At 36.4% G+C, this 140,650-nt stretch overlaps 12 protein-coding genes, 2 long non-coding RNA genes and 3 pseudogenes across 29 annotated transcripts in view; 10 read left to right on the forward strand and 7 right to left on the reverse strand.

The window, feature by feature from the left end:
* Positions 1–486: 486 nt before the first annotated feature.
* Positions 487–7,293, forward strand: LOC113738230 (putative cyclin-T1-1). Of its 3 annotated transcripts, XM_027265471.2 has the most exons (7): positions 487–830; positions 1,585–2,227; positions 2,397–2,478; positions 2,914–3,048; positions 3,207–3,382; positions 6,482–6,627; positions 7,008–7,293. In XM_027265471.2, exons 2-7 carry the CDS (start codon positions 1,590–1,592, stop codon positions 7,037–7,039), a joined length of 1,209 nt encoding a protein of 402 aa, XP_027121272.1. In that variant the 5' UTR covers positions 487–830; positions 1,585–1,589; the 3' UTR covers positions 7,040–7,293. The 3 variants fall into 3 exon arrangements, with proteins under 3 accessions (XP_027121272.1, XP_071940414.1, XP_071940415.1); XM_072084313.1 differs by lacking the exons at positions 6,482–6,627; positions 7,008–7,293 and adding an exon at positions 3,838–4,030; XM_072084314.1 differs by lacking the exons at positions 6,482–6,627; positions 7,008–7,293 and adding an exon at positions 3,662–3,908.
* Positions 7,294–8,660: 1,367 nt separating this feature from the next.
* LOC113737798 (long chain acyl-CoA synthetase 6, peroxisomal) lies at positions 8,661–16,946 on the forward strand. 2 transcript variants are annotated; one of them, XM_072084315.1, is made up of 23 exons: positions 8,661–9,252; positions 10,421–10,481; positions 10,555–10,632; positions 10,740–10,811; positions 10,880–10,961; positions 11,080–11,185; positions 11,279–11,355; positions 11,696–11,755; positions 11,946–12,032; positions 12,685–12,774; positions 12,895–12,974; positions 13,085–13,178; positions 13,605–13,693; positions 13,787–13,875; positions 14,324–14,453; positions 14,553–14,671; positions 14,760–14,883; positions 15,001–15,087; positions 15,543–15,646; positions 15,729–15,814; positions 16,294–16,380; positions 16,455–16,541; positions 16,652–16,946. In XM_072084315.1, the coding sequence occupies exons 1-23, from the start codon at positions 9,138–9,140 to the stop codon at positions 16,751–16,753; spliced, it is 2,106 nt and encodes a 701-aa protein (XP_071940416.1). In that variant the 5' UTR covers positions 8,661–9,137; the 3' UTR covers positions 16,754–16,946. The 2 variants fall into 2 exon arrangements, with proteins under 2 accessions (XP_071940416.1, XP_027120770.1); XM_027264969.2 differs by having other exon boundaries at positions 8,662–9,252; positions 11,711–11,755.
* A 1,199-nt stretch (positions 16,947–18,145) lies between these two features.
* Positions 18,146–27,840, forward strand: LOC113738231 (chloride channel protein CLC-d). 4 transcript variants are annotated; one of them, XM_027265474.2, is made up of 24 exons: positions 18,146–18,659; positions 18,754–18,826; positions 19,545–19,766; positions 19,869–19,915; positions 20,004–20,102; positions 20,604–20,678; positions 21,537–21,625; positions 22,121–22,261; positions 22,344–22,414; positions 22,494–22,573; positions 22,671–22,820; positions 23,381–23,440; positions 23,556–23,630; positions 24,184–24,335; positions 24,731–24,866; positions 24,947–25,078; positions 25,615–25,692; positions 25,772–25,827; positions 25,966–26,052; positions 26,142–26,298; positions 26,396–26,497; positions 26,587–26,633; positions 26,829–26,880; positions 27,437–27,721. In XM_027265474.2, exons 1-24 carry the CDS (start codon positions 18,477–18,479, stop codon positions 27,449–27,451), a joined length of 2,379 nt encoding a protein of 792 aa, XP_027121275.1. In that variant the 5' UTR covers positions 18,146–18,476; the 3' UTR covers positions 27,452–27,721. The 4 variants fall into 4 exon arrangements, with proteins under 4 accessions (XP_027121275.1, XP_027121274.1, XP_027121273.1 ...); XM_027265473.2 differs by having other exon boundaries at positions 26,587–26,628; XM_027265472.2 differs by lacking the exon at positions 26,829–26,880 and having other exon boundaries at positions 27,437–27,840.
* Positions 27,841–35,618: 7,778 nt separating this feature from the next.
* Positions 35,619–38,026, forward strand: LOC113737817 (sugar transport protein 8). The gene is made up of 4 exons (XM_027264987.2): positions 35,619–35,946; positions 36,061–36,380; positions 36,477–37,103; positions 37,384–38,026. Exons 1-4 carry the CDS (start codon positions 35,841–35,843, stop codon positions 37,822–37,824), a joined length of 1,494 nt encoding a protein of 497 aa, XP_027120788.1. The 5' UTR covers positions 35,619–35,840; the 3' UTR covers positions 37,825–38,026.
* Positions 38,027–40,058: 2,032 nt separating this feature from the next.
* LOC113737902 (sugar transport protein 8-like) lies at positions 40,059–42,092 on the forward strand (annotated as a pseudogene).
* A 387-nt stretch (positions 42,093–42,479) lies between these two features.
* Positions 42,480–45,340, reverse strand: LOC113738234 (mavicyanin-like). Its single transcript, XM_027265477.2, has 2 exons — positions 45,015–45,340; positions 42,480–43,082 (listed from the first exon to the last, which is right to left on the reverse strand). Exons 1-2 carry the CDS (start codon positions 45,196–45,198, stop codon positions 42,715–42,717), a joined length of 552 nt encoding a protein of 183 aa, XP_027121278.1. The 5' UTR covers positions 45,199–45,340; the 3' UTR covers positions 42,480–42,714.
* A 3,192-nt stretch (positions 45,341–48,532) lies between these two features.
* LOC113738233 (sugar transport protein 13) lies at positions 48,533–53,930 on the reverse strand. Its single transcript, XM_027265476.2, has 5 exons — positions 53,660–53,930; positions 52,566–52,888; positions 50,877–51,001; positions 49,511–49,802; positions 48,533–49,410 (listed from the first exon to the last, which is right to left on the reverse strand). The coding sequence occupies exons 1-5, from the start codon at positions 53,787–53,789 to the stop codon at positions 48,700–48,702; spliced, it is 1,581 nt and encodes a 526-aa protein (XP_027121277.1). The 5' UTR covers positions 53,790–53,930; the 3' UTR covers positions 48,533–48,699.
* A 20,087-nt stretch (positions 53,931–74,017) lies between these two features.
* Positions 74,018–74,895, forward strand: LOC140038847 (protein ARV 2-like; annotated as a pseudogene).
* A 118-nt stretch (positions 74,896–75,013) lies between these two features.
* Positions 75,014–77,858, reverse strand: LOC140038848 (uncharacterized). 5 transcript variants are annotated; one of them, XM_072084320.1, is made up of 5 exons: positions 77,548–77,854; positions 77,444–77,477; positions 77,272–77,309; positions 76,864–77,046; positions 75,014–75,784 (listed from the first exon to the last, which is right to left on the reverse strand). In XM_072084320.1, exons 1-5 carry the CDS (start codon positions 77,597–77,599, stop codon positions 75,762–75,764), a joined length of 330 nt encoding a protein of 109 aa, XP_071940421.1. In that variant the 5' UTR covers positions 77,600–77,854; the 3' UTR covers positions 75,014–75,761. The 5 variants fall into 5 exon arrangements, 3 of the variants coding, with proteins under 3 accessions (XP_071940421.1, XP_071940420.1, XP_071940422.1); XM_072084321.1 differs by having other exon boundaries at positions 75,089–75,784; positions 76,864–77,038; positions 77,548–77,743; XR_011842385.1 differs by lacking the exon at positions 77,444–77,477 and having other exon boundaries at positions 76,864–77,120; positions 77,548–77,858.
* Positions 77,859–78,493: 635 nt separating this feature from the next.
* On the forward strand, positions 78,494–86,160 carry LOC113738237 (protein TIME FOR COFFEE). 4 transcript variants are annotated; one of them, XM_072084316.1, is made up of 13 exons: positions 78,494–79,120; positions 79,256–79,870; positions 79,985–80,226; positions 80,321–80,630; positions 80,716–81,151; positions 81,245–81,305; positions 81,416–81,517; positions 81,599–81,881; positions 82,005–82,071; positions 82,185–82,254; positions 82,370–82,744; positions 82,918–85,390; positions 85,495–86,160. In XM_072084316.1, exons 1-13 carry the CDS (start codon positions 79,009–79,011, stop codon positions 85,536–85,538), a joined length of 5,190 nt encoding a protein of 1,729 aa, XP_071940417.1. In that variant the 5' UTR covers positions 78,494–79,008; the 3' UTR covers positions 85,539–86,160. The 4 variants fall into 4 exon arrangements, with proteins under 4 accessions (XP_071940417.1, XP_027121282.2, XP_027121283.2 ...); XM_027265481.2 differs by having other exon boundaries at positions 82,188–82,254; XM_027265482.2 differs by having other exon boundaries at positions 82,188–82,254; positions 85,524–86,160.
* Positions 86,161–97,611: 11,451 nt separating this feature from the next.
* LOC113738239 (vacuole membrane protein KMS1-like) lies at positions 97,612–104,189 on the reverse strand. Of its 2 annotated transcripts, XM_072084322.1 has the most exons (8): positions 103,779–104,189; positions 100,832–101,043; positions 100,610–100,688; positions 99,644–99,943; positions 98,931–99,085; positions 98,589–98,705; positions 98,228–98,407; positions 97,612–98,106 (listed from the first exon to the last, which is right to left on the reverse strand). In XM_072084322.1, exons 1-8 carry the CDS (start codon positions 103,849–103,851, stop codon positions 97,954–97,956), a joined length of 1,269 nt encoding a protein of 422 aa, XP_071940423.1. In that variant the 5' UTR covers positions 103,852–104,189; the 3' UTR covers positions 97,612–97,953. The 2 variants fall into 2 exon arrangements, with proteins under 2 accessions (XP_071940423.1, XP_071940424.1); XM_072084323.1 differs by lacking the exon at positions 97,612–98,106 and having other exon boundaries at positions 98,355–98,477; positions 103,779–103,992.
* Positions 104,190–110,412: 6,223 nt separating this feature from the next.
* Positions 110,413–111,970, forward strand: LOC140038849 (uncharacterized). The gene is made up of 2 exons (XR_011842387.1): positions 110,413–110,697; positions 110,826–111,970. It is a non-coding gene; the product is annotated as an uncharacterized lncRNA (long non-coding RNA).
* A 2,035-nt stretch (positions 111,971–114,005) lies between these two features.
* Positions 114,006–123,220, reverse strand: LOC113734118 (uncharacterized). The gene is made up of 5 exons (XR_003459226.2): positions 122,844–123,220; positions 118,854–119,070; positions 115,572–118,590; positions 114,644–114,961; positions 114,006–114,561 (listed from the first exon to the last, which is right to left on the reverse strand). It is a non-coding gene; the product is annotated as an uncharacterized lncRNA (long non-coding RNA).
* LOC113738240 (probable linoleate 9S-lipoxygenase 5) lies at positions 114,202–118,516 on the forward strand. The gene is made up of 9 exons (XM_072084324.1): positions 114,202–114,454; positions 114,683–114,969; positions 115,566–115,806; positions 115,943–116,278; positions 116,428–116,513; positions 116,595–116,702; positions 116,848–117,152; positions 117,231–117,494; positions 117,584–118,516. The coding sequence occupies exons 1-9, from the start codon at positions 114,202–114,204 to the stop codon at positions 118,350–118,352; spliced, it is 2,649 nt and encodes an 882-aa protein (XP_071940425.1). The 3' UTR covers positions 118,353–118,516.
* A 1,606-nt stretch (positions 123,221–124,826) lies between the features above and the next one.
* Positions 124,827–125,774, forward strand: LOC113738242 (photosystem I reaction center subunit II, chloroplastic-like). Its single transcript, XM_072084325.1, has one exon. The coding sequence runs from the start codon at positions 125,054–125,056 to the stop codon at positions 125,669–125,671; it is 618 nt and encodes a 205-aa protein (XP_071940426.1). The 5' UTR covers positions 124,827–125,053; the 3' UTR covers positions 125,672–125,774.
* Positions 125,775–132,511: 6,737 nt separating this feature from the next.
* On the reverse strand, positions 132,512–135,271 carry LOC113734116 (uncharacterized protein C24B11.05-like; annotated as a pseudogene). The gene is made up of 8 exons (XR_011842388.1): positions 134,990–135,271; positions 134,806–134,871; positions 134,581–134,678; positions 134,434–134,471; positions 134,231–134,318; positions 133,871–134,080; positions 133,671–133,736; positions 132,512–132,946 (listed from the first exon to the last, which is right to left on the reverse strand). The product of XR_011842388.1 is annotated as an uncharacterized protein C24B11.05-like (transcript).
* Positions 135,272–139,374: 4,103 nt separating this feature from the next.
* The window catches only part of LOC113736382 (thermospermine synthase ACAULIS5-like), a 3,419-nt gene continuing 2,143 nt past the window's right edge, over positions 139,375–140,650 (reverse strand). The window contains exons 6-10 of the mRNA XM_072084326.1: positions 140,492–140,648; positions 140,323–140,398; positions 140,145–140,203; positions 139,774–139,910; positions 139,375–139,679 (exon numbers count right to left, since the gene is read on the reverse strand). Of these exons, the coding sequence (XP_071940427.1) occupies positions 139,592–139,679; positions 139,774–139,910; positions 140,145–140,203; positions 140,323–140,398; positions 140,492–140,648 (517 nt within the window). The 3' untranslated portion in view covers positions 139,375–139,591. The remainder of the gene's footprint in view (positions 139,680–139,773; positions 139,911–140,144; positions 140,204–140,322; positions 140,399–140,491; positions 140,649–140,650) is intronic.

Raw genomic sequence — 140,650 nt, forward strand, 5'->3', positions numbered from 1 at the left:
TGAACGGCTGAAAATTTGATTACATCTGTGATTTACATATAGCTCTTGAAGCTAATTTGTTATTTACGCAAATTACTTCTACAGTTTGTCTCTGTGTGTCGACAGTTGGATGTATGAAAATACACATATTAGAATCATACTCAAGACTTAATCTCAGTGAATTATTTTAACTGATTAAAAATCAATTTCCCTGATGTTCTCATTTTTTTATTTAAATTATAAATTTTTTAATAGTCGAAAAATCCTAAAATTTATAATCAATTAAATTTTTTGTTGGTTCTAATTATTCTTGTAATCACACTTTTGATAATCAGATTTTGCAAGCACGAACAAGGTCTTAAGAGTAGGAGGCTAAGTGCCAGCTGGAAAAAGTAGAGGTGGGAGAGCCCTGATTGGACCTACGTGGCTGTTTGGGCTCGAGCGTTAGGCAGAATGGTTTCAGAGCCCCTGTCACCTCTTATTAGGAACCCAAAATATGAAAGCTTCAAGCCCATCAAACCCACTATTCAGTCCTGCTAATTATCTCCAAGCTTCATAGATCTCATGAGGAATTTACTAAGCCTACCAATAAATTAAGAAAATGCTGTAGCGTAAAGCGGATTTTGTTAAAAATTTGGGGACTCAAGGACAATTTGAAAAGAAGCAAAATGGGTTGTTGAAGTTGTACGTCTAATTGTCTCCTACATTTTTCTTCAGTTCATAAAATTATTTTCCTGACTTCACCGCTTCCCCCAAGTTCCCGGCAGAACCATTCAATCGCGACCCCTAATATCAAACCTGGCAATTTTTTCCACTACGGCGTCTTTCGATCTGCCTCTCTGCATAATCAGGTAAAGATATTCATCACCTTCATTTATCTTTGATTATTGTTTTTTAAATTTTTCTGGTATATTTCAGTGAACCTAGATTTACAAAAAAAAGTTAAAAACTTTTAAATTTTTTAAGGCAAAGTTTTTACATGCTTTTCTAATTGCTTCGATCTTGGAGTTTTTTGTTTAGCTCTGATTAGAGGAAAAAGTTGTCCTCTTTTTGTCAATAATTTGACTTTTGTGGTTTTGTAATTTTGTTGAATTTGAAATAGCTAAGTTGCTGTTGAATTCGCTGTTTCAAGAAATTAGCTATCTATAAACTTTTCTAGATATGTGATATATTGTTTTTTGTTAAAATTATATTGGAATATAAATTGGGTCTTGGATGTTGTTAAGATGAGAATAAAGATAGAGAGTAGTGAATTTCTTTTTTTTCTTGCCGAGCTTATAAAGTCGGTCTTCGATGTGTATCTTTTGTCGATGCAACGTTTTCTTCCTTGGAAACTTTATAAACCTTATATTGAGGATTGGGAAGCCGAAATGCTGAAGGGGGACGGGGATTGTAAGAATGGAACTCTCATTCTATGACAAGGAACACAAACATTAAAGGCTGGGCATATTTGGTCCCGAAACTTTTTTGCCTGCTTAAGATTGTGGTTCGAACAGCCAATTGATGCAACTTTTGAAGCTGAATTGGATTTCATTAACGAGTTCTGAACATTTTGTGTCTTGGAACAATTCTAACTTGTTTCTTTGATTTGGTAAAATGGAACAGGAATCATGACTCTTGCACAAACTTACCATTATGGACAAAGTGGTCCTTATTATGGTGACTCCATGTCCTATGGTAACAGACACAATGATACTTCTACCAGCTCAGCTGTTACTGCTGACTACAATCACCACTTCAATGGAGATTTTAATTACATGAGGAACTATGGTGATCGGCATGACTTCTCCAGAAATTGTAGGGTGTACAACTACAATAACAAGTATTATGCTAAGCCTGAAGGTGCCCCTTCTTTGAAGAGGAGAAAGTTTTCGAATTCTACTTGGGAAGACACTGGCAGGTCTTACCAACAACCCTATGTTCATGATAAGATTCCCTCTAAATGGCCAAGCATTTATGGGAATTTCTCTTCAAATGACAGCACCTTCTATAGTCAAGCCTCTTCGGCATACGGCAGCCATTTAGCTGTTGCTCCGACCACTAGGTCTAATGTAAATGTCCATTACCCTACTTCCCCTAAGCGTGATCGGTCAATTTTTGAGGATGATGATGATGTGTTATTTATGTCGAGAGATGAAATTGAGAGGTTCTCTCCATCAAGGAAGGATGGTATTGATGCGAAGCATGAAACTCATCTGCGGTACTCATATTGTGCTTTCTTACAGAATCTTGGACTCCAGCTAGAGCTGTAAGCTCTCTCTGCTCTTGCTTTCATGTGGTTATGTGATTGTACTAGGATCTACTTCCAAGAATTGTTCTCACTTGTCCAGTTATCGCCAGTGCTTTTGAATCTGTTCACTGAATTGTTTCTATATAAGTTTTATTTAAGGAAATTTTTGTGCCCTTTGTGATTGCAGGCCACAAACAACCATTGCGACTGCTATGGTTCTGTGTCACCGCTTCTTTGTTCGACGATCACATGCTTGTCATGATAGATTTGTAAGTACAAAATTTTTTCCTGGTTAGGATTTGATTTAGTATGTCTCTTTCCAGAATGATGTTCAAGGGCTCAGTTAACCAAATGGTAGCAGAGTTCCCGTTATATATACTGAAGGCTTTTCAATAAATCGCCATTTGGCAAAAAGGCATCTGGCATGTCTCTTTCGCCAATAGAGTGGAGTGAATTTTGAAAGGATGAAATAGCTCTTTTTGAAGAGATAATCGGCTTTGGCTAATTCAAATTGAGCTTCAGAACCTGGATACTTATAGATAGGAGTTCCTTGCTGCACTTTATCTTCCTCTTGTCATATTTGAATATTGTAAATCTGCCTGTATATTATAACTTTGGTTTTTCCAGAAGTGGTTATGTATTTTATGTATTGCAAATTTGATAGAAAGCAAAATATGCTCATTCCTGATTGTATGTTGCCACAGTTGATTGCTACTGCTGCTCTTTTTCTTGCTGCAAAGTCAGAGGAGACACCTCGTCCTCTTAACAATGTCCTGAGAGCATCATGTGAAATTCTCCACAACAGGGATTTTGCTTTTCTCTCCTATACACTTCCTGTTGTAAGTCTCTCTCTCTCTCACGTTTGCTTGGGTCAGTGAGAGTCGCTCATAGTATTGCTAAACTATGTTTTGCTGTAGATTTGGTAGTTTTTGCTGATTATGAAGCCTGCAAGTACTACTTTGTCTGATATTCTTCACTTATGATTGATTCTGAACAGGATTGGTTTGAACAATATCGAGAGCGGATTACTGAGGCAGAGCAAATGATATTGATGACTTTGAATTTTGAGCTGAGTGTGCAGCATCCATATACCTCTCTGACATCCACACTCGAAAAGCTAGGCTTTTCACAAACTTTTTTGGTGAATCTGGCTCTCAACTTGATTAGTGAGGGGTAAGCTTGCTAGTGCCTTTTATCTGTCTTAAATTGGAAATTGCCATTCAGAATTTGGACTATTAGCAATGTGCTGGTTATGGAGCTTTACATTGCGACCAGTATATTCAAAATCAATGTACTTGTGATGACTATGTTTTCCATTTGCATTTTTCTGTCTTAATTGTTTGTCCATACAGAGTTTAGCGTGTACATGTAATATATAGGCAAGGCTTAGATATGACCTTTTTCTATCTTGAACTCGAATGGCTGGGTGAATCTCAATCACTCTGCTGACAGTTTGAGACTTGCAGGCTATTGTTAGAGTGGAATGGACTTGGTTCTTTTGCTACTGGTTCGCTTTTGGGTTTGCAATTCTTTGTTACTTGTGTGAACTTGTTTATATCTTCACTTGTTACTCTGTGCAGTCATTCTGGCATGGGATATTGATCTTTTGGATTGACATATAATTGCAGGGTCTATAGAAGGATTATCGTGCTCGCCTGTTTGATATTCTTAGCTGGCGGTTGATATGCTGTGCATCCAATCTTTTGTTTCCTTCTGAAGTTGACTGTCCATATCTTGTGGATGCTTTTTTAATGATGACACCTTAAGCTTCGTCATTGGCTATAAATGATAGTGACAGATGCTACAGAACCAGTTTTGCCATGCCACTGATCTATTTTCCATTCTCATAGATAGTCTAATCTCAATTCAACATGTTGACTATTCTCTCGGTTACATACAGGATACTGAGGGGTAGGTCAGGGAATTCAAAAGATGTTTGGGGCTGATTTTATCTACAGATTCTGATGAAAACTTAATCATTGACTTCCTGTAGGGAGATAGTCAATGTCCCATATCTTAATAATCTTCCTGTGAGTGGTGGTCTGCACTGGGTGGGAAATTGTCAGATGTTGAAATTTTAGGTTGAGTTTGAACAAAATGCACACACCAATTTACAATGGTGTTACTCACTATGTGTGCACATCTCTTTCCCTTGATTTATGGCCCAACTTTGCCTTCCTAACCCCAATTTCACCCCAAATGGACAAAAAGGGGGATGAGTTGTGGTGATTATCGTGTATCCTCGTCTTTCTTGTTGGCTGTATGCTGGTGGTCTGTAGGACCAGGCTGATCATTGACTAATACATCATATCTTGCATAGTATGATGTGTCACTATGGGATCTTTAGTTGTGCTTTAGGTTATAATCAGTGCCAACCATGGTTATGCTTTAGGTTGTAATGAATGCCTAGAGACGTGATAGTTGTACCTTCTGCCTTAAATGACTTGAGGTGTTTCTCTGGCGTTCAATGTCCAAGGAGTGAAGTTTTACTGGCCTGTCAATCATGTCATCTCTTGGAGATGACTTTGCCCATTCAGTCTGTTCCTGAATTGACGCTCTCTCTTAAGATGCAGGCTTCTATCAATCTAATCTAAAAATTAGGAAAGATTCTGAAGAAAAATAGTTCAGAAAAAAATTGTTCTTGACACCCTCATTGAGAATGAGGCATGAAATGGGAATCTTGAAATTTAGTTCTCCACAAGGTCAGATGAATTTGGAGTTTTACACCCGCAAACTCCAGGAGCTCTTATACCTTTTTATACTGTCGCTCTGGTGGGATTGTTCAGACTGTTCTATTGCAAGTCTGTCTTGTGATCTTCTTATACATTAGTTATAATTATTCAGTTGCTATTACTAAATAAAGAAACAAATGTACTAGACAAGTTTTTGCCACATTGAAGACTTGCATTTGCTTATTTAGTATAACCTGCTGCACATGGAAAAGGTAGTGACGATTGCTGGATGGATTGAATCTCTCTATGACTACCAGTAATGATGGGCTTGCAGTATGTGTTTGAGGTAAATCTTTATGGTGATATTCATGAAGTGGAGAGATGATGAAAACATTGGGTCTTGCCCAGCAAAGATGTAATGTACTTGTCTCAATTGTTACTTGAGTTGGTATTGGTTGTTGGTCGTTTTTCTTTGAAGATTCTGTGTTGTTGGGACACAGCATGTGCTCTATATAAATTATTATTCACAAATAATATGTCCTGCATTCCATGATTAGTTTAATCTAATCATGGTATTGCTGGAAAAGAAAAGAGTCCTGCATTTGTCTTCCATTTTTTTACACTCCGAGATTGTGGAGGAAAGTTCTTTTTGCTTTCTGGGAGTTGTATGGGTGGTAAGATCTGTTTAAACACCACATGAAAAGGGCAGTGGGCATCTATGGCCTTGTGCCTTCCTTTTTGCTCTGATTCAAAAATCTTTATATATTTCCAGAAAATAATTTGCCAACCAAAAAAGTTAGAATATGTTCTCATCTTCTATTAAGATCCTAATTTTTATTTCCTTGCATTCATTTATTTATATATATCTCTATGTATGTATAGCATATATTTGCCCACAACTATGTACAGTCTGCGAAGTGGTGCATTTAGCTTTCATGTGCTTGTCACATGATTGCTTGAAAGAATTGTAACAAATTTTAGATTATATTATGTATATGAAATCCAGAAGCATAGAAGTCTCCAGTTGTGTGTGTTTTGACTTTCGAATAAAGGAGCAGAAGCTACTGGCATTGAATTCAGAACATCAATGCGTTCAAGTTGCAAAATGTGTTGGTTGTTCCTGTTTACATATTCATTTCATATGCATGTATTTCTGGAGTTGGTATGCTGCTGCAGCAGAGCTCTGGCTTGATTCCCTCGCTAGGTGGATAAAACATAGTTGCTATATTTTGGTACAATATCAACATTCTGCAGAAGATTCTTGGGTTTTTCCCAACTCAGTTGCTGATTGTCTAGTTGGTAAGGTTAATATGCCTAGGCTTGCCTTTTCCTTTTCTTCTATGGAGGTTGAAAAATTATTTCACATTAATTCGTATGTCTAACTTGAATGTTTGCCAACAGTTGCTTTTTAAGTAATTTTAGATCTGATTGTCTTCTCAATGTGTCATATGTGGTGTATAGCGCGATGTGTTATCAGTTGTAGCATTCCAAGAGATGGTTTGTTTGCCCATGGCCTTTTATCTCATTTGTGCTAAACAAGTTGAGAAGTTATTCGGATACTTGTACCATTCTTTATCTGAAATTTGGATTAACTTTGTAGGTTGAGAAGTTCGCTGTGGCTTCAGTTCAAACCCCACCAGATAGCTGCCGGTGCTGCATACCTTGCTGCTAAGTTTCTGAACATGGACCTTGCTTCATATCATAATGTTTGGAAGGAGTTTGAAACGCCTCCAAATGTGCTCAAAGGTATATTACACACTTTCAAATGTTTTACTCTGTATAGCAGGTGCAGTCCACACCCTCCCCCCCGGGCTCCCCTCATTATTTCGAGTTAGATATCTGTTCTAGTTGTACATGTAGATAAAAGGTATCTTTGTTTATATTTGGTCTTTATTTATTCTGCGCATGTGCCTGCGCACTATAGTGAATCGGTGATGCTTCTTTAAGACTTGACCTGGCTTGATATATTTTTATGTGACATCTTGTAAGATCTCCTTGGATATTTATTGTTATTTTTTAGGATTAAAGATCGCGAGGACACCAAATAAGTGTACCAGAAGTCTTCCATCTGCTTGTGGGATATATGATCATTTCGTGCTTTACATTCAATTTTAATTTTGATGCAGATGTAGCGCAGCAGTTGATGGAACTATTTTAGAAGATGGAAGAAGATCAGCAGACTAGGAATCAGTCTCTTTTGCTTTCGTGGTGTAAATCGTCTACTTAAATACTTTAATATGGTAAATGGCTGTATGATCGGAGGATGAACAGCATTGGAGATTGTAGAGTACGTTTTGTAGTTTCCTCGAGGAGACAAGTACCACTGATGGTGGCTTAGGTTGCTGAACTTCTTGGAATCGGTTGTTTCATATGGTGAAAGCTGGATGACCAGTAAAAGTTACCTTTACAGTCTCTGTCATCTCTGCTCTTTCTTGCTTCAGTTTAAACGTGGGAGTTGGAGTTGGCCAGCCAATACCTGGGAATTTAGGAGGTGTTTGGTAAGTGGGTTTTAAGACAAGGAATGGGTTTTAATTTCAATCATAATTATACATAATTTTTGTTTAAGGTCAATCGGAATCAGTTAATTTGTTTTATAGATCTCTTTTATGTTATGGGTTTGATAATTAACTACTAAAGAGTAGGGGGTTTTATCGTAGACCCCTTTTATGGGCCTGATGATTAACTACTTAAGAATAGGGTTTTACTTATCTATTATCATTTATTACTCATTGAGAAAAACTTTTATTACCCATTACTATTCTTCAGTTCATCGTGCTTCAATTCAACGGGATCAACTGATTGACTTGGTCGACTCAATTTGATTGCGTTTTCCCTCTTGTTTTGGTTTTTTTTTTTTGGGTTTGTGTTGTGGGGGGGTGGGGGGGTTGTTCTCATATTCCATTTCTCAGCAGTTTGTTTTTTTTTTTTATGTAATTAGATTAAAAAATAGCGTAACTAAACTTTAAATGTAGTATAATTGAATTGGAAAATCAGTTTAACAAAATATAAAATTAATAATCTAGCCCGAAATGGAGTAAAATAGAACTTCTTGTATTACACCATTCTATCTGTCGTCAGTGCACCGGACCATTTATCTACGATGAACTAATGAAATTCATAATGTCCATGCAGAACGTCTCGTTCCTTCTCATATTTTTTGCTAAAATGCAAGATTATTATTGCGGCTAGAAGGCTGTGTTCGATATGATAGTGGGATAAAACTTTCATTTCTCTAATTTTTACCATAATAAGTATCCAGGATGCAAGTGATCAAAGATCCACTGAGCTGGGAATCCTTTCTTGACCCGCTTTATGAGAAGAAATAAAGAGAAACTAATTTGTTTGGTGAACTGCTTTTCTAGAACGTCTATTTGCAGATTAATTATATGATGATAAAGCTTCCATGGATTGATATAATTGTACAAAGTACATATTCCTGCTATCATATTCTCCCCTCTTCCTCAAGCTCTCAATCTGCAAATAAAACTTTTCTTCTTTTCTTTACCCCCATATAAATCTTTTCCTCCTTGCTACCCTGCACTAATCTTTCAAGCCACAGGATGGCTTGAGTAATCTTTTCAAGTTAATAGCAATAAGTTTCTTAAGATTCTAGTCTGCACTTTCAGGGGCCAATTTTCTAAAAAAGTGAAATAAAATTGAAGATATTTCTAAATAAATATAAGGGAACAATTAATTTGAGTACGTACATGGAAATAATGAATTGAGTTTAAATCAAGTGTTCTAACCAACTATATATATGGAACACCCATCGTAAAATCCACAAAATAATACCAAATGATTGGTTACTGACTTGGCTTGCTTGTTCCTTGTATCAGCCGGCAGCAATATGACTCGACATGCAAAGCAATCTAAAGCCGTAGCAAAAGTAACTGATCGAGTAATATCTGATTTCAGGTACTCACGCAAAACAACCTAAGCAACCGAATATGTCAACCAACAAATCAACATTCCATAAAATACCCATTCTAAATTCTTGTATATATGGGGACAAAAGATCATTCTCATCATCTACATATAATATAATGATCCCTCAGATACCGTCTTCATCTGAATTTACGTGCCTTAATTGTGTCGCCTTGTATGGCTACCTAAGTACGTTCATATGACATGTGCACATTGATTGTGTACTCTATAAAAACTGAAAGTGGAAGAAGAATTTTGTTGGAGTCAATATTGGTGAATTACCTGTTACAAGTTTTGAAAGCCAAGCGGAGAGGTTTTACAATTTGCACTAAATGGAAGCAGCGGCTGAACGTCGCATTAAAGCTCTGCAAAGCCATCTGAATCCGTCCAACTGCGATGAACCTTCAGTACTCCATCCAAATCCCACCTCCGGCGAGTTTGTTTCTGGTACTTCCGTTACCTTCCTCCCTCTACAGATGTAGCACAAAGTTTTGAGTTTTATATGGACACGTAACCATAAATTGCCAGGGAAAGTGATTACATTTCAATATGGATTTTGTTTTACAGAGGGACCCGCCTTTTTTTTTTTTTTTTTTTGGGTGCATTTGTTTGGTATTTGATGGTTTAGGCTTGAAAAAGAGGATTTTGGGTGTGGTTCAGTACACCACTGTGCCTTTTAGATTAAAGAGTTGATGTTTGCCTATATGGTTAGCTACCAGTCTGTAGTGTTTAGTGGCAGAGCTAGGAGCCCATGATCGTCGGGGGAACAATGAGTTCGGTTAACGAACATATAGCCTTTAAGTTCTAATCATTGGTTTACAAAAGAAAATTTGCAGAACGGAATCATATGAATGTTAGTCTGTTCCGTTTTAGCATTTTGGAATCCTTGTTTATCAAAGTGGTACCTTTCATTATCCCGAAAAAGTGTAACTTTTACTTTTTCAAATAGGATAGTACAAAAGATTGAGTAGTTTTAGGGCCTATGTGAGTGAGAGATCTCATTAAAGGGAGTTCTTATGAAGTTTATGGGGTGCAAATGGTAGATAAATCACTTTTTGAGGGTTGGAAGACAGGGGGGAGGGGTATAAAGCATACCGTATTATTGTGATATCTGGTATTTTACTGGACAAAAGATGGTTGCATTGCTTGAGAAGAGGGGGGGGGGGATGGCTATAAATCATCCCGTATTGTTGTGATATCTGGTATTTGTTGGACAAAAGATGGTTGCGTAGGTGGCTTTCCCCTGATCACAGAGTTGAGGGACAGAGAATTGCATTACCATCCTGTGATCACATAGGAGTCTTGCCATCGTCAAGAAGTCTAAATTTTCGAGTGGACACATGTTGAAAAATGACATTTTTTTGAACATGTGATTGATAATCATTTCATAGCACAATGTGTAAGTTGATGCTAAACATGTGAGACGCTTTTTTATTTACTTCCCTATTGTCCTGTCTTCGAGCATGGCGTCGAAACAGTTTATCAGTACTGTTTGTTATACATCAGTTGAACACTTTTAGATGTTCCAGTCTCAATTTCTGCTCCACTGTCTGATATTTGTTCTTATTCTCTGGTCTTTCTTTGAATTAATAATCTGATGGTGTAAATCTAACAGAGCAGGGGTATAGTGTTGTGCTTCCAGAGAAACTGCAGACAGGGAAGTGGAACGTGTACAGGTTGGTGATGTCTAATCATTGTTAATTCAACTTGCTGTGATTTGGTATCTAAACTTTGTTGTTTTAATTGCAGATCAGCTCGTTCTCCACTTAAGCTCATCAGCAGATTTGCTGATAAACCAGAAATTGCTACTTTGCATGATAATTTAGTGTGAGCAAGACCAATTTTATTCATTTCATTGGATCTCTCCCTTATCAACTGATGTTGTCAGCCATGAAATTAGTGAAGTTGCTATCTTCTAATATTTCTGGGTGCAGGCAGTCAGCCAAGTCTTTTTCAGATCACAAGTATCTTGGGACACGAGTTCGGGATGATGGAACGGTTGGAGAGTATGTCATTCAAACTGACATGGATGCATGTCTTCAATCTTCTTTATCGCTTAAATATACTTTCACAGGTATAGGTGGATTACATATGGGGAGGCAAGTACTGCAAGGTCAGCAATTGGTTCAGGCCTAGTGTCACGTGGATTACAAAAGGCAAGTCATGGAAAGGTTTTCTCCATTCGAATGGATTACTTAGGGAGAAAAATCCTCCAGATTTGTTCAAGGCTTTCTCTGCCTTTCTGACTTCTTAAGTTGCTTCAATATGTGACAGGGTTCCTGTGTAGGGCTGTATTTTATCAACAGGCCAGAGTGGCTAATTGTTGATCATGCCTGCTCTGCTTATTCTTTCATTTCGGTTCCTTTATATGATACCCTAGGTTTGTGATTAACTGTGCTTGAGTTCCACTGGAATCTTCATCTATTTGGACCTGAACCTCATAATGCATGGTCATTTGGTGTTTGCCCTGCAGGTCCAGATGCAGTCAAATATATCGTAAATCATGCATCTATACAAACCATATTTTGTATGCCACAAACACTTGATACTGTAAGTTTGTTACTTGATGGCTTTAGATGTTAATTGACAGGAAGGCATGGCATGTAGATTCAAGAAGTTTATCTGTCAATGGACATTCATTCACATATCCCTCTTTATATTAGATTTGGCTTGGTATTAGGTTTTTGGATACCTTGTTTTTGTAACTTAACTATGGAAATTTTATGATTATTTTTGTGTGGTTCATGAAGAAGTCTATGGTTAATACATTCCTACTAAGGGGGGTCATTTACATACTTTGAGTTCCAAAGTTTTCATCTTGTCCAATTCACCGTGCAAGGAAGGGTAGATCTTTTGTTTGGTTACAATTTTGATTTTAATTTCTTCTTAGCATTGTTGGATGCAGTTACTCAGGTTCTTATCAGAGATTCCGTCAGTTCGACTAATTGTGGTAAGGGCATTTATTCCATCCCCCTCTGCAACAAAATTACACCACTTGTTCATGACAAACTTGACTACTTAATAGGTGGTGTGAATAAACAAAAAATTAATCATATCCCAACGACTTGACTTGTTTATGACATTGATGCTAAGTCACCATGTTTACCTCTTTTTCTATTACTGGTTTCTCCTGGATGCAGGTGGTCGGTGGTGTTGATAATCGAATACCAACATTACCATCAACAACTGCAGTAGAGGTCGTGTCATATTCAAAGTTACTTAGCCAGGTGAGTTGAGCTTCTTTCTGAGAATAGTTAATATTTAATAAGCTCACGGTTGTTACACTTTACAAGAGCCAGTTATTCAAGTAGGCTACATATAGTTGACACAATCTTCCATATGTCATTTCTTTGTTTAAATGATTTTGTCTATCTTACTCTGGCATGGAACTGCAGTCCTCCCCCAGTGTTCTTTTACTGTTTCATCAACCCTCATCCCTCCTACTTTAGATAGTGCTGATTTATCATATCCGAGTGATGCCTTTAGTATCATAGCAGAAGCTTGAAACCCCTTGTTGATTTGAAAGTAGATTAAAATGTAACATGAACTTAGCAGCAGATCAAATTAGTGACTTCAAACAATGCTGGCCTTGCAAGGTCTTGTCTCCCTCTTTAACATTCTCTACTCCGTTGTGATAATTTTAGGTTATGTGAGAATGAATATGTCTGCTACTTATGGTTGAAAGTTATATCCAAGCTGCTCGTCCAATATGTTCACCCTTTCAAGTCTCTGGTCATGGATTTGATACATTACCTCCAGGAAAAAGACTATAAACTCCCATAAGCTGTGGAATTCACATATCAAATGTTACATGCAATCTAGTGTGCTTCTATTCCTCCATATGTTTTGTCTCATATCAGATCATTTATATTTGCTTAGGGCCTTGCCAGTCTTCATCCTTTTTGTCCGCCTAACCCTGATGACATCGCTACAATCATGTATACAAGTGGTACGACAGGTACACCAAAGGTATATGGCTTTTCTGGATGTCCCTTCAGGCGCCTCTCTCTTTCTCTCTGGTATGTAAAAGTAACTTTGTATTGGTTCTCTTCACAAACATCTTCCTTTTCATTCTGTTATTATATTTAGGGTGTTGTATTGACCCATGCAAACTTGATTGCGAATGCTGCTGGTGCAACCTATGGTGCTGTCTTATATCCTTCAGATGTGTAAGTATATATAATTTAGCTAAATAGATACACAAAATTTTGCTGCTTGGTAACAACTCTTTGCACAATGCAGTGAGGTTAACTGAAAATTTGTTCTGCATCCTTGACAGTTACATATCATATCTTCCTCTGGCACACATATACGAACGGGCTAACCAAATTCTAGTAGTATATTATGGGGGAGCGTCGGGCTTCTATCAAGGAGTATGAGACTCGAACTTGTGTTTCTTCCTTACTGTATTCTGCATTTAAAAGTATGATTTTGCATATAATTATGTTCCTAGTTAACGTGACAAGAAAATAAGCATAGTCTAAAAGTTTCAAGCGAACACTTTGGAACTTATCAAAGGAAAATGACTTTGTAACAACGAAGATCTCGGCAAGATTTTTAATAAATGATCTTGATTGTGTTGACCTAGAGAATTGCTTTCTTTTTTCCTTCTTTTTAGTTTTTTCTTCTGGTGGCACACATACCTGATATTGTTTATGATTCACTGCGAATATCAAATTAGTGGAAATCTTTTGCTGTTCGATGCTGCATTTTCTGAGCTGCTGAAACCTAGATATATTTAAAGCTTCGTCGGTCAAAAATTTTTGTATGAGCATAATATGTTGCTAATGTCTTTGCAGGACCATTTAAAGTTGCTGGAGGATATGGCTGTCCTTAAACCCACTATTTTTTGCAGTGTTCCTCGGCTATACAATAAAATATATGCAGGGTAGAATGAAACTGTTTGCTGCTTTCATTCTCTTTTTTGATGGCAATTCTTGTGGTTATTCAGCAGCCCACTTAATCTCTTTTGTTGCTGCAGCATCATGAATGCGGTAAAGTCGTCTGGTGTCTTGAGGCAGAGGCTATTTTATGCTGCATACAATGCTAAAAAGCAAGCAATATTCAGCGGTGAGTAATCAATTCACTAGTCTTGCACGTTTGCGAGTGTATGAAAGAACTTGTTTGCTGAGCTAGTTATGTGATACTTACTAGGGTCTATAAGGTCTTAGAAATATGTAAGTTGTCAGTGTTTAAGATTAAAGAAAAAAATTGACTTGATGAGTAAATTGTTGATGGGTGTCAAAAGAAACTGATATTTTTAATCATGAAGAGGTATTTTGAAAACCTGATGACTGAACAGTTTCTGTATCGTCAAACCATCTTTTCCTATCCTCGTCAGCTGGTGCTATCCTTGAGAATCTTGTGTAATCACAAAAGCCCTTTCAGATTCAAGACAATAGTTTGAATGAGGTTTACGCTAAAGCGAACCTCTTACAGGATGTTATTGCATTCGGGTTTATTTATCCAAGTTGTTCTTTCTGATATCCAGAATGAGTTTTTCCTGATAACATTTCAGGGAAAAAGTCACCCCCAATGTGGGACAGGTTAGTATTCAACAGAATAAAGGCAATGCTGGGAGGTAGGGTTCGTTCCATGGTTTCAGGGGCCTCACCCTTGTCTCCAGATGTCATGGACTTTTTGCGGGTGTAAGTTGACTGCTGGCATGGGGAGTTCTGTATCAATAAGTTGTTCCATCGAAATATGTGTGATCTGTTTTAGCATGCTAACAAGTCAATTTTCTGTAGGTGCTTCGGTTGTCAGGTAGTAGAAGGATACGGAATGACTGAGACTTCTTGTGTTTTAACCATTATGGATGAGCAGGATATCCTGTCTGGGCATGTTGGCGCCCCTAATGCTGCATGTGGTGAGAAAACATGCACCTTGTAAGTATACTTTCTTTTCAGTATCTTCTTTACTTCAGGCTGTCATTATGCTCTATTTCTCTGTTTCAGAAATAAAGCTTGTAGATGTTCCAGAAATGAACTATACAACTGAGGATCAGCCATATCCACGTGGTGAAATCTGCGTAAGGGGCCCGATTGTGTTCCGAGGCTATTATAAAGATGAAGCGCAGACGTAGATACCTTTCTTTGCTTTCTTGTTCATTTGTATTTTCCTCCATGCGTCTGATTGTCTGCTTATTCGTGAGATTTCTGAAGTAAATAATACTTCTGATATGCTTGACTTGATCAGAAGAGAAACCATCGACGAAGATGGTTGGCTTCACACAGGAGATATTGGATTATGGCTACCTGGGGGTCGGTTGAGGATAATTGATAGGTGAGGCAAATGAGGTCTTAATTGGGAATCCTTATTATTGCTGGAAATGCCTCGAGCGCTATACACTTTTTAGTCGAAGAATCTAAGATGTTGATTTGTTTTGTGTGCATCTAAGGTGCCATGGATAATTGACAAACTGAACTTGATTCATATCTTCATGAAGCTCCTTATGTTATCTGAGCTAAGAATGGGCTTTGATCTTGATGCCTCGTTGCTTCTTATATCTGTATATGCATTTTTGACTCGTCAATTTGATCAGTTTTTATAGCATGTAAGAAGTAGTTAGTATGAGTTTTTTATGTGACCGACTCATTTCTTTTGATTAACCCCCTCTGAATTGATGAAAAACTGTATATCTCCAAACCGAGTTAAATGATAGAAGGTCTGGTTTGGGAAGTCTGATTTAGCTTCTGGGAGGTTTTGACGACGCTTCACCTTAAGTTCTTCCTTGACAGGAAGAAGAACATATTCAAGTTGGCACAAGGAGAATACATAGCTCCTGAGAAAATTGAGAATGTGTATGCAACAAGCAAGTTTGTTGCGCAGATTTTCGTGTATGGTAAGAACACTAGTCTTTCTCTCTCTCTCTCTCTCCCGCTTCCTGTTTGAGAGGAAATAGTGGACTCGTTTGCTGCTCGTAGGTGACAGCCTGAACTCGGCTTTGGTTGCAATAGTCTCAGTAGAGCAGGAAATGTTGAAAGCATGGGCGGCAGCTCAAGGCATCAAGGTACCGTCTGACATGCAAATTCTGCAAGAAAAGGAATGTCCATTTAGCTGTATTTTGAAAGGAAGCACGGTATCTTCTCTATAATCAAAGATAACAGGTGTATTTACTAAAGAATCATGCTCCAGTTAACTTACATTCTAAGGTCTTGTTCATGACAGCAGTACTACAGAAACTCTGCAAAATGAGAATGAGAGTTGAGAGAAGATTCATTTATTTCTCTGCTTGATTTTTATTTTCTATTATGCTTTGCAAGGATATGTATATATATTTTTTAACTGCTACTGACTATGGTTTAGAAGACTAAGCATTTTTAAGGGTGCTATACATGCAATGCGTAAACAAACAAGCAATTAAAACACACTTGCAAAGAGAAAAATACACAGTAAAACACTCTCAGCTTTGCTTGAATATATGAGAAGAAGAAGTACAATGTAAAATGAGTGTCTCTTATATGATTCTCTTGAAATCTCTGGATGTAGTGTGACGACCTACAACAGCTTTGTACTGATCAAAGAGCGAGGTCTGCAGTCCTGGCTGATATGGATGCTGTGGGAAGGGCAGCTCAGGTATTGTGCATGACAAGTTTTTAGTACTTTGTTTTTTCTGGCTTTAAATACTCTTACCTTATCCTTATTTGCAGCTGAGAGGTTTTGAGTTTGCAAAAGCTGTGACTTTGGTACTTGAACCATTCACTCTAGAGAATGGTCTGCTCACGCCCACATTCAAGGTAAATTAATACTAACAGATTTCTGAACATGAATGAACTGCATGAATGCTGCTGATACAGCCAGCCAGAAAGTATGTAACTCAAAATCCTTTTCTGCTCTTCTTTTTCAGATCAAGAGACCACAGGCAAAAGCATACTTTGCGAAAGCAATAGCTGACATGTATGCTGAACTTTCAGCTTCTGATTCCTCTTCCCAGAAGATGAAATTGTGAGAGGTAGAGAACTGAGAGAACTCAAATCAAGTCAAAAAGCTATTTTTTTGGGGGCCCTGACATGGGCTCCAACTTGAAAGTTGAAATATGTATATAGACACATGCATCTATGCTTGTCATCAATTGGATAAATTTTTCACCAGAATATTGTTGCTTTTCAGTTAATAAATATAGAGTAGTCTTAGTGCTTGAATTCTGCATCTTGCTATTCCACACCCTAATTGCTTAGAACAATTCATATGCATCACGTTGCCTGCATCCTACGTTTCAAAGAAAGAAAGACTGGAAAATGCATATTCTTTTGAGACAAACAAAACAATCTTTTATGTACTGCGAGATGAACTCCAATCTTTTGGTCACGTCTTCTGTCATGAATGGATCAGAGAGAGTAAATATACAGAATTGTCAAGAAAAAAAAAAGAGTTTCGAACTGTTTGATACCTCAATATAATAGACCATTGGTAATAACTGGTTAGATTACATGTGCAAGTTTGGCCTGAAGATGGAGACTGAAGAAGCCACAATCTTCTTGTGCGGTTAATGTTCTAGGATAAAGCTTTTGAATTCTGACGATGAATGCCAATCTTCCATCACTTTCACACTGCTACGCCTCCAAGAGCCCACCAACAAACCTTTCTTTATTCATTTGGTCTCATTTTCACCAGGTGCGATGCCTGTATTTTCAACCATCGTTAGTGCTTCAATTTGGAGTCTTGACAAGATATTCCTCCAATGACCAAAATTTATTATTCTTGATGCACTGCGCCTAGGTTAGAGGAGGAAAAGAAAAGGAATCCTTGCGTCAGTTTTCCATTTTATTTTACTAATTGGTTTGCTTTGCAGAAATCCCCTGTTTTTGTTTTGGTCCTAAAAATCATATTCCACTGATCAAATGTTTCAACAGCTTAGCTCAGTTGTTGAGTTGAAGAGACATAAATTTGCAATTTGATTAATACAAACGTTTAAAATTTGACTGCACCTTAAAAGTCAGTAGTCTCTAACAAAAAAGAGTAAGCACCTTAAAAGTCATCTTTTCTTATATGCACTGACAGTGCATATACTATCACAGTTGGATATACGACATATATGTAAAATTTGAGTTCCAAATTCAAATTTGGATTATGCATAATACATCTACTGATGAAAATGTATACAGTGTCAGTGTATAAAAAATTAATCTATTTTTTAATTATTTTTTTAACTCACATAATCGCTACAGTATATTTATTATAGTAATATATATCAAAAATACGGACAAAAGGACAAAATGATCAAGTAAGCTGATTTAACAAAAAGTAAAAATAAAAATTTCTCTTTAACAAAAATAAAAATTGACTAAAAAAGTCGAATTGAGGTTTACTTGTGTTTGACAGCCTAGGGGCTAGGGGGAACAATGAACGAACGTTGACAAAAATCTGTACGAGAAAACGAAGAAGCACGCACTCAGACACCGTCTCCTACACACATTCGTCCAAGTCTTCTTCCCAAAGCAAACAAATTTTAGCTTTTCAACGCTTACAAAAGTTCTACATATTCTGTTCCTTAAACACACGATTATATTCGTAAAATTTTCAGCTTCTGTGTTAGATACGACCTTGATCTTACATCGGAAGATTATCCGGCGGAGCAGTTCGAGGCTCACCGGAGTAAAAAGACGTCTATTTTTTTTTTGTTAAAGAGTTTGTTTTAGTCGGACTCTAGGGTTTTGAATTTCGTCGGAGAGATGTTATCAAATCATTTACAGAACGGGATGGAGACGGCGAAGCTGCTGTGGTCGCGGCTGCCGACTTCCGATGCGGAAGGCGAGGACGGCGTCCGAATCGGACACTATAAGAAGACCGACGGCGGCACGGTGGAGAGTCTTGACTATGAAGTTATTGAAAACTATGCTTATAGAGAAGAGCAGGTTTGAACATCATTTTTCATATAAAGTAGCTTAATTTGTTCTTTTGTTGAATCCTTGGTGTTGATTTGGGTGAATATTTGGTTTGGATGAACAGGCGCTAAGGGGGAAGCTTTATATGTATTATTCAGTATGTGTAAAGTGGTTTTTTGCCTTGTTAATTGGGATCGGTAAGTGTTTATATGCTCTCATTTCGAGTTTTCATTTTTGGTCCAATTTTTCTTTTTCTTGTAAAAAATTGGCACTATAGGGTTTTTCCCTATAATTGAGTTGATCTGAGCTAGTGTGTTTGGTTTAACTTTTGAGCCTGTAGAGTAGAGGCAAAAAGCAGGCTGGCTGGTACTCAAGGAAAATGCTATACATTCATTACATAAATGACTTATTTTCCATGATGTCGTTGCTGTTAATAATCTCCTCGTTAATGAAGTGGGGACCAATGAAAATTATAAAACTCAATCTGCATTTACCATATAACTTGCCCCAAAGGCGGGTAACGGAGAACTGGGGGACAAGAAATTTTTGAATGAGAACACCATAGTTGGTAAAGCCTATATTTAGATCCACGAGGTGCATAATTGGTTTGACTATATTCTGTTTTGGATGATCTATTTAATATCAGTAATTATCAGCCAAAGACAGATGTGAACAGGTCGGCTAACAACTGCATTGGATCGCATTATGTAGGCTCACTTATCAGTACTATTTGTGCCATCAGGGAGGGGTATAAGTTTTTCCTGTTAATGCTATGCTGATTAGCCTGAAACAAATATACACTCATGTGGCTCACCCTTACAAGTACCTTCGAAGTGGACCTCTCCAAATTTTCATTTTTTGAAGGGCAGTCTAAATTTTCCCTCATGTAACCTGCTTTTTTTGTATTTGCTTCAGGAACGGGATTTGCTGCTGTTTTTATCAACATTTCTGTAGAAAATTTTGCGGGATGGAAGTATTCACTGACTTTTAACATAATTCAAAAGTCATATTTTGCTGGTTGTATCATATACATATTATTCAACTTGGCGCTGGTTTTGTCCTCTGTATATATTATCACACATTTTGCACCAGCCGCAGCAGGATCTGGAATTCCAGAAATTAAGGGCTACTTGAATGGTGAGTTTGCATGGAATGCCGGCTCATTCCTTTGCTAAATCATTGAACATATTTTGTTGACTGTATTTTTTGAGAGATTGGTAATGTTTACATGATTTGCAGGAATTGACACACATGGTATCCTTCTTTTCAGGACATTGGTTGGAAAAGTATGCTGCTATACTTACTTTTTCAATTTCTGTTTTTTGGCTTTCAAATTGATGAAAAGTTTGATATGTTATGCTCTTTCTGTTTCAGATATTTGGAAGTATAGGTTCAGTTGGAGGTGGTTTAGCCTTAGGAAAAGAAGGTCCACTTGTACATACTGGTGCTTGTATTGCTTCTTTGCTTGGACAAGTAAGTTATGTGATAGAGGCACAGATAGGACAGTAGCATATCTAAGATACAGAATTTGGTTTTGCCAATTTGACGAGCATGATGGCCTTGCTTTTACATGAATTTGTCCATTGCTTCTATCTTTGACTGCCATCACTTCATTACTCTAATATAGTTGTAGTCATTACCCTTCTGATGAAGTCATAGTCATCTTAGAAAGAAGAATGTAAAGTTTTGAATTTTCTAATTCATGAACATGCTCTTTTTGGTCTGTATCATATTTATAAATCCAGTCTACATTTCTTTTTAGGATTGCCTTTTGGAATTATTTGGATCTATATATGTTGCAGAAAACCTATGCCCTTTGTTCAGCATAGATGTTCTTCTTTGAAATGGTTGTTTGCATCTCGATGTAACTTTAATTTCTCATCACCTTTTGTTGTCTTCACTATTTTACTATCCTTTCTGCTTCTGTTGCTGTGATGGAAAACTTTTTCATTTTTCATTTGCACCTAAATTCAGGGTGGATCTACTAAGTATCATCTAAGTTCAAGGTGGCTACAAGTGTTCAACAGCGAGCGAGATCGTCGTGACCTTGTAAGTGAATTGGATTTCAAACTTTTAGAGCTTCTGGCCTCTTTTTACGCACCTTCATCCTTTATAAAACTTTTCTCATTCTCCAAGTTGCACGTGTATATTTGGGTTTGCGAAGAAAAATTTATCATGCATGCTGTGATTGCTTTAGGTTGATGACCTTGTGGACTGGCAACATTTTTGTTGGCTTGTACAAACATGAAGAAAGAAAGATGCTTTGATCTTTTCTTCATTAAAAGTTGCATAGCACAGAACTTGCTATGTTTATGTTAAATAACGAGGCTATAGAAGCGTAGGATGAGATTTGTGACCCAGAATATGTTGGGTCATGAGGAAAATTTTTTAATCTGGAGGATAATTCTTAGAAATGTCTTGATTTATTCTTTCATGCTAGCATCCTAAATGCACAGAAAAGCAGTGTTATCCCTCCTGGATGTGAGATCACATTGTGAAATGTATGGGATAATGCATCTAAGATATCATGGAATGATATAAGAGACAGTGGCGTATCTGATTTTGTAACCTGTCCTTAGATATGTATCCAGCTTTCAAATATGATCATTGGATTTCTAAATTTTTCTGGAAAATGATGGTCCTGACCTTTCCTGGCCCTTTATTCCAGCTGATAAGCCTTTTCTACGGGTATTTTCGTCATCTTCTACATTGTTACTTCCATTTAATGTAAGTATATAGTGATAATGTATATTTGTATTCTGTGATATCCGGCTTCTCGCATTTAGGGCTTTTTGAACTTTCTGATATTGATCCTGAATAGGAAACTGTTTCTTTCCTTATTTGGAAAAAGGGGTGGCATGCCTCTGATATGTGCTCATTTTTTTACTGGTTTAATGTTTTGAAAAGGTAACCTGTGGATGTGCAGCAGGAGTTGCTGCTGCTTTCAGGGCTCCAGTTGGTGGTGTATTATTTGCATTAGAAGAGGTTACGTCTTGGTATGTTTTACCTCCTGCTTACTGCTTTCTTAGGTGCTAGGTGCTAGCTTATATCTGCATGCTCATACCAAAGCTGTTTTTATTTTTTTGGATACTTTCGCTTTATGGGTTATGTCTAAATCTTGACTTCTAGTGTTCAATAACTTGTGGGAAGTTGTGACTTGATAATAAGGAATGAATTTATAAAAAACATCTGATTTAGGTTGAAAAGGTAAAGAGCTGGTGGAAAGGATTATTGATGTTTGATGTTTAACCAGCATCAATTTCCATTTACCCTCAAAGATGCTACATGCTTTAGTAACATGTCAATTCTTTACTAAATGGTCCTTAAAAGGTCATGCATTTTATTAGCCATAGTCAAGAATTTTTTCAGTCTAATTTGCATAACATGTTGACAGCTTACTGTAGCTGTTTAGGGATTAGATCTTTCCACGAGGAATTTCAGATAAATGCTATTCTCTTTCTAATTAGTTGCCATTTGTTATAATATTGAAGGTGGAGAAGTCAACTGATGTGGCGTGTCTTTTTTACTTCGGCCATTGTGGCTGTGGTTGTCCGTACTGCAATGGGGTGGTGCAAGAGTGGGAAATGTGGTCATTTTGGATCTGGTGGCTTCATTATCTGGGATGTCTCAGAGTAATGATCTGAAATTCTCCCTGATCTTTTAAATTATCTCCAATTGATTTTTTCGCTGGCATTCTAACTTTTATCGTCTTAGTGGTCAAGAAGACTATTCATTCATGGAGTTGCTGCCAATGGCAGTTATTGGAGTCATTGGTGGTCTTCTGGGTATGTAATTTGACCCTTAGATTGCACTCTTGTTAGAAATGTATTTCCAATTTGAAACTTTTGAGCTATTTTCTTCCAGGAGCATTATTTAATCAGCTTACTCTTTATATAACTAACTGGCGTCGAAATTATCTGCACAAGAAAGGCAACCATGTCAAAGTAAGTTTCTGAATTTAGGCTTGGACTGCAAACTGTTGAGCATGTTCATATATGTAAGTTGAAAATAAATGCGAGTTTGTTTACCCTACTCTGGCAGATTATAGAAGTGTGTCTCATCTCTGTGATCACCTCCATTATCTCGTTTGGATTGCCGCTTTTTAGAAAATGCACTCCTTGCCCTGAATCAGATTTGAATTCTGGTATCGAGTGTCCACGTGCACCTGGAATGTATGGGAATTATGTCAATGTAAGATCCTTTACAGTCCTAAAGTTGGTCATCATATTCCTGTGTTTTCGATGCTTTTGGTTTTCATTTACTTTTGTAAATGTAACTATTTGTTTGTAAATTGAACTATGTATATTGTATCCCTCTAATGTTGCTCTAAGCAAACTAGTTACTTGCATAAGAGCTAAATGCTGTATGGCAAGGCTTGTATTTAAGATTTATGCATGCTTTAACATTTAAGTTAAAGTTACTTTGTAGGTCTAAGGGTTTTGAAGATTAAAATTTTCTTGCAAGACTTAGTGTGCTCAAAAACCTGACTTTGAGCTTTGAGATGCAAATGTTGATTTGTTTTCTTGATGTTGCGTAAATATCTATCTGTGTTCTAGATTCTCTAAGATGATGGTTCAGTTCTTCATTCTTGGTAAATTTTATCATTACCAGGTTCTTGTATGCTTGTATTTCTTGTCATCCACATTCCACTTTATACATATTTGTCTTTGTTTTTTGTTCTGCTCTTGATTTGATGTAGATTCAAACATATGTAGTTTCTGATCATTGCATGGATATCTATGTATCTACAGTTCTATTGCAGTAGCAAGATGGAGTACAATGATCTAGCAACAATATTCTTTAATACCCAGGTTTAGTAACATATTTCCCTGACTTCGTTCACCCTCACTTTCCCCTCCCATCAGAAAAATGCAGTAACAATGCCATTCTCAGTTTTTATTTGCTTATAAGCTAATTGTCTTGCAGGATGATGCCATTCGAAATTTATTTAGTGCAAAGACAATTCATGAATTCAGCGCCCAGAGCCTCCTGACATTTTTGGTATTGTAACACTTTATTAGCCTAATATGTTTTGCTTTGTGCAAAATGGGCCGTTTTCACATAAACTGAGGCTTCCAAATATTTTGGCACCATATTAGTCAGTAAATGCATTGTTAATTTTGAACAGGTGTTGCTTATGTGACATATCTTTTGACTCGTTACAGATTCTTACAGTCACTAGAATAAGCATCTCAAAAGTGTTATAATAGAGTGAAATGTCCATACTACTATCAACTATAACTGATACTTGCTATGAAAGTTTCTCAACTAGCATGTGGAGTTAAATGATACCTCAGCATAAAGTGCATCATATCCATTACCCAGTTGGATTTCTTTTTCTGTTAATTTGATAGATCAATGATGGTCTCTGATATTTGTGCTACATAATTGAGTATTAGAGTTATATTTTGTTGTCGTGTTCAACGTCCCTCTTGAATAGGAAATTAACGCACTACTAAACCTTTTATTTTTCCCATGTGTAACAGTTTCCATCCTTATTGATTTTGGAAATTAATATATACAGGAGATAAATCTTAGTGTGTGATGCTTACAGGTAATGTTTTATGCTCTAGCTGTGGTAACATTCGGCACTGCTGTTCCAGCCGGACAATTTGTCCCTGGTATAATGATTGGGTCCACCTATGGACGTTTAGTTGGCATGTTTGTTGTTAGCTTTTACAAGAGGCTGAATATTGAAGAGGGAACGTAAGTCTTTTATTGCTTATTCATCAAGCTTTTATTAGACAGTTTTTCCGTTGTAGAACTTTTTCCTTGACATTTTGCATTTGAATGGATGCTATATTCTGTTGTTGTTTTGAAGTCATAATGGATTAAAGACAAAAAATATTGCAAACTTGAATGGAGTGCTGAATCTCTGTACCATTAGCATCTCTAAAGATTCCACAACTTCTGCATACCTTTTTTATGAAACTCACATTCTGGCGGAATGCTAGTTGTTGACAACATTGTTCCTTTTATCTTGTTAAATGGTTGATTGAAATATTGAGCTCATGTTCTGTCCGGTCCTGCTTCACCTTCTTTGTTAACTGTTTTTAATGGTTGCCTAAATTGTTGGCTATATATGCTATTGGATTTTGTAGATATGCTCTGCTTGGTGCTGCTTCTTTTCTTGGGGGATCGATGAGGATGACAGTATCCCTCTGTGTCATAATGGTTGAAATTACCAACAACTTGAAGTTGCTACCTCTTATAATGCTTGTTCTTCTTATATCAAAGGTAAGAAATATCCAATAATTTGCACTTCAGGTGTTGTTGCTGTTGTTCTAATCTATATTTGACTGATGTACTGTGTGCAGGCAGTTGGTGATGCTTTCAATGAAGGCTTTTATGAAGAACAGGCCCGAATAAGGGGCATTCCATTACTGGAATCAAGACCCAAGTACCAGATGCGGAGTATGACTGCAAAGGATGCCTGTGGTAATCAAAAGGTTAATGCCATGTCAACATCCTTGAGTCTTTGTGCTTCACTGTTGGACAACTTCAATTGGGCACCACAATGATGTGTGAATCGTCTGGTTTGACAAATTTTTTAGTTGTCGAAGGACCAAAATTTGGGTGTTTATACTTCAATATTTCAGTAAAGCCTAACTGTTGCTTAGTTGTGAATAATCCATATTAAGTAGCTTAGATAGTCCCTCGAACTCCTCAATGTACTGAAATAATCAGAGAACTTGTGATAAACTGAAATACATGTCTAGCATGTGAGTGTTTATCATGTTTTGTGGTGCTCTAGGTTAACAGAAGAGGTGTTTAAACTTAATTGTGCATTGTCCGATCATGTTCTATTGCTCAAAGTCCCAATAAACTGGTTCTTTCCAGGTTATTTGTAATGCTTTTTCTTTGCATGTCACAGCTTCCCATGTAGGTTAATCTGTAATGCTTTGTTTGTGTGTCACAGCTTCCCAGGTAATTGAAAGTGTGCTTTTCAAACACAGCTAATTGTGTTTCCTCTTTGTATCTGTAGGTTGTTTACTTTCCTCGTGTTGTGAAGGTCTCTGACATAGTGTCCATTTTAAGGAGTAATATGCACAATGGATTTCCTGTAAGTTAAAGGATTTACTAACTTTTCTAGCTTTTGTACTTGTATTGGATATTCAACTTATATTATCATTTTCATCCAGGTTATTGATCACACCAGAAATGGAGAAACGCTTGTTATTGGGCTGATGTTACGAAGGTTGGAAATACTTTATTTATTTGCTTTTGAGACTGCTGCCATTTTTTCACTATCAACTAGACATTATTTAGTGCTTTTTGAAACTAACTGTTATATGCAATCAAATAATTGTTCCAAGTTTCGTTGTAATGAGTGCAGTCACTTATTGGTACTTCTCCAGTCAAAGGTTGATTTTCAACACAGTCCTTTGCCCTGTGATCTAAGAGGTGGTTCTTTGCCAATCAGGTAAAGTAATTGCTTAAGTCATGCCATTCTTTATTCATTTACTTGTCTTTTTCATTGGCTAAAAATGCTCTTTATGCAACAACTTGCAGGCATAACCTCAGTGAGTTTGTTAAACCTGTTTCAAGTAAAGGAATATCACTAGAGGATATTCACCCAAGTCGAGATGATTTGGAAATGTATATTGATCTTGCCCCCTTTGTAAACCCATCCCCATACATTGTCCCTGAAGACATGTCATTATCAAAGGTGACAAGAATACCCCTCCTTATCACTTGGTCTACTGGTGCTCTGTAACTAAAAATAAGCAGTGTTGCTCATCAACTTCCTGGTATTGATGGTACAGGTTTACAATCTTTTCCGTCAACTTGGACTAAGACATATATTTGTTGTTCCCCGTGCTTCTCGTGTTATTGGTATGATTACAAGAAAGGATTTATTAATTGAGGTACTTCAGATGCAGAAATCTCTTTCATATTTAAAATATGCTATTTGATTAAGTAATGACTGGGGCTAAGTAGTTGATTTCGGTTACAGGAACATGAGCATTCTGGTGCAGTAGAACTCCAATCCACTAGTGTAAGGTCTCTATCCTGCTTTGACCATGCCTGTGTTTCTATTATATCATCCTCTCGAAACCATTTTGAAGTTCGTTAAATTAGTTTAATTTGGTCCACATTGCCTCCTAATTTGGGGTTGTACTGGATAGACACACATGATTGGTGATTTTTCTTTCCTACCTGACGTGTAATACCAGTTTTGGTTTTTATATGTAACAGCAGTGTTTTCTTGCTGTTCTGCCAATGGCCCAAAGAAAGTTACCGATTTGTGGTATCTGCTATCTGCTTCAAAGCTAAGGAAATGAACATCATATTGAGCATTATGTTAACTAGTTGTGCAAGACCGCTTCTATGGTGTATTTTCTGATATAGTCTTACTTTTCATGGGCTTCTTGAAGCTATAGGCTATGCCAGTTTAATAGTGAGCAAGGTTCAGCATTCTCACCTATAATGTTAAGCAAACCGTAAATAGAGCAATAAATTCGTTGGAGTATCCAGTTCATCATGCAATATGGAGCACTTGTAAATTTTATATAGGATATATCTCATAGTCAAGTATGATTGTTAGAGGGTAAATGGTAGAGTTTGGCTTTTTTTTTTTTTTTTTTATTTTAATTTTCGTTCTTTTCTAGGATAAGATTTGAGATGGTATTGCTAGAAACAGAAACCTAAGTTTCATTCTGCTTTCCATATTGTCTTTTGAAGAAATTTGTTATCTGCAGTTTAATGAATAACTCTTGTTGATGGAGTTAATAATTTTTTGATAGTGTTGCATGATGACTGACTTGCAAGCAGCTTAACTGTCATTTTGAATTTTATCTTGGCAGAGGTCAGAAACATGACAAAAGAATAAGGAAGAGAAATACAGATGGTGAACAGCCTCTACTTGATGGACTTCTAGTTTAACTTTGTTAGCTGATGGTAGTACTGCTATTTGTATGCACTAACTTACCATCTGCATCTTTCTATTTTTTGTTACTACGAATCTAATTCTTTATTCTCTCATGTACCCGCCCAGGTTATAGCAACTGTATATAGTAGTGTATTTGTTACCCCCTAATGCTTGGGGTGGTTAAAAAGGAAATTAATAGAGAGTACTTATTTAATGTTGATGAGGGATGATGAACCAGAGTCGTATTCTTGTGTCCTCTCGGATTTACAGGAAGAGTCCATAGTGTGTGTTCAGTTCATTGTTGCATAATGAGAAGGGCAATAGATGAAATGTTATTCTCTTGTTCGCGTTGAAAAGGTTTCAAGGATTTGTGGCACAAATGCATGCACGCTTTCTCTTTCTCTCTCTCACGATGGTTAATGACTGGAGTTGAGCGATGAACTCTTAAGTAGCTGAACAAAACATGCTCCACAAGGTTCATCGTATACTGCATGTGCGTGGAACGAGGCATGTTGTGTTCCCAGGGTGTTGCTTGGTGCAGAAGTCAATGACACAGAACTTGTGATATTTACAAATTGTTGGTTTTGAGCTTACTTTTAGACATTTAGCTATTATAACTACGTAATTTGATGCTATGTAGTTGCTGACCGGAATAGTTTTCTCAATTGGATGTGCGATATGGTTGCGGAACCTGTTATCGGTTGAATGCGTAGATGGCTAAAGTGAAGCATTCCTTAGTCGCTTTGTCTTCGAATGGAGAAGCCTGCGTATGTAATGCAAAGCACTGCTCTAAAGATTGCGATTAACAAAGTTGACACACTCATATACATGCACACATTCATATACATGCATATACGCATATACACACACACACACACACACACACACTATATTAAAGCACTAATGTAACGCGTTCAACTTCGATGCCCTTTCTACTACTAGTAAGAGTATTTATGTACTATTAGTGATGATGCTTTATATTAGGAAAAGAATTTTATGGAACTAAACTTCCTTATAAAATAGAGCTAGATATGGAATAAAGCTACTTTATAATGTTAAACTAGAATTTTATTCGTGCCTTAGCACGGTTTTTTTTTTCTTATTTATTGTGAATTTATACAAATATGAATATGAAAATTAACAATAATCCTACATGTTCATTCATATTAACTTTAAAAAATTAATGTATTCTAAATGTTCAATTATTTACTAATTTTTAAAAATTTGTTTACATACTTTCACTATAATATGATAGTATATATCAAATAATGTATCCCATATCAAAAAACTTGGTAGATATTCTTTTTTTTTATATAATTTTTTTTAGATAATTTAAATTTTTATTATGACCATAGACCTAGAAGGCTAGAACTATATATTCACATTTAGTTAAGTAGAAAAGATCCAGCAATACAGTTTTTTTCATCAATAAATATTTAGTTTCCAATAACATTAGTAAATATGTCAGTATAACAGTTAATTCTCTTTTTTGTGCTAAGTTAATTCAAAATTAAGGGAAGAAATGATGAACAATTTGAATAGTAATCAATAATATGGTGCTGAAAGGAAGTAATTTATGGAATATATAAGATTTTAATAATTGTGATTTGAAAAGGGTTTTACTATAATTCTATGTAATAATTTCATAGAAAGCATTAAGATAAGATTAGTTATTTTTTAAAGTTATTTTAGATATCACTAAGATAAGATTAGTTTTTTTTAAAGTTATTTTGAAATTAAGGATAATTTTTAAACATATACTATAATATTCAATATGAGTAAAATTCAAATGATCCATAACTCGTTAATTCTCTTCAATTAAGCATGCCACATAGGAGTGAGAAACAACTCTAATTAAAATAGTTACACACACACACACACACACACACACACATATATATATATATATATATATATATATATATATATATATATATATAGATTCTACAAATCAAAGCAACAGTATATAATTATATAAATTAAAGCAATAAGAGTATACATGCAATTTCATTATACGTTGAAGCAAAAAAAATGAAACGATTATATGATAAATAAAAGTATTTATCTAAAACTCAACTTATAATTAAACTTTTCGTACATAAAGTTAAACCCTAACTATGTGTTTCAAACTTTCAACTAATATCACGTGATGACTAATCGACAGTGCAATTCATCCTCTAATTTATTACAAAATGTGCTTTGACCTTGCACTTAAAAGGCCACAAGGAATTAAGAAGGATGCAGAAAAAAGACATGTATAGTCTCCCATAAATTAAGCAATACGAACATTTAAAACTCTACCAATGGAATTTCAATAAATGCAAAAGTGAATAGGCAACAAAAAACAGATAAACACTACGGCATATTTACACCATCATTAACCAGATAGTGTTAAACTTATTAAGAATACATTAAAATTTTAAAAATCATTTTTTAACAAATTTTAATAAAAAAAAAACTTGAGATAAATAGTCATCTTTATGCGGCTTCTGGAAGGAACGTTCCAAACAGCAAGGAGAAGCAGGAGATTAATGGCTTCTAAAAGGAATGTTCCAAACACCAAGGAAAATTTGGAGATGAGTTGGTGATGCGATTTCTCTTAACAAATTTTCCAAGTGAAGTGTTTGGATATGTACTGTAGCTTCTTATCTCTCGTATAAACATCTTGCCTTTTGATAAAGGTAAAATTGTGCTTAAAACAAACAAAAATGTAATATATCATTTTCCAAACATTATAAATCCACAATTTTAATTTGAATGTATATTCTATAATTTCTAGTATGATATTTAGGAAATGTTAATTTTGAGACTAGGAATATATTTTCTTTGCGGTCAATTTCCTTATATTATGGAATAAAATGCAATTAAGTATCATTTGGGGATGACATGTAAAGCTTAATTAAATAAAAAATATAATGGCTCTCTTTTCTTGCTTTCCCAATCATGAATGCGTAATCGGCTTATATATGTGATTCAGACCTTGAGATTGTTTTAAGAATTAGAATTTGATTGAAAAAGATTTCCTTATCAAGTGTAAGCTTATTTGGAACAAAATAATCTAGAGTTGTTGTTTGGAAAACTTTATAATTTGATTTTACCACTAAAATTCCAATAAGATAATTTTTTTGAAACTTCAAATTGGAAATTAGTTTTCCTTTGGGAAAACGAATTCAGATTTGGATCTTGTTGAGGTGGCTTCTAGAAAAAATAAAAATAAAAAAGTATTAGAATACTATTTAGAAATTAAATTTAACAAAAGTATGAGAAAAAGAAATTAATTGGACAAAAGATTTTTGTGTTTAACCATTTTCGACTATGTAATAAAAAAATCATAGTATTTTAGCGTAAATTAATTAGTAGCGAATATGAAGAAAAAAAAAGACCAAGGAAATCTATTAGTTAATATTGTATCTAATAAATTCCATTAATACGATTCATGTGCGATAAAATAGAATAGGTCAGACTTGATAACTTTGATGGGATGTAAAAATTACAAGCATCTAGCACTATATATATCCTTAAAAAGTTTTGTTAATATCCCTAACAAAACCAACATACTTAGATAATTTTTTAAAGATATTTAAGAGGGCAAATAATGATGCCGTTTTTACTCTATACAATACGTGCTATGAATCAGTAATTTATTACCATTAATATCTTTACAATAATAAAGCATGTGTGGAGTTAATTTGGTGTTAACTTTATCCATTAACCCTTAGTTAACTTGGTATTAACTTTATCCGTTAATTGGGTGCTCTTTAATGTGTATCTTAGTTTTATCGAACTTTAGGTTTAATTTTTCATTTTGAGTCAAAGATAGATAGGAGCACTATGTGATTTTTTTTTAGTTTATATTCTAGGGTTAAAATATTTTTACCATGCCTAAGAATCACATTTGTCTTGAACATAATATGAAATGATTCCTCAGTAAACATATTCAATGACCAAATTTTTTTCATGATCAGCTACCATATTCAATGACTAAGGAATAGAGGACTTGACAAACATATTATTTTGTTTAACTTCACAATATTTAGACAACTAATGGGGAGTTTTTCCTGTTTTCCCTAAAAAAATTTCTTGTATCTAGATAAACATTTTAGCTTAAGTATTTGGCTGTTGAAACATTTGAAATATTACACATTATTTGGCTTGATAAAAGTAGTTATTCAACGGGTTAAAATGCCATGAAATCTTTGTTGTATGTGCTAAGAATTTAGACGTGATTAGTTCTTCATCTTTATTTACTTGACTAATGTTTTTCTAAGCTTTCCGCTACAATTCAAAATCAACCAGAACATACTAGAATAGTATTTTATGCATTTTATAGAGGAGAAGATGGATGGCTGCAATATTTGAAATATTTAAATTTCATTTTATTTTTATAAATCTAAATTAAGAATCGTATGACTGGGTATCACAGTACATAACATTTACAAACATACAATGCATATATGTGCGTGTATATATATATATATATATATATTGCTTATTAATGTTTAGTGCATTCTTGATGCTCTTATCAAAAATTTGAAAACAAGAAAGAAAGAGAGGAAAAGAAACTTGTAAGGTTGTGCTTGATGGATAATGTAAATTGAAACGAGAAAAAAGGTTTGGCAGCACTTATTAGTGTTCATGTCAATAATGGTCAGTTACATGTTATCAAATATTTCAGATATGATTTCCTCAAAAAAAGATATGATTTGCTCCAAAAAAAAAAAGTCATATCGGATGACATGTCAGCCAATATAGATGCGTGACCTAAAAATTTTTTGTTTCCTTCCATTTGCATCATTCGCTCAAAGAAGGTATGTGGATAATATAATTATCCATAACAACTCATCACATATTCCTGAGTGATTGCATTTCAATCGGAAAATCTAGCAAAATCTCTTCCCGATTAGAAATCCAGACGAATTCGATGCATACTTGCATCTGTATACGTCTTTTGGAAGTAAATGGAAGTCGACAAAAAGATAGAAAAATTTTTGCTGCCAACATACACATCTTCTCCAGCATATACATCTGTATACGTCTCTTAAGAATATTTCCATCTTCTCCAGCATTGCTGCCAACATATACATCCATTAATTTGGCAAATACTATCATCACCAGACAACAGTTTTATACCTTCTAGCTCAAGAGATAAGGTTCTAATTCTTTTTAAATGTTAAGAGTTACTTCATTTCTGTTATTTTGTTTCATTTCATTCTTGATCTTCAATTTTTTTTTGTCTTTTCAAATACCCATTTGGCATACGACCGGAATCACAGTATATTGCATTTCGGATAATTACGGAAACGATAAACTGATAGTTGAATCACACTATTTGCTTTGGGAAAGGATCTCTCTAGTTTCTGGTTTAATGCTTGCTTCATTTTTTTCTCCAGTTTTCACTTTTGAATCGTCACTCTGGTAATGAAAAGAAGCAACACATGTATAGATAAGGCTTCTCTTGCTAGTTCTTTTGGTGACTTGCATGGATATGGAAGTGAACTTGAGACTGCTGTCTGAAACTGTATATGTATTGGAATACAGGCCGGTTTTGCATATTGAAATGGGACATATGTGATAGACATCACATGAAATCACGCAAACTATTGATTACGGGAGAGAATTCATGATTTCCAACAAACTTTTTCTTCTTTTTTACATTTGAATTTTCAGGTCAGAATACATTTATAACCTTGGAAGGATGATATTCGGATTAGAATATATGCCATAACCTTAAAAAGTTAAGCTGCAAGACTTAAAATGTTAATCTGCAAGTCATGGAAATGAAATAAAATATTGCTACAGAGGAAATTTTCAACTAGAATTTTGAGGAAAGAATTAACTCGAATTTATCACTGCTTAACTATTTTTCAACTGTATTTATGATCTGGGTTGGATTTTGAACATTTGTTACCATAACATAAGTTGGGTTCAAATTTGAACTTTGAGAAATACATGAAGTACAGAACATGATGTACATTCTTTTTCATGCGATGTAGAGGACCTACAATATAGTTAACTAAGGTCTCGTTTGATAAAACTGAATTCTGAATTCTGAATTCTAAATTCTGAATTCTGAATACTGAAAAAATTAATTTGCTGAATATTAAGCATTGAAAAAAGATATATGAATATCTGAATCTTAATGCTGAACATATTTATACTGTTTGATAAACATTTATAACTTAATACTTAATAAGATAAATTGTACAATTTTGCCCTTCTATCTTTTAAACCAAAAAGAAAATAGAACCTATGATTTAATTAACTTAAAATTGTTAGGTATGAAAATGACAATATTTATTTTTAAACCAAAGTAATATAAAAGAAGAAATATATTATGGAAAAGTCCAAATATCGGTGCAAATATATTTTTAAATCAGAGTTTGATAAGAAAAGTCCAAATATAAGCAAAAGGAAGCTGCAATAAACAAGTTTTAAATTCACACCAAGTTATATAGAAATTTAATTACTTCAATGGAAAAATGTTGACGCTACCTTGGAAATAATGAATTTGAGATCGGTGAGTACGGTAGCAATAAAAAAATTGGGAGGAAAAAAATGACAAAATTATAAAAGAGTAGAAAAATGAAAAAAGATAAGGAGTAGACAGATGTGAGTAGTATGGAGAAATTGTAAAAAAGTCATTAAATAGGGAGAAAATAGAAGTAGAAAGCCATTAAACAGAGAATGTCAGGTTGTTTAATTAGATAAGGATTTTGGATAGAGAACATTAGGTTGTTTAATTAGATAAGAATTTTGAATGTAATTAACAAACAATGATAGATTTGGTAGATAAGATAAAGTAGTTGAAGTAAATCTCTTGATTCTTATCAAATTAAGCATTCAGTTACGATTCTTGTGCTGAAAAAAATATTTACAAATTCAACACCACTTAATAAGTTCAACAGAAAAATTTTTATTTATCAAACACCCAAAACATCTAAATGTCTGAATGAATTCAGTTTCAGCACTTTTTTATGTTATCAAACAGACACTAAATATTTTGTGATGGTAGCGTACACATAATGTACAATCTGTTGGAAATTTTGTACATCCTCGTGTCCTGCCTCCCTCCAAAAAAATTACAGCATGGAACCGTCTGTTTTACCAAACTCCGATAAGTCTAATAATAAGTATGAAACTCCTGTGTGAAGCTGCTTTACTGCATTTATTTATGAGTAAAGTTTATATACATTATTAGTGTATACACTATCATGGTTGAATGGATAACACATGAACAAATTTTAAAGTTTAAATTCAAACTTTGCACATGTATCATATATCTAAGATTAATCCGACAGTGTATATAAATTTTAAATAAGATTAATCTTATAATTTTAATTTTAATCCGACAGTGCATATAAATTTTAAACCAGCAGTGTATATAAAATTTAAATTCGACAGTGTATATATTTAAATTTAATCCGACACTAGAATTTAAATTTTGCACGTGTATTATATGTCTAAGATTTAATTTTAAACCGACAGTGTATATAAGATTAATCCTTTATTTATTTGAATGCACCCTCTTTTCTTTCTTTCTTTTTTTTGTTGTTCAGTCCATATCCAACAAATAATGACCAAAGAAATGTCATTTGATCTTATCCTCATTGTAAAGACTTTAGGACCAAAAGAACAAAAGATAAAGATTCTATTTTCCAATTCTTGACTATTAAAAGTGTACGGCTTTGTGGTAATATTTGTGATGGATATATACTATATGTGGCACAGTTAATAAAGAGAGTTTAGAGGATGGGAATTCTCCAAAATTAAAAAAAAAGTGCAGTGAATTGAATTGAACGGTGGTACACTTTTTTTTTTTTATTGTTATATTTTGACCATTCTCAGTTTTTGTAATCCTTTTGACTTTTGACTTTTTCCACCCCTAAATTCTAGTGTAAGTGAGCGGTAATTATTTTGCATCATCACGTGTGACAGTGAAAGCACTAAAATCCTAGTCAAAGAATGAGATGCGGTAAACAAGGTTTGTGACTCGATCCTGCTCATCTAAATCAACACATATCCACAAATTAATCCGAAGTTTAAGTGCATGAAGCCTGCAAAATCTAGTATAAAAAGATGAACCAAAATGCAAAGATGAACACGGCAATTCACTATCACCATCTCCTAATAAGTACAGGAGGGAGAGTAAGGGGCAAGAAAACTAAAAACTATCTTGTGCTCTCATTACTCTCCTTGTACATATATGTATATCAATTTATATAAATAATTTACAGGTGAAATCTGTATATAAGAACCCTTGTCAATATAAATTTTTCCTTTAAAGGAAAAAGGCTGAGTGATATTTGCATCTGCGCATCAGTTTGGAACAGCAATTGAAAATGGCCGACCCTGTTTTCAAGTCAAAGATCACCCCCTATGTCTTCGCTTCTTGGATCCTTGCAGCCTTCGGGGGGCTGATGTTTGGTTATGACATCGGTATTTCTGGTATGTAACAAATTTATAATCAACAAAACGTTTCCAATTTTCCTTTTTTTGCTTTAAAAAATTCTGATGGTAGTTATTGTCGTTTTATTTTTATTTTATTGGGGTTGATATTAGGTGGTGTTACGGGCATGGATGATTTCTTGATTAAATTCTTTCCAAGAATCTACGAGAGAAAGTTACATGCAGCGGAGAACAACTACTGTAAGTACGATGATCAAATGCTGCAGCTGTTCACATCTTCCTTGTACCTGGCTGCCTTGGTTTCTAGCTTCTTTGCATCAAAGGCTTGCAATGTGCTGGGACGCAAGCCCACAATTCTCATGGCATCCACCTTCTTCATGGCTGGCGCTGCCTTGAGTGCTGCTGCTCAAGTTGGTTGGATGCTCATTTTGGGTAGAATTCTCTTTGGAGTTGGAGTTGGTTTTGGAAATGAGGTACTTACAGAATTGATTAGTAATACAGAATTGAGTTACATTATAAAAGTTAATTACAAGAAGTAATTTTGGTACGTTTGACTGGAAAATGTGCAGGCTGTGCCCTTGTTCTTGACAGAGATTGCACCAGTCCATCTCAGGGGAGCAGTCAATATCCTTTTCCAACTGGCTGTTACCATTGGTATCTTCATTGCTAATCTTGTCAACTATGGTACCTCAACGATGCATCCCAATGGGTGGAGATTCTCTCTTGGAGGTGCAGCAGTTCCTGCTGTAGTACTCTTCGCCGGGTCGTTGATCATTACTGAGTCTCCCGCCAGCCTTGTGGAAAGGAAGAGAGAAGAAGAAGGAAAGGCAGCTCTGAAGAAGATCAGGGGTGTTGATGAAGTTGACGCTGAATTTGAAGAAATCTTGTCGGCTTGTGAGATTGCTAGCAAAATCAAGCAACCATTCAAGAAACTCATGAAGAAACAAAGCCTTCCCCCATTGGTAATAGCTGTTGCCCTTCAGGTCTTCCAGCAGTTCACAGGGATCAACGCTATCATGTTCTATGCACCAGTTCTTTTCCAGACTCTGGGATTCAAGTCTGATGCTTCACTCCTGTCCTCAGTCATCACTGGCCTTGTTAATGTTGGCAGCACCTTCGTCGCCATCTTCCTTGTTGACAAAGTTGGCAGGAGAAAATTGCTTCTTCAAGCCTGTTGCCAGATGTTAATCTCTCAGGTATATATACACATTATACGCTCGTCTAAATTTTCATTACAACGCTTGTTAGACTCGAATACCATTTTGTCATGCTAGATCTCTCTTACAACACCGCCAAGCATAAAAAGAATTATTTTCATCACGGATTCGCTCCATTAACCAGGGGAACGCTCTCTTAAAATGCTCTCTTATTCAAATTCCGGGCTTACCAGTAAACTTGGAACACTATACATAGGCATAATATTTTTCTTGACTATTCTAATGCTGATCCTGACAATGCATTTTCACTTTTGTCCAGGTTACAATTGGAGTGATCTTGCATCTTAAACTGTCCGAAACAGGGTCACTTGACAAGGGTTTGGCCGCAGTGGTGGTGGTCATGGTGTGCACATTCGTGATGTCGTTTGCATGGTCATGGGGTCCCCTGGGATGGTTGATTCCCAGCGAGACATTCCCACTGGAAACAAGAACAGCAGGCTTTGCCTTTGCAGTCAGCTCCAACATGCTCTTCACCTTCGTCATAGCTCAGATGTTCTTGTCCATGATGTGCCACATGAAAGCCTACATATTCTTCTTCTTTTCTGCATGGATTGTCGTCATGGGCCTTTTTGTGATTGTCCTCTTGCCTGAGACCAAAGGTATCCCCATTGATTCCATGGTGGAAAGAGTCTGGAAGAAACATCCAGTCTGGAAGAATTGCTTCGACGATGATGACTCAAAAGAATATGAGATGGCCTAGTACTTAGAAGGCTGAAGATACTTCAGCTTTAATTATTTTGTTGTGGAGATGGGCTAGTTATTATCTATATCCCCTTTTTTTTTTTTCGTCTTTCATAATTTTTCCTGAATTATAAATTTTGAAGTTGTTCGAGAATACCACAACAGAGTTTGAACCAGTGCATTGAAAAAAATGGAAAAAAAATTCTGCTTTCGATCGATCATCTTCAAGTTATATGCTTCTCCTTCTCCCTTCCCTTTGAGTGCATGAGTATTTCTTGAGTGAAGCATTTCTACTTTCCTCAGTTCATCCTAATTAAACACACCCTAGGATGGTACTACCGGAATCTATGTGATGAAATGAATCCCTTTTGTATATTTCACTAATTATGTCTAGCTGACACAGCACAATAGCAACGATTGTTAAGTCCCACAAAGAAAATTTTCACTTAACTACTGAGTTAATCCTTTTTTTTTTCTTTTTAATCTCAACATCTTTGAAGTGCTCTATGGAACTTACATTCAATTGATGCGTCCACTCTAAAATATCCCCTTGTTTAATCAGAATTGGATTTCGTAATCCTACTGAATTGCGAGTGAGGATGAAGTAATTTGTAAAACTAATGAAACATTAATATATATAGTAGCAAACTTAGGTTTGAAAACTGGTCATAGTCATACCATGCCAAAGACCAAAGTGACTAAAAATCCAAGTCTAACTCAGCGTGGATCAATTGAATTGATTGTTTTTTGTATTCCCTTTTTGTTTTGAGATTTAGAAAGGTAAAAAGTTTTCAAGAATATTGTTAACTTTTGATCAAATAGTTTTGATTTTCTTAAAAAACAAATTAGTGAAGAAAAACTTGATCCAGCTGTCAATTGATGTAGTATAATACTAACAGAAGTCGCATGGTAAAGAGTAAAGACCCGACTTGGGCCAGGGTATCAAGGTCGGAACTGGGTGCAAACTGTTTCGCTGATTGTGGGCTTTAATCTGTATTAGATCAGTCCAGCCTAGTTGCCTCCAGAAAAAACGAAAATAAGGAATTTGACATCACCCAATTTTTGACATCATTGTAGCCAATCCAACCAATATTAGACGTCATTTAACATTTTTTTTTTCTTGGGAAACCACAAAAATCTCATTAAATGTGTAAACATCTGTTAAATGGTTACAGTAGGGGTGGGTCTAATTACATGGCCAACTATCTGAAAAAATTCAAATTTGAAAATTTATTTTTTTACCCAATTGTTAGACGTGTATACTACCTCATTTAAAGAATTATTTACACTGTCAGTCAGCGTAAGAAAAAAATAATTTGACTAGTTGTTTGACTCGTTACATCTCCTAAATTCAAATATTTGTCTAAATTGTTTCATTGCGTAATTCACAACAAATGGCTTGTACAATTTGACAGTAGAGCTATTATATTCGATTATTGTTCATGTGCATGGTTGTTGTGTCAGAATTATATGAAGTAGATGTTTGAGTCTTATATTTTGAATTTGTGCCCACATCTTAGACCATAAACATTTCGAGGTGAATGTTGCTAGTAATCGAGGGTTCCCTGCCCAACACCATCACTTGACCTAACTGTGAAGGGCAGTAAACGCATACTTGGTAAACAGTTCGGACAAGATAGAGATCTCATGTACCTAAATACGGCTAATTTGGCTGGTGATTGCCACCAATGCACATTAGATCCTTTCCTTTCGCTTGACACAGGCTAGTTTGTCCAAGCTATTTCCTGCATGGCTGGCCTTATCTAAGCTTGTTCAAGCTTAAGGGACAAGGTCACAAGGTATTGTTTCAATGTTGGTCAAATACTATCCAACGCCAAAAAATCTTCAATTATCACTTGCCCAAAATTCCCTGCTAAAAGCAGCCCACATTTCTTCGACAACTATGGATCAAAGTGCTCTCTCATCCTTGCTCTTACATAAACTTCTTCCGACATCAAAAGACTCCTTAAAACTCGGAACTTACATCACTATTAATATTAGTAAGAATTTAAGTATCAGGAATTTAAACGTTATAAGTCACACAGAAAAGAAACTTGCAAGAAAAACCTGATGTTTATGTTCTACCTTTATCTATCCTAGAGATATACATAGATTGTATCTCTTTTAAAGCAACTCTATAGTTTTGTGATTTGTCCACAGCAAATTTTTATGGTATGAACTTTGTCCAAAACAAATATGACAGGCTCGACCGACCCACCCCAGCAGTATTTTCAATCAAAGATTACGGCCTACATGCTAATTTGCTGGATTCTTGCAGCCTTTGGTGGACTAATGTTTGTCTACGATGTTGGGATCTCAGGTTAACTATCTCACATCGTTTTTCTTTCTTACCAAATGGAATAGAGATTAGACAAGTAGACAACAAGCCTAGTGGCACTCGTTAGTAGCATTTTAATTTGCTTAGTTATGGTAGCGGATGGATTGGAGATAGAACTTCAAGAAATTTAATGGCTTTTAAGTTAACTGATACCCTTCATAGTTATCAGCATTTCACTTCTTTATGAACAATTGTACATGTTTTACAAGCCTTTTATTTCAATAGGCAACTGATGCATGTTATATTCTTAAGCATAGAGATAGAGGCATGACTCGTAGCTATGGAAGATAGTCAATTGAGCTAAAGTCTTTGTTGTGCTGCTTTCAGGTGGAGTGACTTCCATGGATGATTTCTTGATAAAGTTCTTTCCTGATGTTTACGAGAGGAAATTGCGTGCCAAGGAAAACAACTATTGCAAATTTGATAATCAGCTTCTTCAACTTTTCACTTCTTCCTTGTATCTTGCTGCACTTGTTGCAACTTTTGGTGCATCGAAGGCATGTTCAATACTTGGACGGAGGCCAACTATTTTGATGGCTTCTGCTTTTTTAATATTTGGAGCTATCACAAGTGCCACTGCGGTGAATAAGGCTATGTTAATAGTTGGACGGATTCTGTTTGGAATTGGAGTTGGATTTGGTAATGAGGTAATTAAAGCTACTTTGGTGCTCAGTCAATTAATTGGTTCTTAATTATGTCATTGCCTCTTCTGATCCGTAACATTGCAGTCTGTTCCTTTGTTCTTATCTGAGGTTGCTCCCGTTCAACTTCGTGGAGCTGTCAATGTTCTTTTCCAGTTATGTACTACAATTGGTATCCTTCTTGCTAATCTTGTTAACTATGGGACATAATCTGTGCATCCAAATGGATGGAGGATATCTTTAGGATTAGCAGGTGCTCCAGCAATCCTTCTTTTCATCGGTTCTATAGTCATTACTGAAACGCCATCAAGCCTAGTTGAACGTGGCAAAGAAGAAAAGGGCATCGAAGCCCTGAAGAAGATTAATTAGAGGTGTCGAAGATGTTGTGGCAGAATTTGAACAGATCAAAATTGCTTGTGAGATGGCACATCAGGTCAAGCATCCATTCAAAAAACTCCTAAAGCTCTCAAGCATGCCTCCACTAATAATCGGTGTGCTGATGCAAGTATTTCAGCAATTAACTGGGGGTAATGCTATTATGTTTTATGCTCCTATCTTATTTCAAACGGTTGGAATCAAGAGCAATGGATCCCTGCTGTCCGCTGTGATCACAGGGCTTGTTAATGTTTTAAGTACTTTCGTGTCAATCTTTTTAGTGGATCGGCTTGGTAGAAGAAAATTGCTTCTTCAGCGTTGTATTCAGATGTTCATATGCCAGGTAAGGTTGGACGCTCGAAAAAAAAAACATACATCCCAAACATATAATTTGATAGTTCATGACTACAATAATATTGTCTTTCAATATGTTGCCAGGCTAAACAACGACCTGTGGTACTATTGTTAATTGTAATTGTCAAAATCCATGCAGATGGCAGTTGGTATCATTCTACATGTACATTTAAAAACCACCGGTTCACTTAACAAAGGACTTGCTATTCTTGTTTTGGTCCTCGTCTGTTTGTTTGTCATGAGCTTAGCTTGGTCTTGGGGACCTCTTGGTTGGTTGATTCCGAGTGAAACATTCCCCCTGGAGACTCGGACTGCGGGATTTGCATTTGCTGTCAGCTCCAACATGCTCTTCACCTTCCTCATAGCGGAGTTGTACTTATCGATGTTGTGCAAAATGCGTGCCTTCATTTTCATCTTCTTCGCAGCCTGGGTATTCATAATGGGTTTGTTTGCTGCATTTTTATTGCCAGAGACTAAGGGTGTGCCGATTGATGTCATGATCGACAGGGTTTGGAAAAACATCCTGTTTGGAAGAAATTTATGGGCAAAGAAATTACAAGACATTTTGAGATGACTTGAAACATTTGCGTACATGTAGGAGACTGTAGTCATCTTCCCATTCCCTACATTTTTAATTGCATTTATCACGTTATTCTGGCTGGAAGCTCGAGAATTTGATGCAAATTTATTTTTGTATGGAATGTCTTTGTGAGAATTTTTAGGATTACGGTGCTTGCTGATGGAGCAATTCTATCATTTGTACACATTGCCTCGACTCTTTAAGCTTCTGGTTTCTCTTTGAAATTCACAATCACAAGTTTATTATGTCCTCCAAGAAAAGTATAAGCTATCCACCAAAGCCTTGAGCTTTATGAAGCTTTTCTTGGTGCTTTAAGCCTAATATTTTTGGATACAATATTTTTCTTGAAATGCATGTGAAAGCAATAGACAACCGCTGGGGTGCAATTCAGACTAACTTGAAGATTTCCATCAAGACAGAGGTATCTGGGATGGACTCTTTTTCTCTAAATGTCAAGAAAGTGCTGCAGATATACTTACATAAGAAGAAAACTATAACTGACTGGTACAATTATTTGACTCAAGATACACGAGATATATAGGCTTCATATGGATATTCTTTTGAAAATATGAGCTTCTCCATGTCAAGAGCTTGTAGACTAAGCTCAAAATCCTGCTATTATCAAATAAAACCACAAAGTATATTCATAGCAACAACTATAGCTGTGCCAAGGTCTCTGACGAGCCTATTTGAATTGTAAAGCGGAGAAGCAGCATTTGGAGCTGGTGCTGGCGTTGGCACAGGAGGAGGAGATGGTGTCGCTGATGGAGTAGGAGCCAGTGCAGTTCGGATAACATTGATATCAACCTTCTGTCCAGATTGGCAGTGACCAGGTACACCACACAGAAAGAGGTGGTGACCATGAGTAGTAATTGTTATTGTATCATTGCCTGTTGTGTGAGTTGCAATAGGGGATGAGGCATTGCATGCCTGATACTCAGTATGTGTTACTTGCATCACATTGTGAAACTGGGGATTGTACACGAAAACTGATACAACAGAATGTAGAACAGAGTCATTCTGATTGAGGTGGCACTGTTAATGTACAAACACTATATGAGGAAAAGAGCAGACGAGTAAGCAGGCACTAAAACAACAATGAATGGCATTCCTAGCAGCAGCGGAATAATCAGTAAGGACTTATCAGGATTCTCAACCAAGGAAACACATATTGTGGCTAAATTTGGGCAGGCGATAGTGATACATTAACTTGTGTTAATTAAAGATTTTTGGCTTACTAAATCCCTTTGACAGCACTAAGAAATGCTATACTAGAAATGAGACATGACATACGATTTTGAAATAATCCCTGGTGGTTGTTTATTCTTCTCTGATACGTTCAAAACTCTCGTCATTGGAGTATTGAACTAGAGGGCTTTTACTGTCTCTTTAACTCACTTATCCATGTCAATCATCTCAGTATATACCAGGCAATCCTACTGGTTCTTTTACTGGTGTAAAGATGTATTGCTTGTCTGGATTGAAGGGGGTGGAAAAATTCTTTTTGCGCTAGGTAGATGAAGGGCCCAAGATTTATCAAATCTTAAGCGAGCGTGACAAAAGAGTTTCAAATTGCTAGACATATTTGTAGCCAGGCAAGAAATTACCTACGTCCAAGTTTGCTGGTTCTGGCACACACGTTAAAATAGCCTCCCTACAGTAACCTAACTCCAACACACCAAACTTCAAGAAGCAGTAGTCTTGAAGCTTCCATGAATTAGCTGGAAAAAACCTCATGTCCAAGTAAACCAACTTTAAGCAATATCATCAGTCGTAAAAGTGGGTTGCCAATTAACTACAATCCTGTAGGGGGTGGGGTGGCTATCTTTTTCTGCATGAAAGCAAAGGGAGTTGGCATGATCATTAAGGCGTGCATTATTCAAGAATGTGGGCTACCTCAATACAACATCCCCAGTATTCATTCATTAGGGGCCACTATACAACTTCCACATGGCACTATTATCCCACTTGTCACCCCCATAGATTGTTTGACAGAAACAAAGTCCTACATTTTGTTTGCAAAATGATGTCATCCCAATGAAGGTCCAGCGCGTGTGAGACCCACTATCACAGACCTATAGTGCTAGGAGGATGGCTAAATGCTAAAGTAGTCCTAGTTAAAAAGAGGCGAAAAAAAAGGAACAGGGTTCTAATCTCTTTATATTGATCAGGGACCAAATACCAACTAAGGTTCCCTAAAACCTGGACATCCCCACAATGTTGACAGATGCTTTGGGTTTTTCTGTTCCGAAAGGTCACCTGAAACTAAACTACAGTTGTGAGGACAAATGGAAAATGAGCTTCTTTTTCCCCTTTCTTTACTCATTTAAGTCATAAAAAACGAATCTTTTTCTAAAGTAAATACGTTTTAGAAAGGGAGGGGCGGGAACTGGGAACTGGAAAGCAAGGAGTGAAACACTTATAAAGGAGAAAATCATAAAAGTAGCAATCGTTTTAAGATAAGGCACAAACGCCTTTAACTATGAGCCAGTTTGATGGATAATTCTTCCTGAAAGATTCATTTTTGAATATCCAAACGCGTTAACTGTGAACCAGTTTGATGGATAATTCTTCATGAAAGATTCATTTTTGAATTTCCAAAAGCCTTAACTGTGAGCCAGTTGATAGATAATTCTTCATGAAAGATTCATCTCTCAATTTCCAAACGCCTTTAACTACTGAGCCCATCTGATAGGTAGCTCTTCAAGAAAGATTTATCTCTGATTTTCCGACCAAAGACAGAAATGAATGCCACAGTCTGATATAGACGTGCTTCAAAAAATCTATCATAATTTAGATATAAAACAGACACAAGAACCATCATCTACAGAGGAAGAAAGCAACATCATCTGCTTGGAAAAAAAAAACAGAGAAATATCAAAGAATAAAGAAAGATGGAGTGAAAGAAGAAGAGTACATACGAATAACATCACCAACTCGAAAGTTTTTAGTAGCAGCCCATTGCTTGTAATCAACATTGCCAATTGTAGTCCAGCCTGCAGAGTCTCCAACCTTGTAAACAGCTCCAACACAAACCTGCAAAGAAGCAGAAAGAACCAACACCACCACTGCTAGACCTCTATAATTTCCCACAGCAAAAGCCATTGAATTTGAGCAAAATACTTGATGGGATAGCTGAGTTTGCAGAAATCTCTATGAATTTTGATTAGCCTTGTAATTCGAAAGGTCGGCCTAAGCTATACTTTTGAAGTATAGTAACTGAAGAAAGAGCGGAATACTTTGTGGTGTCTTTTCAGTTGGGAGTTGGAGCATATATAATTGGGCTATGAGCCTATGACCATTTAACTGATCCTTTTCTCTTTTGGAGTGTGAAATTGAATTTGGAGCCATCAAATTGGGCCCTTCTGTTGATTGTGACTGACCCTTGAAACACAAATTGGGTACACATTAAAAAATCCAACTACCAGCGGCTACTTTCTAGGAAAATGACAAAGAATTTTTCTGACCTTTTCTCCTTTGAATTTTGCAAAAGTTAGTGTAGCAGTATCATAATGCTTTTCTTTTGGGGCTAATTGATAGACAAGTGATTAAATTTCAACTTAAATTATTGGATGTTATGAACAAGGTTCTTATCAAGTAAATCTTTATTTGGTGAAAATGCAATTATTGCTTACCAAGAAGAAGAGAAGATGCTTTATTTCTTTTTAAAAAAAGCATGCTAAGGAAAAGCAGGTGGAGAAGGCATGACAAATTGCCTTCTTCCAGGCAAAAAGAGCCCAACCTTCGGAAACATATTCCAATCTTAACATGCAATTTAATTAAAGTCCCAAGTAAACCGTGCAAAACTAGTTTTCTTCTAATTAAAGATTTAATTTGGACATATATTATTACTAAATGTCTGTGGCAGGTATTTTTATGTTTGAGTCCCGCATAATGACTAAAATATGAGATGGTACAACGTAAACGGATCTAAGTACGATGTTTATAACGTGACGAAGAAATCGCAAGAATACAGTATAGTAATCGTCTTGGCCGTGTTCATATTTCAGGAGCAGATTGTTGTATGGGGCGATGCATTTATCGTGCTTTTTCGTTTAGATTTTGACTCCTATACAGTTGTCACCACTAGGACAGGGAAATAGGAACAATTTCTGAAATGTAGTTTAAGATTGATTATTATTATCTTACAACACATGAACAACAAAGAAGGATGTGGGTAGACATCTAACATCAAGCTGTTGGCACTGCAGAACATATATGATTTCTGAACCATGTTTGAAAAACTTTAAAGGAAAGGATTGCATGGTGGAGGCTTTGTTAATGTTGTTAGGTGGTGGATCATGAATATTATTTTGCCTGTAACATAGTACATGGATTTGTAGGAATGCCATGATGACGTTCAGTTAGAGTATCGCTTTGTACATGGGAGATCTATGTTTCCCTTGCACTCAAGCAGCCAAAAACGCTCGAGACAGTGCTCTTTGTAATCTGTTTGATTACTCAAGGACATACTTTTTCTTTTTTTTTTTCGGAGACGACAACTGTAGTATATCCTAATCTATCCTACACACTAAGGGTTTTTTTTTTCCGAAAACGATAACTGTAGTATATCCTAAACTAGGGGGAGGAGGTGGATCTAAGGAGGTCAAAGGGTAATTCGAAGGAGACTGAACCACTACCGCCAAACGGGTGCACTACGGATCCGCCTGAATTTTTTAAAGCAAATCCACATTTAGTGTCTGTTTGATAACATAAAAAAGTGTTGAAACTGAATTCATTCAGACATTCAGATGTTTTGGGTGTTTGATAAATAAAAATTTTTCTGCTGAACTTATTAAGTGGTGCTGAATTTGTATGTATTTTTTTCAGCACAAAAATAGTAACTGAATGCTTAATTTGATAAGAATCAAGAGATTTATTTCAACTATTTTATCTTATCTACCAAATCTATCCTTGTTTGTTAATTACATTCAAAATCCTTATCTAATTAAACAACCTGACATTCTCTGTCTAATGGCTTTCTACTTCTATTTTCTCCCTATTTAATGACTTTTTTAACAATTTCTCCATGCTCCTCACATCTGTCTACTCCTTATCTTTTTTTCATCTTTCTACTCTTTCATAATTTTGTCATTTTTTCCTCCCAATTTTTTTTATTGCTACCGTACTCACCGATCTCAATTTCATTATTTCCAAGGTAAGTGACATTGATTATTTGTTGTTTTGCTTCAACATTTTTCCATTGAAGTAATTAAATTTCTATATAATTTGGTGTGAATTTAAAACTTGTTTATTGCAGCTTCCTTTTGCTTATATTTGGACTTTTCTTATCAAACTCTGATTTAAAAATATATTTGCATCGATATTTGGACTTTTCTATAATATATTTCTTCTTTTATATTACTTTGATTTAAAAATAAATATTGTCATTTTCATACCTAACAATTTTAAGCTAATTAAATCATAGGTTCTATTTCCTTTTTGGATTAAAAGATAGAAAGGCAAAATTGTACAATTTAGCTTATTAAGCATTAAGTTATAAATGTTTGTCAAACAGTATAAATATGTTCAGCATTAAGATTCAGATATTCATATATCTCTTTTCAGTGCTTAATATTCAGCAAATTAATTGTTTCAGTATTCAGAATTCAGAATTTAGAATTCAGAATTCAGATTCAGTTTTATCAAACGGAGCCTTAATGTGGCAATTGATAGGTGTCTCCCATCCCACCAAACCTTAAAGGCTTGATAGTGGCCACCAGCCTTTGGTGAATGGTTCAGAATTCTTTTCACTTTTTTGGTTTTTTAATTGGCAGATTTACACATTCTAAGCCTGCTTGTGTAAAGATGTATCTGTCGTAACAGTGAAGTAAAAATGAATCATTATAAATTCATTTTAACAAATTAACTTATTATGTGGTTGCTATGATGACAAACTTGTTAATGCTAATTGTTTGTTGATGTGGTGAAGAATTCATAAAGACATCATCTAACATCATAGAAATGCAAACAATTTTGAGGCCTGCATAGAGTTAAACGAGTATGACGTGCCTTGATCATCTAACATCATCAACTGAAGAGAAGTAAAAGCGATTGTGTATCAAATCGAAATTGTATGTAATCAAGTAGAAGAATTTTCAAGTTCCAAACAAATTAATACCCTAAATAAAATTATTTGTTTTTCAAAAAACACAGCATGTAGAGTATTTCAGCATGTGATTAGCATACTGAAGCTCAAGAGCCCTTCATCCCGAGACTGAAGTAACCTTCTTATAGTCACAGCAAATTTAACTTCCAAAATTTATCCCTACAAGGCGCTTTTGCACGTTAGCTTACCAATTCCTTGAATTCACTACTCTGCTGATAAATAAAATGGTGTCGTTAACCCTATAACAATTCATTTCTGATGCATAAATCATAAGTAGATCGAAATAAACTATTGTTGCTAAGTTCCACCACACTACGTTTTGGACAATAATAATTTCGAATCGGCAAAAGCATATTACTTATATTAGAGCTTGGACCAATTCAAACACAATTTGCACAAGCACATATCTATAGCTAAACTACGGTTCATTGACCGTCTAATGGTGTCAATATAGAGTATGAGATCCAAATATTCGGCAAAAACTTGGCCGCCTTTTTTTACAACCGTGATGAAGGATCAAATCCATTAGAATGCCCATTCTTCTTGGTGCCTCCTTCTAGATTTCCTGCACCAGGATGGACATCATCCATAAAATTCTTCCAGAACCAGTGTTGCTTCCAAACTCTTTCAGTCATTTCTTCAATAGGCACATTTTTTGTTTCAGGGAGGAGGAACAACACAAAGAGGGACATGATCAAAACCCAGCCGGAGAAGAAGAGGAAGATCCCAAACTTGAAATGGCACAGCATTGAAAGAAAGGCTTGTGCAATCACAAAAGTGAAGAGCAAGTTCACACAAACCGTAACGCTCTGCCCTGCTGATCTTGTCTCGAGAGGGAATGTTTCACTCGGGATTAACCATCCTAAAGGTCCCCAAGACCATGCGAAAGAAGACACAAATGTGCAAACAAGGATGACCACAAAAATGGCCCATCCGTGGCTAAGGCTCTCAGAATGATCCTTAACCTTGATCCCCAAAATGATGGCAATCACAACTTGGGATATGAACATCTGCACACCAGCTTCTAGCAAGAGCATTCTTCGGCCAACTTTGTCGACAGAGTAGATAGACACGAGGGTGGAAAGAACGTTAACAGCTCCGGTAATAACAGCAGAATACAGCGATGCATTGCCCCCAAACCCTACTGTATTAAACAGCACTGGTGCATAAAACATGATCGCATTGATTCCTGTAAACTGTTGGAAGATCTGTAGCAGAAGGGTCACAACAAATCGAGGGTCAGATTTGAATTTTCATTTCCAGCACGCATCAACATGGCATTGTACTAAAGTTGGGATGAAATCTAACCTGTAACGCAACTGCAATGACCAGCTGAGGCCTATTCCTTCGCATGAGGAGATTCCTGAAAGGGTGTTTCACTTGTTTGGCTACACGACTGGCTTCTAAAAGTTCTTCATACTCTGGCTCAATATTATCAGTGCCTCGGATCTTTCTAAGCACTGCTTTTCCTTCCTCCAAGCGACCACGCTCAATCAGACTGTTAGGCGTGTCAACTACAATAAGGGCCCCTAAGGTTAGAAGCCCTGCTGGGATTCCAGCCAATCCAAGTGAAAGTCTCCAACCCCATCCTCCTTTGATTCTGTAATTTCATAAAGAAAACAAAATCTTGCTTAGCTAAACAGCCAAAAAAATCATGAAGCGGAAAAATATTTGATTATTAGGTTGTTTACAAGTATTGTAAGGGGAAAAAACTTTTCCTCATGCATCAGAAATTAAATAGAAAAAACCCAAAAAATTAGTTCAATAACTGATGAAAATTGTCACCAAAAAAAAAAAAAAAACACATTTTCATTTTCATTTTTCTTGGGGACAAACATCACAGTCAATGCCCATGGAAATGCATATCTGTCCTGCATGATTGGATCATTTCTGACCGCAGATGGGTCGTTATCTTGAAAGCTTTCATGTGTTCAAGATGTGGACCAATCATAGACTGAACAATATGGTCCCAGAGAATAACTCCATAATATTGGTTCAGTGTTGTTAGGTCGTTAGTCTTCAATTTGTCTACAAAATCCCATGAAGTGGGACTTTGGGAGTTGGGATTGAAATAATTTATTGCATTGGAGTTTCCGTTCTTGGCAATCAATTATTGATCAACGTGTACAACCTACAACGTAGAACGATTGGCAAATCAACCTAACCGTGAACTAATCCTTGATTAGGTAAAAAGCTGCTACGACACAATAATTTCTTTCCAAGAGGAAATGCTGTAGAACAAAACGCTTTTAATTTTTATTTTAAAAAAAAAATTTCTATCTTACCATCCAAGAACCGACCCTTCCCTACTTAACATAACACGCATTCAATTGATCGTGCAAGTATTAATTGTTAGGATTATAACACACTTATCCGCGACAGGTAGGTCAAAGGGGGGCAAAATATTACACAAGCAACTACGTCAATACTAAAGAATCGACCACTTGGATGCATAACGTGGTCAACCAACCAAAGGTGTTTTTATTATTAGCTTTATTTTGGCAAGTGTAATTTGTCACAATTCAAATTTCAATCAAGTTGAAACCGATTTGAGTTGGAAAATAACACTGCACATCATATTGATCACAAAAGCCAAAAAAGAAAGAATAATATGAAATAGAAACGCTTAAAGAAATGGAAAAACGTAGGAATAGAAAAAAGAGAGAGGTTTTACTTTGCTGTTCCGTAGTTGACAAGGTTGGCGAAAAGGATGCCAATGGTGACCATGAGTTGGAATAAAATGTTGAGTGCTCCACGGATTCTGGTGGGTGCGATCTCCGACAAGAACAGCGGAACAGCCTGACCGCCATTTTACATAAGATAAGGCATGTCAATCTTCTACCATACCATATATGTCTTAGATAAAATTTTAGTTAAAGGAATTTCGAGCTTGTAAATTTTTACTCCATGCACATGGCTCTAGAATATACGTAGGAAATTGAAATTTTTGAGACATCGATCCAGCACTTTTTCAGCTGCAAGTGCATGTATAATTTGTTTTAACCAAAACAAAGTAGAAAAAAAAAATATTTTTTATGTCATTTATGTGAAGCCAAAAAAAAAAAAAAAAGAATCTTATCCTAATTTTGGTGAAGAATTGAATAGATGGACAATGAACGGACTAGGACCAACACAATTGATTCCTATGAAAGTGACAGAAAGCAAACATAAATTCACACGCATGTAATAAGGGTTAGATACATAATGCACACGTCTTCATGCATGGTATATGTTATTTCTTTTTTTTTTTGGGTGAGAAAAATGTTTGACTGGTATATGTTATCCAAAGTAACATCAACTGGACTTCCTTCTTCACCAAATTAAGGATAATGATTCAAGAAGAGCAGCATCAAAGCTTTCAAGATTCATGTCCCTTGAACCTGATCATTGCGCAGAATAAAGTAAATTTGCAGAGCACGGTGGATTGGAATGGTGGGGTGTTGACTGTGGACCAAAAGGGGATCGATTTCTGGAAAAGCAAGATTGATGGAAAATGGGAAACTTCCAAGATGGAGGGCTCTTTGGAAAGATATCAAAAGATAGGCAAAAAGCTTGACTAAAGAGTTCTTTATTTTATCTTTTGCGTAGGTTCAAAAAGAAGTCTCAATCACATATAATTGCATATAAAACAAACAAGTGTCAGAAAGAATACAATTCATTTTATTTTTTTTTAAAAAAAGGAAAGAAAAAAGAGGAAGATTGAAGGGGACAAAAAGATCTTTCAGCATCTTGAATCTCCAATAATTCAAAGAAACACGTCTCCTCAGTTAGTTTTCTTGGAGAATTTTTAGCATCTGGGGCTCTTGTATGCAGAAGACACACCAGTCAGGCTTCATGACCCACGAGGCAACTAACAAAAGGTTGTTTGGAGTGCATTTTCAAGAAAAATATTTGGGAAAAAATTATTGCAACATTTTTTTTTAGGATGTGATGTACATGAAATGAAAGATAATTGAGAAATGTGTGAAAGAAATATTCTCAAAAAATCACAAATTATATTTTCTCAAAAAAATGGCAATCCAAAAAAGATATTTGAATTTTGCATCCTAAAAAAGTACAAAAGGTATGAGACCTTTTTTTTTTTCTTTTTTTCAAAGGTGCATAAGATATGACTTCGCATCAGAATGTATGTAAAGGAGACAAATATGGGGCAAAATGAACTGTAGAGGAACAAGCCTAAACGTGGAGTACTGTTTTGCCCAAAAATACATTCCTACAAGGAGAGAATACACCCCTCTCAAATCTCACCGTCCAAAATTCAGTATACCAAAAACTGTCACATGCCCTCATGCCATAATAAAGGAGACAGTTTGGAAATCCCAAAATTAATCTCCCAAGAAAAATAGAAAGTTCAGTAGAGTACCTGATTAGCAAAACCAACTCCACATCCAAGTAAAATTCTGCCTATAATAAGCATAGCTAGATCCTGTGCTGCAGCATTTAGGGTCACTCCACAAATGAAGAAACATCCTGCAATCAACATGGTAACCTTTCGACCGAGCTTTCTTGTGGTGTATGAGGCAAAAAAAGTAGCCGTTAAACCAGCCAGATACAAGGACGAGGTGAACAATTGGAGGCCTTGGTTATCATATTTGCAGTAGTTACTGTTCAATCCAACGTCCTGAGTCCGACGGTACACCACTGGGAAGAATTTTTTCAGGAACGGTCCCATTGATGTTACTCCACCTGCAATGGACAAATGGCCGTCACGATTGAAGAGGAGGAACCAACTCAACTACCCCAAACACGTGATGTGGAAAAAAGGGTGCAAGAAGGGACTTAACAGCAAGAGCATTATGAGAAAAAAGATGAGAAGAAATTGACATATCCCATGAATCATGATCATCTTTATTAGTTCGTTTGTGGAGCATTTTCGAATCAACTTGCTGGGAGCCACAGCACATGTTTAAGATAACTTCTTTTACTTCTTGTTTATCATATACAAACGTCTTTTATTACGTTTGATTCCTAAATATTCTTCCATCATTTTTTTTTTTTTTTCTGTTTACCCTGCTCTAATTAATCTCTGTGCAGATATATATAGTCTGATTAAATATTCCTCTTGATGTTCTGTATTAGTACGAGAATTAGCCTTTTAATCCGCTACGACTGTGCTAGTATAACCAAGTTTCCATAATTAGTTTACCCAAGTACCAACCTTTTGGCTTTCTAACATTAACACAAGCTAGAGGAAGTTTGGAATGGAACCAACTTTTAAAGTTGTGATAAGATTATCATATTGTACTTCTAATCGAAGTTCTTGTGCTTTATGGAACATTATCAATCATAACAAGCCTATTTAAACATGTAGTACTTAATCCACAACAAAAAAAAAAACTAAAAAAGCACTTGATTCTGTGAAGGAGAATCAAGAAGTTTGCTTGAAGGAGAAAGGACAAGAAGCAGGAGACAAATGAAAAGCAATATTCATAAGAATAAAGTAGTATAAATACAAACCTGAAACTCCAACATCATAACCGAACATGAGACCTCCGGTGGCGGCCAAAATGCAAGAGATGACAACAACAGGCGTAATCTTGGCCTCGAACTCCTTCCCTCCGCCCACTGACATCCCTCCGGCCACCATGATTGGCTACGTACCTTCAAACTTTACTTAAATGCTTGTATGTTTCTCTCCTTGATGTATGACAAGGAACCCTATTTTAAAAACTCGATATTTCTCAATATTCCACCAGAGAAAGAATGAAAGAAAAAGAGAGACTCAACTTATCATATGGTGGATGATGAGGAAGAGCAGGAGAAACAGGAGTTGTTTATATAGAGAGTTGAGACAGGAGTGTTATATTATTGACTTGAAAAATGGTTGAGCCAATGCGGTCACGGGCACGGGCACCACCACAGGATTAATACATCCACGTGTACCGTAATTTTGACTGTTTTGAGCTATTTCCCTGTTTGAACTTTGACGGTCTCCTTCCGATGCACAGCTGATCAAAAGAGGCGATCAGAGTCAAACAACTTGGGCATGCAAGGTTTGATTCCATGGTCGGCATTTGATCCAAAACAGTACAACTGTTATCCCGCTTTCGTTTTTTTTTTTGGGGGTGGATCAGGCGAGATTAGACAGACGCAGTATTCCTAGGTTAATAAAAGTCTACAATATTACGACACATGTTTGTGGGATTGAGGCAGGTTACTTTCGATTACATCTGAGTTACGTATATCCTTTCTGGGAAAAGAAGTCCTGGGATTTAGGAATAATAATAGGGAATTCTGCAGTCGAAATAAGAACAGGATACAAATATTTCCTGGCTTGTCATAGTTCCTCATGCAAATTTAGTCATATCATTTGTCATATTTCCTGACAAGTAGTAATATGTAACCGAATATCAAAAACAGGCATCAACATATTCTCCACGTTTTCTTTTCTCTATCGAATCATGCGTGTTGGTTGTAAAATTGCTATGTTATGCCCCCTCCATCTCAAATTCTTTTGTCACATTTTGCGATTCCGAATATAATGGTTTGACGGTAATATTAGAAAATATATTTTCAAAATTGCCCTAAAAAATTTAAAATTAAAATTTGAATTTAGTATAAAATAGAGATAAAAGTGCGGGTAATATTGAAAAAAGAGATCGAAAGTAAATTTGACCTGATAAAATAATAAACATTTTGAAACGTCTCAAAATGAAAAATATGACACATTAATAGGACAGAGGGAGCATTAGCTAAAACAACTAATTTCTTGCGAGAACAAAAATCAAAATTCTTGTAAGATGTCTCCTTCTAGATTGTGGCTTTCGCAAGCAATTTGAGGGGGAAAAATATTATTGTGATAATTTTTGGGGCATTACGTGTATGAGATAAGCATGTGGTTAAAAATATAAGGAGTTAGTTTCAATTTGTATACCAGCCATAAGCTATTCTACAAATCTATAATTGGACCACAAAATTTACATATAACGTTTGTACGGCACGTCTAGCTTCAAGAATACCAAACTTTAAAAATTCAATATTATTTTTAGTCCAATTGTGAACAAAGTCATATCTGGCATGGGTCCCAACAAGCTAACTAGCTAGTAAAATAATAGAATGAGATCACTTAGGATCAAAGACTTTCGCAACATAAACAAGGACATAAGATTAATTTCATACCTAAAACCAATAATTTCAACAAACAAAAAGGTTAATCAAAGGTGTGAAGGACTTTCGAGTTTAAAGCATTTATACATGTTTATCTTGTTATAAAAGTTGTGCCATGACTTAATCATTAATTAAGCTTAATCTTGATAAATGTTTTGAAAACAGCTTTATCATAGGCTTGGAATAAGCTAATTAAGCGAGAAGAGTCCTGCTTAATTGAATCGAATAGAGGTTTGTTTGGATAAGAGTTTATTTGGATGATTTATTTGAGATATTTACTGTAACACTTTTTGTGATGTGATGTATGTGAGATAAAAAGGTGATTGAGAAGATAAAAAGGTGATTGGGATTTGTGAGAATAAATTTTGCAAACCAAATTATCTTTGTCCAAACAAACTTGCTGCCTCGAGAAGTGTGTTCGGCTAATGAACAATTGATTAAGGCTTAAGGCAAAAATTAATGAGATCATGTGGCAGTTGGATTTAGCAATTCAACAGTATCTAAAGGGGAAAAAAAAAGATTCGTTTATTTCAGATAATCTTAAACAACCACTGGCCTCTACTAACGCCAGACTTTAGACTTCCAAGACCAGTTTACTTGTTGGATTCAGATAATCTTAAAACGCCCATTGGCCTCTATCAATTTCCGACTTTCACTTCAAACTTCCAAGACCAATGTGTTCACTTGACCACCCTAGGATACCCTTCATCTCTAGGTGTCAGGACCGCTTTACTCTCTAGCTTTACTCAAGTAAAAGTACTTAAACTCGAACTCAAATAGTTCAGTAAAAGTACTTGAGATCGAACTCGACCAAATCGATCTCAATCAAGTTTAATTGAGTTCAATCGAATTTTCAAGTTCAAAATTTTTTAATAATTTTTATAATAAATAATTAAAATTATATTATAAATACACTATTCGATAAATCTCGACGAGTACTTAAATTTTGATTTTTATTTTACTCGGATTCGATTTGATTACATTATTGAATATTTCAAACTCGACTCGAATTTGTCAATGCTGAGTTCAAGTAGTTTGATTAATCTACACCCCTAGGCTGCGAATCATCATTCTTTGTTTTGACTCCGTGACCATTAGGATCAAACCTGGCTAGCATCCAAGTGGGTTTCACAGCTACTTTAATTTCGTTTGCCAATAAAAAAGCTACAAAATAATCGAGGAGACCTCTAGTGATTCAGTTTGAGACTTCAGAAATCAGAGGTTCTGCATTCAAATTCTCCTAACCCTCTCCGTTTCTTAGATCCTTCTCTTCCCTTGTTGATTTTTTTTTTTTTTAAAAAATACTAAATAAAAAGTTTAAAAAAAAATAAATCTTATATAGATTAACAGTGTTATACACTATCACGAATAAATGCATGATATATATACAAAATTTGAGTTTCAAATTCAAATTCGAATTACGTATCACATGTTTAACATTGAAAATATATATACTGTGAGTACATAGTAAATTAATCCAGAAGAAGAAGAAGAAGAAGAAAGGAAAAAAAAAAAGTAGAGTAGAAATGGCATCAAGTTTGACTGGTTTCCGAGTCGTTGGTTCTGTGGCACTCGCATGGTCCCGAGTAATGTGAGCGTTTGGGTTGTGTTTTTGGATAAGATCCATCAATGAATGAACGTCACCGCCTCTTTAGTATCAGACGCCATGATTCTCATTTCCCACGAGAAGCATATGACTTTTCTCTCCTCCTTTTTCACTTATCTGGAGTTAGTCTGTGCACATTAATTCATCTTGGAAATCACACAAATGTAACATCAAGCATTCAGATTTCAGATATCTTTATAAGCCCTGAATAAATATATGTCCGACTCAGCGAACATTGCAACCGAAACTAATTAATTGTCAACCTTACAGATGTTGTAGCAGTTACACCTTTTTCTTGGCGGCTATTTGGATAATTAGCAGTAATATATGCAGCGACTTTTCCCACTTTGTAACACTTTAAAATTTTGAGTTTGATTCGAACTTTTCCTCCGATTCTTGTGAGGCTGGAGACAGCAATTCAAGATCAAAGCCATCCAGGTGCAATTTGGTAGGCTTTTCAGTTCACAGACTTTGAAAAGGACTCGGTGACAAAAAAGTTTGATTTTGATGAATGCATGTACCTGAAAGAAAACTAATAAATTTTCTTTTTGGGAGCTGTAAAGGAATATTCAATATTTTCGCTAGGCCCCCTCTTTGTATAGTAGGATTGATTATGTATGAGAGAGGAGACATTTTCTATAATTAGCACTTACTTAATTTGTTCCACCTCATCTTGTGAGGAGCTTTTCTAAGAATTTGTAGTTGGGTTCAAAAGAGAGATAAGGACCAGAGTAGATTTCAATTTAGCCCAATCATAATTCATATAATATTTTTAACAAAGACTTTCTGATTTCTGAATACTACTATCAAGATTAGGTGATGTGAAATTATCAAACTTAGATAGTGCACATTAATCAAAAAAAAAAATTCCAGACATTTTGCTTAATGACAGGTGCCGAACCTGTGCAATAATAAATACCTACTCGAGAAAAATACAGATTTTGTATATAGCGGTGAGTAGGGTCGAATCCACAGGGACTGGGGATAATTCGTTTCTTCTAGAGTCCAAAGTATGGGGGGTTTTGGATTAAATGCTAACTAAATAAATTAACTGCAGAAAATAATTAATTAAAAGAAATGATTGGGGAAACTCTAGCCAAGGGTACACATCAGAAATGGTTCATGCACTGATCATTGATGCAGAAATAATTCCAACATTTAGCAATAGATTAGTTATAGTTGTCATGCACGCGATAAACAACCAACCCTTCCTTAATTTCTCGATAGCTAAGGTACGACCGTTAGCTATTTCTCTAACCCAAAAATAACCCTAGGTACGACCGTAGGATTTAATTTCTAGATTGCATTAATAATTAGAAAGGCCCAATCCTAACCAACAAACACGCTACGAGGGTTTGTTTAAATTAGATCATATGCTCCCCTGACATAAACCCAATTACGCCAGTTGCTACTGAGGTAGAGATAACGAACAATTACGGATTCAATTACCCCTATTTAGCAAAAATAGCCTATATGAATAATTAATTATTGCGCACTAATCAATCATACACAAGGCCATAGCAATTAAAATCAAGGAACATATAAATACCAATAAATGAAGAAAATAATTAAAACAGATTCGATCTCACAGTAATTGTCGAACCAAATCGTCAGTTGTCCCCTTGACTAGAAAAGCTTAACCACGCCTCATGAGAAAATCTCCCCGTTGGGGAATATTGTCGAATACCTGGCGTGTGTCAGAGGCCAGTCCAAAGAAAGAAAACTAGAACTAAACTAAAAAACTAAAACTAAAGCCCTAGATATCTCTTTGCTTCTGTACGTTGTCCCCTTTTAAAGCAACAAAAGAAAGATGAGTAAAAGCTATCTAGGTGGTCCCCACACATGTGGACAAAGCCTCCCAAGTACTTCTTGTTCCAAGTCTCTCTACGTTGCTTTCTCTGAAGCCCAAATGACCAAATGCCTTTCACTAGCTTGTGGTCCCCCACCAATTCAAGGGCCCAAGGATTGAAGCCCTTAGAAGTCTCCATATTTTTCACAAAGTTCCTCCTTTTTGGTAGTTTTCTGCTTCATTCCTGAAATTGATTCCAAATACCAAATATGAGTAAATATCAGCAATTAACACAATATTTGTCAGGGATAGAAGGGAAAATTAATAATAAAAATACTAACAAATTATACCCTATCAATTCCCCCCACACCTGAACCATGCTTGTCCTCAAGTATGAGAACAACAAACAAACACCAATATTTGATAGTGGCTATTGCTATATCCAACAAATTGCCAAGATACCAAGACAAGCATATATCAAGCATGGGTGATCAAAATCCAAGAAACATCACTTCGGTTAGTTTCTAAACCACAAACTCCTCTAATTTCATGTTAACTAATTTAAGAAGAAGGAATGACGCATAATATTTATCAGCAAATGGTCCAACTATTAACCAAAATCTCAACATTAAATCCATAAATCGGCAAGCTGACTTTTATTATACACTAACACAAACTTCACTTTTTTTTCACATTCTCTTTTTTTTTTTTACTTTTCTCTTTTTTTTTTTGATTCTTTTTTTTTCAATAATAACAAAAGACTTAGTCGCTAGCCATTTGAGCCTTTTGACGCGAACTCCAACATTGGCCAGATGAAGGAGCCCGGTTACTCAGCTTCTATCGCCACGTGACCACGTACTCATAGCAATTACTACTTTTTGACGCGAGAATCGACACTTTTGGTGAAGATCCCCGGTTACTCGGTAGTAAATACTAGCGGAGTACAGTCAACTCTCATTCACAGCTAATAACACAAAAACTCAATATAACTCAAAAACTAAAAGAAAATTTGCATCAGCTAGCCTCATTTTCAAACATGGAGAACTAAAGTTAATAACCGGACCAATTCACATGAAAATGCCAATAATCATTCCCTATACTTAGGAAAGTTAACCAAAAATTATAAGAGTAAAACAATCATCGATATTCACCAAATAGATATTTTTGGATTCAACCACATGAACTTGATATCCTTTTATTATTAAAACTTGGCAAAAGTAGGAATAGAGGCAATAATCCAACATCAAACTTGGCATCCCATACGAGCTAATCACTAAAAAAAAAAAGAAAAAGAAAATGAACGAAAGACACTAGCACCATAACTGCTCCCCCCACACCTAAATCCTACATTGTCCTCAATGGAGGTAATAAAGTAATGAAAGCGAAGAGAACAATGAAACTTCCCTGTTGAACAGCTAAGGGATAGGAGGGAATAGTGGAGGGAAGCCGAGTTCTGAGACATCCTTGCCACTTGGTGGGTGATGTTCGTCATTCGTTCATCTACGTTGTGAACCTGTGCCTCCACCTTGACGCCTACATGGAGCGAAGGTGCGGCAAGGGACTTGGCAGCTTACGACGCACAGGTGGGCAGAGGCGGCGCTTGGAGATCCGCGGCTACGAGAGTGGTTTGCTGAGAGAGAGGGCGGCGTCCGTGTGTGGCGGTAAGTGGATTCGGCTGTGGCGCGCGCAGGGAGCAGGGGAGCAGCGGTCGCGCGAGGAAGAGCTTTCCCGCGAACGTGACGCGGGCGCGTCATGAGGGCAAGAGAGCTCCCAGAAGTTTATGATGTTTCTGATCATGAGCTTCCTGCACATCACCACGCGGGCACGTCATGAGGGCAAGAGAGCTCCCAGAAGTTTCTGATCGTGAGCTTCCTGCACATCACCACGCGGGCGTGTCATGACTGAAGGGCACCTATAAATCAGCAAAAACGAAAATTGAAACCCAAAATCAGTCGAATTCAAGGAGAATACATCTAAACTACCACACGAAAATGAACAAACAATTAAAAGGAACAATTGGGTTGCCTCCCAAGGAGCGCCTTTCTTTAATGTCTTTGGCTAGACATTATCATGTTTTGCTCATGGAGGATAAAATCTTGTGGCTCGTCTTACTATTTCATCCTCTATATAGTCCTGATAACCCTCGTAAATAGAATAATTCTTGAGCATACGAGCTACGGGCTTCCATGGACTAGTGAATGGCGCCAAACGAGTCGATGATAATTTACATTCTCCATTCACTCCTCCCTCACTTGCATTCATTGGTTCAAGATATTTTGTCATCTCCACTCTCAACTTATTCCTGTCATGAAATTTTAAATTTTCTGGTATAATAAAATCAATTTCAGTAACAGGAGTTGAAGAATAGGAGTCAGGAAAATATTGATTAAGGAGTGGAGAAGATGTCACCGCATTTGGAGATTGTTCACTGGATTCATTCACTTGAACGAGTTGATCTTGGAGTCTCATTTCTTGCACTTCTGCTTCCTTTTCAACTGCATCTTTAAATCCGTTTTCTTGAAACTCTTGCAGTTCCATGTCATTTGGCCGGATAATTGCACTCTCATCTTCCTCAAGATTGATATTGGTTTGTGCGGGCAATTCTTCCATTTGAGGAGCCAATCGATTTATTCTGGATGTCAATAGACATAGTTGATCTGCCAGGTCGCGAAGGCTCGCTTGTGTCTCCTGATGAGATCGATCTAGGCTCGCTTGTGTCTCCTGATGAAATCGATCTAGGCTCGCTTGTGTCTCCTGATGATATCGATTTGTATTAGCAATTAGTAATTCCATCATTTCTTCAAGAGACATACCTGACACGGAGGATGATTGCTGAGACTCTTGCTGTTGAAAATCCATTGGCCCGGTTGCATAATCAAAATTGGAATTATCCCACCATTCTTGATCATACCCGTTTGAATAAGGGTCATACTGCGTTTGATATTGGGGTGAAAAATCTCCAAAAGTATCAAGTGGAGAACTTAGATTATCTTGAAATACGGGGCATGTGTCAGTTGAATAACCTGAGTCAAAATAAGTCCCACAATTTGCAACATCCCATTGATCATTAGGAAAAACATGAGTCTCATAACCCCATTCTGGAACAAAGTCCAGTCTATCATCAAAATATGGAATGTTAGCAGCCATAAAAAAAAATGAAAACAAAATAAACTCAAAAAGAAACAAATAATCTGGCACCAGTCCCCGGCAACGGCGCCAAAAATTGACAGGTGCCGAACCTGTGCAATAATAAATACCTACTCGAGAAAAATACAGATTTTATATATAGCGGTGAGTAGGGTCGAATCCACAGGGACTGGGGATAATTCGTTTCTTCTAGAGTCCAAAGTATGGGGGGTTTTGGATTAAATGCTAACTAAATAAATTAACTGCAGAAAATAATTAATTAAAAGAAATGATTGGGGAAACTCTAGCCAAGGGTACACATCAGAAATGGTTCATGCACTGATCATTGATGCAGAAATAATTCCAACATTTAGCAATAGATTAGTTATAGTTGTCATGCACGCGATAAACAACCAACCCTTCCTTAATTTCTCGATAGCTAAGGTACGACCGTTAGCTATTTCTCTAACCCAAAAATAACCCTAGGTACGACCGTAGGATTTAATTTCTAGATTGCATTAATAATTAGAAAGGCCCAATCCTAACCAACAAACACGCTACGAGGGTTTGTTTAAATTAGATCATATGCTCCCCTGACATAAACCCAATTACGCCAGTTGCTACTGAGGTAGAGATAACGAACAATTACGGATTCAATTACCCCTATTTAGCAAAAATAGCCTATATGAATAATTAATTATTGCGCACTAATCAATCATACACAAGGCCATAGCAATTAAAATCAAGGAACATATAAATACCAATAAATGAAGAAAATAATTAAAACAGATTCGATCTCACAGTAATTGTCGAACCAAATCGTCAGTTGTCCCCTTGACTAGAAAAGCTTAACCACGCCTCATGAGAAAATCTCCCCGTTGGGGAATATTGTCGAATACCTGGCGTGTGTCAGAGGCCAGTCCAAAGAAAGAAAACTAGAACTAAACTAAAAAACTAAAACTAAAGCCCTAGATATCTCTTTGCTTCTGTACGTTGTCCCCTTTTAAAGCAACAAAAGAAAGATGAGTAAAAGCTATCTAGGTGGTCCCCACACATGTGGACAAAGCCTCCCAAGTACTTCTTGTTCCAAGTCTCTCTACGTTGCTTTCTCTGAAGCCCAAATGACCAAATGCCTTTCACTAGCTTGTGGTCCCCCACCAATTCAAGGGCCCAAGGATTGAAGCCCTTAGAAGTCTCCATATTTTTCACAAAGTTCCTCCTTTTTGGTAGTTTTCTGCTTCATTCCTGAAATTGATTCCAAATACCAAATATGAGTAAATATCAGCAATTAACACAATATTTGTCAGGGATAGAAGGGAAAATTAATAATAAAAATACTAACAAATTATACCCTATCACCTAACGTCCTGAGATCAAAATGACAGAAATGAAAAGAGGACATAAATAAAGTTTAATAAGAGTAGGACCGAATGATTTTTTATTTTTTTAAAAAAAAAAGAAGAAGAAGAAATTTCAAAGAGGCCTCAAACCCATGTAAACAACCAACATATAGTCAGAAAGAATGACTAGTTTTACTTGGCAAACTTATGGCCTGTTGGATTGCATTTTTTTTAAAGTTTTTATTCAAAAAAATATACTGTAATGATTTGATATATATGAAGTAAAAAGATAATTAAAAAATGTGTTCACGAAAAAATGTAAAAATTTTTCTTTAGAAAACCGCAATTCAAACAAGGCCTAGCAATTGATCTTTGACTGATGAAACAACGTCAATTGCACAAATAACAGCCTCACAATCTTATTTAGATTGCACTTAAAATGGATTAAAATTGGTTCCACAACCTTATTTGAATATTTCCATTTATAACAAAAATTGACTATTAGGCTTGCCATGTAGTTAATCCACGCTGTAATAAAATTGCTCATTTGGTGTTGCAGCTTTAGCAGAAATTTTTACTCGTGGATTGGACGTATGTTGTTTCCTAGTACACTTGCCGTTCACTGTGGGAATTGGTTTCATTAAGCTCAGTGAGAAGTAAATATATCTACAAAAGTTTTAATCGCAATTTCAGAATTTCCCAAAGAATTTTAATTAAAAGAAACTGTTCATTTTGCAATTTTGGAGTCCCAAATTCATCCATATTAAATATTTTTTTCCTTTTTTAAATAAATTAAGCAGTGGCATACTGTTGAGTCCAAGCATGGAATTGCCCAACTAATATGGAACATAAACAAAATTGCATTTTAGTCTTATCCATTTTTGCTATGACATAAGTAACCAAAAAGACTTCTTAATATAGCATTTTTATGGTTTTAGTTTACCCAAAAAAAAAAAGAAGTACCAAAAAGAGAAGGAAAAAAGTATTAAAAAAAACTCCATGTTCATATTTTAGGCAACCAGAATGGAAAAATCGTTTAACAGGGGAGCTGGACAAGCACGTTTCGCTAATTCGTCAATTATGACCAGCGCCCAGGCATTACAGTCTGGATCAGCCCAAAGGACGAAAGACTAATGGTGTCATGCCATTTGGGCCAAACTATGATGGTGGACGATTTCTTATTGCGAGACTAGCTAATTACCACGAGTTATCTTATTCGATTTTTTCATTCTAGCCCTTCATCGCTTTTACAATATATAGTCTTCCTTGAATGGAAAATAAGATTAAAAAAAAAATCACTGACAGAACAGAGTTATTTGGATATTATTCATCTTGAAAAGTTTGCAAAAGTGAAAGTTAGCTCTAGCAAATAAAAATGCAAATTTTTTTTCTGAATATCAATTAAAACAAACTGGCTTATTTATTTTTTTTAAAGAAAAAGTTTTTGATCGTTTCGACTCTAATCACCGTCAGACAAAATTTTTTTTTTTTTTTGTCAAAATTGGTTTATGATACATATGAAAGTCAACCTATTTCAGCAAACAACTCCTTAAAAAGGCTGAACTTTACTTCAACAGCCATTAAATAACGCACATTAAAGTGAAGTTATACTGTTATAGTATGATTGCAAGTTAACAAAATCTCTGTTCCCCCCCCCCCTCTCTCTCTCTCTCTCTCTCCAACTCCAATTTGGTTTGCAAATCAGTTTCATAGTACAGACAAATAATTTAAGTTAGCCTGTGTCACACATCTTCTTGATATTACCTGCAGGACAAGCCCGAATCGTAGTGGACATAGATCTTTCAAGTCCAATTACCTCTGGTGGCGGTGACCATCTTACCTACTAAGACCCCATCTTCAATAAATTTTACGAGTATTCAAAGACTTATTTTTCTTCCTTGAAAGTTATTTTGCTCTCTCTCTCTCTCTCTCTGTCTGCTGCATATTGTTTATGTTTTTGTTCTTTAGTGAAATGATTTTTTTGGTAAGGAAAAACTTAGGTGGATTCGATTCTGATCACCGTTCCAGATCAGCAGGGCATGCCCTATGAATCATAAGTCTCTTACAGGATTTTTACAGATTGTTGACTAATTTAGTTCTCACATGAATAACGAAATTCGAAAATATGACCTTTCGTGAAAAAGTAATCAGCGATTATCGATTGAACCAACTTGTATGTATTGACGTGTGATTGTTTCTCGTGTGACTGGGCAGATGAAACAATTTATTCCGACGTAAATTCGCACCTTTTGAGCACGCAAGGGATGGTGGGCCAATACGTACATTTTTGTTGCCAGTATACTGGGTCTCTAGATTTTTGTTAAAAAATGATATGCCCAGCCGGGCCAGCCCAGCTCCCCTGACGACGCCATTTCATTTAAGTTCAACCACAACATGTGGATTGTGGATTAGAGCTTTCTCTGTTCAAAAGTTGCAGGGACAGAAGATAAATGGACGGAGAACCTAACGTGTAAACGTTTGCCACCGAGCAAGTTTCTTTTACATGATCTTTTTTGGGTGATGGAAAAAAGGTATTTGATTTCTCCTATTGAAATGGTCAATGTACTTTAGGGATTGTCGGCTTTGTTGGAGGAAACAGTAGACCATTTCTTCTGTGCTCAAGAGAGACTCTAAGAGTCCGTTCAAATTGCTAGTTTTTAGAGTTTTCGTAGATAAATATAATATAATAATATGATATATTTGAGATAAAATAATAATTTAAAAATATGTTTTAAAAAAAAAAAATTCTGTGAAAAGTTACAATTCAAACAAGCTCTAAATCTTTCAAGAAAAAAACAAATATGTTACATGAAAGAACAGACTCCATTAAGAATCATGTTTGGAATGCATTTTTCTGGATTTTTTATAAAAAAAAATTGCTGTAGCGATTTGATATATGTGAGGTAAAAAGGTGATTAAAAAATATGCTCACGGAAAACATAGCAATAAAGCCTGCATTCATTAATCTTCAAATGGATTGTCCAATTTTCATTTCCGAAAATGAAAAAAAAAGGGCATGTTTTTAATTTTGCTACTAATTTCATATTATTAGTTTCATAACTTTACCATTCAATTTGTGACGATTTCCCTTGTCGCACTGCTTTTGCTTTCTGATTAAGTTTTTCCGCAAAATCAGTTTTCATCTATTTTACAGTTTGAAAATGTCTCTTGACCTACAACCACGAAAATAGATCTTCTCATCGTTCATACATTCAAAATTTTTTTTTTTTTTTGCTATAAAAAAGTTCTCAAGTAATGTCAAACTGTAAAACAAGAAGATTTATCCAACCCCCTTTTGGAAGTATTCCAAGTGAATTTAGCACAAAACCCCAGCTTTATTTTCTATAACCAGCTAGAAGCCACTCGATTACAAAAGCAATGGTTAATTAATTAGAGGTGGCTTATCATACATAAAAACCCAAGCAATTACAGTTTGATTAAACTATTATGATTGCTTGATTGATCTTTTTGCCCTGCTGCACATAAGTTTGGATCTTGTGATTTAAAAACAATGTGGATTGTGTCTAATTTGCCAATATTATATAGTGCTTCATGAGCAAACTTTTCGTGTGCCACTACAAGAATAAAATAGCATAAACTATGATTGTGTTAGGTCAAAATAACTGCAAACAATAAGGAAGACACCTACATGCTTTTATATAATTAATTAATTAATTAATTATCGCTGTTTTTGAGAGTAAGCAAAGTATACAACACGGATAAGATGGCAAAGCGCAATAGAATTTGGTCACAGAGACAACCAATTGATGATTACGGGTTCGTAGTTTATATGTAAAGTGGTGCAAAAGTAACTGTATCATATTACACGCTTGTCCCCACCTTGAAAGACTCTTTCACATATTCCCCTGTCAAAATAGTATAAAGAAAATTATGCCCTTTTTTTTTTCTTTTCTTATTTCAAAAAGGCTGAAATCCATTAGCTATGAGTCAATCAAACAATCTTCTTGCTAATTCCAAAAGGTCATATATTTCTTGAATGAATGCTATTTGATCTGTAAGTACCATAGCTTTATTATAGTATAGAAAAACATGTTGCTCTTGTGATTTGGTGGTATTTCTGAATTAATCATGAACCTGTTACATCTTCATGATATATATAATGCAGTATATTTATGAACTCCTCGCATTAGTTTCTTGGACTCGTGGTGCTATAGCAATATACACAATGCAATACATAATTTAAACCCTTATGTCATTTGTGATTAATTGTATCTTCCCTAACTAAATGTTGGACATATTATTGTGTCTCACCATATAAGCAAGGTTATAATTCATATTTTTATGGTCGTGAGACGTGAGTTGTGACAAACATAAATGTTTATACTGATTTAACCCTAATAAGAAGTCTAATATAAGAAGAGGTTATTGCCAATGTAGATGCGGGTACCACAGGCAACTATGGGTTCTCTTTTTTCTTTTTTTTTGTCGACACAGGGGTGTCCGGGTTAATTCTTACGGGACCCGACTAATTCCCTGCGGCCCGAGTCCGGCGCCCCAACCCGACCAAGGCACGATAAGTGCACAGGCGTCCCCATAACGCAGTTTCGAACCCGAGACCTGAAAGTCCCAAAGGAATGCTGCTACCATGTGGCTAAACCCGTAGGGGCAACTATGGGTTCTCTAATTTACCAAAGTCATAACATATTATTATTGGGGATAATTTTTTTGAAAAAAAAAATATTGTAATACTTTTTTGATATGATATATGTGAGATAATTGAAAAACGTGTTAATAATACAAACAAATAAATTATGACAAATAATCTGCCATCCAAACAAACCTATATGTGCTTTTTATCCACCATTGATCAAACCCATATACTAACAAATTCTATACGGAAATTTATTTCAAGAGCTCATGTACGTGTTACTTTAGGTCATGATTTATGTCTTTCTTCTCTGGTTTGCATGTCCAAAGTCAAGAATAGATACATGCTGCATAATAATAACTTCATGACCAAAACAAAACGCATCGCAAGCTATCTTTTGATTTAGTCCACTGTTATTATTGTCCACGTCTGTTTTTTAAATTTTGTCAAGCTGGTTTCCAAACATATCAAACAACTTTGAAACCACATACTACTTTCGATAGAAATTCCAAACAGAAGATATTCCACCATAGATAATGACGCTTGTTTCAAACCCCTTCATCATCACCACCGAGCCAATATATATATTTTTATATATATTAAATTCCTTAAACCAATTAACCACATTAAAAAAAGAAGTTTACCATCTGCTTAACTTGCTTGCCAGCCAGGTATAACAACTACATGCACGAGAGAGCATAGCATGACTCTACGTCTCTAGATTGCTTCCCTCGAGACATTAAAATACTAGCGCACTATTAATTAATAAGATGTATCACTTTCTTCTATTTTATTAATAATAAAAAAAAGAAGAGCTAAAAGATAAGCCATGTTAACATCCCACGATGGCATATTCTACCATATCCAAGCATTAGAGAGAATTAAACTTGATAAATAATTTTTCAATTCTACTAATGCTAATGTTTATTCATTTATTTTTTTAAATTGAATTAGATAGAGGGTTTTTGTTTTTTGTGGGGATAAAATATTGTTGGATTAGTGTTTCATAATAATATGCCTTTGATTGATTGCTAAGTTTTGGGTATTCAATGCACGGTCACAAGGAAAACCACGTCAGACGCGGTGACGTTTCGTATTGGTTGCACACTTGGCATGTCTTGGAGGGATTTCACAATGATTTTTTCTTTTAAAAAAAAAAGGGAAAAAAAAACTGGAAAAGGACAAAAAGAAAAAGGGCAGGGATCCACACCATTGGGGTGGGTCAACCATCTGGTGTGGGCCCCACTTAGTCCGACGTGGTAAGCTAGGGCCCTCATGAATATTGGGGCTTTCAATCAGAATGTGGAGCTTTTGTTAAAGTCACGGCGCCTCAGCTGTCCATCAAGGCACAGTTGGACAAAATTGACATCATTTGTCCGCCTAACCAATCACATTTTCAGATTTCTGACCTACGCCTCGTGTCACCGTTTTTTCTTTTCCCTTTTTTCCTCTTCTTGTGACGTAATGTTGCTCAGAAAAAATGTACTACTACAACAGCTACCATTGTGCAATCATATTTTTCTTCTTTTCTTCCTTTTTTTTTGTTTCTCAAATTGACTGCTCCCGTTAATATTTTGGTATATAATAATCTACTTTCGTCCCAAATTTTAACATTTAAAGAAGCTTTTCTAACAAGTATTTGGATTAATACAAGAAAATTATTATCGGTCCATCTTGTTGAAATATATTTCGGATGTTATATTTTTAAAAATATAAAATTAATTAAAAATAAATAAATATATTAGAGGATAAGAAAAATTAAATAATTATTAATATGTATATATATAATGCGTTAGGTGAATATTAAGTGTGTTAAAAATATCTGTCAAAAAAAATTTATTTATTATCTAGCTCCTGCTGATTATAGAAGTTTTACGCGACGTTGCAAAATATTAGGAGTACCTTTTTACTCAACATATTTTCTAATCAATTTTCATTGGTCAGGACTTCAGTTTAAAAGCTCTGCAGCTGAGCTATTTAAGTAAAGAATAAAGAAAAATCCCCTCTTCTATCTGTCCTTTATTTTTACCTCATTTGACAGATAAGAGAGTTTTTCCTAATACACCTCTTTTGTTTCTCTGAATTTTTTTACAGGTCGGAGGCCAATTAAATTGACTGGTTTTGCAATCACCAAACGATGCCAGGTGGTGCAAAAATAGAGTCAGTGGATAGGTGCGGAAGATGAGCTGTGACTCTATCACTTTCCATGTTAACGAGATATTTGCTGATGAGAGAAGGTGAGGATGACCAATGACGAGATCCAAAACAGTGCTTAAGGGATAAAAAAGGGAAGGAAACTTGAGATTTTATGAGTACGTGTCGGAATACCAGGGCGCCACATAAGGAAAGTGCCATGCCACGTAGGACAAATGGTTGGGTTCATGAACCCCAAATTTTTCTCCTGCCATTAAATATTGGGGCCAAAGTATGCGCAATTGTTGGCCCGTAAGAAAGAAGAGTAGCAGCGGTAGAATACAAATCCCAGATTTGACTGAGTGAGAAAAGGAAAAGCCGTGTAAAGATTTCATCACTGGAAAGGACGACAGAAAATTAGGGGAAAGGGAAAGAGCATCAAATGTGCTGCAGTGGATATATATGGGATCACTTCATTTATTAGTCAAATTGTACCATTAAAAAAAGCATATTATTCCTTCCCACTTAGATTTACCTGCTCAGGTTGATTGGATAAGAGTAATAAATGAAGAGTTAAAAATATTTTAACATAGGTAGTAGTCTTTAAAGACAGTTAAATAACAAAACAAAAAATTCCCTATTATCAGTTGTTTAAGTCTGAAAGGAGTTGGATTGGATGGTAAGATGAAAGGGATTGTTGACCTCTTACTTGTTTATGGGAAAATTTTTTTTTTTTTAAAACAAAATCCAATGTATGTCAAAACGAGAAACTTTTTAGGGTTTGTAATACTTAATATTTGCAAAAAAAGTGTTGATTGAGTTGATACATTAACAGATGAACAAATTAATGATAAGAATTTCCTAATGTTAGTTTACTAGATTTTGCATATCATTGATGCATGGTCCTTTTTGGTAACATATTAATTAATTGTACTTGGACATTTTTTTTGCATATAGCGTAAAATTTATTTTGTTAAATGTGCATGTCGGGATGCTACACTATAATGCTCATAACGCAAAATACAACAAAATCTTGTGAATTACGCTAGGCCTCCGATATTGAATCTACATTCTAGACTTCAAAACAAACAAAAAAAAAATCATTGCATATGACCGGAATAACATGGAGTTGAATTTGCAACTTATACATCAAATTCTATTTTCTATATCCTCATACAATGAACGGATGAATGATCCTTTCTTGGACATTGATTTGCTGTTTGTATTCCTACAGAGAAACACAGCTCTTAAATTCCAGTAAATGTTACTGGCATTTTGATCCATGCTATGCACGGATTTAGGCTTTGTTTGGATTGCCCGTTTCCGTCGAAAAATTACGTCATTTTCCGTGATCACATTTCCCTATTACCTTTTTTCCTCACATATATCAAATCGTTACAGTAATTTTTCCATGAAAAATCACGGAAAATGCAATCCAAACACAACCTTATATTTTAAAAACTTTGAATCGAAGAATACGGGTTTATATTTCATTCACTGCTCTTAAATTCTAAATGTTACTACTTGAAAGGAAAAAGACAATTGGATTGACAAGCCTTAAAACGTCGTACTTAAATTGACTCCGCTCGCATATTGGGACTATTCCCTTAAAGAGAGTTTCATTTTCATATGAGAGGGAGAGGGAGGCGTTTTACCTGCCCATTTTGTGGTTATGCAAAACAAACGCTTGATCAAAATCATTAACTAAACGTGTAACAAATCTGAGCAATTTTCAAGGGGCAAATCTTCCTCAAGACAGAGACAAAAGGCTGGGGCTGGCCGGTTTGGTGGGAGTTTGCCATTACTATGAATTGCCTTATGCTCCATATCTTTTTCCCCTACATCCATCCACTGTGCAAAGACATGGACTCATCTGGCTCTTTCTGTCTAATTTTATCGTTAAAGTTAAACCGTATGGTGTGTTGGGGGAAGCAGCATGAGAATGATACGACGATTAGTGATCATGCTAATTGTCCTCATTTTTGGAAACCAGCCATTGCAAGAAATTTTGGTCCAAGTAACTTCTGAGCAGTCTATGAATTACCACATCTAATTATCTATTATAAGTATTAGATTGCAAGAAACTCACGATGATACGTGTACTAGTAATACGAAATAAATTACACGTAACATCTATTATTTTACTAATACAAACTAGCTGACAAATGTTAGGATGAACACTACCCAACAATTTTAGGGGACTCGAGTAAGATAGAACAAAAAAAAGAAAAAAAGAGTAAGATAGAACAAGTGGAAAACACGTTCAAAATCCAAAAATGTTTTTTGTTAAACAAGCACATACAACTCATGCACTCTTATTATTCGGCTGTAGTTTCCCCTTGTTCAAATTTTCGTTTGGACTGCTATTTTTTTTTTTAAAAATTTTTGGTAGAAAAATGTATTATAGCGATTTGATATATGTGAGATGAAAAAGTAATTGAAAAATCTGTCCATTAAAAACGCAAAATTTTTTTATTGCAAAACCACAATCCTAACAAGGTTTTCCTTTTTTTTTTTGTCCCTCTATATTGCTTTATATTTAAAGCTTAATCTTTGCCCTTTTTTATCTGCCATTTCTTTATTTATATTAGTAAGGCTTAAAAACCCAAAACTAAAGCAAGTATTTAAAATACCAATGCGTTAGTATGCAGAATATCATTAGGAAACTTTTCTTGTTGAACTCTTGATTTGTATGATTTCGCGTTTTTTTCAGTCTAGTTTTTCCGTCTTTTCCTTTTATGATGCAAATAATCAACTATTCAAACAAATATTATAATTTTTTTTATCTCACATATATTATATCATAAAAAAAAATATTACAGTAATTATTTCAAGTAAACTCACATCCAAACATACTAAAGACTCATTTGGTCATCTTTATCTAATTTTCTTTTCTTTCCTATTGATGTAGTAGTAAATTTGGAAAAACAAATACTACACAGTCTCTAGTATTTTGGGGAGCAATAATAGCTAGTAGAGTACTAGTACTGATCAGATCTGCTTACTACCATACACACAAAAAGTTTGACCACCCTAGCGGTTGTGGGGAGTCCGTAGTAGTGGTAAGTAATAGTGGTGTGGTCTACCACGACCGCGGCGGAGAATGTTACCACTAGGAAGGAGAAGGAGTAGGAGTAGGAGGAAATGAGAGGGAGTGGGGCCCAAACCACGTCATCTCACTTCCCCCCACATCTTCTCTCTACAGATATGTGACAATTAGGCCAACGCGAGGAAATAATTTCTAGATCGGCAGCTGCTGCCAAAATTAACCCCCTCCCCGGCCCACCCACAGCACCCTCGGGCCTTGACCCTCTCTCCCTCTCGGGATCTGTGGTCCCCCCCTCCCCCTTCCCTTTCTCTCTCGGAAGTTCCGTGACCGTGACTCGAGTTTTCCCCCCGAACAACCACTGTCCCTCTTATCTCCGCCCTCGATTTTTTTATTCCGACGGTCAAGATCTGGCCCGCTGCTCCACGACCCCCACCGAAAACTGTCTAGTTTAATCGCCAGCATGGACTTGTTTGTTCCCTGGAATCTTTTTATTAGCTTCAAATTACTATTTATTTAAGTCCATCCCGCCACGTCAGTCCTAATCTAACGGAGGATGCACCTTCCCATTTCCACATTTGGAAGATCTCAGCCGTTGCTTTTGCCTTTTCTGTTTTTATTTTGGGGTACACCATATATGGGTCCCACATGTCCATTTTGATTTAATAATAAAAGAAAAAAACGATTGCAGTCTGGCAGTTGCTGCAGCTGCAGCAGGGAGGAGTAGTAGTAGTGCTAAATGCTCCTTCCTAATCACTCCATACTAGGAGGCATGGGCCGCGCGTCGCGCGGCGACAATTTATAATGGATGCCCATAAAGAATATATAGTGGGTATATAATTTGAAAAATAAAAACGTGATATTATTGTATGTAATAAGTGGGTGCCATAGATTCTTTCGGGTGGCATGATGCCATGAACCCGGTTAAATCTTCCTCTAATTCTTTCAATTATTGCACCCGTAAGAACAAGGAGACACTCCAGGACAACCAAAAGTATAAAGTGCAATGGAATAGTTCTTACTTTGAACCACCAATGCCAGCCCTCAAAACACCTTTAGACAGCATCACAGACCAAAAGGATGGAGGAGAAGAGCGATTTTAGATGTGTTGAATGTTCTTTTCCCATCAAGAGTCTCTACATTCAGTATTCTCCCGGAAACATCCGCCTCATGAAATGTGGGAATTGCAAAAAGGTGGCTGATGAATATATTGTGTGTGAAGTCATGATTATTCTAATTGATTTGATTCTGCACAAGCCTAAGGCATATAGACATTTGTTCTACAATATGTTCACCAGGGACATTCTGGATTCTGAGTGTTTAATGTGGAAACTACTATTGGGTTTTTTAATGCTGGATTCTTACAGAAATTGGGTGTTAAATGCGAATGACTCAGAAAGCACTTCGTTAATGAGCTTTGCTGCAGCCTGCAGTATTGCGGTTCTGTAAAGATCTTGATTGATGTTGTTTTGGGAAATTTCTTGTTTATGTCTGTGGTACTCATCGGTTCTGCAAAGTTTCTGAATGCTTCAGTTGGAGTTCTGAAGGGCAAAGATACAGCCCTTACCATGCTTGTTTCCAGTTACTTTAAGATCTTTCTTATCGCCATGACGGTATGGGAATTTCCTTCTTCCATGATCATCATAATTGATATGTTTGTTCTGTCATCAAATACAGTTGCTTTAAAAGTGATCGTCAACTCAGCTACCATTAGATGCTTTGGGGCCTGCGTCGCTGCGCATGCTGTGAAATTTTTTGTCAGTGAAGGGCTCAGAACACTGCATTTGAGCTAATAATATTCTTATAGGGACTCTATTCCATCTGAACATTTGGATCCTTATTAGATTTGAAACCAATCGAGAGCAACCTGCTCTGCAATCTGATTTGAACACATCAATGCCTCAGATTGTTGACCACAGTCGTACCTAGCAGTGCTGGCTTGCATCCGTTGCTGGTCATGAGGGCATTATTTGAAGACACTACAATTTGGTCCTCTCATAATCTGCTTCCCTGTAGACGTGGTTTTGATGATGAATTGAAAGCGGGAAAACCATATCCCAAATTCTCCTGATTTATATGGTAACTCAAAACTTACTGAAAGCGGAAAAACCATGAAGGGTCTACTACAGATTTCACTAACAATATAAATATCAATAATCACCATGAGGTGGTATAGTTTCTTAGTATATATTTTTTTTCCGAAACGATATTAGCCATATATTAATCATCAACTAACCTTTACACTTGGAGCAAAGGCCCCTAATTCTATACAAAAGTGCTCAATAGCACAGAGGATTTATCCATTCCTCATCATGCAATATACCTAAGGCATACTCCCCAACTGTAGTACTAACATGATTATCATTTTTAGATATATTACCAAAAGAGCACATTTGAAACAGCACTCTCAAGCTAAGAATATCCTCCACAAGAGTATGCAGCTTGATATTTGATGCACTCCCCGCACTAATTTGCTGATGCAGGTGTTTGTTGCAGCTTTGGATCTTGACTTTTCTCCAACCTCTGACAGCCAAGTTTCTTAGTATATAGAATCTGACTAAAACTAAATTTTGAAGCTAAAATGCAGGGTCGAAACTTTTCTATGCCTTTCCAAGCTAAATTTTGAAGCTAAAATGCCTGGGTTGCAACTTTTCTATGCCTTTCCTGGTGAAGATAATAATAGCAAAAGTTGTTCTAGATTGGGGAATCACCAACTTTGAGGGAGTGATTAGTAACAAATTTGTCCAGTTTTGCTATTTCCTCTTATAAGAACAAGTGAAGGAATCCTTGTTTCATGCAGTCTTTATCTGCATACTCCAATACTTCCTACAAACAAAGGATGCACAAATAGCAATTAGCTTTGAAATGAGTACTAATCTTTCAACTACTTGTACACAAGAAGTATGTTCTCACAACTTCCAACATCATAAAGGAAAAAGCTATGGGAAAATGAAAATGAAGCTTAGATCTGTACCAGCATAAATACTTCTATTTGCTATTTAATCCAGTTTTTTTTTCCTTTCTTTGCCTTACACTTCCCCGAGTGGGTTAGTTTAGAAACATTGATTTTCCAGTTACACATTTTAACCAAGAATATGACATAAAGTCCACAAATAATATTCACCTCCCAAAATTATCCAAAAAAGCATTTTAAAGGTTAGCGTCTTCTTAATCCCAATATGCACCAATCCTCAGTGAACCTTAAGACTAAAACATTCTAAACTTTATTGAAGAATTACACTTTGGTAAAGCTTTTAAAAGCATGTTCAGTACATCCACAAATTCTGTCAATTTGGCGAGCACAAACTGTAAAAGTTACTTCGCATACAAGAAATCACTTTCTACCACAAGCAAAATGCAAAATCCTAAGTCAAAGTGAGCAAGGAAAAAAAAAGCACGAGATCAAGTGCATGAGAATTCAAACCACTAAGCAAGAAAATTGTATATTACTGGATTAAATATACTTCATCCTGCCTGACCCAAAACAATGGTAGAAAAACAGAGCATAATCAAGGCTTCAATTATTATTAGCCAAGGTAAAAAGGTCAAAAAAAAAAATAGAGTTTGAAAAAATAAGAAAAGCAGTTAACTAAAAAGAAAAAAAAAATCACCCACCACAAGACTAAAGCAAACACAAGCTTCAAACAAATCAGACATCTAGCGGAAATGCATTAAAGACCCAGACAAAAAAAATTTTTTTAAAAAATTAAAAATAAAAGATCAGTCGAAAAATCGTCAATTTAAATAAAAATAGAAAGGGACCCATACTTCATTTCCGCTGCGCTATATCAATTGGCGATAAGCAGGACAAGATCAGAGGCTAGGATGAAAATTCCCCCAAATTATATACATAGAAGAGACAGATTATAGATCTGGTGGGGGCGCAAAAAAGAAAAAAAAATTACCTGGAAAACAGGATAATTCGCGGCTATGGTCGAGAGGACGATCGGAGCGGCGATCGACGACGTCGAAAACACTTGATGACGCAGCGGAAGCAGCCGGACGGAGGAGGGGATTGAGAGACCGGCTGAGAAGGCTGCTCGATGAGACCAGCCGCTGAAGAGCTAGTGACAAAGCCATCTGATGATCTGAGTTAGCAGCTGATTAGGTAGTTGCTCGAACTCCGGGAGCAAGAAAGAAGGAAAGAAAAGAAACAATAGATCTGGGGAAAAATCATCAAGGTGTTCTCTCAGGCGAGACATAGGTAGAGCATATTGAAAGAAAGGCATAAAGAGACCGGTTCAAAGGAGAAGGAAAAGACAGCTCAAACGAAAAGGCGATTGCCAAAAAAAAAAAGGGGGAAAAGATAGTACCTCCACGCAGATTTGGAAGACAAATGCACAAGGCTATCCTGAAAACAACAAAATAACGTAAAACATAAAAGGACAAGAACAACATCTGTAAAATTCAGCATGCAAGCGAAAATATAACAAAAGAAAAGAAAAAGGAAAAAGGCACAGAAGAAAATTCCGACAAAAAATCAACCTCCGCAAGAACGCAAACAGCTGGGAGAGGAACCCTAGAAAAATATCACAATCATAAAGAGGAAGAGCCAAAAACTGAAATAGGAAGGAGAAAAAGAATCGTACCTCCAATTGTTGGGTAGAAGAGAAGAAATCTCAGGTAAAGGATGGAGGCCATAAATCCAAAGGATAAAATCCATTGTGTGATACGCCTTATTCCAATTAAGAAAGATTCTCAGCCCACCCATTCATAACCAGAGCAGACGAAGGAGCAAAAATGGAAAAGCATGTGCGTGCATTAATGAGATGAGATGAAAAGAGGTGAAAGGGAAGATAACGAAATTTTGGCTGCTATTGTGAGATGAGACGAGATGATGAGAAGAGCCGAGCCGAAGGAGGATGGCGAGCACGTGAGGACGACGAAAAAGCTTGTGAACAGTAACCCTCCTTCGGCTGTTAGTCTTATATGTTGATAAGACCGTAATAATTGGGGGGGGGGAAGGAAATTATTTAATTTTTATTATCATGAATAACTTAAAATTAATTGAATTGATTACTTACTATTTTTCTTGGGGGGGGGGGGGGAGAAAATGTGAAACCGAAAAATAATGAATTTGACCGGCTGGAGCGATATTTTCTGCGGTCACCTAGATTCCTTGTGATCGTCACGTTGCTTTTACCAAGGTCGGCTTGTAACCGGCTACCTCCGGTTTGCTCCACAGCAAAAAACAAAGCGAAAAGGGGTTTAGGAGTTTTTTGTTTGTTTGAGATCGTGAAAAGTGCCCCTCACAGTCACTGGGCAACACACTAAAATTTAATTGGGTTGGGGGGGAGTAGTCCGACTGCCATTTGGGGAATGAAAAATGCAAAGGGGGAATTAATATTTTAATGAGGGAAAAATGTGGAAGCTTATAGGGGAAGCAAGAAGTGACCCACACGTGTCGGTATGTCCATCCGACGGCCGATGAGGGTGCCACGCTGGCAAGAGGAGCTGGTGTCCGTCGGATGGGGCTGGTAGGAAGGGCTGAGATTGGAGTATGTGTCAAAAGCCATGAATCTTAGCCTTCCACGAGGGTTTGGAGATAGTGAAATACTCCGTTGGAAAGATGATGATGAGATTGAGAGAGCAGAAAAAGAGGGGAGGAGAGAGGAGCTCCCAATAAGTGAAAGAAGATAGAGAGAGAGAGGAAAAAACCAATCCCAAGCCAAAGCCAAAGCCGAAGCCTAACCAAGAAAACACCAGCTATAGAGAGAGGAAGAGAGAAGAACCTCAGAGGATAGATAATACGACGTAGATCTTTCATCTCATCTCTCAAGGAGAGAACCATTTGGGAGAAGGGAGAAAGGAAGTATCTCTCAACAGAAAAAATAAAAAAGCTGGAAAAAATTCATCCATCCATTTTATCCATCTGGGGTCACCGGAGAAACCAGTGAAACTCGAATTTCCGGCAAACCCCACCTCATTTTCCGGCGAATTATGCTGGATAATTCGCTTTTCAGCATCCGGGTCTAGTTGCTTTTCATTTCCATCCGCAAAGATAGGTGGGATAAAAGAAACTGAGTCATCCCAAATCCCGGATAGTTAATATGATGGATAGAAATAGGGAGGCCAGAAGAGCAGCAGCTAGTATGGTGGCCTCTTCTAATGGCTTACCTCGAAGAAGACATAGAAGCAGCAATAGTCTTAGAGATTCCCCAGGTGGGATGTGAAAGAATCTCTTGATTTTTCTTAACTCAGATCTAATTCATACTCTAGTCATCTAAAGATTTGATCTTTATTCAGTTTATTGAATAAAAAAGCTGATAAATTTCAGGTTTTCTTGCTTGTTTTCAGATGAAGATGGACCGGTTGAGTTGCAAGAATCGGTCAGGTTAAGAGAAAGAGTGAAGAAAGATCGAGAGAGGGATCGAGATCGAGATCGAGAAAGGGACAGAGATAGGGAAAGAGAAAGGGAACGAGAAAGAGAAAGAGAAAGGTCAAGTAGGAGTAGTAAAAGGAGGAGAGCTGAAAGAATAATGATTCATGGAAGTAATAGAGATGACGGTGGTGAAGATAGTTCGGAAGAAAGTGTAAATGATGATGAAGATGAAGATGATGAAGATAACGCTACCACCACCGCCGCCGCCGCCGCCAATAATACTCACAACGGCCACCATAACAGTGGTGGGGTTAGGTTGCTGCCGCCTAATCCGGCAGCAGCTTCGGTTGGGGTGAATTCGATGTCAAACCATTTTCATAGTAGTAACAGCAATAGCCACCATCATCATCACCATCATAATAATACTAATAACAATAATAGTAGTACTAATCATAATCATCAACAAAATCATAATCTTCAGCACCGGAAGAGCTTTCCACCTAGTGCAGCCAAGGTTTTTCGGGCCGCTCCGGTGTGGAAAGCTGGTGATGAAATGATTGGTGTTTCAGTCCCCAGAAAAGCTCGCTCAGGTGCCTACTTAATCCAATTCTAGTAAAGAGAGACACAGTAAAAATCCACAATTTATTTTGATGAAATTTGTATAAAGGTTCTGGCTTCTTGAAATTTTGGATTTTTTTTTGCAGCATCTACAAAGAGGTCACATGATTGGATTAATTCAAGTAATACTGGTGGAAATAACGGTGGATGTGGAGGTGGAGGTGGAGATGGAGGAGCTGGGGTGCCTGGAGTTGGTGGTGGAGAGCAGATTCAGCAGCCAGCTCCGGCTTCACCGGTGAGGCAGGGCTTAATTATAACGACGTCAACGCCGTTGCCGGTGGCTCCAATGTCACCTTCTTCTTCCAATGCTTCAGTTAGGAAGAAGATTGTTAGTCCTTTCACCCAACTCTGCTTCTTCAACTTTTTCTTCCATTTCTGTTGAAACTTTTGACTGACACTGGTTATTCTTGTTGCTGATGCAGAAGCCTAATGGGCCGAAGCAGCCAAGGCCACCCAAGTCATCTTCAAAGGCATCCTCATCGAATCCAGAAGAGCTTGAGATAGAAATAGCTGAAGTCTTGTATGGATTGATGACTCAGTCGCAAGCTCCTCCAAAGAAAGAAATTTTATCCAATGATTCAAGAGAAGTCAACAGATCAAGTAGTGATGCTAAATCAAGGGTTTCTTCTCCGATCTCCAACTCGCCATCAACGGCGAATATTCAGTCCTCCTCTCCCTCCATATTACCTCCCAATTCAGTCTCCTCACCTGCTGGAACCTTATCAGCTGTTGGTGAGCTGCATATTCAGTTCAATACATAATTTTTAGGCCTTCACATTTTTGGGAAATTTTGTTGATGAATTTGACGTTTTTGTAGCTCCAAAGAGGAAGAGACCGAGACAAGTGTCGGAGAATCCTGGGATTTATAGTGTTCGGAACAGCCCCATTTCATCTACAACGGCCAAGTTGGAAGCTGATCAGACCCCCAAGGCTGAGACTTCTTCTCCCAATTTGGAGAAAAACTCGGGATCTACAGCTGAAGGTGGGTATGATTTGGGCAATTTAATGAATTCACACGTGTTACCGCCGGCGGTGGCGGAGCTTCCACTGCCGGAGCCGATGAAGATGGATTCAGAGGCAAAGTTGGAGGTGAAGGCGGCCCTGGCTGAAGAATTAGGCGAAAGCAGAGATGTAGTACTTCCTAAAGAGGAGGTCGTGAGTTCTCCAAAGAAGGAATCCCCTGCAGTAAGAGCAGAGGAGACTAATCGTGAGGATGCTGCATCAGTTGCAGCTTTGGCTTCAGCTACCAAGATGTGAGCATATGAAGATTTGATCTTTGTGCAGTTCGCTTTTCTGGGTTCTTCTTGATTTGGTGTAATTTTGTTTTTTTGTGGGTATTTTTTCAGAAGTTTGACTGTTCCTGAGGTGGATAAACAAAGAGGAGAAAAATTCCAGATAGACCTTGAGGTGAGGATAAGTGCAAGGGCACAGATCAGAGTCTTTCTCGTGTTATTTTTAAATCGATTCGGAGCTTAATCTCTGATTTGAACTTTTGTTTGTGATTAATTGCAATGTAGGCTCCTCCTCCACAGTTGAGATTATCACCTGAAAGAGATGGCCAAATTTGTCTTGGGTCGGCATCAATGAATCATAAGCCTATTGCATCTGATGTTAACACTGTGAGTTGAAACAAGTTTTTGCGTTTTCTAGCGTGTTCTTGGATTTGAAGAGGTGGTGACAAATGATGATGGTTTTTGCAGGAAATGAAGCCAATGGTTGCTAAAGATAAGCAAGAAGAGAAGATGGTGAAGATTGGAAAAGAAAACGGTGTAAATGTGGGAGCTGCTGAAAAGAAAGTGAAATCAGCAGGGGAAGATACAGAATTGCCGAAGAGAGGTGAAAATAAGCCCAGAATTATCGATCTTCAACTGGATTTGGAAAAGCCAGAAAGAGAAAATGGCGCAGGTAACAAATTGCAGGCAGTTCACAAGCAGCAGCAGCCTCTAGGAAAAGCAAACAAAGAAGAACATGCTGAAAAATCTGGCAAGTGGATTTTGGTCATCATTTCTTGAAGCTTTTATAGCTCTCTCTCTCTTCTTTGGGGTCCAAGATTACTAAATCTTTTCTTTTTTCTCCCCCCTTTCTAACCTGTGTTAATTTTCACAGGTCAATCAAATTCTCTGCCTTTACCAATGTCAATGACTAGCTGGCCTGGTGGGCTTCCTCCGATGGGGTATGGTCGGATTTGTTTAATGTGTTTCAATGGTCAATTATTCGAATTAGACACTACTGTTAGATCCATGGTTTAGACACTCGAGTCTGGCGAAATAACACAATTCTCATCAGCAGATACATGACACCAATACAAGGAGTTGTATCAATGGATGGAAGCACTGTTTCCCCAGCTCCAATACAGGTTAGATTTGTTGCACCAAGATTCTCTCTGTTTGAAGTGTTCAATTTTACTCTGGTTTCTTCTCTTCTTCTTCTTTGCCTTCTTTTTTTTTGATTCCGAAAGTGAAATACTGCAGCCGTTTTTTTCTCAACCTCGGCCAAAAAGGTGTGCAACTCATTGCTATATTGCTCGGAATATACACTATCTCCAGCAAATCGTGAAGATGAACCCTTTCTGGCCAGCAGCGGCGGCAGCAGCTGGCTCGGCATCTTTATTTGGATCCAAGGCCTGCAATCTCGGTGTTGTGCCCCCTGCTGATCTGCATGGTAATATCGCTGGGAGGGGCGTCAATAATGCACAGGACAAAGGCCAGGGCCTTGCTATCTTTCCAGGTCATGCTGGGAAAGACAGAGTTTCTCAACCTGCCAGTATTGCAGATGCTGGTCAGAGAAAGCAACAGATTTTGCTGCAGCAGCAAGCCTTGCCTCCTGTTGCACCTAACAATATACTGGTATGGTGCTCTCATCCTACTCGTGTCACATCAACTAGGAGTGATTTAAAAAAAATAAATAAATTCTTTGGTCTCTTTCTTCCTCTTTTATTTTTTTCTTTAATTTTTCTTTGCTGGGAGAAAGTGGATTTCGGGATGCTTGTTGGTATTAATTTTGTTTCTTAAAATTTCAGCATGGACCTGCTTTCATCTTCCCTCTAAACCACCAGCAGGCAGCAGTGGCAGCTGCTTCTGCTCGGCCTTCATCGGCAAAGCTGCCTCCTACCACCGGTGGCAATGTTACTTCAGCTAATACGTCCAGTTCTGCTGCTGTTAATACCTCAGCAACAGCCGGTGGACCGCCAGCTGCTGTGAGCTTCAACTACCCAAATATGCCTACAAGTGAAACTCAGTACTTGGCAATCTTGCAAAATAATGCTTATCCATTTCCACTTCCAGCACCACCTAATTTTAGAGGAACTCATCCTAATGCAATGCCTTTGTTTAATGGATCATTTTATTCTTCTCAAATTATCCATCCCTCCCAACTTCAACAGCAGCCACAGCCGCAGGCATCTGCATCTCAGTCGCAGCAAATGCCACAAAGTCATCAAAATACTAGTATATCTAGTGGTTCATCATCGTCCCAGAAGCATTTGCAGAGCCAACAGCAGCGGCCTTCTGGAACAGGTGATGTTAGCGGAACTGCCACTGGAAACTTGCATAATTTTCCAGCTCCAAAAATTAGACCTCCTCAGCAGTCACAACAGTCACAAAATCAGCACATCACCCTACCTCAAGGACGCCAGCTTGAGAATGAGGTGGGTACTGAAGATAGTCCCTCGACTGCTGATAGCAGAGGATCTCGTGCCCCAGTGAATATCTATGGGCAAAATTTTGCAATGCCTATTCATGCTCAGAGCTATGCCTTGCTGACTCCACCAGCTGCTTTAGCCAATGCATCTGCTACAAATGGTACTGGTAATCAAAGTGAAAAAAAGCAGCAGCACCAGCAGCAAGGATTGAAGACTCTAGTGGATTCGCTACCAACTCAAGCATTTGCAATGTCTTTTGCTTCCATAAATGGAGCTACTGCAGCTCCAGGTATTGACTTATCCTCTATGGCACAAAACCATGCCATTCTTCAGAGCCTTCCAGAAGCTAGGCAGATGATGGCTGCAAATGCTGCCCAAGTTGCTCAGCAGAGGAAGAATTTCAGAGTTTCTGAGGACAGTAAAAGTGGAGGAGGTGATTCCTTGAATGCTGATGATGAAAGAAAAGGATTAGTAGGGAAGTCTACGGCATCTGTTGGGCAGTCCATCGCATTTTCGAGATCAGAATTTGCAGATGCATCTGGGCCCCCTGCAGTGGCAAATAGTGTGATTGATAGCTCTCGATCAGTAAACCTTGCATCAGGTGCTGCAAGGACGTCTCGTCCGACTATGTCTAATAGCGTTGGGGCCGTTGGTGTCTCAAATGCTCAGCTGCAAGCTCAACATCAACCGCAGCAAATTATGCAATTTCATAAGCATCAGCAGCAGTTTGTAGCTGCTGCAGCGGCATGGAGTAAGAATCCACCAACCAGTAATGGCAGTGTTTACCCTGAGCATTTAGTTTCGTCCTCTCCTGGAACTGCTAAATTTCCAAATGCACTCTCTGCTTTTCCGCAAAACCTTGTGCAAAGCAGTAACAGCAGCAGCCCAACTCAGTCCCCTCAGTGGAAAAATTCTACCAGATCCACTCCATCGCAAGTTCCATCGTCTTTTCAGTCATCAAGTACATCGTCTCTAAAAAATCTTCCGCAGCAACAGGGTAGAACCCAGCCAAGTCAGTCACAAATATCATTTGCAGCAAATCAGAAATCATCAGCAGCTCCTGCAGGACCACCACCCCCCAGTACTAATCAGTCCCCTGCCTCTCCTATGATGGTTGGATCGCCTTCAACTTCAACAATCTCGAAGGGTGCTAGTGGAAGCCCAAGAACCACTACTTCGGCCTCTGCTAGTGGTAAAGCAGGCCAAGCTTCTTTATCGGCACAGCAGGCCAAGAACTCATCTGTTGCTGGCCAGAAATCTTCTCCTGTTGGTGGGAGGAATGTGCCATCTATTCTTGGAAGCACACACATCGCTGTAAATTCAATCAGTGGACCCAAACCTCAAATGCAGCATCAGCAGCAGCAGCATCAGCATCAGCATCAGCATCAGCATCAGCAGCAAATAACAAAGAACTTGCAGCAAGCTCAACTTTTTTTCTCAAATCCTTATATGCAGTCTCAGTCCCCAAATTCTACTGGTACCAATTCAGCTGCATCTGTTCCTGGTGGAGGATACTATGTACAGAGAAGGCGTCCTGATCAACAGCAGCAGGCCCAACCCCAGCAGCCTCCAGGCTCATCTACATCATCCTCAACTGGGATGTTATCATTGTGTCCTGTTTCTTTAGCTGGTGCTAGCACGTCTGATCCTGCAAAAGCAATTGCTGCTGCAACTGCGGCTGCAAATAGTTTGAAAGGGGGTAGTTTGGCGTCCCAGAGCATTCTCCATGCTGCCCAATTTGCTGCCCAGTCATCTGGTACCCAGCATCAGTTGATGCCTACGGGCTTTGCTTATGTACATGCGGTTCCTGCCGGGGTCCAAGTGAAACCTGTTGAACAGAAGCAACCTGCTGGTAAATACATTCATGCGGATGATGGAAAAATCTGAGTTTTAATAAAATATTTGAATTAAGTGGGAAAATTAAGTTTATTCAGGAAACCGTAATTTGTTGACCAGGAAATGACAATTTGCATGCGTGCTGGCAGCCTGAGAAGAAATGAGAGATCAACCTACGCTGTTGCGCATTTGGTTTGGCAGAGAGGCACTCCATGGTGGTGAACTTTTGCTGATGAACAATCCACAATTTTGGGATGAGCACCTAGAGCAAGAGGGGAGGATTAGGAATGATGGTACTATGTGGATTTGCCGGGAATGCAAAAGAAGGGATGAACCTTAGATGAGCACGTATCCGTGCATGCTCTTGTCCGTAGTCTGATGGTGCTAGACACGATTGAGATAATTAACTGAGACTTTTTGGATGGCAAAAAATGGTTTTGGATGGGGAGAGATGAGCATCTTGTAGCAAAATGGTAAGAGAGGATGTTGAAAGATGGGGCAAGGGACCAGGACCAGAAGATTGAAGATCCATCCACTACACACATGATTCTGTTTTTTGGTTGGATAGAGTGGAGGTTCTTTTTGATGTGTTTGGTACTTCTTTTTCACATTTTCTTGTTGGGGGTTCGACTTCCTAAAGGAGAAGTTTCGAAAAACAGTAGTATCTTTTGGATATATATATATATGAATATATATATATAAATATGTATGTAGAGGGTGTATTTGTATATCTCTGGCTCTGGCTTAGGCTTAATACAAGAGTTTCCCCCTCAATTTTTTCATTAATCTTCTCGTCCCCATGAGCTGTGATTGATTGTTTATCTTTGCTTCGTGAATGCAAAATTGTTGCTGGAAGGTGTACGTGGGGTTGAAAATGCATGCATGCTTACTCAGGAAGAAAAGAATCAAATTTGCAGTGTCCTGGGGAGGCTGTATTCCTAAACGTAAACGTAATGCTGCTCTCATGGCAAATGTATGGAGGAGCAGATGAAATTCCAACTTCTGTTGTCGGTACAAATTCGTAGTAAGTGTGTGTGTGTGTGTGTGGACCATTTCGGTTTGTATCCTTTCCGTTCAATATAGGCTGTGGTGGCGATCGTCCATCCCTTTCCCTTTAGCATAATATATGCTGTCATGGAATTTGTGATTTTCCTGTTTGGTTTGAGCATTTCAAAATGGAATGGAATTACCTCTGAGTATGTTCAAGACTGGACTGACTGACTCTCCAAGAAATGTAAATTTGAGAGCTTAAATATCACTCCCCCAAAACTGCTTCTTGTTTGTTTCCTTAGGTTAAGCTTTCATCTCATCTCATCTCATCCGGGCGTGTGAAGGAAAAAAGAAGAAAAAAAAAAAAGTCGTGATAGCATCATTCATTCACAATCTATCCATCCAGTTTTATTCACATTCAGAGAGAGAGAGAGAACAAAAAAAGAAAAAAGGAAAAAGATAGATGTGGATGTTAAAGAGCCAAACAAAAGTCTTATCTGAGAGAGTTCTTTTGGGAATGGCGCTTTGTCATTAGCTATTTTGTGGGGCCTTTGTATTGCGTACGCTCGCCTCCTATAATAATACAATACAATAATGAATGAATGGATTTTGAACAAGTAGCACTGTATTTTCCTTTTCTTGAATACGAGTAGACGAGTCTAAATAATACTCTACTACTACCCCTTCACACAGGGTTGACAAAAGAAAAATCTCCATTGTTGTCAGTTTCTTCCACGTGTCCCATGTCTACTTCACAGATATCTTGGCTTGGCTTTTCCTTTTTTTTTTTTTTTATCTTTTTCCTCTATATATATATATATTGAGTATTTGGTAAATAATCAGAAAGATACTTACGGCTGTATCTGGGGGTGAAGCTGATGTTAATCTTATTGGGATATTCTCCTAATATCTAATGCTTTCTTTATACTCTGCCTCCTCCTTCTCCGATATATATATATATATATATATATTGGTGTGGTCCCAATGAATGAAAAGTGAAAACATCAATTTGGCCCCCGCCCCCACTCCACTTAAATAAATAAATACAAAAAAAAAAAAGCGCACACAGAGAAAGAGAAAGAGAAAGAGAAAGAGGGGGTGTACTGTTGTTGTTCTGGTGGGGCCTTAGCTTAGCTTTGGCTTCCAGAAGATCACTCGTGGGTGGGGGGCACATTTGTCCAGATATCGTGCCCTAAAGGCTGGATTCTTTTGCTTCTCGAGTGTAGCCACGTGTATCTGCACTTATTTGCTTTTCTTGCCTTCGTTTTGGACCAATTTTTCATCCAAGCCCCTTAAGCTTTTACCGTATTCCACTTAGGCCCTATTTGATCAGCGCTTAAATTTAATCAACTCGGAGCTTAACATGTTTATATGTGTTTGATAGCAAAAAATCAAACATCTGAATTAATTAGTAAATAGTTCTAAATTTTCTAGACAAAATGTGCACTTAAATGTACCAGATTAGATTTGGTACTTAATAATTTGATGATTTCAGACTTATAGTCTTCACAAGTTGGAAAAATCTGCATGCCTCCTGACTTTGAAAAGCATTGATTATGGTCTTGGTATCCTATTATTAACCAGCCGTAAATGTAAAGTGATTGTTAAATAGTAAATCGCACAGGAGGTATTCACAAGGCAAGGATTAATGCATTAGTATGGATGGGCATACCAATCTTTACACGCAGATAAGTCATTGCCCTTATCTTGTCAAATTTTTGGTGATTATGTCGTCTGTTTTTAGACTTTGAAGACAAAACATTTGGGGATTGTGGTCGGTGGAGTAACTAGTTTAGAAATGCTAGATTGCTAAAGCTGCTTATTTCTCTTGGATGGGAGAAATCACAACATGACCATAAATAATCAAATGGAGCAATTAAACATGCCTTCAATTTCTCTCCCAATACAAGTCCTTGCAATCACGTGCTTATATTGCTATGAAAAGTGCAAAATTTCAATACGTTCATGCCCTTATTTTAGCAGTAAATCAAAACCTTTCTTTACCTACAGTTTGTTCTAGTATTAGAGCTAGGATGAATTACTTTTAGGCTTTGGACAATTGAAAGCTAGAACGTAGTGGGAAAAGCTGCTCTGCATTTCTTTTTATAGAGAGGACCCACAAAAATGGAATCAAATTAATGCAAAGTGCAATTCCATAAGCTGCATTAAACATATAATTAAAGAGGCAATGAGTCAACAAGATTAGGTTTAGCACTTGTCACACATTGCCGTCCCCACAAAATTAATACTACTATTAAAAATGGAATCCTGTTTTAGACAGTGAGAGAGAGAGAGAGAGAGAGAGAGAGAGAGAGAGAGAGATGTCGCATTATGATGAGAGCCTGTAAATGGACGGAATAAGAATGCATGTGAGGTTGAGGGGTGGATGTCAAATCTGTGGGGTTGGACGAAAATCCTAAAAAATTTCCTCTCTCTCTATCTTTTCTACCTGTGTGTCTCTTTCGTTGAGATTTAGATAAAATAATTATGCTTTTGACGTGGCTTGAGCTTAATCACCAGCACATGAAGCAAAACAGCTAATTGTGTTTCAGTGTGTTAACACGTCAGCTTGTGATGATTTTACTTCGCAAATGCTTCATGCCAATGTCGGGATGGGAAAAAATGTTTGAAAAAATGAAAAAAACTGAGTGCGTAGCTTATTTCACATGCGCTTTGAGGAGTGCTCAAATACTAGCAGCAGCATTTTAGATGCTGTTACGGATAATTAAATTGATTCAAGTTCACCACATTAATTAAAATTGCTGAGAAAGTTTTGATCTTAGTGATTATGGTTGCGACATAAGGAATTATAGGACGTGGGTTCAACTCTCTCTTCTCTCTCTCTCTCTCTCTCTCTCAATTTCTTAAATTCCATCTCTTGCTACTAAAAAAGTTTTTCAAAAAATGATATTTGTTTGGATTGGACTTTATTTCCCCAAATTTATTTACTTACATCATCATTACAATTTCCAATACACCTTTTTACCTTCCCAATTACCTTTTTATCTCACATACATCACATCACAAAAAGTGTTACAATAAAAATATCTCTAATAATTCACAATCCAAACAGACTCAGTGTAAAAGAGCTCAGTTTTGACAAGTCTAAATTCGGCTCACGGACTAAATAGAGCTTTTTGCCTTAGGGCCTTCGGGGTTGGACCCAGATTGGACGGCTCAAAGTCGACTCATACTTTTATATGAGTTTCGAGCACAAAATGATCTCATAATTAAATATGTAATTATATATAACATATGTTTAATAATTATGAGTTATTATAAATTTATATATAAATTATTTAAAAATAAAAAAATATATAATTATTAGTAATATTTTATGTTATAATATGTATATTATGAATTATGAATTTTTTTTTATGTATATAATTATACTTATATCTCGAGTCAGGTTTTAATCAAATTTGAGCCTAGCAAAACTCAAGCATGCTCATATTTATTTCGGACTTATTATTCATGTCAAATTCGACTCAGACTCAATTAAATATTAATCTGAGCAAGTTTTCAAGCGGAAAGGCCCAGGCTGGCCCCATTAACAGTGTTACTATTTGGTCTGTTGATAGGAGACCTGTTACATTTAGTCAGGTCAACATTAGATTTAGATCATTCGGTGTTGCCGTGACGTGCCATATCATATGTGAAGGCGACTGTCTTGTGTCATAAAATCAACTCCATAATAAATCAATCAGATTTAAGTTCATCCTAATTACAATTACAACTTGACCAATTATCTCTTTGCATACCTCTTGTCGAGTAGATTACAATAACTAATTGTTCCTAATAATCCTTCATCAGCACTTCCTCAGCAATTTGCCACTTGCATAACAAATTGCTTAGAGATCTCGAGCCAATAGCAGAAATCTTAAACTTGGTAAGATCAAAAGGACTATAATATACATGTTGTATATGACACAGTCTGACTCAAATAGTTCGTGCAAAACATGTTTGAAAAGGCATACGAAAATTGAAAAATTGCAGACGAAATGGTCGACTCGAAACTTTTGTACGAGTTGCTGCGAATAAAAGAAATATCAGTCCAACTTAAAGCATGCATACATCAACTTTATTCTTTACTTTACAGTAACTTTTTTATATCAACTTCAAATTCAAACAAAAGAAAGAAAGATGTATAAAATGAAGAGTGAGATCAAAATTCTATCAAGCATATATAACTATGCTGAAGCATCTTAGAAATGAGAGTCCATTTTTCCAGAACTCCACCAAGCTGCTGTCATTCCCTTCATGCACTGGTTCTTTATTCTCCATTTGATCACCAAAACTTTTTACTCTCTCAATTTTCAGTTGTTCCTATATATATGAATTCTCTCTGCCCTAACTATATGCTTGAATTCCCCTATCCCTATATCAATGGTATAGAACAAAAGAAGAAAGAACACATGAGATGTGTCTCACCTCACCAACACCACCTTAACTGATAGACCAGGAAATTGGAACTGAATGAACTTCCATTTATGAGCCTTCTTCACATATTCTGCCCTATGTTCTGACATATATACATATATATATATATATGAACCTTCTGTTCTTATAGATCTTCATTTGCCTTCTCTACCATGCATTCAAAATCCCAGCAGAAAATAAATGTTTGCCTTAAATGCTATCCCCTTGTTGTTATAGCTTCCACTTCTGCTACCTGGGATTGGTTACATCTGCAAAAAAAAAGCCCTTTTAGGAAACTTGGTCACCACTTTCTTCCTAACCTGAGATGTTCACTACCTCTGATTGTAAACAACCGGAGCAATATACACTTGGGAAGAAAAGAGCCCGCATCTTGCAGGCTTGTAGTGTTAATGGTGACAGCAGTAAATAAATGAATGAATGGTATGCCAAGGCTCCTACTATATATACACATATACGTATTCTTGTGAACTTGATAACTTGGTCTGCCTAATCATGCCTGGCTCAGTTGAAGAAACATGGGAATTTATGAGTGATTATGACACTGAATGATTCTGTCACTCATTCTGCTTAATTTAGCAGTGAAATGAATCCTTCGGCTTTAGCCTTTAGCCCCACCGCCGTCAGCACCCAAAGGGAGAAAAAGAAGAGATTTTATTATTGGCACGTCAGGCGTAGTTGCCTGAGCCTAGGGATAGAAAAAAAGGTGGAATGCATAATTATCGTGGGCCTCGATTGGATTTTTTTACTTTCTGCTACAAAAAGCACTTGGAACTATTTGCACTTTTTAGTTCTTTTTCCACATTCATTTAACCCACCATTTTTAGTTGTTAGAGAGTTTGGTACGAAGAAAATGAAAAAGAAGAGTAAAATCTAATCAACTATGCTAGCAATTAGAACATTTGATTTTATTTGTATTAACTTGTGAATTTGGTTAACGAATGTCTAATGATCATCGGTTAAGGGAGGAGGGGGACGAGGGAGATTTGAGTCCACAATCTTTAATTTCTAGAGTGGCAACTTTAACCGTTAAACTGAAGTCTTCTTGAAGAGTGATAATGATTTTTTATACTGAAGAACAATCGAAGAAAAATTTTTTATCGTCGTGAATTTTTGACTCTTCTTTTTTCCCACCTTTGATATATTGAAGAAAATCATATGGTTGGTTTCGATTATTTATCCAGAAAAATCCTTCTTATTGTAATTTAAACAAATTTTTAATTTTTTTTTTGCCACGTATATTACACCACATATTAATGTAGTATTCCATCACAAGAATACCACATTATCTCATTTCTTTGAAATTGAATGTGCTTTCAACATTTTCTCACATCAAGAAATAAGGAGAGAGGTCCCCACGGGTTTAGTCACATGGTAGCAGCGTCAGGGGCGGAGGGAAGGGGGGAGGCTAGGGGGGGCGGTTGCCCCCCCTCCAATTGTTAAAAAAAAAAAAATTCTAAGTAAAAAATTTTTATTATATTGTTTTGCCCCCCCAAATATTGATAAAAAATTTCATTTTGCCCCCCTCCAATTGTTATAAAAAAAATTTCTAAGTAAAATTTTTTTATTATATTGTTTTGCCCCCCCAAAATATTGATAAAAAATTTCACTTTGCCCTCCTCTCAAGGACCCAAACAATAATGTTTGAAAGTTATTTAGGTTTGGTCCAAATAAAAGAGACTCGCTCCCCTAATTGCAATTCCTAGCTCCGCCACTGAGCAGCGTTCCCTTGGAACTTTTAGGTCCCGGGTTCGAAACTGCGCTATGGGTACGTCTGTGCACTTATCGTGCCTTGGTCGGGTTGGGGCGCCGGGCTCGGGCCGTAGGGGATTAGTCGAGCCCCGTAAGGATTGACCCGCATACCCCTGCGTCGACAAAAAAAAAAAAAAAAAGAAATAAGGAGAGGATTCTTTAGTCCACATACAAGGAAGTGTAGCTGCAGCTGATTAATGGTGGCCCGTCAAAAGGGCTCAATGATGACAAAACGAAAATGGAAGTAGTTTAGGGAGCACCATACATCCCAACAAACATGGCATTATATTATGGGGCACACCGGCAGATGATTTAAGACAAATTAGTCTTCTTTGTCGCATACCCCCCCCCCCCCCTCCTCTCTCCCTGCTCTTCTCTCTCTCGTCTTTTCTTTAAAAAAAAAAAAAAACGTGGTGGATGGGTCCCTTGTTTAGATGGGACCCACGCCAAGCAAATTGGGCAAAAAAAAAGCAATCACTTACTGGACAGCATTAATAAGAAAAAAACAAACAAATACTACTCTATATTTAAAGAGAGCGACCAGAAGAAAATAAATCAGGAAAGAAACACACAACCATTTTGGGTGTGGGGTCCAGGCAGTGATACAACGTGTTACTATTGTTTAACGTTAATGTTGGTGATGGACCGATGGTGTCTGTGTCATAAATCCGCGTGACAGCCTTATACTAATAGTTTTGTTTTTGATTGGTTATTTTAATTGATTATAAATTTTAATTTTAAATAATTAATTTTTGTGATGATGTTTTTAATTATTTATATATTTTGATTATAGATTTCTATAATTATTAAAAAAGCTAAATCTATGATCACTCAAAGAGTAATTGTTGATGATTGTGATTGATTTCTATAATTAATTTTTATAATTAGATTTTGTAAAATTTAAAACAATTGAGAATAAGGTGATATAAAACAAGGTATAATCACTTAGGATTGGATTGATTTTTTTTTTTTACGAGGGAAATTTTCACTTTTATTTAAGTGGGAGATGATGAATGAGGAGGTATTCATTGCCGCGCCGCCCCACACAGTTTATAGTGGACCCTCCTTTGAGACAGTAAACTATTTTAAATTTTTATGTGATTAAGGCCCACAGACCATAAATGGGTTTGGGCCCTTTTCACAACCGTACTCGCACGGGTCACAACTTGCCTACATTTTTTTTTTTAATTATTGTTAAGTTTGAGTAAAGCATGTAAAGGAAATAATTATGGCACATCCCTTTTTCTTTTCTTTTTTTTTTCCTTCTTTTGTCTTTTTGGGAAACACAAACCCATATAGTCAGCCTATCTAGATCAAAAGATTCAAAGCATTCTTATAACGTTGTCATTTTTCGGTCAAATAGAATTCCTAAGCGTGGGAAAAATGTGCTGTCATGTAGATATATTATTTCTTTTAATAATAAAAGTTTGAGCGGGTTTATTTTGAATCATGATTATAAGTTAGGGTATGTCCGGAACCATGGAACGTTTACAGGAATTCTTATAAATCGTCCACCAATACAATTCTCGTAACGGCACATAAATTAACTTGTGTGAGAAAGTGATCCATCCTAACCAACTGAGCCAACTATAGAAATTGTCTATTTGGCCATGTTTTGATTTTCTTTATTGAGATTTATTATCTTAAAACAATTATGGTTGAAGCAAAAAAAAAGGGGGGAAAATGGTTGAAAATTTTGGGGGGGGGGGGTGTGTGGAATAGAGGAACGTAAAGAAAAAAAATTAATAAAGTTCAAAACTTTCCAGATTCATAACTTGCAAGTATCTCGAATGTAAAAAGATTCTATACCCCATTTGGAGTGATTTAGTGAATGCTCGTGTTTTAGCATTCACTCAGTCAAGTAACATTGCTAATTTCTCGTTATGTACTCAACGACTATGTAAACTGTGCCAGTACTTAAGGAAATTATTATGTCTCCCTAAACTTGTACGGTACAAGTCATTAACTTCCATGTCTTCTTTTTCTTTGTTTCCCCCTCAATTATTTGTTATTTTAATGAAGGACTTCAAGAATAATAGGAAGGCAATTTCTAGACTCCAACATGCTGAGCAAGATGTTGAATTGCAGAATATTCATTGTGCATTTCAATTCAACTTCACGTGAAGTAAAAAGCTACCTCCAAAATTCTTGAGGGTTTATTCAAATTATTGATGGATACCAATATGACCCATATCATTTGACTGAGTGACCAAAGAACCAAAGCTGAGAATTTTAAACCCTTTTGCTTTACTCCCACCAATCCAAAAGGACTTCAGAAATCTATCTGGACTCAAAGTGAAGTAATAAAAATGTTGCTTTCCATGTAATGAGATGATGACCTTCAGAATTTTTTTAAATGACCTTCATCATCATCAAAATATATATTGTTATTCCTTCATTCAAAAGAAAAGGCTTGAATTTGACTTTGTATTCCTTTCTTTCTTTTTTCTTTTCTTTTCTTTTCTTTTCTTTTCTTTTTTCAGTGGTGCGAAAGAAGGAAAACCGTTTTTATTTTTCCTGAATCCACAAGTCAGAAAAGTAGGTAGAAACAATTGGACTTTTTCTTGCACAACCCAATAAAAGAAAAAAGGTAGTTAGGTACTTAGGTTTGGTAAAGAGCGAATGGGATGTCTATGCAAGTCTCTCGGTTGTTCCTGTGCTGTGCCTGGAAGTAAGTACGATGTACAACCTAAACAATTATGGCAAAACTGGAAGTAAAAGATAAGACCAGTAGTATAACTTAAAACTTACCAGAAGAATTTTTTGCCAGAAAAAAAGAAAAGAAAGGCTACCTGATGACTTCGCCTGGTTAGATATCATTAGTTGATCTTCTTCCTTTTAAACAGTCTGTCCCCACACATCAATTAAGTCTTACACTGAGCATAATTAAGCTTCCCGGTAAGTTGACATTTTAATCGTGCAAAGTAAAATTGTACCAGTATTGATTGATAATTTTACGTGGTGAATAGCCAATGGGGCATGATTTCGTACCCTTGTGTATTAGGTTTTTACATTGCTTTTCATTTCAATTTTTTAGAATTCTACTTTGTTAGTGTTGCGAAGATTGATGTTAAAGTAGGTTTTTTATACACTGTCGATATCGGCATATAATTTCTTTTATTACTAACAGGTTTAGGTCGTACTACATAACATAAATTTAAATTTGAAATTCAAATGACATACACGTGACACACCTCCATAACTGTCGGTGTTAAAAAAAAAATCACTACATTACCGGCGTATGAAAAGTTAATCAAAGCCGAGTTTATAATCAAGATGCAGAAAAACCTACCGCATATGGGGCCCGTCTAGAGACAAAATGTTGTCCAAGAATTGTTACTAGAAATCTGGATTAATCTTAATCTACTCACGTCGATTTTTTTATTCCCCGTCACAAACTCCGAGGAATTCGTCTATTAAGGATGGTGGCATCTGGGCGTGTTGATGATTATGCTTCCACGTAGTCAATGGACTAAAGCTTAGTTATAGTTGGTACTTGGTAGTATTATTGTTATTAACTAATAGTGAGAGTGGATTAGATCAAATCGATGCACCACCGGCTATTTAGATTAGGTTGAATTGTTATTTGAGCTGATTTTAATTACTTCAAGAATCTTCAGTCAAACCGTGCCCTGTTGGTCCAGTGTTTATGCAGATCAGTAGAGTGTTACTTTATTCACACCCACCTGTCTATTAACTAATAGCACTGTCATTAAAAAGGCAAATAAAGCGCTGCTTGGCCGCCATGGGATTTTGATTTCTGCTAATTATGGTAATATTACCGTTTTAGGCTCTTCTTTTCAGTTCTTTTTGTTTTTCTTTCATTTGAATTGGGTAGTCATATAAATCTAAAAAAAATGCTAAGAGCCCGTTTGGATCGTTATTTTTTGGAGTTTTTTTTTTTTTTTTTTTTAAAAAAGAAGATGAATTGTAACGATTTGACATATATGAAATAAAAAGACGATTCAGAAACGTGTTCACAGATTAGATTAGGCTAGGGTTTCCAGGTCCCAGGACAAACTGGGAATTTGAATCGCAACTCCAAATTTTACTGAAACTTCATAATCTCCAGACAAGAAAGGAACTTTGAAGTACTGGAAAAATTATACACCAATGCCTAGCCAAGCTATCTACTAACTTCACAAAAATTTATATGGAGTGTTTTGAGATCCAATGAATGGGGCCCTTTTATATGAATAAATATATGACAAGTGAATCTTGACAAATACATAATCTAATGCCCCACAAATCGGTCACTAAGCAAATGGACTCCCATCTAACATGATTTACCAGTTAGTTGCATACGTTGAGATCTTGTCTAATTATTTTATGATTGCCTAATCGTCTAATCTGCTTGCTTAGCTTTGTTAATTATATATATATAAAACATATCCACTTCTCTAGAGTGTAGAGGTGGGAGTCAAAATACTTGTTTTAGATGGCAATGCTGATCTTAATTGTTTAATAATATCTCAGCTCATTAGTTGAAAGTCACTCCCAAGTCTTTGTTTTTTTATGCAAATCAAATCTTGAAGTGAATGTTGAGGAGAAGGCAAGGAAAAAGAAGAAGAATAAAGAATTCACGCATTGCATTGAAGTTTTAAGAACAATTTAAGTTGCCAACATCTTTAGATTCTTTTTCAAGGAAGCGATCAAATCTGTCTGTTCTCTTGGCAAAGGTTGTTAGTGTACGATAATAAACAATTCTGCAAGGAGGAATCTTCTGACGCACATTAATGCACCACACGATAAATCAATCCAAAATTATGATGCTAGGATTAATGCTGATGATGCTGCCACGTGCACACCCATTTCAATGCATGGTGTTTGGCACTTTGGGTAATAATAAGTAATAAACGAAAGTCCCAAAAGAACAACCCCTTGGAATTTGGGATTAGAGTAGTGCTTAATATGTCTGAATCACTAAGTAAATTAATAGCACTACTTAGGCAGTTAGGCTGGATGGAGGGTTTTTTTTTAATTCCATTTTTTTAATTTTTGTTTTTGTTTTTTTTTTGGTGGTGGTGGTGGCATTTTGTTAATCATAGCACACATGGCTGAAGAAGAGAAAAAGGAGTAATTGTTCATTGCTAAAGAATGGTGTTTGTCTCGAGTCACCTGATTCCTGTATTGCTAAGAATGGCTAAAAATTCTCCCCCCACAACAATTCTCCCTCATCTCCCTCCCTATTGCACGGCAAAAAATACTCCTGCAATTTTGTTCTAGACTACTGAAGCTGAGTATAAAACAGCTTCATTTGACTAGTTAAAAACTGTCACTATGACTTCTTACTTTCAACCATGAGAGAAGGGCTCCTAAGGAAAAACAAACGGACAAATTTTTCTGTGTTAAATTTATCTAGTTAGTCCATCCAATTCATCTTGAATGCTCGGAAACCGATTACTTGTTCTTCAAAGCAGCTATGTGCTTCTCCTGCTCCCTCTTAAGGTACCTCTGAGCAGTTGCATTCACAATCTTAATGAAGAAGTTCATTAGCATGAACCACACCACAGTATTCCAAATTGAAGCAAATGAAAAGTCCCATTTGTTGACCTGATAAGATTTGAAGAAATCCCAGTCATAAGGAGGCAGCCAAACAGAAATAATAACAAAACCAGACCATCAGATTATTACACAATTGGCAAACCACATGCATCATGATGAATGCTAGTACCTTGATATTTGAAGAAACAGGTGGTTTGGTGGCCAGATACTTGTCTTTCATGGCATGAAGCTTGGATATCACATCAGGTAGAATTGATTTAAAACCAGGTACAAAGCTCAGCACCCAAATCAGTTCATTTTCCATCCAATCTAGGAGTTGGTTATTACAGACCAAAATAATAAACACCGTCTGTGGAACACAGAGCACACCGATGAGAACTCAACAGCTGAAAATTCCAAGTACCTAACCGGCACTTTGGCTTAATAATGGACAAACGGATCAAAGGTCTGAGTAAATAACAGTTGAGATCCCATAAGGGAACACACTAGTCAAATAGCGACCTTCATAATAGAACAAGACATGCACAAACCTGTATATGAGTTTTGATAATAGCCTTTCCAACCAATGTTGCAAGAAAAAACTCCCAGAAAGGTATGCCGAATTGCCCACACATTATGCCAGCAAGATCAAATAGAGGATTTGGCACCTACAAGATATACCAAACAATCAACAGAAGTTAATTCTCATAATTGAAAACATCTTGTCCCCTCCCCTCTCAATTTTCTTGGGGTTGGGGGAGGGGGGGGGGTGCGAGGAGGTTACTTTAAGGAGCTAAGACAGAAGGGATAACATACATCCAAAACTCTAGAGGCTGAAATTAAATAACAATCACAAATAACACCTGTAACCATATAAAGTAGCAAACACCTACAGATGCGAGCAGTAAAATTGTGAAGAAGTTCAGATATTGAGCATGTGAGAGGAACCAGCGTTTCAAGATATTCAACTGCCTTGCTAGCATTCCTCTATCTTCAGTTGAGGTATCCAATTCTTCCATGGCATCAATTTTACCACCCGAAATACTAGCTGCAAAAGGATGTAATATTTCTATAAGTACCTCTTACAAGACTAAATTTGTCATATGATATGACTAGTCTTCGTAGCCATACTTCAAACTACTTCAGAAAAATAAGACGCATCATAGGCATAACAAGTTGATTAACTTCAGTATTAGGCATTTACCATCAAAAAGATTAGTCTGATCCAGTACATTGCATGAAGACAAGCCAAGTAGCTACTAAAAATTCAAGATACATCACAAAAATGAGTCCTCATCTACCCAAAACACATAGTTAAGCTCCTTAGTGAGCAGTACGAGATAGAAAATCTAAGTACCTAACCAAAATCACAGTTCAATCGAAGGTCAGTACACTAGGTAATTGTTGTGTTCACCTAAGCCTCAAATTAACTGTAAAAAGATTCACTTGATCTTCATGACAAAGCCTCGATCACTGTAGAAAGACACTTCAATAAAATTCCCCACTTGCAATACCAATTGTCCGATAATAAGTTGGCCTCAGGCAGAACTTAGACACACACACACACACACACACATATAGAATGTCTTATAATGAAAGATCTCACCTGCCCTTGAGATAAAGTAAGGGGGAAGCTCTCCAAGTGCAGTCCCAAGTCCCCACAAAATAGCCTCTAACTGCACCTGAAGTAGTATACTGCTAAGGGGAACCCGTGAACCACGTAAAGATAGAAACACTGGTGGCCCAAATTCGGAGCAATCCTTGCCAAGCCATGAAGGTCCACGTTTTAACTGTATTGTATCGTATGGTGCACTTTTAACGTCCACTCTACCACACTGCACTGCTTTTATTGTGAATAATGCAATATGAGGGCCTAGATAGAGAACAAAAGTGTGCAAACCTGAACCTGCACCCAACAAAACCGGAACTAAAGCATAAGTAATATGTTTCATGTAATATGCTAATGCATGCAAACACTCAAGTCAGGATATGTCAGTGTTGAAGTAATCTATATACACACCTTTTATTGGTTGTCCAATAAATTAGAAGCGATTATTTTTACCAAACAGCTAGGTAATTAGCCCAACTCTCCAGGTAATTAGCCCAACTCTCCTATGCAGAAATAATTGAAAAGAAGCCTAATAGCTCTTTGATTCACACGGGAGAACTTGGACATGAAAACAAAGGTCACCTAAGTAAGAATGCAATGTATTAATACTTTTCATTTTAAGCAAGTGATTTGCTATTTCATTTATTGAAGACAATATTTTTATGAAAACAACTTAAATTTATTCCCATCCCAAAAAAGATCCCCACTTTCGTACAAGATGTAGAACATTTCTAAAAGAAAACTTGCAAGATCAAAGTAATTGACATGCATTGCAAGCAAACAAATGGTATCACCAATGTTGATAAGTGAAGCGTGCAGATGCATTAATAACCATAATTTCCTCTCTTCGAACCCCCTCCCCAAAAATAAAAAAGAAAGAAATAAAGAGAGAATAAGAGATGAGGAAATCATCAGAGAAGAAAGCAATTAACCTCTAAAGACTACAATGCTTGCTAAACTTACCAAGACCAATAGAAGATGCAACACCAAGGGCCACCCACCACAATCCAAACCTTAAATAATTAAGAACTTCTTCAACATGCTACAGAAAGAAAATAAAGAATTCCAACCATCAGCAAAAGGAATCACATATACACATCAATCACAGGGGAAAAACACCCCTTTATTGCAGAATACAGCATTCTTTTGGGAAAAAGCAGCTACATAATTAACCACATAAATTACCTTCTCATGAGGACCATCAATTGTAACAAGCAATATCCCAGCAAACAAAAACAAAGCACTCAAAAGCATAAACCAGCCAGCATGAGCTAAAAGATATGCTGCTGATCGCCAGAGATACTGTATGACAGCTAAAATGAAAAGCTTAATTGTCTTGAATGGTTGTGTAATTAAAGTCAAGTTTTCTAGTTCCTCTTGATGTCTTGCACGAATACCTGCAAAAAATATCATTCTCGTCAGCACAAGAAACTGTCACAAGACATATCTTCCAATTAGATGATATAAAAGAACAATGTACAGCAAAGTCATCAAATCAGCGCAAGAACATATACGAGAAATGGTGCTCCGTCATAAAAACCAGTAACAGAAAATAGATTTTATGGCATATTTGACTAATGAATATATATCAGTTGAATGAAAAGAGGACAAATATAATCCGCAAGTTGCAAACATCCATTGCAAACCATTTTGAGGAACATTAAGTTAAGACTCAAAAGTGTAATGCCAGAACTATGGAAAAATTGTACAAAATTGTTCACAAGGTGTTCTCATTTGACAGAATTGTGGAGACAACTATTCACCAAAAACTGATAATGCTGAGAGCTGTGATTGCTGATGCTAGGATGACGGTATCCAGATCAACAAGAAATTGCCGTAAACCAAGCCATCGCTCATGCCATGTAATCCACCAAAATTCATTGTGTGAAAGGAAGTTGAGTTCCTTGATCCAAAAAGGGTAAATTCCACAATCTTTCCACTTCTTAGGTTAAACTAACAGACACAAACTCCTTATGAGTAATATATTACTAAAATGAAACTTCTGTACAATAACTATTTGAAGAAACAAAGAGTCACGATTGAGAATGTCCATCTTTAGGAACTCTAAATTGGAAAGGCACATCATATTTACATTGTTAAAAGACCCAACAAACTAATGGTTCAGATAGTGATTCAACTAGGATTTCTGAAACATATATTAGCGCAATCGAAGTTCCTAAAAAGTTACACATTTTAAGAGATTTCAGATGATATAACTAGTGAATATGTAATGAAATTCCTGGGAGTTCTGCATATGTATATTGTTAAGACAATTCACCATTCTGTCAAGTGGTTTGGGAACTTCTATACATAAATAAACATCTTTGAAAACAGAGAATTGAAATCGGCCTCCTTACTTCCTTGAGCTCTTAACTTTCTCGTAATCTATTAGTCTTTCCACAGGATTCCCCATGATTGATCTACTTAGTGTAGGAAGGACACTGGTTTTGCATACAAAGAAAATAACCTCTACTTACAGGGGTAAAGGAAGCATCATATTCCTTTTAGAACCTCCAAGTTCCACTACCTCGATGTATTAGGTTCCCACAGTGGACCAATATCAAGCTGTCTAATTATTTTGCAAATATCCCGGCATGCATTGCCAATCCGACGTAAACTAGCAAGCTCAAGAATAGTATGATGGCTCAAATATAAGTGCAAACTTTAAGTAGTCTGAAACTTCTCCTCATCAGTACATAAATACTCAGTTCTGTTTACTACAAGTTTTCTTATGTGCTATATCTACACTTGAGTGATCATCTAATCATGGAAGCACAGGAATCGTATCACCAATTCATGAACCAGATTGGCACTCATCTTTAGGGTAATCAAAAGCAAGCAGATTTGATATCTAGAAGGTCCAGCACCAAGACAGGGCAACAGAGTTTTTCAGATTTAACAGCATAATGGCATGTAAAGACATATTAAATTATCTTGGATTTGTTGGTTCAGTATTAATCAAAAGAAACAAAAAGAATGCTTATCAATCTATGTCCATTATCCCACAACAACTCTACTAAATGTAGGAAATTGCATCTCATAAATGTAAATCTTCACTAAATTCACGATGATTCAGATTCTTCCAATAGTTTGGTCAAAAGTTCTCTCTTTAGAAAGAGCAAGGATCCCAATAGCTGTTAGATCATGCCAGAAGAAATTTCCTTGATCAGTTGATACTAAATTGTCCTCATTCGCAACAAATGTAGTGGGACAGTCTCTACTCTCCAGCCATTTCACGGCAAATGTAGTAGTAGGACCTCATCCGTAACTCCATTTCAATGACAAACAGCTTTTCCATTACAACACTTCTTGTTTGTTACAAGAATTAACTTCAATTCTCTAATAGCAAGATGACACACATCTTAGATAAAGTCAACAAAAACACAAAAAGCAAGTTTTCTGTTACTTCTAACTTCTAGGCAGTTTTCAGCTATTACTACTTCTGCATCACATTGAAACATAGTGATTACTTTCAAAAGCTCAAACAATAAAGACACCAACCCAAGAAACCATTACTGACAAAGCCGTGCAAATATTATGTCTGTTTTCAGAAACTGACCAGAAAATCCGAATAATACAGATCAATGATACCCCTATGATTGAAATTCTGGTCAACCAATATACACCAAAATATCAGCACCGTAACCTCTGTTTGGCATGTCCTCAGCTCAGTAAACCAAAATGGGAAGCAAGCCTAACAACCATATTCAAAATAGAACAGAATTTACGTTCCTGTTTACCACATTTTTTTTCTTCACCTTTTAAACAAATATCTCCAATCAACATCATGATTCTCTCCCCTTTTAATCTATAGTGGCTCCCCCTGAGCTCTCCAATGCACCAAACAGCTTTCACTGACAGATCAAGTCTGATTTTTTTTAAAAAAAAAGAAGCTAAATCCACCCAACCTGTTAAGACGCCATCCCAAAATCACATTCATCACTTGCTAAAATTCACCCAGCCGACCACACAATACAAAAGGCAACCGATGATTAAAATCCAAAAACCCTTTTTTTAAGCGAGCAGAGGGATCCAACAGAAGGCCAATCCAAACCCCCAAAAAAATAATCAGCAAGCAGTAATCAGATAACCCCACTTACAAAAAAAATCAGTAACAAAATTAAAAACTTGCCTGCGACATCTCTCTCTTGAGAAGCAGCAGGAGGAACACTGTTGCCAGGAACTGGCTTATTCTTGGAACCCATTTTCTAAATTTTACTGATTCATACTCCTTTACATGCCATCATCTGTTCTCCCCCCTCTTCTTCAGTAATGAAGATTATGATGATTCAAAGACTGTTGGAATGAAGCGTGTGTGTGTATATGGTTGTGGCTGTTGAGTGAAGCCCAGAAATGAAAGCAAGAAAAAGATTGGATTTTGATGAGAGATCTGAGGCTGGAGAGGATGGGGAAATGTGATGAAGAAAACCAAAAAATGAGTTGAGGAGAACAGCGTGGTGTTTCCGTAAAGATCCACTGTTTGAGCTTCTCTTTCTATCTCACGCACAACACAAACGCACTAAGATACACACGCATAATAAGCAAAGGTTTGGTCTGATGCTAACATACAATACAATACATAAGCTGCTTGTCAATGGGGGAGAGACACTAATAATAGTAGTAAGAGTATCTATGTATGACCCAATTAAGCAGAGGATAATAGGATCAGATGATAACTTAAATAGTGCAAATTCAATAAAACAATAATTTGGGATAATTTTTTAAAAAAAATACTCAAGCACTTTTTTTTAATTTAATGCATAGAAGATAAAAAGATTATTAAAAAATCAATTAACAATGTAAGCAAATAAATTTTAAATATTAAGATTCTCGTCGTAGTTCAAAAAATATATATATAGTAGCTTCAGTCTGCAGTATCTCTGAGACGAGTGTTTGAGTATGATTGGGAGAGAAAGGTATATCTTACACAAAATTATAAATATTTATTTTCCAATCCACCATCTAACTAGCATATCTGTAGATTTTACTCCATTATTCAAAATTTTGATGTTTAGTGTTTTGCTTAACTCATACTTTATTTAGATTTTTTTCCCAAAAAAAATGGTTTGTTAAAAATAGTAAAAGCTTTGCGAGTTAAAAGTTTTTGTAAAATATCACAAACTATTGACTTCCAAATGTTTAATTGAGAATTTAAGGAAAAGAAAAAAGGATTGAGATGGGAGAATTGAATAGATGGAGATCTCCAACCAATTTCACGATGATGTAAATTTTGTTGTTTGACAAAAATATGGGTGCAATAGCTGCTAGCATTCTAGGTATCTCATATTGCCTAAGATTGAAATTGAACTAAAACTTTTAATTTCTGAAACCACAATCTTAACTATTAGATTAAGATTTTCTCGACAATTGAACCATAGCTTATACTAGAAAAAGTTAGGCATGTTTGAATATTAACTTTTATTACTCCAAAAAAAAAAAGCTCTTTCTGCTGATCCAGTAGGCCACTCCCCGCAATCCTTAGAATAAAAGCTCTTTTGCTGATCCAGTAGGCCTAACAAATTTCTCCATCTTAACTTATGTGAGAAAAAAAAAACTACTATTTTGATAATTAATTGGATAAGGCTTTTTTTTTTTTTTTGTTAATTTTTATACCGTGCTCGAATTTGAATCAATCGAGGATCAAGGACAGATGACAAGTGCTACTCCACCAACCAATCCGCATTTGTCGACACACATGACAACTGGCTTCCACAAAAAAAAAAAAACTCTTGGACCTTTCTAGGCCCAATAATCTGAATGCTCAATAGAGCCGCTCGCTAAATCGGATCCTAAATCTCTAAGGGCCTTATCCACCTGCCCAGCTCAGAACTCATGTGGCGTCCGATGGTCCAGTGTCTTTGAGCCATTTGCTGAAGACTTGCTATATAGTCCACAATCTTTTGCTTGGATTTTTCTGGCCCAAGCAATTGGCCGTTAAATGGTAGCGGAGCAATTCGGTTTATTCTTGCGCTGATCATCTTGCAAAGATGAACAAGAATTTGGAACGGGAACTACCAGTTGGCACTCCCGCCATCATTTTTGCTGAATGATTTTTATTTATTAGACTGTACGATAAAACAAACGGTACAAGTGTTATTAACAAAAAAAAAATTGGATGCGATTAACAATTTCCTTTGTAGCCTATTATCACTTTATTCTCGTATCTCCTAACTTGATCAAATCTCTACGTATTACAGATTTGATGGATGCCTCTCATACTGTGCCAGCTGCGAGACATGCCCCCGCGTCTTTGAATTTTGGAGTTTCTATACGAGTTCAAACTTCAAAAAGTTTTTAACACGTTCTTCATTCATGTTCCCGAACATGTCTTTCTTTCCTTAAACAGATCAATGGCTCGGATTACGGGGCTGCTGCTTCCCGGAAGTCAAGGAGAAGATGGTGAAATAATGAGGCTTAAAGATTGCAAGAATAGTCAATAAATTAGTTGAAAATAGAGCAAGAGAGAGAAGACCAAACATCACCTTAATAAAACCATGGGCGAATGCCAGACAGACAACATGACAAAGAGTTTGACTTTTGAGTCGTCTTCTTAATTAATTTGTTTGGACAAAATAAGATAGTATATAATGTCAAATTTGGATGTATGAACCCTTGTCTTTAACTGTTATGGTTTCACACTAGATATCATGTTAGATTAGTTCATCAAATTTCAACAAAGTTCTCGCGGTACTAATCTGGGTTCTTTTTTTTTTTTTTTTGGGTCACTGAAATTAGATAATTTTTTTAGTAGATCTTTGAGAGAGCTATATAGTTTTGAGTGTCCAAAGTTTTTCCCAAAAAAAATTAAGCGTGGTTCTCCAAGTCCAGCACTATAGCTCTTACGTCTAGGCCAACCCAATCTTTGAGAGAGCAAAATGTATGTTATCCTTAAGACAACAAGGAAGAAAAGGATCCAACTTCAAAGTGAAGAATATAGGCAAACAGATCGATCCCTTTCTCTTTGGACTTCTCAACAACCTTTTCTCCTTTAATTTGGGGAAGTCAGGAACACGGTTTGCGGTGGAGGAGAATGTTTGAGGAGGAGGTTCTCTTTTTAATTTCTTTTCTTTCTCTCTTTTTTTTTATTATTATGAAATTAAATTTATCTCTCGGTTTAGATCGCTTTAAGTACTTTAAACTTTTCCCTTTTCTGGATTAATCGTGCTTTACTTATATCTTTCGACATTCATCTTTTGGATGTGATTCTTTGCAGTATAGTCAAGCAAAGTAATGGTATATATATTGTATTGGATTGTTAGAGGACCTGCCTGTTTTACTTTTACTTTTACTCTTTTTTTTTTTTTTGGGTTTTAAAAAAAAAAAGAAAAAGAAAGATCCAGTGGAGGATAAGGTCACAAATTCATGTCGCCAAGGTAGCCTTTGTTTGATTAGGGTAAATTTTCTTGGCCATCTAGGAACGAAGATAAGGATTAGTTTTTTTCGTCAGAAGATAAGGATTAGTTTTTTTTTTTTTTTTTTCCCAAAAAGATAAGGATTAGTTGATTACATGCAGCATGATTCGTCGCTGTAGTACGTACCATGCTATAAAATTAAATAACATGTATCACATGGAAAATATAGAAGCTACTTGGATGGATGGATCCCTCGTCCCGCTAGTCATTCACACGATACAATAAAATAGAGAAAGGAGAATGAAAGGTGAAAAATTATTGGTAAACAATAAATGCTGAAAAAGAAATTCAACTAAAAAACACCAGGTCCTTGAAAGCAAACTACATGTACATGTTGCAGAAGGATTTGTACAAATTAAGTGCTTGGTTTTTTTTTTTTTTTTTTTTTTTCTTTCTTCTTTTGCTTTTCAGCAATATGAGATACTTTAGATTCTAAATTTGAACCACCCACAAAGGATAAGATGCAGCTTAAGATATCATATTAAAGTAGTAAATACCTGCTTGTTAAAGAAAAAAGATAAGATGCAACAACTAATACAAATTAAAGACAATATTGTCAGATATGCACAATCCAAGTCCAAGAACACAATAAGGAAAAAAATAAAAAAAAAACAAGGAGCATGATTAAAAAAACCTAACAATACCTTAAATAATTCACTAGAGTTGAAATGTCCAATGTCAATATGTCATGGTCAGTGAATCCCATCTGCATCACGTATTTAATTAGCCCTTCAAAATCTTACAGACCACCGACGACTATCTTTCTCTCTTTTTGTGTGTGTGTGTTTTGGTGCAAGGCAACATTTATTAAAACACAACTAGTTCAAAGAAGGAAGAAAAAAAATACACAAGTAGTTCCAAAGCAAAAAAGAAGAAAAAATTATCCAAATTTTTTTATTACCAAAAAGAAAAGAAAAGAAAAATTTACCTAGCTCAAATTAGGAGCGTGCAAAATTGAAAAATTTCGATTTACCGATCGAATTCAAATTGAATAATTCACTAGAGTTGAAATGTCCAATGTCAATATGTCATGGTTAGTGAATCCCATCTGCATCACGTATTTAATTAGCCCTTCAAAATCTTACCGACCACCGACGACTATTTTTCTCTCTTTTTGTGTGTGTGTGTGTGTGTGTGTTTTGGTGCAAGTAAACTATGAGCTGGTAAATGACAAAATCATTATTTGATAAATTCATCCATCACTCCAATAATTGTTGTATGGATAGAAAGGCAAAGTTTATTAAAATACAACTAGTTCAAAGAAGGAAGAAAAAAAATACACAAGTAGTTCCAAAGCAAAAAAGAAGAAAAAATCATCCAAATTTTTTTATTACCAAAAAGAAAAGAAAAGAAAATTTTACCTAGTTCAAATTAGGAGCGTGCAAAATTGAAAAATTCTGATTTATCGATCGAATTCAAATTGAATTCGAAATTTTCGAAATCGATAATTCGAAATTTGGCACTGAAATCGAAATTTTTGATTTCAATTTATGCGAATTCGGCAATAGAGTTTTTTGAAATCAGAATTTGAAAAATTTACCTAGTTCAAATGGTCATAATCCATAGTACTATAAGGTTAGAATGCATTAATTGGTGGATATTGCCTAAGGACAGGTACCCCAACTACAATAATAAGTGACAAAATAATTCAAGCTACCAGGACCATAGATTGTTCTCTTCACAAAAGAAGATTAAAACGTGCATTTTGTTCTGGTTTGACTCTTCATTCGATGGGGTATTCTTTGTTTCATACATGGGTTTGTTCATATATGTCTTCTTGTTTTCTAGCTGACCATTAAGAGCCAGCCAGTTGCACATACATTTGATATAGATTTAGTTCCCCATCCCCATGTGTAACACACCTCCTAATATACATTTCATTCATTCGTCCCGACTGTGTTGTGCGTTTTTTAATGGCTGATTTATTAGAAAATTAATGAAATTCCAATGTTTTAATAATAATAATAATATAAAAAAAAAAAAGAAGTTCCCCATCTCCATGTGTAACACATCTGCCGGGGCCTTTCCATCAATGAAGGTTGGGAAGACTTTTTTTTTTTTTTTTTTGCCCTTTCTAATGCCTGCATCCAGCGACGATGAGCATGATGACAGTGGTATTTTTCCAACCATTTAACGGATATAACAAAACTAATATCTGACCCATTTGGCTTACGGAGTGACTGACTTCATAGTAATATTTGTCATTGGGTTTGTCCAATAAGAACCGTGAACTCCAAATGTTAATAGTTTGGATAACAAATGTAAGACATGAACCAGTAAGTGTGAATATTTACACATTTTTTTTGGATTAAACTGGTCACTGGGCACTGATTACAGAAATCCATAACATACTATACCTACCAAATCTGCCAATCCAGTGAATCTGTTCTACAATCTTGTCATTATTCTACAGTCATCTGGACGCTAGCTGCGTAGATATTTTAGGAAATGTTTCCCAGATTCAGAGACTTGTGCAGCCATGCCAATCTCTCATTTGTAAGTCAAATAATTGTTGGACTTTGGAAACCATATAGTATTACGTTCTCGGGATTATGAGTTGGAAGTTTTCTTGGTATGAGGTGAGTTCTGCTTCAATTAATCTATGCTTCCACAATACATATTAATCTGTATAAGTTTGTTTATACAAGTGTAATACGAAGGCGATTGTTGTACATGAGTAGTTCTTGAAACAGAATTCTCTTTTACTTTATCCATCTCCTCAACTCTTTCCCTAGTGCAAAAAAAAAAAAAAAATGTACATACAGAAAGATATCAAGAGAAGATTTCTCAATGTGGAGACTAAACCAAATCAATGATGCATTTAATTTCATTATACATTTGGAAAACTCCCAAACCCTCAATATATATATATATATATATATATATATATATATATATATATATATATATATATATATATATTTTTGTTAATTGTCATCCCTACTCCTACTCTATCTACGGGGAGACTTAACTGAACCTATAGGGACCGATAGGGACAGAACCACCACCGGATCAGACGGGTGCACTACGCACCCGTCTGGATTTGAAGCAAAACCACAAGAGTGGTATTTTGGTGTGAACCCTTGCCTCCCACCCCACCAAGGCCTTAAGGCCTTGGTGGTGGCCACCACCCCAAGAGTATATATATGTATTATGAAATTCTTGTCTTTGAGACTTTCTAGTTAAGAAATCCTCAGGATCCGGGAAACAAATGATCCAAGCTGACGCTCACTCGTCCACGTAAAGCAATAGTATATAGGGTTAAATGCAGAAAACCCCCTGAACTCTCATATGAGTTGCACAATACACCCCTAAATATGTTTATAGGCACTTTGCACCCAAGCTCCACTGAAAAGTAACGGATATTTATACACCGTTTGTTTTATGACCCAAATGACAACTTTATCCTCAGATAATAACTGAACAGACAAAAGCACCCTTCTTCTCCTCCAAACCGATTATGTCGGGCGGAAAGTACAAGGTAAAGCTGAATCTTGAGTTTGCCAAAATCTTTTGCCTTTTACTTGTGATCGAGGAAGAACCAAAGCCGAATGACTGCAGAGGGTAACTAGAAGTGGGCAAAAGACGGTTCGAAGAATTTAAAACAAATGGAATATTTAGAGTATCTCAGCAAATCAAGTAATATGCAAAGCCCTAATTTTTTCTTTATTTAATCGACTTTTTACCCTTTTTGTGTGGATCTGGATGTCCAAACTTATAGTTTTATGCCCTCGTTCTATTGGTAGTTCATTGTTGTTTTTTACTAGTTGGTTTTATGTTCTCCTCGCCATGATAAATTAATGATCGAGAGCAGTGGTCGGTGGTAAACTGTGAAGCTTGCAACTTTTTCCCTTTTGTTCGCCGCTGCTTTCAATCAGTAGTAGAGTTCAAGTTGTGTTGTTTAACGATTGCCACTGGGTTTGTTCCGACATCTAGCTAGCATTCATGGGTGAGTTTTTATTTTTACATTTTTTTTCTTCATTGTTGCTTTCTGAATGTGAGATTTTGACTGTTGAGTTTTGCTATGCTTTTTCCTTTATTGTTTCAGGCTTTTATTTTTTTGGTATTTCAAGTAGCTCAGAAATTTGTTCATTTTTCTCTGTAATTTTTTTTTAAGTCTTTCATTTGGTTGTTAGCTAATTTATTGGGTTGGCTTTGGTTTTTTAATTTGTGGCTTTGCTCTTGCGCATCTTCTTTTCACTTTTTTTTTTCTTTTTGTTCACTGTTGGAACACAGCTTTTATCTGACTGCACTTCCCTTGGTTGAGGCTTGAGAGACCATTTGTATTGCTTGTGCTAATTTAGAAGTTTTTGCTTTTATGTAAAGTATTTTGAGTCAATTATTTTCACCATGGTCAAATCATTGTTCTACGGTTGGATGAAATATTTTTTGAGATAAAGATAAGCCATATTGAAGGATTAGATCACTTGAGCTACAACTATGTGGACTGTGTTCCATGTGAGTAGAAGAAGAATTGTGCATCTGTGAAGAAGAGGAAATACAAGGGGGGAAAATGAGAAGTGATGGTAGGTGGTTCTCATTTATATTCACTGGAAGGAGGGCAATTCTGTCAGCAAATTCAACGGATAGAAAGTGGCTTCCACGCGTTTTATTTAACCGTGAAATATGTGAACGGTCATTTTCTCAGGGTGCAAAATGCCTATAAACATATTTCGGGGTGTTTCGTGCAACTTCCATGAAAGTTCATGGGTGTTTTCTGCATTTAACCCTAGTATATATACAGTAGTACTATTTACATAGTACATTTCCATCTGACATGTTTTGTATTATCAGTGGTTTGATGGTGACCAGTTAACAATTTTCTTTTCTTGATCTAGTTTGGAAATGTTTTGTACAAGCAACAATTTGCTCCATTTCTTGCCTAGTTATAATTAGTGAAGATTGTGATCCAGGGATAAACATCTCCATGTAATTCTCCCCCAACTGTCCCGAAAATGAAATTTGAAGAATATTAAAAAAAAAATTGGATTGACTGTGACTATTTAGGTAGTACCTGAACATGTAGTACATGTATTTAGGTAGTACATGTAATTGATGCGTCAACATTTATTTTTTCCCTCGGCCTCCCATTTTCTGGACCGCCAATTGAGAGCGGCGAAGATACATATGTCATGCCAAGGATACTTGTCATCACAATTCACACACCAATGCAATGAGATGAACCACATTTAGGCCAAAACCCCGGATGGAGTACAACTCCTCTTAATTTGGTCGATCTTTAAAGCTTTTCAGAATTAGGTCCTATCCTTTTGTAGTACCTGAAATTCAAAAGATCAATCTTTGCATGCAAATTTCTTGAACTTTGGATATAACAAGAGTACAAGGACGAAGGAAGCCTCCCATTGGTTGCTTGATCGAGAATGCTATGGGGTTAATTTTTCTTTTGGTTTTGAGAACTAGAGAAAGGAAATGGAGCATTGTTTTGACAAATTTGCAAGCAAATAAGTAGGGGTGGGCGCGGGTCGGGTACCCGCCCTATTCATCATTTGGCTGACCCGACCTGCACCTTACGGGTCAGCCATTTTCTGACCCTTACCCGCCCCGCATATCAGCGGGTACCCTATAACGGGTACCCACTGAGATAGGGTCGGATCAGCGGGTACCCACTCCGCCCCGTTTATCATTTAATTTTTTTAAAAAAATGATTTATATCAATTTAATTTTATATTTTACACATTCATCTAAGATTTAATAATTTTTTTTTCTAAAAAAAGGTTTCCCACCAAGAAACAAGCATATGAAGAGAATATAAGATAAAGGAAAAAAATTAAAAGAATTCAAAATCAATAAAAGTTTGAAATAAGTAGCACAGTTTTTAATATATATGTTCCACATTAATTAAACTTTTTTCTATAAAATATAAGATCATGACCTTTACAAATGAATCTTATAAATAAACTATAGTCTCTCATATTTGTAATGCAATTTGTTCAATAAAATTACTTATTTAGTTCTAACTTATTATTTTATAGTGTGTGTATAAAAATAAAAATAAAAAATATATATATATACGGGGCGGATCGGGTACCCGCGGATTTTTAATTATGTGACCCTAACCCGCCCCGCATCTTAGCGGATACCCGACCCTCTTTTGACCCGATCAAATAATAAAAATCGGATACCCTAATTTTCGGATCGGATCGAATCGGATATGACGGATTTTTGGGTTAGCGGATAATTTTGCCCACCCCTACAAATAAGCACAGCCCAGCAGGTCTCGATGGCCTTGATTTTACTATTCCGCGTCAGTCACCCACTAAACTCTTTCCTCGCTAAAATGCTTCATCTGGGCTTCGCGGAACTGATCGATTTTGATCATTCCAACCGACTCTTAATCTTACGTAATTTACTCGATTAAGCCCAGTGAGATGATCATCAACCCTAAGAAATACAGATAATTCCCGACCGAAAAGGGTTGACTACCCTCATCCGTATTACTTGTACTTCTCTTTGGTAGTATATACTACTATACAGCAATACTTTTCTTTCTTGGAGTCAAGATAAGGAGGGATCTGAAACAGTAATAAGCTACAAGTGCTGTAACTGTACAAGCACAGCCCATGTGGTAAAGTGGTAACTGGTAGGTACTTACAGACAAAAATGGGAGACCTGAATCCTTTTTTGCCCAACCAACAACTCAATCAGAGGAAACATGGGTAAACTGACATGCATGCCATGTATATTACAATAGTAATCAACATCAAAGTTATGTTCACCCTTTATGCCAGATAAGATGGCCAAGTTGGAATCAGGTCCTTCCAATTGATAAAGTGACAGAAAGAATAAATGCATATTGTTACTTTGAAACTTCCTTCTTGTTGTATACCCCATTCATTTGTATGATTTAACCCCACCACCACCTGCATCGTAGTCTTCATTAATATCCATCCCTCCCAAAACGTTGAACATTCAAACCACATGCTTAGTTGGTCTTAAAAATTTCAGGTCCACTCTCAAGTCAATAATTACATAGAATATTGCTGTTAAAATTGCTAGTACTATTCTTACCAGGTGAAGCCATCTTCTATATAAAGCTTTATGTATTCCTTCATTTCATCTCACTTCAAACACTTTCTTGGATTTTGTATTTCTCTGTCCTGAGAACCTTTCTAGTTTCTTGCAATGGGGATTTTCCCACCATGTTCTTCTACTGATATGTTGGGGAAATTGCTGGAGACGGTTTGTGGAAAGAATCGAGACAAACCCATAGAAATTGAGAATGGAGAGCGCCCAAAGATCAAAGGGACTGTCGTTTTGATGAAGAAGAACATTTTGGACGTGAAAGATGTTGGTGCCTCTATACTTGATAGACTGCATGAGCTCTTCCACAGAGGCGTCTCCATTCAGCTCGTCAGTGCTGATCAGATTGATCCAGGTAATCTTGATTCTGTAATTTTTCTGTCACTAACGAGTCTCCTAATTGGCTTGGTTCTTCAGTTGTATGAAGAAAAAAGAATCCCTTTTGTCCTTTCTCCGTTTGTTCTGCAGCAAAATACAACTGCAGATTATGCATGAAGTGAACCAAGACATTCTGATTTACTGCAATAAGTGGCGGATAACTTACAACTGCAGCAACCATTATTGTTATTATTTACTGTTGCAGAAAACGGGAGAGGAAAGCTTGGAAAAGCAGCAATCTTGGAGAAGTGGAACGCAACACTCACATCAGTATCAGCTACAGATGTTAAATTTGACGTCAATTTTGAGTGGGATGAATCCATGGGAGCTCCTGGTGCTCTTATAGTTAGAAACCACCACCATAGTCAGTTCTACCTCAAGACAGTCACCCTGGATGATGTTCCTGGACATGGTCAACTCCACTTTGTCTGCAATTCTTGGGTCTATCCTCAACATCGTTACAAATACAATCGTGTCTTCTTTGCTAACAAGGTAATTTAGCCAAACATGCAAAGCAGCAAAAACAATAATAGATTTGTTAGTTTCATAGAGTAATTAACTGCTTTTATATGTGAGTTTCATAAGGATAAGCATCACTAGATTGTCCTAAAACTGATCATTACTTAATAGCTACAGCACATACTTAGCTGTCATCTTTCATTTATTGCTATGATAGCTAGGGATGAGACAAATAGCCAACAGGGTTTGATATAAAGGAGTGGATGTTGTGAGTAGTAACCAATTTTTCAAACCTTAATAATTGACAATTTAATTATCATGTTTAGCTTTTTGGTGGCAGACTCACAAGCATCTTTTTATCCTATCGGGCCAAGATAAGTCTCCTTAATATAATTCATTGGGAAATTGGAAGCAACACCTGCTGAATGTCATTATTCTTGACAGTTGACAGCACAGCCAAGCCCATAGTAGACATTTGCTAAATTTACTGGTTCTGGGTAGGATAAAAGGACGTTCTAGCCATATCACAGAAATGAGACGGAAAAAATCATTGACAATTCATGGAATTACTAAAATTGATGGAAAACAATAAGCAAAACTAACTAGCAGATCCACATTCCTATTTCCAGACATACCTGCCAAGTAATACACCAGAGGCACTGCGGCCCTACAGAGAAGAAGAGCTTGATAATCTTCGAGGAAATGGAACGGGAATGCTTAAAGAATGGGATAGAGTTTATGATTATGCATACTATAACGATTTGGGAAACCCTAATGGGGGACCGGAACATGAACGTCCGGTTCTTGGTGGATCTAAGCAGTATCCATATCCCCGCAGAGGAAGAACAGGTCGTGCACCAACTAAAAAAGGTCAGCATCATAAACATATATGCAGTGCTCAATGATATTACGGCTTTCAGCCAATAGACTTCCAGAACTTTAATTTGGACAAAGTAGTTTTGACAAGAAAGTATTCTGATCAACTTGTTTTCCATTGGCCTTACAGATCCCACAACAGAAAGCAGATTGCGGCTTCTAGATTTAAGCATTTACGTTCCAAGAGATGAAAAGTTCAGTCACGTGAAATTTGCAGATTTCATTGCCTATGCTGTTAAATCTGTGGGTCAGGTGCTGCTCCCAGAGGTTGCATCTGTGTTTGACAAAACTTTCAACGAGTTTGACAGCTTTCAAGATGTATTGGACCTGTATGAAGGAGGAATTAAGCTACCTTCTCGTGCTATGGATAAGCTCAAGCACTGCATCTCATGGGAGCTGCTCAAAGAACTTGTCCGTTCCGATGGTGAGGGAATGATGAAATTCCCAGTTCCTAGTGTAATCAAAGGTACTTCAAGACCACTTCTGACAGCTAGTTTGGGTTTCCCAATCTAGAGCCTTAATTCTTCTTTTATAGAATTAGATTCATACAGATAATTCATATAAGTTTCATGTATTCTGATAGCCTGACCTACATGGGTATTTGCATTCTTGCAGAGGATAAAACTGCCTGGAGAACAGATGAAGAATTTGGCCGCGAAATGCTAGCTGGAGTAAATCCTGTAATTATCCGGAGTCTACAGGTAAATTAACCTTCCTTAGACTACCTGTTTCATGCTTAATGAGTTTCAGATCAAAATGTTGCCTGATTCTTTCTCTATCAGGAATTTCCACCTACTAGCAAGTTAGACCCCATAGTGTACGGCAATCAGACCAGCACAATCGGAAGGGAGCACATTGAGAAAAACATGAATGGGCAAACTGTAGATGATGTACGCTATTGGTCCTTTTAATCTTGTCAATGTAGTAGCTAGACAGAAGAAGAAAGTTGCATGCTCCATGCCTCGGTTCATTTCCCTTGTGTTTATTCACGCTTAACTTGAAGTTGATTTGACATCTTTATACCTGCAAATTCAGGCACTGAGGCAAAGCAAACTATTCATATTAGACCATCATGATGCATTGATGCCATACCTTAAAAGGATTAACACAACCACCACAAAAACCTATGCCAGCCGCACCATCCTCTTACTCCAAGATGATGGTACACTGAAGCCACTAGCAATTGAGTTGAGCTTACCACATCCACAAGGAGACAAACATGGTGCCCAGAGTGAAGTATTCACACCAGCTGAACATGGCACTGAAGGCTCAGTTTGGCAGCTCGCAAAGGCTTATGTGGCTGTAAATGATTCTGGCTACCATCAACTCATAAGTCACTGGTGCGTTTACTGTCAAAGCAGAATATTCAGTGCTGTATAAATTTAGAATCTTAACTAGTGTAGTTCAATTTGCTGCAGGTTGTACACTCATGCAGTGATAGAGCCATTTATAATTGCAACCAACAGGCATTTAAGTGCGCTGCATCCAATGTACAAGCTTCTGCAACCCCATTTCAGGGATACAATGAACATAAATGCCTTGGCAAGGCATACCCTCATCAATGCAGGTGGGGTACTAGAGATGACAGTCTTCCCATCAAAATTTGCGCTGGAGATGTCTTCTGCTGTTTATAAGAATTGGGTTTTCCCAGAGCAAGCACTCCCTGCTGATCTTCTTAAAAGGTTAGATGAAATGGCTTTTACTGTAAAATCAGTACGAACCACACTAGTATTGATTTTTCTCATTAATAACTTGTGTTTCCTCTCTGCAGAGGAATCGCAGTTCCAGACTCAACTAAGCCCCATGGCCTCAAGCTCCTAATAGAAGATTATCCTTTTGCTGTTGATGGGCTCGAAATTTGGTCAGCAATTGAAGAATGGGTCAGGGAGTACTGCTCATTCTATTATCATAATGATGGCATGGTACAAGGTGATTCTGAACTCCAGTCATGGTGGACAGAGTTACGCAATGTTGGACACGGTGACTTGAAAGATGAGCCATGGTGGCCTCAAATGCAGACAAGAGATGAACTTGTTCAAGCATGTACTATCATCATTTGGATAGCTTCTGCTCTTCATGCTGCAGTAAATTTTGGGCAATATCCTTATGCTGGCTACCTTCCTAATCGTCCAACTGTGAGCCGCCGATTCATGCCCGAGCCAGGCACTCCTGAATACGCTGAGCTCGCGTCAAACCCTGACCTGGCATTCCTCAAAACCATTACAGCTCAGTTCCAGACCCTCCTCGGCGTGTCATTAATAGAGATACTGTCACGACATTCTTCAGATGAGATTTACCTTGGTCAGAGAGACAACCCCGAATGGACTTCAGATACCATACCACGAGATGCATTTACTAGATTTGGTGCCAAACTGGTAGAAATTGAGAACCATATACTTGCAAGGAACACTGACAAGAAATATAAGAACCGGACCGGCCCTGTAAAGATGCCTTATACCTTGCTAATTCCTAACAGCTCTGATTATAGCAAGGTTGGAGGACTTACAGGCAAGGGAATTCCCAACAGTATCTCAATCTGAAGCGCAAAAGGACCGTACCTGGAATTTGAATCGTGTAGATATCAGGAAGCTATACATACTCCAAAAAATATTTTTGGCTTGCCAACTTTTAAATCTCCCAGTTTTATGCAGAGTTTTGTCACTTGTTCTTCTTCTTGTTACCTTGTATCAATTACTGTAGAAAATCGTTGTTTACCTGTTTGTGTTTCTTTTCCATTGTGATCTCTTGTATCCTTTGCTGTATAAAATCGTTATTTACCTGTTTGTAGAAAATCGGCGTTACCTTTTATCCGGACTATGATACCAAGCACAATTTTGTGTGATTAAATTATGTCAGCAACCAGAATTTGAGGAAAACAAATGAAAGCACCATTAATTGGTAGGGATCCGTCTCTAATAGACCAATACCTTTGTCTCTTATCATGGCAGCTTCACACTTGTACCGTGGCATTTTGCAAGTTTATGTATTCCATAACCTTTTAGACAAAATGTTGAAATTGATGGAGACTACATTCTAAATACCTGCCATAAGAATTCGAAATGACCAAATTGGGTCAACTCCACAAATTTGTTGTGATGAATTAGTACTAATGCCACCCGATTGCCAGGAGTCCTCCTGCTTTCCGCGAATTATGGTTGATCCAATCTCATCACTTCCAAAACTTCACCCTTTCTTTTTTAAGTTCAAGAAACTTCACCTTCGATGTATATGCAAAATGATCAAACCTTTCCTAGTACACTTCCAATGAAAACAGACCACGATTTATGAGTACTTTTTCTCTGTAATGCTTAAAGGAATTTTATGAAGCAATTCATGCAAGAGAGTTCGTAATCCATGCTTCAGTACATACGCAATTTGGGGACAGATTCATTCACCAAAACATTCAAAGCAAAGAGTACACGACGCATCAAATCATGAATAAAGTCTAAGACATGGCTCAGACTACGTAAGTTTTGTACTACTTTTTTTTTAAGCAAGAAAAAACAAGAACAGTGAATTCTTGCCAGGCTCTTTACTAATATGAATCTGTCACATATTTCATTCCAACTGTAATAGAGAAAATCCCTTAAATGCTTTGAAACTAATGAGCATCCTAAACTAGAGAACAACAGAATAGCATTATATAACTGAAGGCCTCACAAATTTATACTAGTAAGTATAGACACATTTGTCACAGACAAGATTTCGCGCCCAATTTTTTGAAAATAAAATAAATTTATAGGTTATTGAGAAAATTTGAATTTATTTGAAAATGATGAGCGAAAAATGAGTTTTTTATTTTAGAGAATAAACAAAAGAAAAGGGGCCTAAAATGGGACTTAAAAAGTACGACGGTTTTGGTCCAAAATAATAGTTTAAAAGGGGTTTTTAGAAAAAATAGGAGTCGCCACTTGGTATCGAGTTTAGGTGTACCAAATCACCTAAAAATGTATTTTTGATAAAAAAAAAAAAGATAAAACCCTTTTTAGATGACTCCAAATTTTTGAAAACAAAAGAAAAGAGTTCGGAAGTCACGGTTGAAAAAAGAGAAGGCAAAGATTTGATAGAATCAAATCTAAGGCACCCTTTCAATCTAACCAAAACTAGTTGAAAGATTTAGTCGAAAATTTTCTTAATCTAATCTATAAAACTTATCACATTTGGATGTTTCAACATGAATGCAAATCTAGATTTAAAGAATATCGAGAAGGTCGAAATATCTCTTCAAAATTTAATTGGTGCGAATCACGTTAATTGTGATACCCAAAATGATTCTTAAAAGATGTCACGAATATACAAAATATGAGACTTGAAGAAAAGAAAAATTATAATATATAAATATACGTGATTTAAAGGAGAGGAATACAATATAACGGGTACGGGAGACTAAGATTTGTGATTTCAATTTTCCTTTTTATAGAGAGGATGAGAGCGTGTTAAAACTAACAAACCACATTCATTCATTTCCCATATTTGAAAAATGAGTCTCTAACCCAATCAAGTGAATGGACTAGCCTACATCTAATTTTTTTTTAAATGAAATGCAAGTCTAAATGTCATGTTTGGCGCACAAAGGGACAAGAAAATATCCTAAAAATGAAGAATATGTATGAAATGCGATAAATGTCACACAAAATGTGAATCTAGCATGAAAACGGTTTAAAGGGTCTAACATTAGATTAACCCATTTTTACAACTCTTCACTAGCGTTGGACTAGTGAGAAGTCAGGGAGAAAGGTCACAACTAGTGTTGGACTAGTGTTGTGACGTCATGCATTTATTATAACTAAATAAATCATATAAAACATAATTAAAACAAGTAAACACGTAAAACACATAGAACACATAACACATAAACATAATATCTAGATGCAAAAACCCTAAAAAAGTGAGTAAACACGTAAACACGCAAGTATACAAGCATACAAGCAAATAAACGCAAATAAAAGTCTAGCTATTACATTTATCTAACTAAATACATTTTTGGCAAAATTAAATCCTATCTATTACATAGCCTAACTAAATACATGTCTTGAGCATATATCTATTACAATTTGACATTTAAATGCCTCTCAAATAATCATCAAAATTAAATAAAATAAATGAAATTTAAAATGAATAATTAAAAGAAAATCATTCAAAACATGCAATTACACATAAAAAACACATTGTAGCACATAAAATAATTTAAAATAATAAAAAAGATTACCTTCCTTAAAGTTTTGGTTAAATAAGGTGAAATTTGTCCTATTTATGCTTTAAAATCAACAAAATAATCAAGACACCAATTTAATTATAAAGAAATAGAAATAATCATGAAATCTACCAATTAAAGCACTTAAATGAAGTATAATTAACAATTAAAGAAGACAAGTAACTTATATTTAAGAAATCAAAACTGTTAGAGACCTAATTGTAAAAATTAAGAAAGTTTTTAGGGTTAAATTATAATTATTACAAATATTAGGGATTAAAATTAAAGACAAATAAAGTTTTTGGACCAAAATATAATTACATTAGGGACCTAATTGAAATAAATATAAAGTTATTAGAGCCACAATAAAACTACTCAAAAGTCTAGGGGTTGAAATGCAATTAATGTATCCTGGTTTGACCAGAAAATGGCCTTGGGCCATCATTTTTATTAGCACTTGGACCAGAACTACCCTGGCCCAATCCAAAATCCAAGAAACAAATGCGGGCCTGCTATCTTTTGACCAAGAAAAAACCCAACAAAAAATGTTGGATTTTAACCTCCTAAACCCAAGTCAAAACCCAGAAAATAAGCCAACAACCCATTTGCCAAACCCAAACAAATAATCCTAAACCAATTCTCATCTTAATTTACTAAAACCGAACAAAATAAAAAACCAACTAAAAAATTATTAAACCCTGATTATGCCCCCAAAGCCTAGAAATAATTTGCTTAAAAGGCACATTTAAACATGCAAAAGATGATTAAAACTTAACAGGGGAAAAATGATTCAATTGCAGAAGTTTTTGGGCTATAGTAAAATTAACCAAAAGTTTGGGGTCAAAATAAAAATTTTGAAAGTTCTTCATGCACGCTTCGAAAACAGCTTTTGAAGTCATCTTCTACATTCTTTCTTTATTTCATCAGCACGCATGATACCAGTGGCGTATTTACACTGGGGGCACTGGGCCCCTTAAATTTCTATGATTCCTATAAAAATTTGATGTAATTTCAACTGTGCCTACTGGAGTTTTGTGTATCTATTGGTTTATAGACCCTCACTGCCCTCTTAAATTCTATAATACCTATAAAAATTTGATGTAATTTCAAGTGTGCCCTCTGGAGTTTTGTGTATTTATTGGTTTATATGCTTTTAAAGTTATTTTTTATTTTATCTGCTATTACAGCGACCGTAGAAAGGGTTTTTTCAATGATGAATATAGTGAAAAATCGGTTACAAAATAGAATAGGAGACACTTGAATGAATAATTGTTTAGTTATTTATACTGAGAAAAATATATTTCGTGAAATTCAAAATGAAAAGGTTGTAAACCGTTATTAAAATATGAAAACTCGTCATGAGCAATTGTAAATGGTTTAGTTTACTTTTGAAATAAAATTATTATTACATTAATAATTTTGAGTTTGTCTTTTGATGTTTTTTGTGAAATATATGCATCATTTATACTTGTTGGTGAATATTTTTTTCCTTAAAAAACTAAAAAAAGAATAGGTAAAAAATTTTAGAGTTGCTTTTGTCTCCGCTGAAAATTTTTTTCGGCTCCGCCACTACATGATACCACCAAAAATCATCAAAATTTGGACCAAAAACAAAATCATCAAAATTTGGACCAAAAACAAAATCATGCAACCCAGAACTCAACTTTACCACATTTAACATGAGGCTATAACAGATCTAAGCTAAGGGGTTCATGAAAAAGAAGAGAAAAAAAGAGAAAAACATATCAAAGAAGAAAGCAAGAAAAGGTGCAGCGAGATTCTAACTCATCCGGAACAAATTTGAGTGAAACGAACGAGAAAGGATGAGTGATGTTACCTCTAATATTTCGCAGCACCGAATAAATGGGAAGAATTCAACAAAAATACGCGTTCCAACCTGGATCAACCAACCCACACTTTTGCTACAAAAAACTTCAAGAACTGGCGAGCTAATGAGTTGGGAGCTTAATTCGAGAGGCTTGCAGGTGTTTTTTCAGGAAACTTTCAGCATGAAAACTCCTCTAATATGTCCATAGAGTATCCAGAAATCACGAATCAATCCAAAAAAGTCAAGAAAAAGATGAAAATGGCCTCTGAATAGGACTGCCCGTTCAACCTGACTCAAGTTCTTACAAAATTTTTCTGCACTTTTTCCTCCTCCTTTTTCTCTGTTTTCGCTCCTTTTTTATCTGTTTTTCTTTCTTCCGCCGCCTCTCACTATTTTTTTCTTTTTTTTTCCTACCCTAATGGTTGCATTTTATCTCATTTATAGGATCAAAACGCCCCCTCACACAAAACCTAGAAGCAAAGGTGGAGATTAGAGTTGGGTTTCTTGGCAACTTTAAAGCCATTGGATGGCTTGATTCCAGAAGATTCTTGATGTTTTCAGTTAAGATGAGTTGGCATTGTACTGAGAGGCTTGAAGGGAAAGAAAAATTGCAAAAAAAATGGGTGGAAATTGGATGAAAAAATGCAGCTGCAGTTAGTGTACTATGGCCTCGTCTATGGCCATGTACTGCTTGAGAAGAAACCAATGTGTGCTATGCATGCGCGCGTGGCTAATAATTTTTCCTTTTTTTTTTTGCAAAACTGAATTTGATTTTTGTTTTTTTTTCTTTTCTGCTTTTCTTTTCTTTCTTTTCTTTTGCCGATTTTTCTAAAATGATTTTTTGCAAGAAATAGAAATGAAACAAAACAAATTAAAATAAATAAAATTTAACTAAAATAAATAAAAATAAGAATAAAATGAAGAAAAATAAAATGGTAAAATTTTGGTATCTACACAAGAAAATTGTACTTACCATGTTACAGGATGTCCCTCACGGTTGAAATCCGAAGCCTGAAATTTGCTTGATGTTGGAATTTATTTTTTTTGGGGGGGGGGGGGGGGGGGGGGGGGACTACTTTTCTCTAGCAACTGCAATGCCTTGCTTTCTGCGGACAAAGGGTGGCTTAACTTTGTTCCACGCTTTCATTAGCTTCCAATTTCCAAAGTTACCAAAACGACAACGTGTCACCATTTCAGCGTGCCGTAATGGGCCTTCCATTGCTTATTCGTTGTAACGGTTGGGTTTAGACAATGTAAAGTCATGAAGATTGCACAAATTGACCTTATGTTTTAGGGTTTGGGTCTACTTAGCCCTTACCTTATTTGGAACAAGGTGCATGGCATTGCAAGAATTTCAGTAGCCATTTCCAAAATTTCCTTTATAAGTGGATTACAGAGTTTAGATCAAATTGGTAGTAATTTCCTTTTTTTTTTTTTTTGTTTTTTTGTTAGACTCAAAGAAGGAAACTAAGGAAAAAAAAGAAAAAAGAAAAAATGAAGATAGAATTTTTAATTCACAAGGCAGAAAAGGAATGGCTAAACTTGAACAATTCGAAATTCGTTACACAAGCGGATTATATTGGTTGGAGCTTAATTCCAAGACGGCCGTGGATTCTGATTCTCCCACTTATTCAACTGTCAAACTGTAACTGATTGTTTTTAAAACACCCTCGGAACATTACCACTGCTGAGTGTTCTGAATACTTTGCCTTTGCAGGTTCTTTTATCGCAAATCAATTCTGTATAAACACATTCACACGGACAAACAAAAGAGGCATGTCATTTGAGTGTTTAATTTTGGGCAATGATCCTACCCATCTTCCATTCTCATTTTCAAAGTAATTTGGAACTCATTTAGCTGGCTGTGCTTCTTGAATGCCAAAAGTATAGCAACCGGATGATGATGCTGCAAATTTGCATGTGTACCTCATCTGTTAATAAGCATAGTATCTTGGCTTTAGATACTGCCATCTATCTGCAGGAGTACACTTGGCAACAAAGTGAAGTCAAGCAAAGACTGCGTATCAAAATCACACATTCTAATTGGTCTATAGCAGAACCTACCTTATCCAATATCCACATTTCCACCACCCATCCAATATCACACTCGGCTGGCTTGCACACAAGGAAAGAACCTTTCTTTCATCAACAAATCTCGCGAAACTCGAATACTACAGACACCATCTCAATTCTTCATCATTTCTCTCTTCAATCCAACCATGGCCATGGCAACTCAAGCCTCCCTCTTCACCCCAACTCTTTCCTCCCCAAGTGACCGAGTTACTGTGCCATGGAAGCAATCATCCCTGGTTGCATTTGCAAGTCCTAAGCCAATCAAGACCAACATGGCAACAAGGACCATCAGGGCCATGGCAGAGGAAGCGTCCACAAAAGCGGCACCAGCGGGATTCACCCCACCACAATTGGACCCAAACACCCCATCACCAATCTTTGCAGGCAGCACAGGAGGGCTATTGAGGAAGGCCCAAGTCGAGGAATTCTATGTTATCACATGGGATTCCCCGAAAGAACAGATTTTTGAGATGCCTACTGGTGGTGCAGCCATAATGAGACAAGGTCCAAACTTGCTCAAATTGGCTAGGAAAGAGCAATGCTTAGCTCTTGGCACTAGACTTAGGTCCAAGTACAAGATTAGCTACCAGTTTTACAGGGTTTTCCCTAATGGTGAGGTGCAATATTTGCACCCGAAAGATGGTGTCTACCCAGAGAAGGTGAACCCCGGACGTCAAGGAGTTGGGGTGAACCTCAGATCAATCGGGAAGAACATTAGCCCAATTGAGGTAAAATTCACTGGGAAGCAAGTGTATGAGTTGTAAGGTGTCGTACCTAATCGTCATTTATGTAATATGTGATATTGTGATTATTTAGTGTTGCTTGATGTAATTGTATTTCTTTTTGAGAAGCTACATTTCAGACACAGCCTGGATCTTGTTACTTTGTATGTGATCGGATACTATTACTGTCTTGGTCCATTCGTATTATACTCTTCAATATTTACCAAGAAAAGAAAAAAAGATTGTGGGAGGAAGGCAAGGATTTGTTGTTTTCTCGCAAATGTGCATCACTGAGTACTCCATATCTAAGATCCGCGAAAAAGTGCGTTCATTTTCATATCATACATTCGTGATGCTAGCTGAAAATACATGTATGTGTGCGTATAAATGTGATTGGCAAGACTATAAAAATTAGAGCATTAATTTCCTACTTTTCGACAAGGCTCGAAGCTGTGTTGGTAAGGTGGTATCTGCATAGAAGAATTTGATCATCAGTAATGGTACGTGGTTTATACTAAGAAAACAATTAGCACTTCAATTGTTTGATCCCGGCCACCTTTTGTCATTGCTGCCATCATGGTCCTTGTTCTTCCAATGAATTCTACAAGTGAAGAGGGTTGATTAAATGATTAATTGCTTCAAATTTGTACACATCTGAAACGCATGACCCCAAAGCAAGTTAATAAATTAGTGAGCCAAGTGATTGATTGCCAAGAACATCATCTTGGTGGCAACATATTCAGCAAGCAGCTAGCAATTGCTACGTGGAGTACCAAATTTGGTTGCTGATTTGCAGCAGCAAGCCGGTAGAGCGATGCACCTAAGCCTATAAACCACTTAAAAAGTATTTAGCGATGATTAGATTTCCATGTGTTACTCAGCAGGCAAAAGAGAATGGGTGCATCAATCAAGTTCCACCTCATTGGCTCGTGTCTAAATGGAAGTGCAATCTTATGTATCAACACATATTCTGATTCAATAGGAATCCCAATGTTATGATCATCCAATAGTGGTAGACAAAAGTATAAGGAATTGCTTCTAAGAACAATACTCTTTTTTTTTTCCTTCTTCTTCTTCTTCTTTTTTATTCTTTGGGTCAGGAAGCGCAAGTACAATTATTGATTTAAAAACTCCAACCAGAAATAATTTCGAAGAAAATAATTAGAGAAGTAGGAGGAGTAACAGAATGAATCCTAAAAGGAATAAAAAGGAGAGTTGGCTTATGAACAGTAGTCATGGTCCCCTATGGACACCTTGACTAGGAGGCTAAATATGGAATATCAGGTGAACATTTGATTTGTTGGAGTTAGGACTAAGTTCGGATGCGCGGCTGGTGCCTGGTAGGTGATGTGGCAATGTGATTTTACTAGCTAACCCTTATCTCCCAATTTCACCCTTTAATTAGTTATTGATGTGAGCTTGTAGGCTTGGTTATTGAGTCTTTTCATAATGATGCTGTTGGATGGTAGATTGAGATCCATCAGTGTGATTGGTTTCTCCATCTGCTGTCCCAACCCCATCATAAATTAGTTCAAGAACTTCTCCATTTTCTATGATATCTAAAACCAACCGAATTATGCAAAAAATTTAAAGGCAATTCAGTTAATAAAGTAATTGAGATTATAAATGTTTCAAATTGTGGGTATTTGATTCGTTTATGTTTATCCTTTTGTTATGGCATTTAAATTATACCAAGTTTGAGGCTTTGCCAGTTGTTCTTTTGCTCTTAAATGCTCATTGGATTCATTCTTTGCATGCATATTTCTGATTTATAGCTGGGTCCAATTACTGCTCTAATACTGATAGTAGGGAAGATAGGGTCATTGGGGTGATTTTGGGGCAATTCCCCAATGCGTATTGTTTTCGCAGCACACACTATTTTCAAGTACCTATTGTTTTGGATTTTTTGGATTAGTTTTTATTACAAATTTGTTGATCGTTTATATACTCTAAATTTGATCCTGGAAGATGATTCTTATGTCAGGTTCTTAATTATTTTCGGTCATATTTTTATCTACCCTTGGAAGCCGCTTTCTTCTTTACTCTGCCTGCCATATTTGATTGGTTGGGTTCAAGTATTTTGCGTCCTTAGAGCCAAATATGTTTTTAATCTTTTGCTGGATTTCTGCTTTTGAGCCCTTCAGACATGACGATGAGTCCAAGAAGTTCTTCCATTGCATTCTGGTAAACTTGAAATTTTGTCTCTGTTTTCAGCATTTCATTTGGATTCTGCAGTTTATTTCATTTGTTGTTTCTCTTTCTCCCACATTTAGTGCTTTCTTATTAGTCGAAATTTAGGATGGAACTTGGCAAACTATCAAAAGAAGCTGGATAGTAGTTTGAAATTTTGCAGGTATATACTATCATTCTTAACCAGTTTTCCTTAAAAAGGATTGCATCATTCCCCATCTTTCAAGAGACTGAACCTCGTAGGTGATAGTCATTTTGTATGACTTAGTTCAAGTCAAAGGACGAATTTTCTTTATACTCTTATGTTCCTGTTGTTTGATGATATAGAGGGAGCTCTTTGATTTGTATCCACTTATTACATGCTAATTGTTTTAAAAGGCTTGATTGGAAAGCTATTAGTTGGGTGGTCTCACCCCCTACCTAAGGGTGCAATTAAGTCAAGCCGCTCGCGAGTAGGTAAGGGTGCAATTAAGTCAAGCCGCTCGCAAGCTACTCGCGAGCGGCTTGGTTAAAAGCTTGGCTCGAGTTTGGTCAAACCGAGCTCGAGCTACTCGTTACATTCAACGAGTCAAGTTCGAGCTCCAAAAATAAATACTCGAGTGCTTGACGAGCTTAATCGAGTTTTCATATTATATTTATATTATATATTCATATTATATTTATATTATATATTCATATTATATTTATATTATATATTTTGAGAAAAAATTTATAGGTTTAGTTCAAAACTCGAGCTCGATCTCGAGTAGATCGGGCTTGATATTTACTCGAGTTCAAACGAGTTGAGCTCGAGTTTAATTTTATTTTATCGAGTCAAATTCGAGTCCAAATTTATTAACTCGTTCGAGTTCGAGCTCAAATAGCACTGATTCTGATCGAGTTCGACTCGGCTCGATAGTACCCCTACCCCTACCCCAGGGTCTCCTGTCACATTGAAGCTCAAACAAATGTAGCTCCAAGAATGCTTGATACGATATGTAAAGATAATGATCATGATCAATATGATATTTATGGATTAAATAATGAAGTGGCATTTGCTCCACATATGTGAAGCATGTTCAAAATGTCATTTATCAATTACTCCAAGTTTGTAATTATAATTCTCTGAAGTGACTTTTTGTGAATAAAATTTGTTGAAGTCCCCAATTTGCTTCCATCTATGCTACAAGCACGTACATGTGCCAGCATGTATTGATACTGATTTTACCTGTGCACCAACTGCAATCATTTTTAGCATGTTATCTTCAAGATCAGTCGGTGTGGCAATACATGCAGTGATAATGGTGCATTTATGCTTTTAATGCACTAAAAGAAATTCTGGAGTTTGAAATCTGATGTTTATATGTTGACGGCATGAACAAATGCTGGAGTTTTGGGTAGTTTCTTGAGACAAGATACCATATCTGTATGGTCAAAGAATTTGATGAGAATGCCTGGAGAATTATTACAGTTTTTGACCATGTATACTTGCATTGATTATACTCTTTCCGGGCACCGTCACGCAACGTTACTTTTATTGCCTTATTACGTGGAAGCAATTGGAGGCTCACCCATTTATTTTAATTTTTTGTAAATTTATTTAAATTTATTTTTGTAAACTAAATTATTAATTTATATCACCTTTGCACCCATTATTAGTTTTAAATATTTATTTATAATGTTCAATAAGCCTAATTACTATATTTTTTCTCATCCATACTCTATGTCGCAAAATTACATACTATTTAACAATTGAACAATAAGAATACAAAAATTTGAACTAAGTACTATAAAAGTTAATATAAAAACTTAATTCAAAAATTTTGAACTCCTAGCATTTTTTTCGTGTGTAAATTTAAAATTTTATTTTGAAAAGGTAGAAAAATAGACTAAAACTTGTCATAAATTGGTAATACTAAAAAATGAACAAGTTAATAAACTAAGAGAAAATAAAATGATAAGATAAAACCAATAAATAATAATAATAATAATGAAACAAAAGTAGTTAACATCCTGACAAAATGAAGAATTTGAAAAAAAAAATGGGTGGGGGAAGAGAGAAGGCTTGGGAAAAGACAATTTAAATGATTTAATTGGGTTTGATGAGTTACCCAATAAAATTAAATGGGTATTCTTGGGTAACCCATTTATGCCCATATGCAAAAACATAAGATACTTATATCCATCTATTCGTGGTCATGTGTGGGTAAATTTAGCTAAATAGGTTTGTTTCCTATAGTTTTGCACTAGCTATGGACATTAGTTTTCTACCATGCAACCATTTATTTTTGTTAATATAAATAGTGCTTTTGTCTACGGCTCTTTGTATGAGTTTTCTATTCTATAATGACCGGTTTTTGATAATGTACAGACTTATACAAAACAATATACTACGTATCTTGAATTATCACTTTTCGACCGTTAAATTCGCACATACCTACTCTTAACTTCACACACACAACAAATAACTTCACCAAAACTGGACACCCTCATGGGATGCACAAATAAACTAGTATTAAAAATTATGCGGAGAAGGGTGGGGGTGCAGAAGAGGACAATTTCCATCAGTTCATCGGGCCCTTTAGAATTGTGACCGTGGAGATAGCTAATAATAGCTAATTTTCAATCCAAATGCCAAATCCCATCCAGAAAAACTTTGAACCTTATCAGAAACACATGGAAGGCCTCAAACTGCAATAATTTGCCCTTATTTAAATCTCAAATTTTATGAAGATAATGTATGTTTATTGATTTGTTCTCATAATACTAAAATGTCCCACACAATTGAATAATGTTAAATCATTATAGAGTATTGACAATGACAGTGAGTGATTCTTGTTACGATACATCATGTTGCTTGTCATTTCCCCTAAAAACCAAACACCATTTATGATATTGGTATCTCTTCCAAGTTTAAGTTGCACCCACTCCTGGAAAGCGTCCAACATGATAAGATCAATTCAAGCCACATGGTCATATCCAAGGCTTTGTATAAAGCTCTGATATTCCTGAAAAATCATGATTATATATTAACTACAAATATATATACATGAGAATCTCTAAAATCGATAATTTTAGCTATCTTTTAATTTGTTTACGTTGCTTAGCATAGAATTTTCCTTTCCTTTTCTGGAAAGCATGCATGAGACATCATATGGATCATTAACATTTGAATAAAGGTTTAGTTCACATGACGACATCTAACCACGAATATAGAAACACACGCAAAAGTAGCTCACATTAGTTCAATTATACTTTTTTTCAGTAGTTGAGAATAAGATCACTCCAACATAAAGTTGGCACCGATTATCATCAATTGTTAATTGCATAAACGTCATGTTTCCTATGAAGATAATAATTTAAGGATGGTTCCAACATACTTTTGTTTTATGAATATCTATTAAGATGCTAAACCGGTGAGGCTTATCTCCATCTATCTGAGACCCACACGGAAACACAATCAAAGAAAGACGTGGAGAAACGTGGGCAGGCTTAGCTAGTGCAGTATATTATTGTACCCATTACGTCTGCGTCAAAGGACAATGACACATTAAGTTGTCCCAGCTTAGTTTTAATTGTGCAGTGATTCACTCATGCACGTGAAATCACGCCTTATATGCAAAGCAAATACTCCAAAACAAGAAGTTTTTCGATTGACCTAGCTTCTTTTAGATTCTTCTTTCTTGCATTATATACGAGCAAATCAATAGAAAATTTATCCTCTTCAAAACAATCTCAATTTTGACCAGTGAATTAGCGCATAGTCATTACCTCAGAAATGGTCTGCTATGAAGTTAAAATTTATGTTGTGATAATAATAATATCATTTGCCTTCGTGTCGTGATTAATTATGGCCTCCTCTTTATGATATTGTTCAATGGCAACATTAATTATAAATCCCACACAGAAGGATTTTCATTCTTTCAAGTTATGTTACTCGGACTCGACTACCAAACTCTGACGATGTGGCTATTCTATTGCAAATGAAGAACGGACACGAGTACAGCAGGGCAAAGCGTAAGAGCCCGAGTAATATAGCTTTCAAGCGGACAAGGTGCACGGACGGTTGCAGGTGCAACCGTTCCGGACGGTTTTGATCATTTTCAACTGCGCGTAATTTTTTTTATATATCGTGTAACGTTTTTTGCACATCGCGTAACTTTAGAGCAAATTTTTGTGAGACCCACACATGACGTGAAAATCGAGTTACAACTTGTAATTTCAGCTGCACAAATTTTTAAGATCAGATCATGGCCATTAACCGTTCAAGGACGGTCATACTGATGACCGTCCCTGCCCCATTTCCCTTTCAAGTAGGTATGTGATTATATCTTGAAGATCAGACAAGATTTTGCGGATGGATGTGCCTTGTCCTTTATCCAAAGAGAAGGTAATTTTGTAGCTCACCACTTGGCAAAATTTGCCATTAACCTGAGGAATGATTTTGTGTGGCAGGAATCGTTTCCTGCATGGCTGACTAGTTTAGCTAGGAAAGATGTAGGACCATGTGCTCCAGCTTTGTAAGCTTTGTGCATGAACCATGCAATTGTTATCGTTAGGGAAAAAAAAAAAAAAAGTAGGTATGTGATTAGCAACTACAGGAAATCATTTGCTTGAAAATTAGCTATCAAATTAGAAGACATAATACTTAATAAAGAAAAATAATTACACTTTTACGTCTTAACATGGACCTTATCGATAGTAAAGTGCACATTAAGCATTTTTATTTTGTTCATGTATACATAAAATAATTTCTCAGATACATAAACATGAACAGCATTTGCATGGAACAACAAGACCCTATACAATGCTTCAAAAGAAAACAAAAAACAAGACCCAATACAAGAGTAAGGTTACATTTATTGTACGATTGGATACACAAACACTTAGCCCTTAGGGGCCTAAATTCAATTAACCGGAAGGTTAGGCCCTGAACATGACTTGCCATTGGACTAGGCACCTACGGCCGTAGTTTGCAAAGGCAGAGTCCATTTCGCTTGCCGTGCGGCCAATCCTTTCGTCATCTTCGTCGATTCTTCCGTCATCTTCTCCAATATTATTAAACCATATTTCTGGTATCACTTGCACAAGGTTTGTGACCGTCTCTAAAGCATAATCAGCCCCTCCGATCTTCGTTGCTTTTCCAACCTTCAATTCGCAAATCAGAATTATAATTACATTCATAATCTAATCAAGCAAATTTTAAAAGTGAACTACCCAGTCAAGGAGAAAATAGTTCTAATCACTTTCAATTTCGTTTAACACCCTTCCAAAAACTTTTTATGCTTAATTTTAGTGCATTATATCAAGTCGAGCAGCTTTTGGTCGAATGCTTTTGCAACGTACGTCCATTGTGCTGGACGATTTCTAACAAATTCAATAATATAATATCTTTTTATACAAAAAAAAAAGAAGAAAAGAAAATGCAGATGTTACTTTATTTTGTTTACATTATTATGACGGCAAGGACAGCAGTAGTGTCAGTACACCGAGAAACCACCAAGACCGTCCCACCTAAAGAAGCACTTGTGCAAAGAAATACTAATATATTGTACATCCCGCTGTATTTTTTTTTTTTTTTTTTTTTTTTTACAGAGATTATAAACCTATTCTATCTTAGGCTAGAACATGGACGGACTTGAAGAAGAGATTCAAGAGTAATTCGAAGGGGATTAAATCACCATCGAAACAAATTCTATGTATTTGTCTGAATTTTTTAAGCAAGTCACTTAACGTGACAATTTATGAAAAGTAATGTTTGAACCTTTGCTCAACATCCCATCAAGTTTTAATACTTTGGCGGTGGCCACCAGACAAAGGCCGGTAGTTACAACCGCCATACTTGTTGTACCCAAATCCAGCTCCAACTTACCAACACTGTTCGGAGACCCACAGCTTTTCCGGCAGCCACATTCCGCACGCTGTCGTCAAGAAAAAGCTGCACAACCGAACAAACAAATATCAATTAGTAATTCAACAAATCCCATCATTATCATAAACAAATACTGTTAATTACTCTATAATTAATGTCATGATCACAATATGACGGTGGAGCTGAACTAATTCGCTTACCGTACGGCGAGGATCAACCTTGGCGACATCGATAGCTATGTTCATGGCTTCTAACGAAGGTTTCAGTACGACCGGGAACTCATCGGGTCGGGTCGACTTGGAGAGGTTCGGATTCATGGTCTCGAAACAGATAATTTGTTCGAAACAATCTCTAATTCCTAAACGATCCAGTGCGTTCATTGCATGAACTCTATCGGAGTTCGTAAAAATCTGATGATTTCATTCCCTCACAAAACATAAGTAAGACCGAACTTTTTTTTTAAAATTAAAAAAAAAATTTAAAAAAAAAATCTAAAAACGTTTGCGAACTTTGTTAAATGAATAATAAAAATGAAAAAGACAAAAAAAGGAAGAGCTTACGATTTTGCGTTGTTTGATAGTCAGCAACAGCTTTCGCAGTTGCGGGTCAGGCTTGATCAAATCGTAGGGTAATCTTCCGTGTACGACGCTGTTTAAAAGAAGATCGAGAAAAATAAACGTATAAAATTCTTAGCAGTAGTAGAAAGTTTATTAAACACGTAAATCTGCTTTATTTGAGATTTTTTTTTTTTCATTTTTCCTACCTGTGATAATCGTCTGCATCGACATCGTAACCTAATGCCTGCAATTCGTATTCAAAATGAAGCGAGAAATGAGATGGAAAATTGATCAAGAAAAATTAGAGCGATGAATCGAAGCAAATTATAAGAAGTTTCAACGAATTAACTTACACGTAGGCCGGCGAGAGAACTGCCGTAAGCTTGGAAGAGCTCGACGCGGAGGCTGGAAGCTTTGGATTCATGGAATCCGCATTTTTCCACCAGAAAATCTGCACATTTTGTGGTTTTCAGGAAACTCAAGGAGTTAGTGCTTCGAGCTGGCCATTTTTAGCTGAGAATTCAGTTGTAATCTTTTATTGTTGATATATTAAGTTTTAAGAGTTGGGGAATTCGAACCGTCAATGTTGCGTTTAAGGGCTTCTCCAATTCCCGTTTCGGAGGAGTACAAGGTGTCATCCAAATCTGTTTTTTTTTTTTTTTTAATTGAAACAAAATATAATCAGTTAAAATGATCAGCAGTCCGTGGTAGTATTGTACTATGAATTAGCTGTTGTAATGTTGGATTGGCCTAAGCAATTACCGAAGATGATGCAATCAAAAGGAGATGAAGAAGAAGTGGATGAGTCTCGAGCTGATAATTTACTGCAAGAATCCATGACAGGAACAAGAAAAGTGGACAGGAAGAAGAAGAATTGGGGATGGAAAATGGACAAGTAGAAGAAGGTAAATTTGAGTGAAAGATTGGCTGCAGGGGGGGCAAGGCAACGGAGATACAAAATGAGGGACAGGGCCGGTGCATTGAGGAGCAGGGGAGCCCGGGTATTCATAGGAGGAGGACACGGATAGGACAACGACGTGGGGTTGAATACTGAATTAGTCGATGGGGAACAGGAAAAGACGTGGAAAACGTGCTTCTTAATCTTGATTTAATTTGGCTTTTATAATTGGAGGTGGTCAGGCCACGCCCTTTGGATACGGATAGGGGTGCAAAATGAACCGGGTCGAATCGAGATTGATGGGTCATCATCAATTTACTTATATTATTCCTGTAAGAGATTGATGGGGATTGAACCACGCACCCATCTGAATTTTTTTTAAAAAAATCACATATTGTAACAATTGGTTGAAGGCAAGGACCTCCAACCTTACTAAATCTAAAGGATTTGGTGGTAGCTAATAGTTTTTGAGTAAGACTGTTAGTTATATATTTATCATCAAAGTAGTTATAAATGTATACCACTTTACCCAACTACTCCCTTTATCCCAATTATTTAGTCATGTTTCGGGAATCAAACTTTTTAACAATAGTAGTTTGATTGTGATGTTTATGCTTCTCTTTTCAATTTTACCTCCACAAATTCAAAATTTAAAATTGAATGGTAATATACATATAATTAGAAAAAAGGGTTATATTGAAAAGATAGACTAAAAAGTGCTTTGACTTTTCTAATATGACAAATGTTTTTGGAATGTCTCAAAATGAAAAGTAGGGGTGGCAATTCGGGTTCAATTAGGTTGGTGGGTCGGGTCTTGATCCGACCTGTCAAAAAATCCGTTGACCCGAACCCGACCCGTCAACCCGTGACGGGTTAATATATCTGACACGAACCCGAAAAATTTGGGTTGGCGGGTCGACCCGAAATGATCCGAAAATTAATTTTAATTTATTAATTTATCACTCTAAATTCTAATAAAATCAATTTCTCACAAAATTAATTACATCATCAAGTAATAAAAATTTAAATAAATAATTTCAAATCAAATCCAAAATAAATTAAACACCGTAAAAGTGTTTTATTCCAAACCAAATATAAAATAAATTAAAACGAATTATATTATTTGTCCAAATATAATAATTTTAACTTCATACAAGGTAAATAAATTCATTTAGGATTAAGTAATTAATGCCTTTGAAAAAAAAGAATGATTTAGTTTAGTTAGATAAAATAATTTTTATGTTTATTAAATTAATTTTAATTTGTAAACCGATCATATCGGGTTATATCAGGTCACCACGGGTTGACCCGAAATTGACATGTTTTCTTTTCGGGTTCATCGGGTTCGACCCGATTCTGACCCGAACCCCCAAAACTTTAACCCAAACCCATTAATTTCGTGTTAGGTTCGTGTCGTGTTTTCGGATCGTGTCAGAAATTGCCACCCCTAATGAAAAGTATGATATTTTCAATGGGACAGAAGGAATATTAGATAATATTTGCACGCGGCATTCTTGAGCCACGCCAAAAAAGAGCCCTTCCACCTAATGTCCTGTAAGAGATTAATAGTCAGTTTGGCTAAACCACGACCACGCAAGTTCACGCACTCCCATTCATTCTTGTGAAGGAAAAAAATGAGCACTGCCAAAAGGAATGGCCTCTTTTTAATTGGAACTTAATAGAGGCCTAAATCCACTCGTACTATTTGGCGCGGAATTTTGTTGAACCCGACACTCAAAATAGGTTGATTGTGAAACCGACCGGTGAAACTTTTACTATTATTTATAAGTCAGTCCTTAATTTATTTTTGGGTTAAATGCAGAAAAACCCCCTGAACTCTCAGATGAGTTACACAATACACCCCTAAATATGTTTATAGGCACTTTGCACCCAAACTCCACTGAAAAGTAACGGATATTTACACAACGTTTATTTTATGATCCAAATGACAACTTTATCCTCAGATAATAATTGAACGGACAAAGGCACCCTTATTCTCCTCCAAACCCCAAGGCAAAGCTGAATCTTGAGTTTGCCAAAATTTTTTGCCTTTTACTTACGATCGAGGAAGAACCAAAGCCGAATGACTGCAGAGGGTAACTAGAAGTGGGCAAAAGACGGTTTGAAGAATCTAAAACAAGTGGAATATTTAGAGTATCTCAGCAAATCAGGTCATATGCAAAGCCCTAATTTTTTCTTTATTTAATCGACTTTTTACCCTTTTTGTGTGGATCTGGATGCCCAAACTTATAGTTTTATGCCCTCATTCTGCTGGTAGTTCATTGTTGTTTTTTACTAGTTGGTTTTATGTTCTCCTCGCCATGATAAATTAATGATTGAGAGCAGTGGTCGGCGGTACACGGTGAAGCTTGCAACTTTTTCCCTTTTGTTCGCCGCTGCTTTCAATCAGTAGTAGAGTTCAAGTTGTGTTGTTTAACGATTGCCACTGGGTTTGTTCCGACGTCTAGCATTCATGGGTGAGTTTTTATTATTACATTTTTTTCTTCATTGTTGCTTTCTGAAGGTGAGATTTTGACTGTTGAGTTTTGCTATGCTTTTTCCTTTATTGTTTCAGGCTTTTATTTTTTTGGTATTTCAAGTAGCTTAGAAATTTGTTCATTTTTCTCTGTAATTTTTTTTTTTTAGTCTTTCATTTGGTTGTTAGCTAATTTATTGGGTTGGCTTTGGTTTTTAATTTGTGGCTTTGTTCTTGCGCATCTTCTTTTCACTTTTTTTTTCTTTTTGTTCACTGTTGGAACACAGCTTTTATCTGACTGTACTTCCCTTGGTTGAGACTTGAGAGACCATTTGTATTGCTTGTGCTAATTTAGAAGTTTTTGCTTTTATGTAAAGTATTTTGAGTCAATTATTTTCACCATGGTCAAATCATTGTTCTACGGTTGGATGAAATATTTTTTGAGATAAAGATAAGCCATATTGAAGGATTAGATCACTTGAGCTGCAACTATGTGGACTGTGTTCCATGTGAGTAGAAGAAGAATTGTGCATCTGTGAAGAAGAGGAAATACAAGGGGGGAAAATGAGAAGTGATGGTAGGTGGTTCTCATTTATATTCACTGGAAGGAGGGCAATTCTGTCAGCAAATTCAACGGACAGAAAGTGGCTTCCACGCGTTTTGTTTCACCGTGAAATGTGTGAACAGTCGTTTTCTCAGGGTGCAAAATGCCTATAAACATATTTCGGGGTGTTTCGTGCAACTTCCATGAAAGTTCGTGGGTGTTTTCTGCATTTAACCCTTTATTTTTTTTTTTGGGCTTCCAGGTTGTATTTTTATCTTTTTTTTTCTGTAGAGCTCACTTGTCTTGAGTTCACGATGGCATCCAAGCCTGCTGCACCATTTGATTGGACTACATTAAACTTGGGAGGGGCCAACCCAGAAATGAGAAAAAGACTGAAAACACAAATGAATTAATAGTCAGTCCAAACAAATTTCAGCATTTTTACTAAAATAATTAACGGACGTCAGGTTTCCAGGCTGATGCCTGTGAGGGACTAATGCCAAGAAGTCCCCTTTCCTTTTTTTTATTTGTTTTAATTTTTAAATTTGGTTCTTTTTTCTACATATTCAGTCAAGATATGGACCTCTTATCGTGGCAAGTATAGCAAACTCTTTCTTTCTTTCTTTTTTTTTTTTTTTTTTTGTTCTTTTCATCTAAAAGAAACTCAAAAATAAATCTTCCAATGGAAAGAGTTAAAAGAGTCCCTACTAAAAATTTCTACATTGCCTCCCTATCTATCAGGCATCGGTAAAGCTGTTAGAATATGGTTTAGGCCCACACATAATTTGGGCCTCCTTGTTACACACCAACAACACCAATTACACCTGCCCCACTATGTTAAGTGAAAAATCACAGTCCAATCTATACCAATACAGGACTGCATAAGCCCAGCTAAAGAGCTCAGTTTTATTCTTTTTCTTTCTTCTTCTTCTTTAAACAGCTCACCTTATAGAACATTGATTTAAATTGGACTCCCAAAGTAATTAATTGTTTAATATTTATGCTTTTGGTTGTTTTTTATATATTAAAACACAGACAGCAGCTTATTGTACAAGGTGTGAATACAAGAGGTGCTAGCCCCCTTTGATTTCCAAATTTTAAGAGTTTATGCTTCATAAATCATGAAGAAAACGATGGCTCTGTAGGATTAGATTGTGCATAGCGAATGAGCTATTTGACTCAAATTGTGAAAGTGAAGACCATCTAAATTGGGTGAAACCAAATCAAAGTTCACAAACGCCCATTTTGCATTAATATATTTCATTTCTTTCAAGTCACTGCATAGGCAAAAAGAAGATTACTACTAGTAGCCAAGAAAAAAGAAAAGTGGGAGAAGGATAATGGACAGCTGGGAAAACCATGAGAAAAAAAGAGAAAAGTTTGCTTTTAACTCTCTGTCATTTGTGTCTCTTTTCTGTATGTGGGAGCTCCCTTGTGTTTTCAGTTTCAGGCTTGATTGTGCTTCTGGGCAGTGCCATGGCCATAGATGAACCTCGCATTTTCTTCCGTGTAAACGTGAGTCTCATTGTCCAATCTGTCAAATTTTGTTTCACGGCAACAGTATATATATATTTAGCTGCCAATATATGTGCAGGAATATAAAGAAATAAAGATTGGAGCTCCCTTACGATTTCCGAACAGCTTTGCTTAAGGTGGAGGCTGATGTGAATGTTTGGCCATCAAGATATCTGTTTTCACCTTTGATCCTTTGTTTCATCCTCAGGTCCAATTCATCGGCATTCAGGATCAATGGCGAATCAGAGGCCTGTCAATTCATGATCATTAGTACGGTGTGGTTTTAGCATCAAAAACTTGTCAAGGGTTAGATTCGAAGTTAAAGGTTGTATCATTAGTACTTTTTTTTTGGGGTGGGGTGGGTGTTTATCCTACTTTTTTTTTTTTTTTTAACAGAGAATATTCTCAAAAGTTCAGACAAAATCAAGAAAACCCTTTTTCTCTTTGTGGATGTTTTGCTGGTAGCTGTTACAAGTAACAATACCATGATCCATCCCCAGATGTCGGCATAGGAAGGAATATGTGCTGAATAGGGCACAACATCTGTACGTGAAAGGAAATAAATCTTAGTGTAATACTTAACAACAGTAAGAAAAGCAATTGACAAATTAATTAATGTCCAATAGCAGAATGCTTTTTCATTTTATGACTAAAGTACTCACATTTGAAAACCTGCCTCAGCGTGTTATAGATGCAAGAAAAAACTTCCGCATGGCTGAAAACTCCAGCTGGTCCTGCCTGAAGTACAAAAAAGACTTTCAACTTCTTCACACTCGACTTATGCTATTTAGGCACGTAAATACCCGACAGAAGACTGTGTCATGCACAAACCTGTGTTACAAAAATACCACCCTGATTGAGTCTTGGTTTTACAGTACTTTCATAGAAGGACTTGGTGTAGAGTTGGTAACATGGACCTCCTTCAATTGGATCTGCAAGGTCACCTATGATCACATCATAAAGCTCTTCTCTCCTTTCAAGCTCAGCCCT

Source organism: Coffea arabica, chromosome 3e (assembly GCF_036785885.1).
Source record: "Coffea arabica cultivar ET-39 chromosome 3e, Coffea Arabica ET-39 HiFi, whole genome shotgun sequence".
NCBI classification, from domain to species: Eukaryota; Viridiplantae; Streptophyta; class Magnoliopsida; order Gentianales; family Rubiaceae; genus Coffea; species Coffea arabica.

Bases quoted from the DNA above. Each gene is read 5' to 3' on its own strand.
- LOC113738240 (XM_072084324.1), top strand. From the start codon at position 114,202: ATGGGGATTTTCCCACCATGTTCTTCTACTGATATGTTGGGGAAATTG. The intron at 114,970-115,565 runs GTAATTTAGCCA...TCCTATTTCCAG, and splicing joins GTGTCTTCTTTGCTAACAAG to ACATACCTGCCAAGTAATAC. The intron at 116,279-116,427 runs GTACTTCAAGAC...GCATTCTTGCAG, and splicing joins AGTTCCTAGTGTAATCAAAG to AGGATAAAACTGCCTGGAGA.
- LOC113738237 (XM_072084316.1), top strand. From the start codon at position 79,009: ATGATGGATAGAAATAGGGAGGCCAGAAGAGCAGCAGCTAGTATGGTG. The intron at 79,871-79,984 runs GTGCCTACTTAA...TTTTTTTTGCAG, and splicing joins CCCCAGAAAAGCTCGCTCAG to CATCTACAAAGAGGTCACAT. The intron at 82,255-82,369 runs GTTAGATTTGTT...GAAATACTGCAG, and splicing joins TTTCCCCAGCTCCAATACAG to CCGTTTTTTTCTCAACCTCG.
- LOC113737798 (XM_072084315.1), top strand. From the start codon at position 9,138: ATGGAAGCAGCGGCTGAACGTCGCATTAAAGCTCTGCAAAGCCATCTG. The intron at 10,812-10,879 runs GTATGTCATTCA...ATACTTTCACAG, and splicing joins GATGATGGAACGGTTGGAGA to GTATAGGTGGATTACATATG. The intron at 13,876-14,323 runs GTGAGTAATCAA...ATAACATTTCAG, and splicing joins AAAGCAAGCAATATTCAGCG to GGAAAAAGTCACCCCCAATG.
- LOC113738242 (XM_072084325.1), top strand. From the start codon at position 125,054: ATGGCCATGGCAACTCAAGCCTCCCTCTTCACCCCAACTCTTTCCTCC.
- LOC113737817 (XM_027264987.2), top strand. From the start codon at position 35,841: ATGGCCGACCCTGTTTTCAAGTCAAAGATCACCCCCTATGTCTTCGCT. The intron at 36,381-36,476 runs GTACTTACAGAA...GAAAATGTGCAG, and splicing joins GAGTTGGTTTTGGAAATGAG to GCTGTGCCCTTGTTCTTGAC. The intron at 37,104-37,383 runs GTATATATACAC...ACTTTTGTCCAG, and splicing joins GCCAGATGTTAATCTCTCAG to GTTACAATTGGAGTGATCTT.
- LOC113738234 (XM_027265477.2), bottom strand. From the start codon at position 45,198: ATGGCTTTTGCTGTGGGAAATTATAGAGGTCTAGCAGTGGTGGTGTTG. The intron at 43,083-45,014 runs GTATGTACTCTT...CTGTTGTATCAG, and splicing joins TCGAGTTGGTGATGTTATTC to TTTTCGTGTACAATCCCCAG.
- LOC113738230 (XM_027265471.2), top strand. From the start codon at position 1,590: ATGACTCTTGCACAAACTTACCATTATGGACAAAGTGGTCCTTATTAT. The intron at 3,049-3,206 runs GTAAGTCTCTCT...GATTCTGAACAG, and splicing joins TCTCCTATACACTTCCTGTT to GATTGGTTTGAACAATATCG. The intron at 3,383-6,481 runs GTAAGCTTGCTA...TTAACTTTGTAG, and splicing joins CTCAACTTGATTAGTGAGGG to GTTGAGAAGTTCGCTGTGGC.
- LOC113738239 (XM_072084322.1), bottom strand. From the start codon at position 103,851: ATGGGTTCCAAGAATAAGCCAGTTCCTGGCAACAGTGTTCCTCCTGCT. The intron at 99,086-99,643 runs GTGAGATCTTTC...ATCCTTTTGCAG, and splicing joins TTACTTTATCTCAAGGGCAG to CTAGTATTTCGGGTGGTAAA. The intron at 98,408-98,588 runs GTTTGTGCATGT...TGTGTTCCACAG, and splicing joins TTATCAAAACTCATATACAG to ACGGTGTTTATTATTTTGGT.
- LOC113738233 (XM_027265476.2), bottom strand. From the start codon at position 53,789: ATGGTGGCCGGAGGGATGTCAGTGGGCGGAGGGAAGGAGTTCGAGGCC. The intron at 52,889-53,659 runs GTTTGTATTTAT...TGTCCATTGCAG, and splicing joins TTATGATGTTGGAGTTTCAG to GTGGAGTAACATCAATGGGA. The intron at 49,803-50,876 runs GTAAAACCTCTC...ATGAAATTACAG, and splicing joins GTCAACTACGGAACAGCAAA to AATCAAAGGAGGATGGGGTT.
- LOC140038848 (XM_072084319.1), bottom strand. From the start codon at position 77,669: ATGGGTGGGCTGAGAATCTTTCTTAATTGGAATAAGGCGTATCACACA. The intron at 77,310-77,547 runs GTACGATTCTTT...TGTTGTTTTCAG, and splicing joins CTTCTACCCAACAATTGGAG to GATAGCCTTGTGCATTTGTC. The intron at 77,047-77,271 runs GTACTATCTTTT...CTGCTAACTCAG, and splicing joins TCTTCCAAATCTGCGTGGAG to ATCATCAGATGGCTTTGTCA.
- LOC113738231 (XM_027265472.2), top strand. From the start codon at position 18,477: ATGTTATCAAATCATTTACAGAACGGGATGGAGACGGCGAAGCTGCTG. The intron at 18,827-19,544 runs GTAAGTGTTTAT...TATTTGCTTCAG, and splicing joins TGCCTTGTTAATTGGGATCG to GAACGGGATTTGCTGCTGTT. The intron at 26,634-27,436 runs GTCTCTATCCTG...TTATCTTGGCAG, and splicing joins CTCCAATCCACTAGTGTAAG to AGGTCAGAAACATGACAAAA.